This window comes from Pelobates fuscus, chromosome 12, assembly GCF_036172605.1.
Source record: "Pelobates fuscus isolate aPelFus1 chromosome 12, aPelFus1.pri, whole genome shotgun sequence".
Taxonomy (NCBI): Eukaryota; Metazoa; Chordata; class Amphibia; order Anura; family Pelobatidae; genus Pelobates; species Pelobates fuscus.
In genome coordinates, this window is record NC_086328.1 from 93,840,286 (window position 1) to 93,984,464 (window position 144,179).

General features: G+C 43.3%; 1 protein-coding gene across 4 annotated transcripts; it reads left to right on the forward strand.

Moving 5' to 3' along the window:
• Positions 1-7,611: 7,611 nt before the first annotated feature.
• LOC134579447 (3-galactosyl-N-acetylglucosaminide 4-alpha-L-fucosyltransferase FUT3-like) lies at positions 7,612-119,187 on the forward strand. 4 transcript variants are annotated; one of them, XM_063438741.1, is made up of 4 exons: positions 7,612-7,699; positions 91,381-91,479; positions 113,400-113,482; positions 117,585-119,187. In XM_063438741.1, exon 4 carries the CDS (start codon positions 117,695-117,697, stop codon positions 118,754-118,756), a length of 1,062 nt encoding a protein of 353 aa, XP_063294811.1. In that variant the 5' UTR covers positions 7,612-7,699; positions 91,381-91,479; positions 113,400-113,482; positions 117,585-117,694; the 3' UTR covers positions 118,757-119,187. The 4 variants fall into 4 exon arrangements, with proteins under 4 accessions (XP_063294811.1, XP_063294813.1, XP_063294812.1 ...); XM_063438743.1 differs by lacking the exon at positions 113,400-113,482; XM_063438742.1 differs by lacking the exon at positions 91,381-91,479.
• Positions 119,188-144,179: the final 24,992 nt, after the last annotated feature.

Here is a 144,179-nt window from a genome sequence, read left to right on the forward strand (position 1 = left end):
TGTTCTTCGTTCTTCTGTATCATACATACATATATATAAATATTTTTTGGTGAGCAGCGTCTTCTTGAACTCCTTCACTACATTAGTATACATAAAACACAAAGAAATGACCAATGGACATAAAATCCAGAGGACAAAGTAAAGTCCATATATGAATATAATGTAATTAAACCTAAATGTATTTATATATGTTTAAAACCCACTATAAAAAGAAAACTTATAAACACAAAATAAAGAAGAGCTCATAAGCTCTAAGTAAGAAATGGGGTAGAAGGGGTTAAATGAATGATAAGATAGAGACAATTATGAATCCTAATCATATATAGGTTACAAGGTAGTTGTGGTGAGTAAAAATTATACTCACAGAGAGTTTGAACAATATAATACCTAGGATAGTACTTCAAGGAAATGTATACAATGTAGCAATTAAATCATATAACCTAAGAATAGCAGAGGGATAATTTCTCAGAAAAACATTATATAGCTGAGTCTTCATTGAACTTACTAAACACTAAATCGACTTCAAGGTCGCCGTGTAAAAAAAAAAAAATATATTGTAATAAAGGCAAAAAGCTAGGTTGATTATAATTGTAGATTATGCTAGCTTTAGTGTACCTATAATCTTAATTTTATTAATGACAGGAGGCGAGTATTTGCTTAAGTCTCTCTTTACTAGAACTCCACAGCAGCACAGAAAACAACCAATCAGAAAAAAGTTAGGTACTATAAAACTCCCCTCCCCATGCATCATTTCCTCTTTCAAGCTGCGACAAAACAGAATAAAAGGCAGAGAACATCATGGGGAAGAAACGAAGTCCTAGATACGATGAATATAACGATGTCCACCATCCAAGTGTAACCGTCAAACTAGATAGTGTAGATGGACTGTAAACTGAAACGAGAGAAAAACAGAATCGAACAGGTTGATTATCCAATGAAATGTACTCTGAATAAACATGTAGGTACCCAATGTAGCAACCAAATTAACCTAATATGTAAATATCCCAACCCTACTTATGGAAAAAAACAGACATAAGGAACAAGCGACAGGTAGCAGAGACAACAAACAGAGTTGCATACTTACCTGATAATCTAAACTATAACATTAAACAAGGGAGGGACAAGAATGGGTGGGAAATACTCGCCTCCTGTCATTAATAAAATTAAGATTATAGGTACACTAAAGCTAGCATAATCTACAATTTTATAACATGACAGGAGGCTTCGTATTTGCTGTTTCAACGCTCAGTTCACCAATCCAACGCTGTTTGTGTCGCTGGTAATTATTCCAGGAAATATCAGAGTAATCCTAATTGGACATTCCAAATACGATAAATGACAGCCGACGGGTCAAAGAAGATGCCAACCGACGAAGTATCTCAAATACGGAAAAAAGCACCATCCGCCGGTAAATCCATTGTACGTGGTGTAGCAACCTGTTTCCTAGAAGTCGGTCCATGAGCTGGTAAGCTGACCTATTAGCACCATTCCTGTAGTTGTATAACTTCGAAATCCGATCTAGGACTTAGGGTCGCGAGAAGAAAACTGACACCAAGTCTCAACTCATGACCCGTAAGGCGGCTCCTCCGATCGTGCCAGGGCCATTCGGCGATGCGGCCTTGCAGGGAGATCTCCAATCTCAAGCAATGCACCGAAGACCACCACCAAAATCGCAATAGTAACCGAGGAGGATCTTTCGTACCTTCCTGTCCTACCCGGTGGGGTGTCTCATCCGAGCATAAATTCATAATGCAGGCGAGAGTGTGGCCAAACCAGCCGTATACTAAGTGATTCCAACATTCCAAACGGACTGTGTAAACTTCGGACGTCGTAGAGAAAAGGCTCCAAAGGACATCCATTCAGGGTTCCGAACTGAACTTGAGTGGAGGAACGGTGGTCGACTATTCTGGGAATAGGGAATCCCAGAAATCTTCAAAGGAATGGGAAGTGCAAACAGGAATGCAGATTCCCATCCAGAAATGCCCCCGTCCAAGAGTGAAAGATGTCTGTGTAGGAGTCGGGGTATACCAGGTACCACCATAAGGTCTTGTAGGTCTCCTCGACGATAGTTGAAAAGTAGGGTAGCGCGAATCCAACAAAAACGGCTCCCGTGAGGAATAACTAGAGTATAGACGGAGGGTCCTCCATCTCGGAACCCTGATCACCAGGTATGCGTTTCGAGGAGACGGGGCAGTCCTGCCATCTTATCCCAAGATCTGATGACCGGGGAGGTCAAGACAAACCGGGTTTTCCGGTCTTACCATGTGAACCATACGTACGGTTTTTACCTTCAGAGCGGGTAATAGGCCCTCCTTAATCCTGTTACCCGAGCAAGGCAGAGCCCGTTTGCTCCATGAAGGTCCCCGTATCTCCTGCCACCTAAATATGGGAGAAACTGTCTGAGCAGTTGTTCACAATGGTCTGGATATCCAAAAACAGAAAGCAATCCTCTGTTTTTTATGGTGCAGAATATACCCAAACCTGCACTCACATAATACCTGAGTTCCATCCGATAGCCGTACCATCTCCAGGAATGTGTATAAATAAGTGGGAGTCACCCCTCGTTATACCTCTGTGAGAATATCCCTCCATTACAGGAGATAGACTAGAGGGATCCAGTCTAAATATGGATATCTTGCATGACCAGGCAGTCCTCTATATCGAAATCAGTAGCACGGACGTCAGATCTACTTGAATGCAGGAGGGACGCCCCTCCATGTAGTCATCGATGTCTTGCACAGGTACAAGTCTGTGTGATGAACAAATGGATGGCACCGTAGAGCGTCGAGTGTATGAGAGAGCCGTGCTCTCTACTAATGTGATCAAATAACGTGCTAACGTCCGGCTGATAGCCTGAGCGGGCCGCACCCGTAAATAACCAAACAGTAGAGTCTGCATCCGTGACCGTTCCTCTCTATGAGAATGTTTCCTCCAAACATGACCCCTGTATCCAGCTCAGTCTCTGGCTGAGGTTGAGGGAGGGCTGCGCCCTCTAATAACAAATCAGTGTCCGGTTCCGTATCTGAGAGGGGTTCGCTCTCTGCTCCAGAAGATAAAATATTCTCGGATCGAAGTGATTGAGGGCCGCACCCTCCTGTGGTCCAAGCTAGAGACTCAGGGTGACCAACTATAGGGTACACCCAATACGAGTATCAGCATAAGGCTGAGGGTAATCTACGGGAAAACTATGGAAAAACTATCAACTGACCGTCCGGATCCCGTGCGCGCGCGCGGGGTCCAGGCGGACCGTTGGTAGTCTGAGGAAAGCTGGAGACGTTCTCCGCAATCCACGAGCACCCGGGAGGTCGGAGGAGGTCAAGTCAGGCCTCTCGACGACCCGAGCGAAAGGAAAAGGAAGTCACGAAAACGAAAAAGACAACAATAACGTAGATACGAGTAAAAACGCAAATTCTATCTCAGCTAGAAGGCAAAAAGCAGGCCGGAAGGCAAGACAAGTAAGCCCCACTGAACAGGGCCAGGAGCTAGCCTTACGTAGGAATAACTACCGATAGCTATATGGATACCGGGAGGCAGATACGGAGTTAGTTGATAAAGACAAGGAAAACACCGCGTTCTCCTGTAGGTGTCTGAGTACCGGTCCTTGCCTGTGCAAAGTTCTCCTTGGAGATGTGCCGTCGCCGGACTGGCGCAAACCGCGGATGTGTGTCCGGGGTCTTCATAAGAAAACTTGCCCTTCAGGTCTGAGGTTTAGGGCCTTCACCCTACCTACCATATCCAGATGGCCGTATATTGGTGTCCTCTTGGATAGTATGGCAATGGTGCTTGTCCGGACACCTGCCTATTTCCATGTCACTGGTGGGCACTGGCTTCTCCTCAGTGATATTCCCCCAGGTCTGCAGCCAAAAGGGATAGAGCAGGCCCAGCAGGCCAAACTAATGGACACAGAATAGTTGGCCAAGCAAATAGGCGCCGACATAGTAGGCCATACAAATAGGCACCGACATAGGAGGCCAATAAATGGGGCACCGACATAGCAGGCCGTGCTTATGGGCACAGAGGCCGTTCTTATGGGCACAGACATAGCAGGCCGTTCTTATGGGCACAGACACAGCAGGCCGTTCTTATGGGCACAGACATAGCAGGCCGTTCTTATGGGCACAGACAATAGCAGGCCGTTCTTATGGGCACAGACATAGCAGGCCGTTCTTATGGGCACACACATAGCAGGCCGTTCTTATGGGCACAGACATAGCAGGCCGTTCTTATGGGCACAGACATAGCAGGCCGTTCTTATGGGCACAGACATAGCAGGCCAATCAATGGGGCACAGACATAGCAGGCCAATCCTGGGTTGCATATCATTATTATATGAATATATGTCATTTATATATAGCGCCATCCAATTCCGCAGCGCTTTACCATGGGTCTTGAATGAGTAATGGGGACCTCTGAGCTTGGGCAGAGTTCCCCAAAAAATTGTAGATCCACAGAGCACCCTGTGACCCAGGGTCCCCAGACATCAACCCTTTTAGACAGCGTAATGCCGTGTGAATAACCTGCACCGGGACTGGCAGTCCCCAAATGCCCAGCAGGCAAATAGTGGTATTCCAGTTGTATTGGACATAAGCCGAAGTTGTTCCAGTGGTAATAGTGTCCATAAAATCAAGATATACTGACCGACATCCTCCTTAAACTGTGCAAAGGTATGCACATGTACATACAGATCTGTGAGAATTCTCCTCATAATTGAAGATCGTCAGACCACCTGAGGGGTATTGTACCCATGGTCTATCTCTGGAGTAGGGCTAAACCATAGCCAATACAATGAGTCTCCCTACATAACCTGATAGAATATCAGTGTTGACTGGTCTCCCATACCAGTTGAACCAGGGCCAGGTATGTTGGCTTAAAATATCTGTCATGGACAGTGAAATCATACCAGAGGAGACTCACCTGGGACTCCATAGCTGGGCCAGACGAAATCTATACTGTGAAACACATACACCTTAGAGCCAACTAGCAGTCTGGCTCTGAACAGAGCCTGCGCACTGAGATTCATATATACAAGAAACACCCAGATTGAGATATATACTGCCAGTAAACTCCCAGGAATCCGTGATATATACTGCCATAAAGCACACAGAATCAGTGACACATAGTGCCATAAAGCACACAGAATCTTATATATAGTGCCATAAGCACACAGAATCAGTGACACACAGTGCCACAAAGCACACAGAATCTTATATATAGTGCCATAAGCACACAGAATCAGTGACACATAGTGCCATAAAGCACACAGAAACTTATATATAGTGCCATAAGCACACAGAATCAGTGACACAGTGTCATAAAGCACACAGAATCATATATATAGTGCCATAAGCACACAGAAACAGTGATACATAGGGCAATAATGCACACAGAATCTTATATATAGTGCCATAAGCACACAGAACCAGTGATACATAGGGCAAAAATGCACACAGAATCTTATATATAGTGCCATAAGCACACAGAATCAGTGACACATAGTGCCACAAAGCACACAGAATCTTATATATAGTGCCATAAGCACACAGAATCAGTGACACATAGTGCCACAAAGCACACAGAATCTTATATATAGTGCCATAAGCACACAGAACCAGTGATACATAGGGCAAAAATGCACACAGAATCTTATATATAGTGCCATAAGCACACAGAATCAGTGACACATAGTGCCACAAAGCACACAGAAACTTATATATAGTGCCATAAGCACACAGAATCAGTGACACAGTGTCATAAAGCACACAGAATCATATATATAGTGCCATAAGCACACAGAAACAGTGATACATAGGGCAATAATGCACACAGAATCTTATATATAGTGCCATAAGCACACAGAACCAGTGATACATAGGGCAAAAATGCACACAGAATCTTATATATAGTGCCATAAGCACACAGAACCAGTGATACATAGGGCAATAATGCACACAGAATCTGTGAGATATATCCTGTCATTAAAAGATCTGCACTGTCCTACCAACTACAGAAAACTGTGATAAGGGTCATATCTGTAGATAAAACTACAGAAACACGTTGAGATCCACCGGGGAATCCCAGCAGGGCAACAAACGCCGAGATCCGACCGTGGAAGGAGGAGGGGCCGCAAGCAGGCTCCCTTTCTCCAGCCGGTCGGATCCACGTGGCTGAAAGAAACCCGGCCGCGGCGAGGCGGCCACGTGTGTGAGCAGACCCGGTCGCGGGGTGCTCGCGTCAGACCGCGAGAAACCCCGGGCGCCGGCAGGCTCACACCAGAGCTCGGTGAGTCAGAGGAGGCAGCCAGGTGGCTAGGCCCCTGACACCCCGAGCAGAGCGCCCGCAGCCCCACAGGGGGGGACTAATAGAACGGCGCCAGGGAGTGGGGTGGGAGGGGGGGGGGACAAACCGTTAGGCATCCCCAGGGACCCTCAAATAGCGCTACCAGACGCAAACATCCCCAAGAACAGGGGAAGCAGGAGAGAAAAAAGGGTAGAATCCCGAGATAAAAAACCAAAATACAATACACAACTAATAAATAAACAATATGAAGGAAAATCTAATGGATGGACAAATACCATAGACATAAAATATAGATGGGAAATATAAAAAAGATATCAAATAATGTAAATACAAAAATACAACGTGTAATAATATAATAAGCAAGGTGTTAAATAAATAGTCTGAAGTAAACTATAATAGACAGAACTAAAAACCAGAAACATAAAATACAATAATAAATATAACATATAACAAAAAATATAATTCTAAGTAAGTCAAACTAAATCCCAAAGCCCCCAAATAATATTAGCAGGAGGCAGTGGTACTCTGACCTGTACTGATGCGGAGCAGCAAAGAAAGAGGAAATGATGCATGGGGAGGGGAGTTTTATAGTACCTAACTTTTTTCTGATTGGTTGTTTTCTGTGCTGCTGTGGAGTTCTAGTAAAGAGAGACTTAAGCAAATACGAAGCCTCCTGTCATGTTATAAAATTGTCTCTGTTTTACAAAGTAAATCCGTCTGTTATCAGGTAGTTGTGGCGAGTAGAAAAAATATATTTATATTTATATAAATATTTTAATAATAATTTAATAATATAATTACAGAGAGGTTGAACCCAATAGCTTAGTGCTAAGCAGTATAATACATATGAAATGATGCCTCAAGGGAATATATGCAATTTTGCAAAACATTCTATAACCAAAAAATTGCGAAAGTATACTGTCTCTAAAAAGTTTACAGGTTGCCCTTAGCTCTTTCTCCCTGTCACTTGTGTTAAGTAATTTATCACAGAAGCACTTTGTTGCCTGCACTCAGTTATTTTTAAGAATGTTGAACTGGATGAAAGCTATTGTGTTAATTATATTATTTAACTGGTGTCCAGCAGGAAATTCAATACCTGCAATCTATGCCATGGGAAGCATAAAACCTTTTTTAAATAAGTAAGTAAATAATGAAAATGATAACTCGACTCTTAATATTCCTTCCTAAATGCTTACAGTTTCAATTTGAAAATCGATGTAAGAAATCTAAAAAAAAAATTGTGCTGCAACTGGGAGGGGATAGAACGGATGAATTAAGTCACCTGTCAATCTTGGGTACATCAGTGTGAATCACTTTAAATACTGGTCAAACATATTAAAGTTCCAATCTCTCATTATACTGGAGGAGGAGAGGCATCATCATACTTTTGTGTTGAATACAGGTAAGATTTAATACTTTCATTAGCAGTTTTAGCTAGCACAACTGCATCATTCTTTCTGGAGTTAAATTAATCCATAGTTAATTTTGACTTAATACGATTATCTGCTTCTTTCTCAGCAATTCATCCCTCACTAGTGATAGATTAAGACAAGGGGTATCAAACTCTTTCTAGAGACGGTCAGAACATGAATTACAGACTGAAGTACGGACCAAATGTAGTATAACAAAGTCTGGGTATTAATCTATACAGACAGACAAACAGATACATAAAAGCATATGTCACTCAGTAAATATAGAATGCAGTAAATATAGAATGTATTTATGGGTGGTATATAAATATAGTATAGTAAACTTTTTTATATATTGCGTACCAGACAAATGCAATGTTTCCAAACTATTAGAGATATGTCCCATGTTTGGTGGTATTGTTCTAAATTGCAAATTTTCCAGCACTATGAAAGGACCAGCAACTGAGTTGAGAGGGATTACAATTACAAAAACATTTGGGCCATATATGATTGTTTGTTTTCATGAGAATATTAACAATTGTAATGTGTACCTAGGACCATGTTTATTTACTAATTGACTATCTATCATAAATGTACTTTTACTGAATGTGAATTGCACTTTTACTTTATCTTATTCACATTTAGCTGTGTGTGCAATTGTTGCCGTATCTCCTTATTTTATATACTTTCATGTGTTTGATTAATAACAAGCTGATTGATGTAGCATCTGCACACCGTGTACTTGACTTCAAAGTAATTTTACATAATACGTAGGTAATAAGGGACTTTTATTTCATGAGTACATACATATCAAAGTTAGAGTAATTTTTACCTGGTCCATTTCTATACAAACCTTATGACTGCTGTTATTAGACTAGATGTTTTATGTTCTCTTGGTCTTAGTTATTATCCCCTTTGTAGCTCTTTAATAAGTCTTTTTCCATTTTATTTCTCTCTTTCTATTATACTTTAACACATTAGCTTGGACTCTTTATCAAAGTTTCTCCCCTTTATTTAACTTTTTATTTTTCATTCTCTTCCTTTATCTTTCTTATTCTTCTCTAACTCCCATGTTTTATGTCACTCTCTTAGCCTCCACAATTTTACCTTTCTTTCTCTCGAACATTGCTCTCCCTGACTCTATGTTGCCCTTAGCTCTTTCTCCCTGTCACTTGTGTTAAGTAATTTATCACAGAAGCACTTTGTTGCCTGCACTCAGTTATTTTTAAGAATGTTGAACTGGATGAAAGCTATTGTGTTAATTATATTATTTAACTGGTGTCCAGCAGGAAATTCAATTATCATCTCTTTATCTAATTATGTCCCAGACACCAAGACACCAGGGAGTGGTTTGCATTGTTCTGGCCAATGACCTCCTGATGTGTTTATGGGTATAAATATATGTGATTTTCTCTGAAATGAACAGTTCTCTTGTTTTTACCAATACGACTGGTCCTATATTGTCCACTATTTTGGATCATTTTACACGGTTCCAGAGAGTTATAATCACTATTCCTGTAGCTCATAATCACTGTATGTTGTAGCTGAATCCAGGACCAGCAGAGAAAAGGAGAAGCGGCGACCAAGTGACAATAAGAGACCCTCATCTCAATGATTGGACTCCAGTTGGCTGACATCTCACTCCAATTAGCTCTTGGAGATGTCATTAGTCTAGGGGTTCACATACTTTTTCCACCTGCACTGTGAATGTTTACATGGTGTGTTCAATAAAAACACGGCAACATTTCATTCTTTGTGTGTTATTAGTTTAAGCAGACTGTGATTGTCTATTGTTGTGACTTAGACGATGATCAGAATATAAATAAGAGAATGCACACCATAATACACAATAAATGCTCAACCAGGTTTAATGAACCATTAATAGGTTGAAAATACAAAAATATAGAGTGATACAAAACAGGCAAAAAATAATAAACAATACAATTTACCAAAGTTCTCACGCCTAACAGGGCAGAAACAAGCATCAAAAATACCCCCCCAACGTTTCGGCACCTCCTGGCTGCCTTTATCAAGGGCGTTTAGATGATGATCAGATCACATTTTATGACCAATTCGTGCAGAAATCCATATCATTCCAAAGGGTTCACATACTTTTTCTTGCAAATGTATGTTCTTCGTTCTTCTGTATCATGCATACATATATATATATATAATTATTTTTTGGTAGCAGCGTCTTCTTGAACTCCTTCACTACATTAGTATACATAAAACACAAAGAAATGACCAATGGACATAAAATCCAGAGGACAAAGTAAAGTCCATATATGAATATAATGTAATTAAAACTAAATTTATTTATATATGTTTAAAACCCACAGGGTTTTTAAAGGGGATTAAAAATGAATATGATATTGTTCATATCCCAGCTGCAAATGTAAGATGAGATCTAGACTTGCATGTTAGTGCAGTGCAGCTTTGCATGAAGTGGAAGCCATTCAGGGTAACCCCAAGCACAGAGAGTCCAGACAGGAGCTCTACAGCTCAGGGACACTGGGAGAAATTGGGACACTGAGACACATGGGGACACTGTGAGACACAGGGACATTGGGAGACACTGAGACATTGTGACACGGAGACACTAGGGACACAGTGTCCTCATGGCTCCCAGTTTCCCCTAGTCTCCCAGTGTCTGTACCCCCATGTTTCCCAGTGTCCCTAGTGACTCAGTGTCTCCATGTCTCCCAGTGTCCCTAGTGACTCAGTGTCTCCATGTCTCCCAGTGTCCCCAAGTGTATCAGTGCCCCATGTCTCCCAGTGTCCCCAAGTGTCTCAGTGTCTCTGGGTCTCTCAGTGACATGGGGACACAGTGAGACATGGGGACACTGGGAGAAATGGGAACACTGAGACACTGGGATACTAGGGGACTGGGCGAAATGGGACACTGACACTGTGATACATAGGGACACTAAGAGACTGGGTGACTAGCGAGACTGAGATACTGGGAGACAGGGAGACACTGGGAGCAATCCATCTATACAGCAGAATCAAACTGTGAGTAGTTTGTTGGTGATTTTACAGAATTTTCTCTTATGTCACTCCTTGTGATTTACATCATGTGATGTCACGCATAACTAATTAATTATTCAAATGTATAAGGCTGGTATTTTTTTCCAAGAAAGGTGGCATCCCTAACTACTCTTCACATACTCTTGCTTAAAGGAACACTAGAGGGTCAGGAACACAATCATGTATTTCTGACCTTATTATGTTAAAACCACAATTTAGCCCCCCTGGCCCCCTCTTGCCTCCCTAAATATAGTAAACTCTTACTTGTATTCAAGTCTGCAGCTGCTGGCTCTGTCCCTGTCTGCCTCTGAACTGACTCTGTCTGCTGACATTATCAGAAGTGGTGGTCTACGCAAATTACAATGCTTCCCCATAGGATTGGCTGAGAATGTCAACTAGGCAGATCAGGGGCAGAGCCAGCAAAAGTCAAACATAGCCCTGGCCAATCAGCATCTCCTCGTGAAGATAAACTGATTCAATGCATCTCTATGAGGAAGGTTCAGTGTCTGCATGCAGAGGGTGGAGACACAGAATGGCGGTGCTGCACACTAGGCAGTGCTGCCCCAGGAGGCACCTCTAGCAGCCATCTAAGGAGTGGCCATCAGAGTTATTTTCTCTGAAAAGACAGTGTTTACTGCAAAAAGCCTGGAGGGAATTATTCTACTTACCAGAACAAATACAATAAGCTGTAGTTGTTCTGGTGACTATAGTGTCCCTTTAAGTTTGGAAGCTTAAGAGGGATGCATGAGAACAAAACTTGTGTGGACTGTCTGACAATAAAATTAGTTTAGATAATGCAGGCTTTGGTATCTCTAACACTGTGGAATATCCCCTTTCTTCTACACTCACTACATACACCTTTTCTCTGTCTCAGACTATATATCAGGAACTTCTGCCTGCTAGTAAGAAGGTAAGGAAATAAGTGGACCAGCGAGTGCAAGGGGACAGTCCTTAGATAGCATGGAGTGAGTGCATCATTAGACACATTTATGTCAAGCTCAGGGTGCTGCCTACATAGTATGACAGCATGCAGGATTGGCAGGGAGCCTGACATGCATTCATGCCAGGCTGTCCTTCAAATTCTTTGGATAAACAAACTTTTTGGGCATGTTCACAACTTTTGTCAGGTCTGGTCACGTGATTCGTGCCAGTGGCACACTCGTTTACCCCACCCATTGACTTCCTGCTTCACTGGAAACTGCTGTTAGGGGGTATGGATTTACTTGAAAGATGAAAGCATAAATTAGAGAGAGATTAGCATAGAGTATGTGTTTTCTTATAGCTGCATCCTTTGAGTTTCCCTCCAACACCATCTCCATCAGATACATGATGCTTGGGAGGTAGGACTGTTTTAGTGTTTTTGGTCGATACGATTCTGTAAATAGGCCCATCATAATTGTCAGCACAAGGCCCACTGGGCTCTTAATCTGGCCCTGGCAAAGATGCCTCTGCAACATGTTCCTGGAGGGGCCTGCTGGCTAGCCTCCTGCCCAAAGACTATGGGCCATGTAAAAAGTCATGTTAAAAGTTGACTTCCATGGAAAATCCGAACCACTGAATCGATCTGAGTTATTTTTGGATATGTTGGTTACTCAGATCGCGGTTAGACTAGGATGTGACTCTTATGGGATTTCCATGGATGTTGGGGTGTTGTGAAATTGTGTGGTTTTCTGTACCTGGAGATAATTGAGTTGTACAGTTCCTGACTCAATTATCTCTCAGGCACAGAGGAGGAGCATGTTGAATGTATTGCTTGTCTGTGACTCTCCCTGTCCCTCTTTTTCCTGTCCTATTGTTTACCCAGCAGGGTGTTGTCCCAGGCACACTTCCAGACCAGCTTCAACTAACTGCTTTGACCCTCCTCAATCTCCCATCAGCCCTTGCTATTTTCTGACCCCACCCTCCCTTTTATTATAGTGCACTATGTACCCTATTGCATGTAAATGAGGCTGTTGGAGGTTTAAATGTGTGTATAAATTGTGAGTGTTTGCCTGGATTAAACAGACTACTCGCAGCATTAAGCCTAAACTCATGTGTGGGGGGGAACAGCTATACTGCTATAATCACTGCTATACCTGCAATACTCTCTTCGAGGAGATGTCTTCCCACTGGGAGCTGGATCCAGGTGTTGGTCCAGGGTGGGAAGGGATGGTGAGACCCCAGCCAAGCTGCAGCGGCTAAGGGGGACTACAGTGCTTAAGGTGTCCTGTGCAGTGCTTATGGTACTCGGCGAGTACTAGGAAGTGTGAATTGGCGGAGGTACCCAGTCAGGGTCCCAGGCGGTCTGTCACCAAGCTATAATTGCTTGTAAATGTATGCACTGAATGTTGTATAAAGTAATTATTGGTCACAGCAGCACTCTTGTTTCTGCATTTTTTTTTTGGTTTCTGCTTTTTTTCTGTTCTACATACCGTATATACTCGAGTATAAGCCGAGTTTTTCAGCCCATTTTTTGGGCTGAAAAACCCCAACTCGGCTTATACTCGAGTCAAGGTCTGTATTATGGCAATTTGCATTGCCATAATACAGACTGGGGGAGAGGGGGGCTGGCAGAGAGCGTTACTTACCTGTTCTGCAGCTCCTGTCAGCTCTCTCCTCCTCCACGCCGTCCGTTCAGCACCTCGGTCAGCTCCCAGTGTAAATTTCGCGAGAGCCGCGGCTCTCGCGAGACTTACAGTGTGAGCTGATAGAAGGAGCTGCACGGACGGCGCAGAGGAGGAGAGAGCTGACAGGAGCTGCAGGAAAGGTAAGTACAGCTCTGCCAGCCCCCCTCTCCCCCCCACTGAACTGCCACTGGACCACCAGGGAAGGAGAGCCCCCCTCCCTGCCATGTATCAAGCAGGGAGGGGGGACGAAAAATAAATAAAAAATATAAATAATAAAAAATAATAATAAAAAAATAATAATAATAAAAAAAAATAATAATAAAAAAAAGGGGATATAAGGACCACTGGGGGGGGGGGGGGGTATAAGGACCACTATGGGAGGGAGGGGGTGGGATAAGGACCACTATGGGAGGGAGGGGGGGGTATAAGGACCGCTATGGGAGGGAGGGGGGGTATAAGGACCGCTATGGGAGGGAGGGGGGGGATAAGGACCACTATGGGAGGGAGGGGGGGGGATAAGGACCACTATGGGAGGGAGGGGGGGTATAAGGACCGCTATGGGAGAGGGGGGGATAAGGACCACTATGGGAGGGAGGGGGGGGGATAAGGACCACTATGGGAGGGAGGGGGGGATAAGGACCACTATGGAAGGGAGGGGGGATAAGGACCACTATCGGAGGGAGGGGGTGGGATAAGGACCACTAAGGGAGGGAGGGGGGGAGAAAAGGAACACTATGGGAGGGAGGGGGGATAAGGACCACTATGGGAGGGAGGGAGGGGGGGATAAGGACCACTATGGGAGGGAGGGGGGGATAAGGACCACTAGGGGAGGAGGAGGGGAGGTCAGGACATATGGGGGGGGGGCAAATATCCTTGCACCGGCCCTGCACACACTGCATTCATACACTGCATTCATACACACACTGCATTCATACACACACTGCACTCATACACACACACACTGCACTCATACACACACACACTGCACTCATACACACTGCATTCATACACACACACACTGCATTCATACACACACACACACTGCACTCATACACACGCTGCACTCATACACACGCTGCACTCATACACACGCTGCACTCATACGCACACACGCTGCACTCATACGCACACACTGCATTCTTTATACACACACTGTAAATAAATATTCAATTAATATATTTTTTTTAGGATCTAATTTTATTTAGAAATTTACCAGTAGCTGCTGCATTTCCCACCCTAGTCTTATACTCGAGTCAATAAGTTTTCCCAGTTTTTTGGGGAAAAATTAGGGGCCTCGGCTTATATTCGGGTCGGCTTATACTCGAGTATATACGGTATTTAAATGGAGTCTGGCAAGCTCCAGGTTTAACTCCCCTCCCTGTTACAGATATCCCACTACATGCTCTATTTAGCTCTTAAATGGCAGAGTTCCCCTAAAATGTTGGATGTCCCTTGTAAGTAGAATAATCTCATGTTGGTGTAGAGTAGGGCCTGGCAAAAATGGGGTACTCTGTAAATTATGGTAGGGTTATACACTATATTGACAAAAGTATTGGGATATTTTAATTATTGAATTCAGGCTTTTCAATCAGACTTATTGCCAAACGTGTATAAAATCAAGCACGTAGCCATGCAGTCAGCATTTACAAACATATGTTAAAAAAAATGAGTGAATTCAAGCACAGCACTGTGATAGGCTGCCACCGTTGCAATAAGGGAGTTTGTGAAATTTGATTCCTTCGAGATATTCCACAGTCAGCTGTGTATTATTGGAAAGTCAAAGCGTTTAGGAATCTCAGCAACTCAGCCAGAAGACCATGTAAAGTCACAGAGTGAGTTCACCAAGTGTTGAGGTGCATGGTGTGTAAAAGTCACTAAACTTCCAGTGGCATTGATATCAGCACAAAAACTTTGTGGCAGGAGCTTCATGGAATGGGCTTCCATGGCTGAGCAGCCGCATACAAGCATCACATCACTAAGCACAATTGTAAGTGTCGGATCAAGTGGTGTAAAGCACACCACCATTGGACTCAGGAGCAGTGGAAACATATTTTGTGGAGTGATGAATCATGCTTCTCTGTTTGGCAGTCTGATTGAGTAGTCTGGGTTTGGCGGATGCCAGGAGAACGTTACCTGCCTGACTGCATTGTGCCAACTGTAAAGTTTAGTAAAGGAAGGGTAATTATATGGGGCTGTTTTTCAGGTATTGGGCAAGGCCCCTTAATCTCAGTGAAGGGAAATCTTAATGCTTCAGAATACCAAGACATTTTGGACAATGCTATGCTTCCAATTTTGTGGTAACAGTTTTGGGAAAACCCTTCTCTATTCCAGCATGAATGTGCCCCAGTGCACAAAGCAAGGACCATAAAAACATATTTGGATGAGTTTGGTGTACATATTTGGATGAGTTTGGTGTGTATGGGGGACAGCGCTGCCATCAGAAATTTTGGGGCCCCTGACACAGCTCAAGATCTGGGCCCCCCGGTGCCTGCTCCCCCCTTCCCCCCCCCCCCCCCCCCCGCGAGTCCACCCACAGGGATGCAGTGTCTGCAGGGCCGGTGCAAGGATTTTTGCCGCCCTAGGCAAAAGTAACGTTTGCCACCCCCCCATGTGACATCACAGTGCCCCACCCATATGATCTGCCATGTTAACTAACACAGTGCTGCAGTGCTGCCGTGTTTACAATAAAAGGCCTGCAGGGACAGGCTATAGACACCAGAACCACTACATTAACCCCTTAAGGACACATGACGTGTGAGACACGTCATGATTCCCTTTTATTCCAGAAGTTTGGTCCTTAAGGGGTTAAGCTGCAGTGGTTCTGGGGACTATAGTGTCCCTTTAATGTGAGGTAAATTAAAGATTAGTGCCACGAATAATATACTAGATTGCCTACTTACAACCAGATGAGGATGATGATGGGCTTCAGCTGCCGTCTGGCTCCACTGGTCTGGTGTAGAATAGGCTCTCTGGAGGCGGTTTGTAACTGTGGTCACAAAAATCAATGTTCTGGGAGAACGAGAAGCAGCTCCATTTTTTGAGGGCCCTTTACACAACTCAAGGTCTGGGTCCCAGGGTCCACCTTCATGTTCCACCAATGAGTTTGTTCACAGGGGTGTGTGTGTGTGTGTGGGGGGGGGGGGATTGTGTGAATCTGTGTTTGTATGTGTAAGGGCTGCAAGGTGAGTTTGTGTATGTATGGGATGCAGTGTGTGTGTCTGTAAGGGATGCACTGAGTGTATGGAAGGGGTGCATTGTGTGTTGCTGTGTGTAAGGGATGCATTGCTTGTGTATGTGTGTCTGTGTGTAATGCATTGTGTGTTTTTCTGTGTGCAAGGGGTGCATTGTGTGTGTGTGTGATGGATGTCAAGCTCTCCCCCTACCCCCGTCAATTTCCTTCTTCTCCCCCTGCCTCTCATTTCCTTCTTCTCCCCCTCCCTCTCATTTCCTTCTTCTCCCCCTCCCTCTCATTTCCTTCTTCTCCCCCTCCCTCTCATTGCCTTCTCCCCCCTCCAATTTCCTTCCTTCTCCCCCCCTCCAATTTCCTTCCTTCTCCCCCCTCCAATTTCCTTCCTTCTCCCCCCCCTCCAATTTCCGTCCTTCTCCCCCCTCCAATTTCCTTCCTTCTTCCCCCTCCAATTTCCTTCCTTCTCCCCCCCTCCAATTTCCTTCCTTCTCCCCCCTCCAATTTCCTTCCTTTTCCCCCCTCCAATTCCCTTCCTTCTCCCCCCTCCAATTTCCTTCCTTCTCCCCCATCCAATTCCCTTCCTTCTCCCCCCCTCAAATGTCCTCCCTTCCTCTCCCCCTCCCTCAAATTTCCTCCCTTCCTCTCCCCCTCCCTCAAATTTCCTCCCTTCCTCTCCCCCCTCCCTCAAATGTCCTCCCTTCCTCTCCCCCTCCCTCAAATTTCCTCCCTTCCTCTCCCCCCTCCCTCAAATTTCCTCCCTTCCTCTCCCCCCTCCCTCAAATTTCCTCCCTTCCTCTCCCCCCTCAAATTCCTACCTCTCCCTCCCCTCCCTCAAATTTCCTTCCTCTCCCCCCCAAATTTCCTTCCTCTCCCCACCAAATTTCCTTCCTCTCCCCCCCAAATTTCCTTCCTCTCCCCCCATCAAATTTCCTCCCTTCCTCTCCCCCCCAAATTTCCTCCCTCCCTCTCCCCCCACTCCTCAAATTTCCTCCCTTCCCTCCCTCTCCCCCCACTCATTCAAATTTCCTCCCTCTCCCCCCCCCACTCCCTCAAATTTCCTCCCTTCCCTCCCCCCCCCCCACTCATTCATATTTCCTCCCCCTGCGACCCGGTATGTTCCCACTGAATGTGGGGCCCGGACGACCTGAGCAGTCCGGGCCCCCCAGGACCGCCGGGCCCATGACAACCATTGCGGTTGTCATGCCCTGATGGCGGCCCTGATGGGGGAAGGGACACAACCACGTATTAATGTCTATGTACTTAGAATGCAATGTCAAAAATGTCCGGTTGGTGTCATGGTCAGGTGTCCCCATATTTCTGTCCGCATATCATATAATGCAAGCCAACCTAAGCTGTTTGTTTAAAAAAAAAACCTTCGTTATTTAAAACAAGTTTGACGTTGAAGAGGCTGAAATTTATATGTTGTATCACAAACTCCCAGACACACACACACACTCTCACTCCCAGACACATACACACACACACATACATACACTCACAGACACACACACACTCCCAGACACAGGGCCGGCCTTAGGGGTGTGCGAGCTGTGCGGCCGCACAGGGCGCCATGGAGTACGGGGCGCCGTGCGGCCGCACAGCCGGCCGGGATTTAAAAAAAAAAAAAAAAAAAATTTTTTTTTTTTTTTTTTTTTTTAAATTTGCAGCGGGGGCGGAGCTTAACGTGCGGCGGGGGCGGAGCTAAAAGCGCCGGAAAACTGATGCAGGGGAAGCAGGAAGGAGTCCCTGCTTCCCCACCAAACAGTCACCAGGAGCTGCACTGCCTCCACAGGTAACTGTGATTGTCAGGTGAGTGTGACTCTCTGCCTGTGTGTATTACTGTCTGTGTGTGTGTGTGTGTGTGTGTGTGTGTGTATGTATGACTGTCTGCCTCTGTGTGTGTATTACTGTCTGTGTGTGTGTGTATGACTGTCTGCCTCTGTGTGTCTGTGTATGACTGTCTGCCTGTGTGTGTCTGTGTGTATGACTGTCTGCCTCTGTGTGTCTGTGTATGACTGTCTGCCTGTGTGTGTCTGTGTGTATGACTGTCTGCCTCTGTGTGTCTGTGTATGACTGTCTGCCTGTGTGTGTCTGTGTATGACTGTCTGCCTGTGTGTGTCTGTGTGTATGACTGTCTGCCTGTGTGTGTGTGTCTGTGTGTATGACTGTCTGCCTGTGTGTGTCTGTGTGTATGACTGTCTGCCTGTGTGTGTCTGTGTGTATGACTGTCTGCCTCTATGTGTGTATTACTGTCTGTGTGTGTGTGTATGACTGTCTGCCTCTGTGTGTCTGTGTGTATGACTGTCTGCCTGCATAGGCGTGCGCACGGGGTGTGCCGGGTGTGCCTGGGCACACCCTAATCCCCGCAGCACGCCTATGTATTGAGACCGGCAGGGGAGATCTCAGGATCTCCGCTGTCGGCTCATGCAGAGCCGGTGCTATCCGAGCGCCGGCTCTGCTCTCAGCCTCCCTCCCCACCGAACCACAGGCAGGGAGGGAGGCAGGAGAGGACCGGCGGAGCTCCTGCCAGCAGCTCCGCCGGGTTCCTCTCGCGAGATTTGAGCGTTGCCGCAGCAACGCTCAAATCTCGCAAGAGTGAACTCTAGCCCCGCAGGGTAGAGTTCACTCTCCACTGGACCACCAGGGATGGCGGTAGCATGGTCCCCCCTCCCTACATAAGGTAACAAGGGAGGGGGGATATTAACTAAACGGCACCTCACCTCACCTCCACTGGACCACCAGGGAAGGCAGCAGGAACAAGAATCCCCCCTCCCTACATAAGGTAAGAAGGGAGGGGGGATATTGAGTCATGTACCCCCACATCCACCCCCCACAATCACCCACACACATACAGCACACGCACCTACACACATACAGCACCCTCACACAGCACACACACACATACAGCACCTTCACACATACAGCACCCTCACACAGCACACACACACATACAGCACCTTCACACATACAGCACACACATACAGCACCCACACACACAGCACCTACACGCGCACACACAGGACCTACACACATACAGCACCCACACACACAGCACCTATACACATACAGCACCCACACACAAATACAGCACCCACACACACAGCACCTACACACACACAGCACCCTCACACAGCGCGCACACACACACATACAGCACCCACACACAGCACCTACACACATACAGCACACACACACATACAGCACCCACACAGCACCTACACACACATATAGCACCCCCACACACACAGCACACATACAGCACACACACAGCACCCACACCCACATACAGCACCCACACACATACAGCACACACACACACAGCGCCCTTACACGCACACACACACACACACAGCAGTGTGTGTGTGTGTATAAATAAATATATATATATATATATATATACACACATACATATACACGCGGCGTGTGTTTGTGCTTTAGGGTGCACACCCTAATGCAATAGGCTGCGCACGCCTATGTCTGCCTGTGTGTGTGTGTATGACTGTCTGCCTCTGTGTGTCTGTGTGTATGACCGTGTGTGTGTCTGTGTGTATTACTGTCTGCCTCTGTGTGTGTCTGTGTGTATTACTGTCTGTGTGTGTGTGTGAGACTGTCTGCCTTTGTGTGTCTGTGTGTGTGTGTATGGCCGTCTGACTCTGTGTGTGTCACATACAACCAATACACGCATATCACACACTGTTAATACACCCATTACAAATATCACACATAGCATACATATCACACACAGTCATCACACCTTCTATCACATACACAGACAACACAAACATTACAGCATACATGGATGACGGGGGGGGGGGGCGCTGTGAAGATTTTTCGCACAGGGCGTCTAAATGCCTAAGGCCGGCCCTGCCCAGACACATACACATACACACACCAACACACATACGCTCCCAGACACACTCACTCACAGACACACAACACACACACACATATACACAAAAAATATTTGTATATTTTTTTTACATTTAAAAATGTCCACCCAGCCTCCATACCTGGGGCTTCAGTGCGGCCGGCTCATGTCTCGCTGTCAGACGCGGCGAGGGAGCTGTGTTCTCTCTGCTCCCTCTCGCCACGCGGGCTTTCTGCTGATGCCGGGAGCCGGAAATTACATCATATTCTGGCTCCCAGCATCAGCAAACGGCGCGCGGCAAGAGGGAGCAGAGAGAACACAGCTCCCTCGCCGCGTCTGACAGCGAGACAAGAGCCGGCCGGGAGGGATCCTTCAGGTGGCCATTAGGCCACCTCTTGGGCCCCCCATGACAGGGGGAACATGGGGGCATTTGGGGGCGGCATTTTTTGCCGCCCCCTGAGTGCCTGCAGGACCACAAACAGGAACGGTGTTCCTGCTCTAAAAAAAGTGCAGGAACGCCGTTCCCACGCGTTCCTGCAGGACTCGAGCCCTGGTCAAAATGTGATCTCTGTGAAAAATAGATGCATATATCATATAATTTCATATAGACAAAGAATTTTTAATTTTAAGGCTGTAAGCAGGGTGTTGGCAGGGGTGTTGAAATTTATGGTGACTTACTAATGCCAAGTTACGCAACAAAAATGTAATTTAGTACAACAACAATGGATTTTTTTATTTACACAGACTGATTTCTAAACATCTAAAAATTTTAATCTAGGTCAGGTCAGATACTGTTCCTTTGCCCAGTGTGGAATTAAGGAAAACAGTATCACCCCCTAAATCCTTAAATCAATGAAGTCATTAGGTTGTACTGATAGGGGGTAACCCTGATAAAGTTAATACTATAGCGAACAAAAACTAATTCTCAAATTACAGCACACTATTAGGTGACAGAGTAGAGAAAAAGAAGTACAACCTTGTGAAAGTGTACTAGTAAATCAAAAAGGAAAAATAAACTATTTTATTTAAGCTACAAACAATAGCCCACTTATTAATAGGTAATCCAGAAGGTAGGTACTCAAGCTGACTGCTCACTATAGGTAAACTGACATGGGTAGGTAAACAGCGATAACTTAATGCAGGTAAACTACCTGCTCCAATTACAGTGCTAAACTGGGAGTGTACTGAGCCCTATAATGTATAGATCAGATATAAGTGACTCTATCCAGGTGGCTCACACCGTCCAGGGCACCACAAGCCTCTATACTCATTTCCTCATTAGTCAAAAATCCACATCTCCACCTGTCCCTGTTACCTCGGCACCGCACTTGGCTAATGCCTACCAAAACTTCTGATCCTATTACTAGGCTAAATCAACAAAACGTGCTATCAACCATAACCCAAGTGCATAGTGAAAAAAATAAAAAACAAAAGAAATGCCCGACGCGCATTTCAGCGTGTTAAAACGCCGTCGTCAGGGGCTAAAGTAAGCTAGTCTCAACCCTAGTTGCATTTAAATATCCTGTATGTAGTTAACCAAATCGGCAACAGCCGGTAAAAGGGGGGGTTTGGAAGGAAGTACTCACATCTAATTGGTCGAACGGCAACTATACAGTGCCCCAATCAGTGCGCCAGACACACACCCTCGGGAACCTACTCTCATTGGTCCCGAGCGCTGTGTGTACTGCATGCGTCACCAGCAAGGGCGCTATTAATCGCATCATGTGGGTGGAAAGGGGTAGGGGACGGGAAATAGCCGAATATTCCCAAAACCCAAATTTATAATAAACACTTAGAAAAAAATAACGCATAGCTTGAAAAATAGTGAACATCTACACCAATGCCATGACCATTCTTCAGTGGGTTTACGGTTCATGGGACTTGAACATATCCAGTAGCCCCCACGAAAAGGAGGCTGGGATATTAAACTTTCGTCACAGCAATCACTGTTACAATGTCTCAGCCAATTAATTTTAATATTGCTGACACATTGTTATCTGTCCTTCTCGTTCAACACTTTGATCTGAAGAGACAAAGGCAGAGAGATCATTGTTATTAGTGTGCCTACGGCTGGTGCAAGGATTTTTGTCTATATGGGTGAAGATGCCATCCCCAAAATGTGCCTACACCTCTGTGTCTATTAACCCCCCCTTTTGTCCATCTTACTCATTCTTTTGCCCTTTTTGACAATCGTGCCACCTTTTTATTTCTCTTTTCCCTTTCTGCATACAGGTAGTCCTCACTTAGCGATGTACCTGTAAGTGAGGAGTGCTTGTATTGTGTCCCATGTTTGTAATTCTTTGCATGCTATTGAGTCTTTATCACACCTTTTGTGGCCTCTTAACGCCTTATGTCTTTTATCCCACTTCTAAATGTTTCCTTCCCATTATTGTATCTTTTTTTGCCCCTTTTGGCCTCTTACCCCCTTTGTGTTTCTCTACCCTCTATGATTTTCTTATTCTGTTGTGTCTAGCTATCTATCTATCTATTTATCTATCTATGGCAAACTCCCCTTTTAGCTGCATTTGCCACGAGTTCTTGAAGGGGACTACTTGCCAGCCTTTTACCCTGTGACTATGGCCCCTTTAATTTACTGTGGTTAAAGAGACTATTTGTGCCTATTGGGACTTGGCACAAGGGCTCTTCCGATACAGCCGAAGTGTCGAAGTAGTCGAAGTGGCCGCCGTTCGACATTCGAACACGTGGCAACGGCTATCTTATTTAGTCGAACGTTTCAGCTGTGTTTTGTCATCGAGTTCATGGAACTCAAATTGGAAATGCGACGGCACAAACACCGCTAAAAATGTACCTTCCAGGGAACTTCGACTATTTCGACGGGAGTCGAACGGCGTTCGGTGAGTTGAAGCACACAAACAAGGACACACATTGAATATGCTCATTCAACCGTTCCTTTCAGTAGTTAGAATGGTACTTTGACTGTTTTAAATAGACTGGCCGCACAGCCTAATTCTCTGGAACTGTTTTGGGAATGAAACCATGCGTGCGGTCGGTCAAAAGAGACTTCCAGGAATTTCCAGAACCCCTTCTCTGATCTGGGTGATTTTTGGATATGTTGTTCACCTAGATCAGGGCTATCAGGGTATGTATATGTGCTGTATTTTGGAGTACTTATTGGACTTTATTAAAATATGTGTTTAGGGATAATTAGGTTATTGTATTATCTTCCCTAATTGTATCACAGGCAGAGGGGAGGGATTGTGTACAGTATCTGGGAGTGTCTGAATGTACAACACTGTTTTTATTGGCTTGTTGATTTTATGTCCTGTGCCCCACAATGTCCACCTTGGCGGTAACCTTGTGGGGAAGCTTGTATAAAACACAGTGTGCCTCCATAAAACTGGTATTCCAGCTTACACTCCAAAACTGTGTGTCCTCCTGTTATTGAAGGGAAAGAAGATTTACTCCTGTGTCTGCTGTTCCAGCTTGTTGGTGACTAGAGCTAATTCCCCATTTGGCTCCAGGAAGGAGCGGTTCCAGGGTCCCAGACAAGCGATGGTGACTGTGGGCAGAAGTGCTGCTGTTTGTCCCCTGGTCCAGCTAGGAAGCAGTCCTTGGCAGAGGTACCCAGCTGGGGTACAGGGAGCTCCGTTGCACTATCTATCTATCTATCTATCCCTACATACACACACACACACATATAAATATATATATATACACACAAACATAAATATCTACAAAAATACTGTCACTCCAAGGTTTTCATTCAGGTAGGTTCTTTATTTGACGAATTCCAGCAAGTCAACGTTTCAGTCCCTCTAGGGAACTTTCATCAGGACAGGTAGAAGGGGTATTCAATCACAATTTTTTCCCCATCATAACCTTTTTGTTTTTTGCTTCCCAAGCACTACCAAGCCTCAATAGCAAACCAGTAACCAACCTCATGCTGATGATCTGCATTAGCAATGAAACAGCTGTCCATCAGTTGTTCACTGGCTTTGCATCTTTTCCTACGTTGTGTTTCAAAGCTGTTGTATACAGCAAACACAGACTCAAAGGAATCCATGTTTAAAATGGAAACCAGTAACCAACCTCATGCTGATGATCTGCATTAGCAATGAAACAGCTGTCCATGAGTGGTTCACTGGCTTTGCATCTTTTCCTACGTTGTGTTTCAAAGGTGTTGTATACAGCAAACACAGACTCAAAGGAACTCAAAGCTTCAAATACCGCGGTTACATCAGAGTTTTAAAAAGTAAATTTTTTTTGGGTGCTAAATAGTACATTAGTGGGGTAGTACATTAGTGGGGTGCACTTCATATCTGAGAGTCAAATAGAATCGTCAAATACTGCTGTCACATTGCAGTTTTAAAACTTAAAATTTTTTGGGTGTTAATCTGCTAAATAGTACATTGTGTGGCCTGCTTTTCATATCTTAGAGTCAAATAGAAGCGTCAAATAGTGCGCTTACAGGGCAGTAGTAAACATTCTTATTTTCTGGATGCTAATCTGCTAAATAGTACATTTGCGGCCTGCGGTGCACTTCATATGTGAGAGTCAAATAGAAGCATTTAGTAGTGCGTTTACAGGGCAGTGGTAAACATTCTTATTTTCTGGGTGCTAATCTGCTAAATAGTACATTTTGGGGCATGCACTTCATATCTGAGAATCAAATAGAAGCATCTAATACTGTGGTTACAGCGCAATTGTAAACATTCTAATTGTTTTGCTGCTAACCTGCTGCTTACATTGGAGTTTTAAAAAGTCCATTTTTTTAAATAATTTTTTTGGTGCTAAATAGTGTACTTGCGGTGTTCACTTCATATCTGAGAGTCAAATCGAAGCGTAACTTTGATTTTATAGCATGAAAGGAGGCTTCATATTTGCTTAAGTCTCTCTTTACTAGAACTCCACAGCAGCACATTAACATAGAGATAAAAACACCAGAGACAAAATAATCAGGAATCTATAAAAGGCTTCTCCCAACTATCTATTTCCTCTTTCTTTGCTGCTCCGCAGACAGTACAGGTCAGAGTACCACTGCCTCCTGTTATATATGGGTGGTTGTGGATATTTTACTGTATTTATATGTTTATTACTGTATTGATTTATTTGTTTAGAGGGTATTTTTGCATCTACCTTCTTAGTGCTCTAGTGATTTATTTATTTAGCTATACTGTATTTTCTGCATCTACCTGCCTAGTGCTGTAGGGATTGAATTATTTAGCTATACTGTATTTTCTGCATCTACCTGCTTAGTGCTGTAGTGATTGCTTGATTGATTGATTTACTCTGTTTATCTACCTTCTCATGGCTGCAGGGATTTATTTGTTTAGAATATGTTTACCTCCCTACTGCCATTATGATTTATTTATTTAGATTGTATTTTTCTGTCCCTACTTTTTTGCTGTAGGGATGTATTTTCTCTTATGATTTTTCTGCATTTTCCTGTTTTGGGCACCCCTGTCTAGGGATCGTTTTTTTCTTGGGTTTGGAGTGGGGTTCCCTTCCTCCCTCTACCTTTTCTGGGTGGCTTTGCCCCCTTCACTTTTCGTCCAGCTGGAAAGTGGTCCTCTGACCGCTTTCCATTGCCGACCGCCGGGACCCCGGAGTAAGACTCCGGTGGTCCCACGTGTTGGATCCCGCCCGCCAGCTCAGTCCGCCGAGCGAGATCCTCTGCTTCCCATGCAGTGCTAGGGCCCGAGCATCCACTTCCCCGCGACCGCGTGGTCGGGTGGGGGCGGGGCCGGCCAGTTACCAGACTTACCGCATTAGTTCCGTCGATGGCAGGCACATGTGCTGTAGCTTTGACTGGGACTCAGCTATGACTTGGGCGCATTGCACCCTCAGGCTGTCCTGGCTTTGTGCCCCATGTGGCTGGCAGGTTAGGCTACTGGGGACCATAGTGGATGATATAGATCACAGGCATGCTATATAGAGCTGTGCACAACCCCTCAAGGGTTACAGGCACAACTGGCAGTGTTACCACTTATACTCATCCCCCCCCCCCTTTTTGTTTGATCAGATGATTGCTTGCAGCGCTCTGTTTTATCATATTGACCAATGGAGCACCTCTTGTGAGGTAACTCAGTTGGTGAGTTCCCTGACAGGTGTACTCATTATGCAAGTTCACTATTTACGGAGTGTCAGGCACTATTTAACTGAAGTGCGTTATCTACAGTTACACAATGGAATGCTTGGTACAGTCACACATAAGAATGCTATCTACAGTTACACAGTAGAAGGCTATGTTCAGTTACACAGAAGAATGCTATGTACAATTACACTGAAGAATGCTATGTACAGTTACACAGAAGAAGGCTATGTACAGTTACACAGAAGAAGGCTATGTACAGTTACATAGAAGAAGGCTATGTACAGTTACACAGTAATATACTATGTACAGTTACATATAAGAATGTTATGTACAGTTAGACAGAAGGATGTTATGTACTGTTACACAGAAGAGTGTTATGTACAAATACACAGAAGAATGTACGTACAGTTATACGGAAGAGTTGTACGTACATTTACACAGAAAAATGTTATGTACGGTTACACAGAAGAACGTAATGTATGTTTACACAGAAGGATGTTATGTACGGATGCACAGAAGAGTGTTACGTACAGTTACACAGAAGAAGGTTACGTACAGTTATACAGAAGTGTGTTAATTACAGTTACACAGAAGTGTGCTATGTGCTATTAATCTGAAGAAGTGTTATGTACATCTTATCTGAAGAGCGAAAGGTACATTTTATCGGAGAATGGAATGTGCAGTTCCTCACCTGTACATCTCTGAAGGTCCTGACTTGTCTGTGCCCCAGGACTTGGCCGACTTTGTCCGTGCCTTACTGATTGGCCTGCTCTGCCTGTGCCCCATTGATTGACCTGCTTTGTCTGTGCCCCATTGATCTGGCCTGTGCTGTCTGTGCCAGAATGTCTGCATGCCAAGCCTACTGCCACATACTCACGCTTGTGCATTGCATGCGCTGCCCAACTTGCCTCGGTCACTATATGGGGTGCTGCCCCTATCTCCCTGCCAGTGACTCTTGTCCTCTATACTCCTTGAAGTCGCTTTGCCTGGGACCGCTGCACAGGAGAACCCTTATCCGGGTTAACAGCGCAGACAATGACTACTATGGAAGTGACCGCCTCTGTGGAATTAGGCTTCAGCCAGGGTCCTCCATTAAGCTTATCAGGAGCGTAACGCTAGAGGGCCCACCTTTAAAATGGCAGACGACTTGAACGAGTCAGACTCTCCTAGGGGAGAGCAGGCAAGGGCACATAAGCGCTACTGGAAGGGTTAAGGCCCATGAACCAGTGACTTGAATGAGTCAGACTCTCCTTGAGGAGAGCAGGCAAGTGCGCATGAGCGCTACTGGAAGGGTGAATGCCCTGAACCAGGCTCCCGGAAAGATAAGACTCCGAGGAGTGGCTAACCCCTCTGCAGTCGGCCAGACGGCCCTGCCTATATGGCGCGGGGGAGGCGATGACCACCGGATGCGGCAGTGACCACCTTCTTAAAAAGGCAGCCGACTTGGAGGAGTCAGACTCTCTGAGTGGAGAGCAGTCAAGGGCGCATAAGCACTATGGGTAGGATGAAGGCCCAGAACCAGACGCCCGGAAAGATTAGACTCCGGAGAAGTGTCTAGCCCTGATATGATCGACCTTAATGGCCAGATGACACTGCCTATGTGGCCCAGGGGTGAAGGTCCCCGTAAACCCCCCACCATGGCCGCCCTAGCTGAATGGCGGGCGGACCGGTTCCCCTCGGAGGGAGAGGACGATGGGGGTGTGGATTATGATGACGGCCCCTAGTGGCACCATGAGATGTAGAACAAAATCCACTACAGGGGCCCCGACGACCTTGGAAGAAGAGGTCGTCTCGTGGATCGCCCCTGTTTGACCCTCTATCCATTGCTCACCTTGTTTCTTTGGAATGATCTCTGCCCGATCACCTAGCACCATCAGTGCGTTTCTGGGCCCGTAGACCGCTGGCTTGGGAAGCCCGCAGGATAATTCAAGCGGTATTCCCAGCCGGGCTCCCGAACAAAGTAGCCGCAAACCCAGACTTAGACCCCGATGGGGCACTGCGGTTTTGCTGGTTAAGCACCTGTCTAGTATTCAGGAGATCCTGAGTGCGGCCCACTGCAGTGCCTATACTATTAAGTCCGCACTGTTCTCCGCTACACAAGTTGTGCTAGCGGAACATACGAGGAAGTATAAGAGCTGTCCTTTTTACATGTAAGTACTTCACGGAGGCTTATCCCAGCTCCAACCTGTACCTTTTATAGGGGTTTCGACCCTTGACCCGGAATGTCACACTTGCCTCCACTTTCGGATGACATCCCAGACGGGGCCCCGAGTCTGGGGTGGCAGACGACCTTATCCTAAACGCAGTTTGGACCGCTGGAGGTACTTGGGATAAAGGGATCTGAGCCCCTCGGAGTCCCGGCACGAGTCTAAGATTGAACGTATATTCATTAGTTACTGTGAATTAGACGCGGCCCTCAAGAAACTTCTAGGGACCGCAGGGCCCACTTCTGGTAAGGTGGCCTCTATTTTCTCCCTGGTGAGATAGGTATCTTGTGCATCAGTCATATGGGCGACAATACAACCTGGTTGGGATACCAGAACTATCTGAAGAGATCTTTCTTGTTTTCCACGCGTTGGGACCCGGATGCGACTCTTCATCGATATAGGACATCTTGCTGTACGGTCTACCTGGACGGGCTTGCTGGACCCACTGCGAGGTACCTCCCAGACCGAAAGGTCAGACGCTCCCTGCGTTTTCCCTTGTTAGAGTCCCTGGATTTCGTTTTTTTTTCAACCAGGGAAATAGCGAACCTCCTCTACATCTCAAGGAGTGGAGTCCTGGAGGGCGGATTGGACGCAAGGGGGTGACCCCTCTGCCTGAGTTCTCGTACATATGGAATAGTTTTCTCTGGGAGGACCCGGCGTCAAGACTTTAGTCCACGGAGGAGGACCCATCAGGCCCCAACCAGTTCGGCTGGATGACGGACCCTTTGCTCAGCGATGGACGCTTCCCTCCAGGAGTGTTCGACATGGAGATGCGGACGAGTCTCCTCTGTTTGTTTGGTCTCAGGACCTTTCTACAGGTGCCTCGGTCTGCTGGTACTGCTTGGAATTATGTTTCAGCAGAGTCAAACCTAGTTCCTGGATCCCCTGGACCCTTGCTCATTGATCTCTGGGATTTTGAGACTATGGTCTGCATGGCGACCCTGACGTAGTTGGATCTCCTAATTTTGCTACCGCTTTTACAGGGTTCGGGTATTGTTCGGTCACTTTATTACCGGGGACTGCCATATTAATTAGATTAGGGAGCGCGTAAGACTGTTGTTGGCGGACCTCGCTCTGCTTAGAATTCCCTTTACGATTCCTGAGGATGGGTATTCATCTCCCCAGGGGGTACAAGCATTTTTGTCATGCTCCTATGGTGGGTTCTGTCGGGTTTTGCCCATTCACGGATTCTGGATTTATTTCAGTTATTAAACCATGTTTTTCTCTCAGATGGGTTCGGCGGTTTGGACCTTAGTTGTCTATCAGCCTTAGTCGGACCCGAGGGTCATATTCTTACTTTGGTAGCGCTCCCACCTTTAGGCGGTGTTCGACGTCACCGTTTGTTTAAATGGTTCTTCCCTTTTTCTCGCCCTTCATGTACTGCTTTGTTGTGGTTGGCATTGGCGGGGCGTATAGGTTTTTTCGGTTCACTTCAGTCCGTAACATGGGACTTCAGGTACCGACATGGCGGGCGTTTTTCTCCAAGACCTTCTACGCTTTCCTGCCGGTTACGAGGAGCTATCTTCATAGAGTTTAGATTGGTACGGCGGATCGTGTTTCTTTGGTCTTTGCTGTCCGAGCGTTAAAACAGCAAATATGAAGCCTCCTGTCATGCTATAAAATTGTAGATTATACTAGCTTTAGTGTAACTATAATCTTAATTTTTTTAATGACAGGAGGCGAATATTTCCCTCCCAGTTTTCTCCCTCCCCTTGTTGTTTGTTGGTTTGACTGACTTGTTGTTTATTAGCCTTGTTTCCTGGGCTAGGTTGGTTATCTGGGGGAGTTGGGGTTTATCTGGGATATGGTACCGTCAGTATTTTATGATGGGGATTCAGTTTTTTTCACTATCTGGGATATTATACTGTCAGTATTTACGATGGGGATTCAGGTTTTCTCAGTACATTTCATTCGCTAATCAGTGTTTTCGTAGAGTGTTTATCTCGTTTCAGTTTAATGGTTTGGCTACAGTTCTTAGATCCGACTACTCTACAGGATAAAGGTCAAGGCTTCACCCACTGGTTCCACGGTTTCAAGTTCGCATGGCATTCATTGTTATGTTATGTTTGTTTCTTCTGTTATTGTATTTGTGGTGTATTGTTCATGTACTTTATTTGTCGCAGCGTGAAAGAGGAAATAGATAGTTGGGAGAAGCCTTTTATAGATTCTTGATTATTTTGTCTCTGGTGTTTTTATCTCTATGTTAATGTGCTGCTGCGGAGTTCTAGTAAAGAGAGACTTAAGCAAATATTCGCCTCCTGTCATTAATTAAGATTATAGTTACACTAAAGCTAGTATAATCTACAATTTGAATTTACTACATAGGTCACTTGTAATATTGTTTCACACCTACAAAACTTGTTACACAGATCTAAGTGATAGAAAACAGATTGATATTTTCTACACTAGAAACTACCAGATAACAAGCTGCTATATTCAAACCAGTGATCAATAGCTAAGAGGTACTTCAACAATATTGTAATTCTGGGGCAATACCCTCACAAGTCAAACTGAGAGGTCCGTTTATAGGGAAAACTGTTGCCTGGAGGAAATTCTAAAACAATTTCCATATGTCCTTTGCAGACTTTACATGGAAAAACACAGGTGCCAACTGCTGTGGCTTTCTGCAGTATGCATACCGGCACGGAGGGCAGGGTTAAGGAGTGGGTGGAAGATGATGTGTGCTAATCTGCTAAATAGCAAAGGAAAAAACTGAAATGGGTTAACTAAAACAGTGCACCCAAAATCAGAATATAAACCCTAAATGAATCTGCTCCGTCAATTAATTGCAAAGAGTTGCCAGTAATGGAGCATAAAACAAACTAATGAATCTTTATTATTCCCTCTTAAGGGAAATAAAACAAAATAAATAGAGTGAAAAAATGTGTATGTACAGTGACCAAATAAAAAAATAGGATCATCAATTAATCTATCCACACCATATCATTCACGCGGTATGAATAACTTTAGAAAAACTGAAATGGGTTAACTAAAACCGCAGTTTGACCCCGCCCATGCCGCATGTTAAGCCCCGCCCCGACACAATGTGTTTTTTGTTTTTTTTAATAATCCCTGGTGGAGAATTCATTATTTTCCACCAAGGATTATTAAAAAACAAACACATTTCCCTTGATACAGTCCACACACAGACTGCTGAGTCCATACACACACAGACACAAAGACTGCTGACCATGCACACAGACACACACACATAGACACACAGACTGCTGAGTCCATAAACACACACATAGACACACACACAGACTGCTGAGTCCATACAAACACAGACACAAAGACTGCTGACCATACACACAGACACACAGACTGCTGAGTCCATACACACACACAGACTGCTGAGTCCATACAAACACAGACACATAGACTGCTGAGTCCACACACAAACACAGACTTCTGAGTCCATACACACAGACTGCTGAGTTCATACACACGCATATACTTCTGAGTCCATACACACACACACATACTGCTGAGTCCACACACACACACACATACTGCTGAGTCCATACACACATACACATACAGACTGCTGAGTCCACACACACACACACAGACTGCTGAGTCCACACACACACACACACAGACTGCTGAGTCCATGCACACACACACACATACAGACTGCTGAGTCCATGCACACACACACAGACTGCTGAGTCCATACACACACAGACAGACTGCTGAGTCCATACACACACACACACACACACACAGACTTCTGAGTCCATACACACACACATACAGACTGCTGAGTCCATACACACACATACAGACTTCTGAGTCCATACACACACACACACAGACTGCTGAGTCCATACACACACACACACACAGACTGCTGAGTCCATACACAGACACACAGACTACTACCACAGGTTTCCCTTTTTCTTGCTTTTTCTTAATTGGGTACAATGGTGTGTTACAACGGGAGGTGGTCTGGACAATTACCCCTGCCTGCAGTAATTCTTGCACAGATTGGGAAATAGCATCTTCCTGTGCTGGGTTTAGGGGGTATTGTTTTTGATAGGGAGGTTTGGCTCCAGGCAGGAGATTCACTTCGACTGCGGGCACAGAGAGTCTGCCTGTATCTGTTTTCCCTGTAGCCCATAAGGAATCAGGGATTGAGGACAAGTCAAGTCCACAAGGGCACTCCAATAGGTAGATAACATTGGTAGTGTTACATCCGATAAAGTCTTTTATAGTATAGCTCTTATTAGTTGTATTAGATTTAAAACTAGTAACTTTGGAATGTGTGGAGGGATTGGTGCTCTTACACACAATACAGCATTTGCATTTATAAAAACCTGTTGCTCCATCTAAAAAGGTGTGTTTAGTATTTTTAATTTCTCTAGTGTAGTTGTTAGTTAAGATAGATCTAAAATTAGGTGCACCTCTAAAAACAATTTTGGGTTGTGTTGGTAAGATCGCTTTGAGGAGATCATCTTGTCTTAGAAGGTGCCAATGTTTCTTAATTGTTTTCTTAATAAAACCGCTTTTGTTATTCTAGTTGAAAATTATATGAAGGATAGGGGCTTCTGAGGTATTTTTATCCTTATAAGTTAAAAGGCTTTCTCTAGATTTATTTCTCACTGTTTCTATGGTATTATCCAATTGTGTGGGTGAGTAGTTTTTTTTCTATAAATAGTTTTTTTTAAAAGCTATGTTTGTTCATTAAAATCATCAATGTGGAGCAATTACGACGTATTCGTAAAAATTGACTCTTAGGGGCACTTTCAAGCCAAGGCTTGTAATGGCGCTAGTCTGGTCAATTGCTGTATTGGTACATACGGTACTTTAAAAAAAAATGTTTTAGTGTGTACTGTACCTTCTTTAATAAAAATGCTTAAATCTAAAAAAATAATAGTTTCTTTGCTATATTCACATGTTAAGACAATCCCTCTGTTGTTAGAGTTAAGATGTGATATAAAAGAGTTAAGTGAATCCTCTGAACCTTCTTACATACATATATTAATTTATCTGCTGATAAATACCACCATTTTAATGTTTCATTAGCCTATAGACTGATTCATTCAGTTATATTATATATTGTTTGCTCTTTTTATATTACTAATAATATCCTGCCTTATTTAATGGCGGCCGTACGTCTTTAAACTACATGTCCCATGCGCCCGTGCGCCGCCTATCTTATCTGCCGATCACGTGACCCGCGCATTATACTTTCCTATTTGCCGCGGGTCACGTGACACATTACGAACCCGCCCCCTATGACGTGCGTGCCGCCCACCAATAGGACGGCCGCACACCCATATTTGCCATGCGGCGAAGCCCCCCTCCCACTTCCCATTTCAGCATATTAATGCTGACGCCGGTCACGTGACTCGCGCAGTACATCTCCCATAGTGCTGTGTGAGTCACTTGACGCGCCATATCTTTTATAACATTATATTTAAAGTTTGAACCCTCGTTTTTTATTCATTTTTATCTCTAGTGATTGTGATATGTAGCATTTGTATTACACATACCTCTATTTATTATTTTATTCCCAATTGTAAATTTTACTTTTCATATGTACAATGCATGACTCTGATTGGCTAATGACTAATGATGTTATTTTGGCGCCATTTTTAAAGTACCAATGTACCTCTATATACTCTCTATTTGCCAGGTTTTAATATTATTCCATTTTGATAAAGCCACAGTGGTGAAACGCGTTAATGGTTTTATAATATTGTGTATTTTATATAATAAATGATTTTTGGCTATATTCCTGTGCCATTATCTTTTTACACACTATTTTTATTATTTATTTTTTCCTGGCATTTTACTTATCTTCCATAACTTATCCTGAGGTGGGGATTATACCACCAACGCTATTTCCAGAGTGCAGTGAGGTCTGCACTCCATTTGTGAATATATTTTATTTTATTTTATCTACTGTTACATCATATCATCAGAGAGCACTATTTGCTGTTTTTATCTTACTCTTCTCCTGAGAATTGGACATCATTACCTTCCGGAGGACAAGCATCCACATATCCTATAAGCGTGGATTGCTCCGCTGTATGTCTGTTATACCTGAGCTGGCCATAGCTCATCTAAATTTGAGTGTAATACTTATATTTTATTTATTTAATATTTACCTTATACACTCCGCTCGATTGGTCCTCTCTTCTTGTGTCTTCCATATCACGAGACGATTTGAACTACTATAAACAGAGAAGATACCCTACCAGCGGAATCAGTGACTAAGTCTATTTAACCTCTGATATTTATTGGGACTATTTTAACTTATTTTCATAAATATTTTTATATTTTTTATTATTTCCCTTTGGCGCAGCCTTTCTTTTTCATGTTGTACATTCTAATTATTTTGCTGCTAATCTGCTGCTTACATTGGAGTTTTAAAAAGTCCATTTTTTTTTGGTGCTAAATAGTATATTTGGGGTGTTCACTTCATATCTGAGAGTCAAATCGAAGCATAACTTTGATTCGAATTTACTACATCGGTCACTTGCAATAATGTTTCACACCTACAACACTTGTTACACAGATCTAAGTGATAGAAAACAGATTGATATTTTCTACACTAGAAACTACCAGATAACAAGCTGCTATATTCAAACCAGTGATCAATAGCTAAGAGGTACTTCAACAATATTGTAATTCTGGGGCAATACCCTCACAAGTCAAACTGAGAGGTCAGTTTATAGGGAAAACTGTTGCCTGGAGGAAATTCTAAAACAATTTCCATATGTCCTTTGCAGACTTTACATGCTGGAAAAACACAGGTGCCAACTGCTATGGCTTTCTGCAGTGTGCATACTGGCAAGGAGGGCAGGGTTAAGGAGTGGGTGGAAGATGATGTGTGCTTATCTGCTAAATAGTAAATTTTGTGACCTGCTCTTCATATCTGAGAATCAAATAGAAGCGTCTACTACTGCGCTTACAGCACAGTGGTAAACATTCTTATTTTCTGGGTGTTAATCTGCTAAATAGTACATTTTGTGGCCTGCTCTTCGTATCTTAGAGTCAAATAGAAGTGTCTAATAGTGTGCTTACAGCGCAGTGGTAAACATTCTTATTTTCTGGGTGCTAATCTGCTAATTAGTACATTTGCGGCCTGCGGTGCACTTCATATGTGAGAGTCAAATAGAAGCATCTAATACTGCGGTTACAGCGCAATTGTAAACATTCTAATTGTTTTGCTGCTAATCTGCTAAATAGTACATTTGCGGCCTGCGGTGTACTTCATATCTAATAGTCAAACAGAAGTGTCAAATAGTGCGCTTACTGCGCAGTTGTAAACATTCTAATTGTTTTGCTGCTAATCTGCTGCTTACATTGGAGTTTTAAAAAGTCATTTTTTTTTGGTGCTAATAGTATAATAGTATATTTGGGGTGTTCACGTCATATCTAAGAGGCAAATCAAAACGTAACTTTGACTCGAATTTACTACATCGGTCACTTGTAATCTTGTTTCACACCTACAGCACTTGTTACACAGATCTAAGTGATAGAAAACAGATTGATATTTTCTACACTAAAAACTACCAGATAACAAGCTGCTATATTCAAACCAATGATCAATAGCTAAGAGGTACGTCAACAATATTGTAATTCTGGGGCAATACCCTCACAAGTCAAACTGAGAGGTCAGTTTATAGGGAAAACTGTTGCCTGGAGGAAATTCTAAAACAATTCCCATATGTCCTTTGCAGACTTTACATGCTGGAAAAACACAGGTGCCAACTGCTGTGTCCTTCTGTAGTGTGCATACTGGCAAGAAGGGCAGGGTTGAGGAGTGGGTGGAAGATGATGTGGAGGATGATGAGGTCCTAGACCCCACATGGAATCAAGGTCATGCGAGTGATGTGTGCAGTTTAGAGGAAGAGGCGCTGGTCGCACTGAAGCACCAGCACAGCATAAGAGGGAGCAGGGTGCAAAAACGGAGCAGCCGTCCCCTAGCGCTCGTCGGCATGTTTTAGCTCGAGAATTACCAGTTATCCAAGTAATACATGTAGCGATCAAAGGATCCATAATAGACTTGAGCGAACCCGAACTGCAAAGTTCGGGCTCGTACCAGATTTAACGATCCATTCGTAGTTTCACAGTGAGGTGGGCAGTCCAGTGACCAGGACCCAGACTCTGTCTGGGTGGCAGTCGGACAACCGGGACCCAGTATGCCTGATGTTGAAGTTAGGAGTCACAGTGTGGAATGGATTAGCAGGGTCTGGTGCAGGGTAACCACACACCCCCTGGTGTTGAGCACCAGCGTTTGTGCGGCCACATACCAGGACCCTGATGCAGCTTCAGTAAAAAGAGTACTTGATACCAGAAGCCATCACCAGACTGATCCGCAACTTGGAACAGGATGTGACATTCACTGTAGTGGCTATGCGCGCTTTTGGCATTGTCACCCTGCTGCTGTCGCCTGTCTGCGCTGCAGCGTAACTACGGCCTTCCCGCTCACCACCTCATGAAACTGTGCGAGCAGCAGCAGGCGATAGTGGAGTTTCAGCTGCAGCACGCACGGGTCATTGGCTCTGCACCAGACTTCCCTCAAATTGATCAGAGTTAAAGGATTTCAAGTGGACTCATTACAATAACAGGACCTCTAAAGAGTCCTGTATTGTTATTTGTCGTCACAACATAGCGTTGTCAATTCTGGTGTAGTGTAGTGAAAACTCCTCAGCGGGTATGAGCGAGTTAATGCTGTGGATGGCCAAAGAATGAGGTGCAGAAAGGTCGATAATTAATTGTTTCTTATTAGAGTATTTATGCACGGCTATGCCAATGGGGTTGATTTGCCTGGATGAGAAAGGAGATGCAGTGAAAGGGCCAATCATAAAGCCCACTTTAATTTCATTGGACAGAAGGTGATCCACTGTAAAAGGGTCATTGTCAGCTGAGAGTAGGTTAGGGCATTCGAACGTGCCTGTGTGGATGGTGATGAGTCCCGTGGGAAAACCCTGTGAGAAACCAGCCACCAAATACTCCACCAAGTGCCTTGCTGGGTGGGAGCATAGGTAGAAAGCAATAATATCAATATTAACCTCAGTCAGTCATTTTCTAGGAGACAGTCGGGCCGGGAACATGATCTTAGTATGTGCTCTGAAGCAATTGGAGCAGATGTGCAACAACCGACATGCGCCAAAGCTGCATGCACCAGTGTTAAAGTTGTGGCACACCTGCGCCCTGCCCAGAAACACAATTGGGCTACTCAGCTTGTCCCTCTGCCCGCTTTCCTGTCTGGTGTGTGTGGTGAAGGAGTGGTGGGAAGTGGGAGGGTTCATTTCACAAGGGCACAAGTGAGAGGAGTGGAATGTTGAGCTACAGGTGGCACAGGACGGTGGCCTCAAACCAGAATAGTGTCGGCAGAAAAGTTCCATGTCCATCTGGCACTAGTCCATTTTTATATTAAATTGGGCCACATGAGTTGCCGCCTTGGCTGACATGGATTTGTGGACTCGTAGAAAGAGGACCCCCTGTACTTAATGCCTAGATCAACCATGCATATAAAGATTGAGTTCTTCTCACCTGTGAGGATACACCGTGCAAATTACATCCCTATAAATTCAGAAAGCTATGACAAATTGTGGAATGGATAGCTTCATGTTCAGGTGTGGGTCTCTAGTTTTAGGCACCACTGACATGCCCCTGTAGTTGTAAGCACTGTTTTGTAGTACACCTTGTGAAGCCATATGCAGGGAGACTAAGTTCACGTCCTTTCCATTCAGTATGTCCTTTTTAATGGATGCTAGGACAGAGTGGGCAGGTGAAACATATGGGTTGGTGGTTGTGGATGGTGGAGGAGGGTGAGGGGGGTGTGGGCAGGTCAGAAAAAAGGGGGTTATCAAAGGAGGATCTGCATGGCCTGGTATGTCACCTGGAGAAGCCATAGCAGATTCCACCTTCAACAGTCTACTATTCATAGTTTAAATGTTGGCAAGAATAGTGGCCAGAGTTTCTTGCGTGTAATTAGAGGTGCCGATAGACAGCCCTTGGGGGCTAGTGCCAGTTCTAGGTTCGCTGGCCTGAGCCGACAAAAGTCTGTAAAGTTCCGCTTTCCTGGCAGTTGCTGGAAAGGGGATGCCCCTGAGTCTAAGTTCGGCAGCAATTTTTGGGATAGTCCAAGATCTCAGGGACATGGGGGTAGAGGGGGTAAGGGATTCTTCTGGCGAACTGAGCCTAGCTGGCGTGATGAGTACTTCATCTGAAAGCGAATCTTCGATGGGAATAGATTCCTGTGACATTCTGAAAAAGGAATAATGATGAAATTAGATAGGGGAGTGTGGAGGGGTAGCGAGGCCTTCGTAGATCTGGCTTGCTGACTAATGCCGAGGCGAAGAACTTAACTATAAGCAAGTGACAGGTGAGGCCCTGCTAATGCCAAGTGGCTGTGAGACGCTCTGCCTATGATTTGGGCCGAGGGAAGTCGTGGCTACTGATGTGGTGGCAGGATGTAGGCCTCTCGATGATCATAAGAGATTCAAAAACGTGTGGCCGTGACAAAGAAGGGCGAGCTTGGCGGCTAACTATGATTTTGGTCAAGGGGCTGAACCTCCGTGTTGAGGTGGGGAGTTGGCCTCGCGGGACCGGTAAAACTACTTTGGGTCAGCTAAGGCCAGCGCCTAACCCTGAATGCCAGTTCTCTAAACCTGCTGGGGCTTGTCTCTTAAAAGGTGTACTGACCACATGTGGATACTAACCTTGAGGATAACGTTTTATCACTTTGTACGTGATAGAGTGGTCTTAGAAACGAATAGTCTTTGACGAATCGCTGGTCCGGGCAAAGGGTTATCCTAGGGGTAAGATAGATGTAGGTGGGCCGAAGGCGTACCACTGATATACCTTGATATGTCAAAATGAAACGTATGGATAGTTGTGTATCAGTGATACTGTAACATAAGAACCCGTGTAAGATGAGGGACCTGAACGTTGGTCCTTTTAACCGAGACAAGCCCCTGATTAACAAATATTGGAATGTAACAGAGGAAGGCTGAGTAAGGCCTTGGGGAGAAAACGTCATCGTAGTGAGTAAGATTAACAATACCTGGTAATTGAAACACAAGACACCAGGTTAGCAGTCGGTGGTAGAAGTGCAGGAAGCTTGCAGGGACTGTGGTATAACACAGGTCTAGGTGGTAAGTGTAGAAATAACAAAACAAATAATGATGTACAGTCATTGTTTATCAAGAAGCAGTGATATTGGTTTGGAGTTTTATAACTGGTGAGAAAGTAGTGAATGGTTACAAGGTTACCCATGCTTTAGTTTTGCCAAACCGCCTTGGGTTGGGGTTTATTCCCGTGGAGGCTGAATGAGGCCTCGGGGCAAGATAGCTGTAATTTGTAATACCATACCTGATGCTGTAGGACAGGATACCGGGTTCGCCACTTCCTGGAGTTATAGGAGAAGTTGAGGAGCCTAGAAACATGACATGTAACTAAGTACTTTAGTAAGTATAAAGGCTGAGAGAAATATTGATTAAGTGATTGTGCTTTTTTTGGTAAAAAAATGTGATTGATCTAAATGAACCGTGGTAGTATAATTAGATTACAGACGTGAAAATTGCATGGGCAGTACTGAAGTGAAAATCGTATGACTTTGTAGCAGTCAAATTGTCAATTTAGATGAAAAGTTTAATATATGCAGTTAAAAGAAAGTTCAAGTAAATAATAGTGTAACCTAATTAGTGTCACTTTAAGATCCTCAGAAGCAGAGGAATGAATATTTATAATGCAGTGCTTTGTATGAACAAACGGCATAATAGGCACAAAGCAATAAGTAATTAGTATAACCAACTGGCGTTCGGCAAAATTTTTTATTATATGTAGCAACTGCATGAATACAGTTTAGCCGCACTTAGAAAAATTAACGAATGTAAGTATAATAAAATATAGTGATGTGTTCGTTCATATGAAGGAACAGTATGATCGGTTAACATACATGGAAAAGGAGAATTATAGCAGTGTGACATTTTGGCGTTCGTCAAATTATACGAATGGTGAGACTGATTGCAAACATGTTTTGAGCGGTCGCTAGTTTAACCGTGCGAATGACTGAACGAAAGTAAGTATGCCTGTGGTCGACTGTTTAGCCGTATAAACCGCAGGAGTGCACGAACGGGTAAGTATAAGAACGGGTAAGTATATATGAATTGCATAGTTTAATAGTGAAAGGGAGCCTACCCCTATGTTTTTAGACCCGAACGTGGGAAATAGTAAACGCTATTTCCCACGTTGTGCTTACGTGGATGCGCCGGTCTCGTGACCAGAAGCTGGGTAGCGTAACCGGGGAGAAGCTGGGTGGCAGGACCGGAGGCCGGAGGCAGAGGATACTGCAGCGACAGGACTCCTGCTAGCGTCGGTAACTTTCTGGCGGGAACTTGGACCGGAAGTGCTGGTTGCCAAGGTGAGTCAATCAGCTTGAACGACAGAGGTGAGTAGGGGCTAGGGGTTTAAGTAGGGGCCTTAACTCCTCCCACAAATTCAGGCCTTATGGCCTTTTAACATACATACATACACACACATACATATACACATACACACACACACATACACACACATATACATACATTTTTTAATCCATTCAGTGCTGATCACAGTATTAATCTTATGATCAATCTGAAAAGGTTGTTTAGTACCTTGGTACTTGGTAATTTGTTGGGTGTCCAATCTTTGTCATTTTTAAACCTTTTTTGTCATCAACCGCAATGTTTTATATTTTGTAACCCATTTTCTGCTGTATGATCTGTACTGTTTATGTGATGTACTGTTCTGTGTCAATGCTAAGTGTGATTAGAGGGATCTTTTATCAATATGACATTTTTTAGATATCTTTTATTTTATTCAATATAAGAAACTACCTCTAAAAAAGAGAGAGAGTATTACTTTACAGTGCCCGAAATGTAAAAGTTGCTCAACACTAGAGTTATACCAAACAAATGGAGCGCTCTAAATAGTGGAGAGGTTTACTCACCCCTTTGGTACAATGACAGTCTTGAAAAACTTGAATGTACATATACAAGGGAACAAAAAAACAGAACAAGAGATATAGTGCAGACAGTTTCCCAAAATAAGCAGTTGATGATTAAAAAATGACTGAAACCACTCACAGGACAGGAGCCTATGTAGTATTGGCTCCGTAAAAGGATCATTTTTGCTCTTAGGGCAGCAAAACACCCCTTTATCCCAGGCTGCATCCCTCCAGCAATATACAACGAGAAAGAAAGCAGAAAAGCAACTGTGTAGAATAGCACATGCTATAGTGATATTAAAGATGTAAATAGTTGCGCTCACCTTCTCCAGAGCCCTGAAATCCCGGCTCTGAGGTTGATAAACAATGTGCTACCTTAAGGGGGGAATAGCACTTTCCCCAATGGAGTTCCTGATGGCTAGAAAGGACTTTGGACTAAAGTATAAAATAGTAAAGTTTAAATTTATTAACAATGCAGTAAACAAATTAAATACGTACTAGAAAGTAAAAAATTGATTAAAAGTCCAATAAAAAGTCCAAAATAATCAGCTAAACGCCTTTCACTCTATGAGCTTCCTCAGTAGCTGTATGGTAGCCTCAGGAATCCTTCTTCTTTTTAAATGTTTGAAAGTCCTTGTGGATCCTCCTCTTGAAATCACATGGTGTGTAATTAATCACTAATCAAAAGCAGGTTTCATCCTACATTATGTGCTAGGAAAGAACATCTGTGGTAGAAAAGTTCTCATTTGTTGCCAGAATTGTCAATCATCAATAGTGTTTAGTTACATAATGTTTATTGGGGATGACATTTTAAGTATCCAATAGTGTAAATAGTTGGCGGAAGTGGCATCACTAGATGATTTTGCCAACCACCTCCGTCCTCCATTATTGGCAGAATTAAAACAGTATATATTTAGTGAGGGAACAAAATATATTGTTTATCATGTACATCGAAATTTATAAATGTATTTTCATAATGAAAATCAGTAGTGTAAAAAAAACGAGCGTTGATCGGGGGGAGCGCTTCCGCTGACGTCACTAAAAAATGTGCGTCAGAACGGACACTCCCTCCGAGATTGCCAACGAACCGGAACTAATGTGCAGAGAGTCAGAGGGGAAAAGATGGGCAACGTACACCTTCCGGCGATAATCACCGCTCTGTGGTATCTACGTCCGCTGGAAGTGACGTGCCGGAGATCGAGCCCGGCTTTCAATGATGAAATAGTCAATAAATGGAAAAATATTTTACTAAATAAAAATACTAATAAAGCAATATAATATGATTAATAAATAGTTATATTAATATTATAATAGAAAAGAGGTATGTATCAATCCCATAGATCCTCCCAACTTACATATTTACTTAAGAATGCCTCAATTTTTAAAGAGGGCATAGTAAGGGAAATAAGGTATAGTGGGGGAAATAGGAACAGTCTCCCCAAGGAGATTCATAGTAATTTATAGAGAGGGGAAGTAGAAACAATAACAGAAAAAGATGACAAAAAGTGTAAAATAGGAGAAAAATAATTAAAACAGATTATTAGTCAATAAATACATAGTTACATAATACAAGATAATATCAGTAATAAAAAATTACAAGATGTGGCAGGTATTGAATCTGGAAAAACAGTTGCTTTGTTTATAAAAGAAAGGTAATTCTATTTTAATTGTAAAAGGTGACACTTAAAATATAGATTCTAAAGAAAATGGCATAATTCGAAATCGATGTTCAAACCATTGGGTTGTAAAGTCCCAAGGTTAAACACCCATCTCATTTCCTGTTGACCCAAAATTTTATTGAAATCCCCCCCTCTCCAATTCCCTAAAACTTTGTATATACCAATAAAGGACAGCCCCTTAGGATTGTTATTGTGGGAGATCTTAAAATGAAATGCTATGTCCCTCATGAGTGGTTTCAGTAATTTTTTAATCATCAACTGCTTATTTTGGGAAACCGTCTGCACTATATCTCTTGTTCTGTTTTTTTTGTTCCCTTGTATATGTACATTCAAGTTTTTCAAGACTGTCATTGTACCAAAGGGGTGAGTAAACCCCTCCACTATTTAGAGCGCTCCACTTGTTTGGTATAACCAAACTTATACCTTATTTTTGTGTATCTTTTTTTATTGAGTATAAAAAAAAACATTGTAGTGCTTATTGTAGCTGTTTACTCTGCAATCAATAATTTTATTAAAATTTTTTAGTTGGATGTAGGGTTTTCTGTGGAGGGAAGTAGGAATTAGGGGTGAGTAGATATTAGGCAGGTAGGAGAAGTATTTAAAGTAATTAAATTCCTCAAAGATGACATGGGGCTCATATACAGTAACTTAATCCCCATTTGTTTTACCAATGCTTAAAAAAAAAAAAAAAAAAAAGGTTTAAGTGTTTTAAAGCAAGTTTGAACTTGAACAGCCTGACTTTCTATATTGTATCTATCTATTTATGTATCTATCTAGAACCCAGCATTCTTGATGTAACTACTTGTCTGGAGGTAATGAAGGGGAGCATGTTCAGCTGATAAATATGTATTACTAAAGAAAATGACTTAATAGTCTTGTCAGTATTTATTTCATTGCTCATATTATTTCTCTAAACAGAGATACAATGCATTAATGTAACTTTAAATGGGTGCACTGTGATATATATAACGTCAAGGTCATGACTACTCTATATTGCAAGACTCTACTACCCTGAAACTGAGTATCTGATGGTCGACAATGGATCAGGTCACTGTCAAGGGCATAGCCGATCCAGTGACCTGATGTGAGCTGCAACCAGATCTAGTTAAAATTTATTCTCCAAGATAAATGGATGCGTATATCCTATTATTCCAAATAAACAAAAAATTAAACTTCAAATTTACAGGTGTGAGCAGGGTATGGCAGGGGCATGGTTGTTCTTAGAAAGATGACTTACTAATATGACTTACTAATATTAATTAAGATGACTTACTAATAGCAACTCATGCAATTAATATGGAATTTAGTACAATCACAGGCCATTCGTTTCGTATAGGAGCAGCAACCGCTGCCTAAAGCCAAAACGTTCCGGTACACATAATTAAAAGACTGGGACAATGGAAATCATTGGCTTGCAATCTATATATACCACAACCAGAAAGACAAGCCTTTCAAGAATTAGCTTGTTAAGTATACAGTCATGTTCGTATGTATATTGTAACAGTTTATTACGTAATAAAGTGGCATGGTTAAATATCCTTTTTGCCCTCTTTATTTACAGGCCCACCTGAACATCGGTTTCGGCACACCACAACCGACTTTAGTTAATTATAAGGTATCAATGTTAATACAGCTTATTTCCCTGACCAAAAATGGGAAAGCGGAGCCTGGAGTTGTGGAAGGGGATTGACCGGCCTATATAAGCTCAAACCTACCTCCATACTGGGCTGACGTCCACTGGTCACCCCACCCACCACTCCCTCTATTCAATTACATCTTGGTGGGCCCTCTTTATTTACAGGCCCGCCCGAACATCGGTTTCGGCACAGCAAAACCGACTTTAGTTAATTATAAGGTATCAAAGTTAATACGGCTTATTTCGCTGACCACAAATATATATATATTTAACCCTTTGTCAGTAACAGACTTTTTTTCTTATTTTTATCCCCTTCTCTGCTGTCTGTTCACTGCACTGTATCTGTGCTGTACTTTTTTATTTTTTTTATAAAAAAATAAAATAAGATAACTTTTAGTGTTAATTGCAGCTGTTTATTTTGTGATCAGTCATTTTATTTGAATTTTTAGGTTGGATGTGGGGTTTCTGTGAGTGGAAGTGGGATTTGGGGTGGGTGAAGGAGTAGATATTGGTGAAATGTAATCCAATACCTTTTATGTACTTTTAATATGTCTATAATATGTTGAATTCTGATTGGAAAGTGCTAATTTTGGTGCCAGTTTTAAACACAGTTATCCCTATGTATACCCCTATAGCCAGGTTGAATGTTTTTATTCCATTTCAAAAAGACTGCAACGGTGAAACGCGTTATGGAATTTAATATTGTGTATTTTAACTTATTTAAGTTTTTTTGGTCACCTTTTTGTACCAATCATCTTTGTTATATGCACTTTTATTTACTAGCATTTTCTGTGCAAGTTCTGTACTTCAAGTAATACCAAGTTGGGGATAATACCACCAACACTGAATCTCAATGAAATAATATAATCTCCAAAAAAAGAAAGTAAAATTATACTTCCAAGGATACTAAACTATACTTGTAAGTATAGTTTTACTTCCTTTTATTGAAGATTATCTTATTTTATTGAGAGCACAATCTGTTGCCTTTTTTATTCCTTTCTGAGTGTGTGGACATGGTTGACATTTGCTGCATGTCCTTTAAAGTGGGGATTATACTGCTGTACGTCCTTACTGCTAGAGCTGGCTATAGCTCTTTTAAATGTACCGTATATACTCGAGTATAAGCCGAGTTTTCCGGCACATTTTTTGTGCTGAAAAACCCCAACTCGGCTTATTCTCGAGTCAATAGTCTGTATTATGGCAATTTGCATTGCCATAATACAGACAGGGGCTGTGGGGGCTGTCAGAGAGTTTACTTACCTCTCCTGCAGCTCCTGTCAGCTTCCTCCTCCTCCGCGCCGTCTGTTCAGCACCTCGGTCAGCTCCCAGTGTAAGTCTCGCGAGAGCCACGGCTCTCGCGAGACTTACAGTGTGAGCTGACAGAGGAGCTGCACGGACCGGCGCAGAGGAGGAGAGAGCTGACAGGAGCTGCAGGAGAGGTAAGTAAACTCTCTGACAGCTCCCTCCTCCCCCCCACTGAACTACCAATGCTACTACACCACCAGGGAAGGAGCCCCCCTACCTGCTATGTATAAAGCAGGGAGGGGGGACGAAAATAAATAAAATAAGAAATATTACACATAAAATAATAAAAAATAAATATTAAAATAATAAAAAAATAATAATTAAATAAAATAAAATAGTAAAAATTAATCATAAAAAATATTAAAATAATAATAAAAAATAAAAAATTGCCCACTCCCAACCCCACCAAGGCTCTGCAACACACACACACACACACACACACACACACTGCATTCATACACACACTGCACACACACACACTGCATTCATACACACACTGCACACATACTCATACACACATACACACACGCACACACACACACACTGCACACACACACACTGCACACATACACACACTGCACTCATACATACACACACACTGCACTCATACATACACACACACTGCACACATACACACACACACTGCACTCATACACACACTGCACTCATACACACACACTGCACTCATACACACACGCTGCACTCATACACACACGCTGCACTCATACACACACTGTAAATAAATATTCAATTAATATAATTTTTTTAGGATCTAATTTTATTTAGAAATTTACCAGTAGCTGCTGCATTTCCCACCCTAGTCTTATACTCCCAGTTTTTTGGGGCCTCGGCTTATATTCGGGTCGGCTTATACTCGAGTATATACGGTAAGTGTTCCATCACTATTTTATACTTTTATCTGATTGAATTCAACAATCTGCACTATCACCTGCCCCTGTCTCCTGTCTTTTATATCATCTTGGCGTGGGTGTGGTTGACAGTTGCTGCCTATCCTTTAAAGCAGGGATTGTACCGATGTACTCCTCTACTGCTAGAGCTGGCTATAGCTCTTTTAAATGTGACTGTTCCATCACTATTTTTTTACTCAAAGATTAAATATTTTTTTTTCAGTTTAACTCATGGATGGCATTGTGTCTCAGGGCTCTTTTGATCACTGAAAACAATCTCGGACACTTGTGATAATTATATTGCCAAGTGAGCCCAATTTAAGGAAAAACTACTAAAGGAGGGTGTTCCACATTATTAAGCAGAGCACCATTTTCATGCAATATGGAAAGAAAAAGGATCTATCTGCTGCCGAAAAGAGTGAAATAGTTCAATGCTTTGGACGAGGTATGAAAACATTAGATATTTCATGAAAACTTAAGCGTGATCATTGCTCAGGGCTCTTTTGATCACTGAAAACAATCTCGGACACTTGTGATAATTATATTGCCAAGTGAGCCCAATTTAAGGAAAAACTACTAAAGGAGGGTGTTCCACATTATTAAGCAGAGCACCATTTTCATGCAATATGGAAAGAAAAAGGATCTCTCTGCTGCCGAAAAGAGTGAAATAGTTCAATGCTTTGGACGAGGTATGAAAACATTAGATATTTCATGAAAACTTAAGCGTGATCATTGCACTATTAAGAGATTTGTGGCTGATTCAGAGCCCAGATGGGTTTGTGCAGATAAAGGCACATTGAGGAAGATTTCTGTCAGATCCATGCATCGGATCAAGAGAGCAGCTGCTAAAATACCATTACATAGCAGCAAACAGATATTTGAAGCTGCTGTTGCCTCTGGAGTCCCACGGACATCAAAGTGTAGAGTCCTCCAGAGGCTTTCAACTGTGCATAAACCTTCTATTCGCCCACCACTAACCAGTGCTCACAAGCAGAAACGGCTGCATTGGGCAGAAAAATACATGAAGACTAATTTTCAAACAGCCCTGTTCACTGATGAGTGCCGTGCAACCCTGGATGGTCCAGATGGATGGAGTAGTGGATGGTTGGTGGACGGCCACCCTGTTCCAACAAGGCTGCGACGTCAGCAAGGAGGTGGTGGAGTCATGTTTTGGGTCGGAATCATGGAAAGAGAGATGGTCAGCCCCCTTAGGGTCCCTGAAGGTGTAAAGATGACCTCTGCAAAGTATGTGGAGTTTCTGACTGACCACTTTCTTCCCTGTTACAGAAGAAAGAACTATGCTTTCCACTATAAAATCATCTTCATGCATGACAATGCAGCATCTCATCCTGCAAAGAATACCTCTGCATCAATGGCTGCTATGGGGATAAAAGGAGAGAAAGTCATGGTGTGGCCTCCATCCTCCCCTGACCTCAATCCTATTGAGAAGCTTTGGAGCACCCTCAAGCAAAAGATCTATGAGGGTGGAAGGCAGTTTACATCCAAACAGCAGCTCTGGGAGGCTATTCTGAGATCTAGCAAACAAATTCAAAACTGAAACTATCCCAATACAATTATAACACATCTGCTGAGGAACAGGGAAAAAATCAAAACTTGTGCATCACAAGTTCAATGAATGCAAGGCTTGTGAAGCAGCTATTAAATAAGGGGTCCTATGTTAAAATGTAACGTGACCTGTTAAAATGTTTAAAAAGTTAAAATGTTGTTATAAGTTTGATTGAAATAGCTTTTGATTTCAGTAAATATGCTGCAAACACAAGTGACAATTTTCCGTTCTTTACAACCTATAAAGTGTTTTGAAACTTACTGTGCATAATAATTTGGAACAGTGCATTGTAAGTTTATGTTTAAAAAAAATACTGTTATCATTAGGTTTGTTCAATAAAATTTGAATTGTACTCTTAATAGTTGATAACATGAGAATTATGCTGACTGTTATTTACATCAATTATTTAGGTAAATGAGAAAAATATAATTTGCATAATAATTGGGAACAGGGTGTATATTATCTACGGTCAAGTCAAACTGAGGACAGTACATCCTATCAAGCACTGACTTTCATCCTTGGATAATAAGAACTTATACTTTGAGATTGTTTTACACTAGGCCTATTTTTTGCTTTTGTACTAGATACAGTTGTATCATTAGATTTTACTACTGCTATTTACCTGTGACGCAGTAGTATCCTTTTCTCCTGTCTTTCTGTTTTCTCAAAGGGTTTTTGAGGGATTCCTTTTGTTGGGGCCGCTGCCTGCCCATTTTCCGTATGTTAATTAGCGCTGACCTACTGATCTGTATTTTGAATACTAACAGAGTGGCTGGAAGCGATCAAGACCGCTTCCAGCACTCTAATTTGCCGCGGACATATCAGGTACGTCCGCGGTCCTTAAGGACCGTTTTTTGTCGGACGTACCTGATACGTCCGCGGTTGGGAAGGGGTTAATAGATATTTTGCAGAAAATATGACTGGAAAAATTTCACCTACGACTCTATGATGCACCTTCAAAGCAGTGATTAGAGGAAACCTAATTAAATTACAAATCCAACTTCATAAAAATCTCAATTTAAGTGACCTAATTGCAGAATTAAGTAAGTTGTCTCAAATAAATAAACAAAATCTAACTGTTGCAAAAATCTAATAAAATGACTGAAGTTAAAGAGTTATTAAATCAACGTCTTATGGAAAGAACGGTTAAAAACGTATGCCATTTTGGCAACCAGGTAAAAAAAAATACTAGCAATAATTATACATCAGGATCAAATAAGTTATGTTGCAGGGAGAACTCCTTCTACTAATATACCTAATATACAGAGGACAATAAACATTCTGGATGATACCTTTAGGGGAAAGGTCCCATTGTTGACCCTGTCGGTTGATGCTGAGAAAGCATTCAACAGGGTCAACTGGAACTATTTAGAGGCAACATTAACACAATACAGCTTTTGGGGTTGGATAAAGAAGGCTATTATGGCTCTACATGTTAATCCAACAGCCCACACAAAGGGTCTGAATATATGCTCCCCATGGTTCTTATTGAAAAACGGAACCCGTCAAGGGTGTCCTCTTTCTCCCATATTATTTTTGCTTTCTATTGAACCACTGGCTATCAACATAAGAAACAACAAAGAAATTAGTGGATATAAAATTCTTGATAATGATTAGTGATGTACCGAACTGTTCGCTGGCGAATAGTTCCCGGCGAACATAGCGTGTTCACGTTCGCCATGGTGGGCGAACACATGCGTGGTTCAATCCGCCCCCTATTCGTCATCATTGACTAAACTTTGACCCTGTGCCTCACAGTCAGCAGACACATTCCAGCCAATCAGCAGCAGACCCTCCCTTCCAGACCCTCCCACCTCCTGTACAGCATCCATTTTAGATTCATTCTGAGTTTGCATTCTTAGATAGAGGAGGGAAAGTGTAGCTGCTGCTCATTTGATAGGGAAATGTATAGCTAGGCTAGTGTATTCAGTGTCCACTACAGTCCTGAAGGACTCATATGATCTCTGCTTTTTTTTTATTTTTTTGTGTAATCTAATTGCAGTTGCCTGCCTGCCTGCCAGCTTCTGTGTCAGGCTCACAGTGGATACTGTGCCCACTTGCCCAGTGCCACCACTCATATTTGGTGTCACAATAGCTTGCATTTAAAAACAAAAAAATAGTTTTCACTGTAATAGATTGAAAAGCAGTTAGTTGACTGCAAGCGTCTGTGTGTCAGGCCAACAGCGTGTACTCTGCCACTGCACAGTGCCACTCATATCTGGTGGCACAATAGCGTACATTTAAAAACAAAAAACTTTTTTCACTGTTATAGATTGAATAGCAGTTAGTTGTCTGCAAGCGTCTGTGTGTCAGGCCAACAGCGTGTACTCTGCCAACCTCTGCCAGTGCACATTGCCACTCATATCTGGTGTCACAATAGCGTGCATTTAAAACCAAAAAACTTTTTTCACTGTTATAGATTGAATTGCAGTTAGTTGTCTTCAAGCAGGTGTCAGGCCTACAGCGTGCACTCTGCCAACCTCTGCCACTGCACATTGCCACTCATATCTGGTGTCACAATAGCGTGCATTTAAAACCAAAAAACTTTTTTCACTGTTATAGATTGAATAGCAGTTACTTGTCTTCAAGCGGGTGTGTCAGGCCTACAGCGTGTACTCTGCCAACCTCTGCAAGTGCACATTGCCACTAATATCTGGTGTCACAATAGTGTGCATTTAAAACCAAAAAACTTTTTTCACTGTTATAGATTGAATAGCAGTTACTTGTCTGCAAGCGGGTGTCAGGCCTACAGCGTGTACTCTGCCAACCTCTGCAAGTGCACATTGCCACTCATGTCTGGTGTCACAATAGCGTGCATGTAAAACAAAAAACTTTTTTCACTGTTATAGATTGAATAGCAGTTAGTTGTCTGCAAGCGTCTGTGTGTCAGGCCAACAGCGTGTACTCTGCCAGTGCATAGTGCCACTCATATCTGGTGGCACAATAGCGTGCATTTAAAAACCCAAAAACCTTTTGTTCACTGTAATAGATTGAATAGCAGTTAGTTGTCTGCAAGTGTCTGTGTGTCAGGCCAAAAGCGTGTTCTCTGTCAACCTCTGCCAGTGCACATTGCCACTCATATCTGGTGTCACAATAGCGTGCATTTAAAACCAAAAAACAGTTTTCACTGTTATAGATTGAATTGCAGTTAGTTGTCTTCAAGCGGGTGTCAGGCCTACAGCGTGTACTCTGCCAACCTCTGCCACTGCACATTGGCACTCATATCTGGTGTCACAATAGCATGCATTTAAACCCAAAAATTTTTTTTTTACTGTTATAGATTGAATAGCAGTTAGTTGTCTTCAAGCGGGTGTGTCAGGCCTACAGCATGTACTCTGCCAACCTCTGCAAGTGCACATTGCCACTAATATCTGGTGTCACAATTTTGTGCATTTAAAACCCAAAAACTTTTTTCACTGTTATAGATTGAATATCAGTTAGTTGTCTTCAAGCGAGTGTCAGGCCTACAGCGTGTACTCTGCCAACCTCTGCAAGTGCACATTGCCACTCATATCTGGTGTCACAATAGCGTGCATTTAAAACCCAAAAACTTTATTCACTGTTATAGATTGAATAGCAGTTAGTTGTCTTCAAGCGGGTGTGTCAGGCCTACAGCATGTACTCTGCCAACCTCTGCCAGTGCACATTGCCACTCATATCTGGTGTCACAATAGCGTGCATTTAAAACCCAAAAACTTTTTCCACTGTTATAGATTGAATAGCAGTTAGTTGTCTTCAAGCGGGTGTGTCAGGCCTACAGTGTATACACTGCCAACCTCTGCAAGTGCACATTGCCACTAATATCTGGTGTCACAATAGCATGCATTTAAAACCAAAAAACTTTTTTCACTGTTATAGATTGAATAGCTGTTACTTGTCTTCAAGCGGGTGTGTCAGGCCTACAGCGTGTACTCTGCCAACCTCTGCCAGTGCACAGTGCCACTCTTATCTGGTGTCGCAATAGATTGCATTTAAAAACCAAAAAACTTTTTTCACTGTTATAGATTGAATAGCAGTTACTTGTCTGCAAGCGGGAATCAGGCCTACAGCGTGTACTCTGCCAACCTCTGCAAGTGCACATTGCCACTCATATCTTGTGTCACAATAGCGTGCATTTAAAACCAAAAAACTTTTTTCACTGTTATAGATTGAATAGCAGTTAGTTGTCTTCAAGCGGGTGTGTCAGGCCTACAGCGTGTACTCTGCCCACCTCTGCAAGTGCACATTGCCACTCATATCTGGTGTCACAATAGCGTGCATTTAAAACCAAAAAACTTTTTCCACTGTTATAGATTGAATAGCAGTTAGTTGTCTTCAAGCGGGTGTGTCAGGCCTATAGCGTGTACTCTGCCAACCTCTGCAAGTGCACATTGCCACTAATATCTGGTGTCTCAATAGCGTGCATTTAAAACCAAAAAACTTTTTTCACTGTTATAGATTGAATAGCAGTTAGTTGTCTTCAAGCGGGTGTCAGGCCTACAGCGTGTATTCTGCCAACCTCTGCCAGTGCACATCGCCACTCATATCTGGTCTCACAGTAGCTTGCACGCATAGTACCACTAATCCCAAAAAAATGACAGGCAGAGGCAGGCCACCCCGCAGGGGCTGTCGTGGTCGTGGTGCTGTGATCCCCTTTTGCCTTAAAATAATGCCCAATTTTCAGAGGCCACGTACCCTGAACTTGAAAAGTTCTGAGGACATGGTTGACTGGCTAACACAGGACACCCAATCTTCTACAGCTTTCGCTCGGAACCTTGACGCACCATCCTCCTCCAGCTTAGCTTCGGGCACCTCTCAAGATACCACTCACCCGCCTGCTGCCACCACCAACACTAGCACCACAGCTGCTTCACTTTATCTGTCAGAGGAGTTATTTACACATCCGTTTGAAGAAATGAGTGATGCGCAACCATTATTGCCAGAGGATGTAGATAACAGGGATATGTCTCCGTCAGGCAGCATTACACACATGGACATACGGTGTGATGATGATGATGTTGTACCCGCTGCTGCTTCCTTTGCTGAGTTGTCAGATACAAGTGAAGCAGTTGATGATGATGATGCGTCCATGGATGTCACGTGGGTGCCTGCTCGGCAAGAAGAAGAACAGGGCGAAAGTTCAGATGGGGAGACAGAGAGGAGGAGGAGACGAGTTGGAAGCAGGGTGAGGTCGTCGCAAGGAGCTAGTGGCACAGTCAGACAGCATGCATCGGCACCCAGGGTCAGCCCGACAGCATGCCAATCAACGCATGCTGTGTCCACCACCAGAATGCCGTCATTGCAGAGCTCAGCAGTGTGGCATTTGTTTTGTGTGTCTGCCTCTGACAACAGCGATGCCATTTGCAACCTGTGCCAAAATAAACTGAGTCGTGGGAAGTCCAACACCCACCTAGGTACAACTGCTTTGCGTAGGCACATGATCGCACATCACATCACCTGGTCTGCAAAGCATGGTCAGGGCAGGTATATCACCTACACTGCGCATTGGGTAAACCTGCTGACGGCTGCCATGCATGGAATGCGTGGCTCTGCAGAGGAGTTGGTGACACCGCCAAGACTTGCAGGCAGGCCTGCTGCCACCTTCTCTACTCCTCCTACTCCATCCTCTTCCATAACCTCCTCTTCTGCTGCTGCGTCTTGCTCCACATCAACGGCACCCCCCCAGCTCCCCAGATACTATTCCACATCCCGGATACGGCACTGTGCCGTCTTGGGTTTGACTTGCTTGAAAGCAGAGATTCACACCGGACAAGCACTCCTGTCCACCCTGAACGCACAGGTGGAAAAGTGGCTGACTCCGCAGCAACTGGATATCGGCAAAGTGGTTTGTGACAATGGAACAAATTTGTTGGCGGCATTGAAGTTGGGCAAGTTGACACATGTGCCGTGCATGGCACATGTGTGTAATCTAATCGTACAACGCTTTGTGCATAAGTACACAGGCTTACAGGACGTCCTGAAGCAGGCCAGGAAGGTGTGTGGCCATTTCAGGCATTCCTACACGGCCATGGCGCACTTTGCAGATATCCAGCGGCGAAACAACATGCCAGTGAGGCGCTTGATTTGCGACAGCCCGACACATTGGAATTCAACACTCCTAATGTTCGACCGCCTGCTCCAACAAGAAAAAGCCGTTAATGAATATTTGTATGACTGGGGTGCTAGGACAGCCTCTGGGGAGCTGGGCATTTTTTGCCACGTTACTGGACGCTCATGCGCAATGCCTGTAGGCTCATGCGTCCTTTTGAGGAGGTGACAAACCTAGTCAGTCGAACCGAAGGCACCATCAGCGACATCATACCATTTGTTTTCTTCCTGGAGTGTGCCCTGCGAAGAGTGCTGGATCAGGTCGTAGATGAGCGTGAAGAGGAAGAGGAAGAGTTGTGGTCACCATCACCACCAGAAACAGCCTTATCAGCATCGCTTGCTGGACCTGCGGCAACGCTGGAAGAGGATTGTGAGGAAAAGGAGTCAGAGGAGGAATGTGGCTTTGAGGAGGATGAGGAAGACCAACCACAACAGGCATCCCAGGGTGCTCGTTGTCACCTATCTGGTACCCGTGGTGTTGTACGTGGCTGGGAGGAAGAACATACCTTCATTGAGATCACTGAGGAGGGGAAAAGGGAAATGAGTAGCTTGGCATCCAACCTTGTGCAAATGGGGTCTTTCATGCTGTCGTGCCTGTTGAGGGACCCTCATATAAAAAGGCTAAAGGAGAACGACCTGTACTGGGTGTCCATGCTACTAGACCCCCGGTATATGCAGAAAGTAGCTGAAATGTTACCAAATTACAACAAGTTGGAAAGGATGCAGCATTTGCTAAATAAATTAAAAAGTATGCTTTATACAGCATATAAGGGTGATGTCACAGCACAACGGGAATCTAACAGGGGGAGAGGTGAAAGTAATCCTCCTCCTCCCACGACCACACCGGCAAGGACAGGACGCTTTAAAGACGTGTTGTTGATGGAGGACATGCGGAGCTTTTTAAGTCCTACGTATCGCCACAGCCCTTTGGGATCCACCCTCAGAGAACGACTCGACTGACAGGTAGCAGACTACCTCGCCTTAACTGCAGATATCGACACTCTGAGGAGCGATGAACCCCTTGACTACTGGGTGTGCAGGCTTGACCTGTGGCCTGAGCTATCCCAATTTGCGATAGAACTTCTGGCCTGCCCCGCTTCAAGTGTCCTGTCAGAAAGGACCATCAGTGCAGCAGGAGGTATTGTCACTGAGAAGAGAAGTCGCCTAGGTCAAAAAAGTCTAGATTACCTCACCTTTATTAAGATGAATGAGGGATGGATCCCGGAGGGACTGACAGTGGGCGATACATTCAACTAAAAAAGGCCTGATGAGATGAGCTGCCTTGGGCTAAAAATGGTGACCCTATGTAGGAGGAACAGTCCCTATTCTGCTCTGTGTCAGTGTGTATCAGGGTCCCTGAGGACCGGTGTCAATCCATATCTGCCAAGTGACCCTATGTAGGAGGAACAGTCCCTATTCTGCTCTGTGTCAGTGTGTATCAGGGTCCCTGAGGACAGGTGTCAATCCATATCTGCCAAGTGACCCTATGTAGGAGGAACAGTCCCTATTCTGCTCTGTGTCAGTGTGTATCAGGGTCCCTGAGGACAGGTGTCAATCCATATCTGCCAAGTGACCCTATGTAGGAGGAACAGTCCCTATTCTGCTCTGTGTCAGTGTGTATCAGGGTCCCTGAGGACAGGTGTCAATCCATATCTGCCGAGTGACCCTATGTAGGGTGAACAGTCCCTATTCTGCTCTGTGTCAGTGTGTATCAGGGTCTCTGAGGACAGGTGTCAATCTATATCTGCCAAGTGACCCTATGTAGGAGGAACAGTCCCTATTCTGCTCTGTGTCATTGTGTATCAGGGTCCCTGAGGACAGGTGTCAATCCATATCTGCCAAGTGACCCTATGTAGGGGGAACAGTCCCTATTCTGGTCTGTGTCAGTGTGTATCAGGGTCTCTGAGGACAGGTGTCAATCCATATCTGCTAAGTGACCCTATGTAGGGGGAACAGTCTCTATTCTGCTCTGTGTCAGTGTGTATCAGGGTTCCTGAGGACAGGTGTCAATCCATATCTGCCAAGTGACCCTATGTAGGAGGAACAGACCCTATTCTGCTCTGTGTCAGTGTGTATCAGGGTCCCTGAGGACAGGTGTCAATCCATATCTGCCAAGTGACCCTATGTAGGGGGAACAGTCCCTATTCTGCTCTGTGTCATTGTGTATCAGGGTCCCTGAGGACAGGTGTCAATCCATATCTGTGAAGTGACCCTATGTAGGGGGAACAGTCCCTATTCTGCTCTGTGTCAGTGTGTATCAGGGTCCCTGAGGACAGGTGTCAATCCATATCTGCCAAGTGACCCTATGTAGGGGGAACAGTCTCTATTCTGCTCTGTGTCAGTGTGTATCAGGGTTCCTGAGGACAGGTGTCAATCCATATCTGCCAAGTGACCCTATGTAGGAGGAACAGACCCTTTTCTGCTCTGTGTCAGTGTGTATCAGGGTCCCTGAGGACAGGTGTCAATCCATATCTGCCAAGTGACCCTATGTAGGGGGAACAGTCCCTATTCTGCTCTGTGTCATTGTGTATCAGGGTCCCTGAGGACAGGTGTCAATCCATATCTGCCAAGTGACCCTATGTAGGGGGAACAGTCTCTATTCTGCTCTGTGTCAGTGTGTATCAGGGTTCCTGAGGACAGGTGTCAATCCATATCTGCCAAGTGACCCTATGTAGGAGGAACAGACCCTATTCTGCTCTGTGTCAGTGTGTATCAGGGTCCCTGAGGACAGGTGTCAATCCATATCTGCCAAGTGACCCTATGTAGGGGGAACAGTCCCTATTCTGCTCTGTGTCATTGTGTATCAGGGTCCCTGAGGACAGGTGTCAATCCATATCTGCGAAGTGACCCTATGTAGGGGGAACAGTCCCTATTCTGCTCTGTGTCAGTGTGTATCAGGGTCCCTGAGGACAGGTGTCAATCCATATCTGCCAAGTGACCCTATGTAGGAGGAACAGTCCCTATTCTGCTCTGTGTCAGTGTGTATCAGGGTCCCTGAGGACAGGTGTCAATCCATATCTGCCAAGTGACCCTATGTAGGAGGAACAGTCCCTATTCTGCTCTGTGTCAGTGTGTATCAGGGTCCCTGAGGACAGGTGTCAATCCATATCTGCCAAGTGACCCTATGTAGGAGGAACAGTCCCTATTCTGCTCTGTGTCAGTGTGTATCAGGGTCCCTGAGGACAGGTGTCAATCCATATCTGCCAAGTGACCCTATGTAGGGGGAACAGTCCCTATTCTGCTCTGTGTCATTGTGTATCAGGGTCCCTGAGGACAGGTGTCAATCCATATCTGAGAAGTGACCCTATGTAGGGGGAACAGTCCCTATTCTGCTCTGTGTCAGTGTGTATCAGGGTCCCTGAGGACAGGTGTCAATCCATATCTGCCAAGTGACCCTATGTAGGAGGAACAGTCCCTATTCTGCTCTGTGTCAGTGTGTATCAGGGTCCCTGAGGACAGGTGTCAATCCATAGTTACATAGTTACATAGTTACATAGTTAGATAGCTGAAAAGAGACTTGCGTCCATCAAGTTCAGCCTTCCTCACACCTGTTTTTTGCTGTTGATCCAAAAGGCAAAAAAAAATAAAAAAACCCCAGTTTGAAGCACAATTTTGCAACAAGCTAGGACAACAAATTCCTTCTTGACCCCAGAATGGCAGTCAGATTTATCCTTGAATCAAGCAGTTATTACCCTACATTGAAAGATTATATCCTTGAATATTCTGTCTTTGCAAGTATGCATCTAGTAGCTGTTTAAACATCTGTATGGACTCTGATAAAACCACTTCTTCAGGCAGAGAATTCCACATCCTGATTGTTCTTACAGTAAAAAAAACCTTTCCTTTGCCTTAGACGAAATCTTCTTTCTTCCAGTCTAAACGCATGGCCTCGTGTCCTATGTAAAGTCCGGTTTGTGAATAGATTTCCACACAATGGTTTGTATTGGCCCCGAATATATTTGTATAATGTTATCATATCCCCTCTCAGGCGACGTTTTTCTAAACTAAATAGGTTTAAATTTGTTAACCTTTCTTCATAGCTGATATGTTCCATTCCTTTTATTAATTTTGTAGCCCGCCTCTGCACTTTTTCTAGTGCCATGATATCCTTCTTTAGAACAGGTGCCCAAAATTGCACAGCATATTCAATATGTGGTCTTACCAGTGATTTATAGAGAGGCAAAATGATATTCTCGTCCCGAGAATGAATGCCCTTTTTCATGCATGACAATACCTTACTGGCCTTGGCCACTGCTGATTGACATTGCACATTGTTGCATAGTTTGTTGTCTATAACAATTCCCAAGTCCTTTTCGTGTGTTGTTATCCCTAATTCACTTCCATTAAGGGTATACGTTGCTTGTGTATTCTTTACGCCGAAGTGCATAACTTTGCATTTTTCAACATTAAATTTCATCTGCCATTTGAGTGCCCAGTCCTCCAGTCTATCTAAATCCTTCTGCAGCAAAGTAATATCTTGCTCACATTGTATTATTTTACAAAGTTTTGTGTCATCTGCAAACACTGAAACATGACTTCCAATGCTGTCTTCAAGATCATTTATAAAAATGTTAAATAGAAGGGGTCCCAGAACAGACCCCTGAGGGACACCACTTGCCACCTCTGTCCAGCTTGAAAATTTACCATTAACGACAACTCTTTGTATTCTGTTTTTAAGCCAATGTTCTACCCAAGAACAAGCATTTTCATCGAGACCGATTTCCTTGAGTTTGAACACTAATCTTTTGTGTGGAACTGTATCAAATGCCTTGGCAAAATCCAAATAGATCACATCCACTGCAACACCCTGATCTATACTTCTACTTACTTCTTCGTAGAACGCAATCAAGTTAGTTTGACATGACCTGTGCTTCATAAAACCGTGCTGATTTTTGCTGATAACCATATTCTTCTCAAGGAATTCTTGAATATTATCCCTTAATAACCTTTCAAATATTTTACCAGCCACAGAAGTTAAGCTCACAGGTCTATAATTTCCAGGCAAGGATTTTGAACCCTTTTTGAATATAGGAACCACATCTGCCTTCCTCCAATCATCCGGAACACTTCCTGAAGAAAAGAATCTTGAAAGATTAAAAACAGGTTCACTTATTTCTACACTTAGTTCCTTAAGTACACGTGGATGGATACCGTCAGGCCCTGGAGCTTTGTTTATATTAACTTTCTTTAGTTGCTGCAGCACATTGTCTTGAGTTAACCAATTACAATTATTCTGCAAGTTTTTAGTAGCAATCATTTGCACATCTATTGCCATGGGTTCTTCTTTAATATATACGGAGGAGAAATAGTTATTTAGAATTCCTGCCTTTTCTTGGTCTTCATTAACTAACACCCCCGTTTCAGTTTTAAGTGTACCTATACTTTCATTTTTGGGTTTTTTGGAATTTATGTACTTAATATATGTACTTAAAATATCTGCCAAGTGACCCTATGAAGGAGGAACAGTCCCTATTCTGCTCTGTGTCAATGTGTATCAAGGTCCCTGAGGACAGGTGTCAATCAATATCTGCCAAGTGACCCCATGTAGGGGGAACAGTCCCTATTCTGCTCTGTGTCAGTGTGTATCAGGGTCCCTGAGGACAGGTGTCAATCCATATCTGCCAAGTGACCCTATGTAGGGGGAACAGTCCCTATTCTGCTCTGTGTCAGTGTGTATCAGGGTCCCTGAGGACAGGTGTCAATCCATATCTGCCAAGTGACCCTATGTAGGAGGAACAGTCCCTATTCTGCTCTGTGTCAGTGTGTATTAGGGTCCCTGAGGACAGGTGTCAATTCATATCTGCCAAGTGACCCTATGTAGGGGGAACAGTCCCTATTCTGCTCTGTGTCAGTGTGTATCAGGGTCCCTGAGGACAGGTGTCAATCCATATCTGCCAAGTGACCCTATGTAGGGGGAACAGTCCCTATGCTGCTCTTTGTCAGTGTGTATCAGGGTCCCTGAGGACAGGTGTCAATCCATATCTGCCAAGTGACCCTATGTAGGGGGAACAGTCCCTATTCTGCTCTGTGTCAGTGTGTATCAGGGTCTCTGAGGACAGGTGTCAATCCATATGTCAAGGTGTCAATATGGCATTTGTCAGGTGTCAATCCATATCCATTGTGATTTAGGAATGTTAGGTGATTTATGCCCTTTATGGATTAAAACCAGACTCTGCATCAACTGTGTAATTTTCCATGGGAGGTTTGCCATGGATCCCCATGCCACAGTCCAGGTGTTAGTCCCCTTGAAACAATTTTTCCATCACTATTGTGGCCAGAAAGAGTCCCTGTGGGCTTTAAAATTCGCCTGCCCATTGAAGTCTATGGCGGTTCGCCGGTTCACGAACGTTTGCGGAAGTTCGCGTTCGCCGTTCGCGAACCGAAAATTTTATGTTCGAGACATCACTAATAATGATCACAAAATTAGTCTGTATGCAGACAACATTTTAACTTCATTAACAAACCTCAGTAGATCATTAACCATTCTAACGAAATAAATTGAGAAATACAGTATGGTATCTAATTAAATGTAAATATTAAAATTAAATATAAAGTCCATGATATTAGATTTTAATCTAGACAATAGAAGTAAAAGGGAAATCAGAAACAAATATGAGTTCCTGTGGGTAAGAGAAATCAGTAGAACCATGGAGATACACTTTTTGGATCTTTTACAAAATACAAAAAGATGGCTAGAAGAACACAAAAACCTAGAGATAACTTTTTGGGGAAGAGTTAATGTGGTGAATGCATATGTCATCCCTAAATGGAACGATCTGTTTCCGATGTTACCATTAAATATCTCTAACAGCTGGCTTGAAATTATCCAAAACAGTTTTATGCAATATATATGGAAAGGCAAAAAAACAAGACTAAGCCACATTATCCTAGCTCAGAAGATGAATAAGGGAGTTATGGGATATCCTATTATTAAGAAAAATTATATAGCATCTATAATATTGCATGTTTATAGAATGCAACTAACTAATTACAGTAATTAAGGATGGTATATGATGATGGCTTTAGCAGGGGAAGTAAAACATTTTGAAGGTTTGGTCTGGAATACAATATCGATAGGAAAAATAAACTATCCCATACAATTATAAGACACCTGCTGAGGAACTGGAACAAAAATCAAAACTTGTGCATCACAAGTTCAATCCAAAGCAACTTTAAAGATCAAAAATGGAATTCCAACCCATCTTGATCTGAAATGTATTGAACAATAAGTCTGTGATCTAAACTTAAATAAGTGGATACAAGTAGGGATACATAGGATCTCTCAGCTATTAAAAAGTGGAGCACTTAAATCTTTCCCCCAACTGATGAGTGAATTTAATTTACCATAAAAATAACCATTCAACTTTTTAAGATTTCAAAGCTTATTAACATCACATTTAAAAAAAATCTGATTCGTTATTGAAAGCAGACTCTATTAAGTAAACTCTTTCAAGTAGGAGTTAGAAAACCAGAAGTTAATTGGAGAGTGGCTTGTATACTGTGGATAGTGGTTTGTATTTTATTTTTGTTTAATAAGATTTATTTTTGTTTTGTTTTTATTTTTTTTCTGTGTTCTGTTTTTTTTTCCTCCTTTGTGCTGCTGCTTGATTAATTGGGGGAGTGTTTGTTAATTGCCACTTGTGTGTGATTTGTATTCCTATATAAGCACACCCCTAACTCACTGAAATTGTCATATCCAGAAACTGGAAAAAAAGAGATATTTTTCCTTGGTCACAAGTCAAAAGCCAACTTAAATTTCAGATCAAAATGGAACAAATGTTCAGTATACACAATGTTAGTAAGAAATCATCTCTTTGGGATACATGTTGGGAATAAATAAATAAACACCCAACCTCACTCACATAACTATGAAGATATTCAGAAAAGCTTTGATGAAGTTAAGGAAAATTTTTGAGTATTTAACAGAAATGATTCAACAGAAATGTCCAAAATACAATTATTAGTATATTTCTGTAATAGATACAATTCTTCTCCCTAGGGTTTATATCCTTTGACAGAATAAGCAATAGCAGATTTGAAATATGTTGTTTCAAAGCACCAGTTAATTCTGGAAGTCTGGATAAAAGTTAATCCCCCCTCTCTCTCGACATATTAGAGATAAGGAGTCTGTCTGTCCAGTGGGTGAACCTCTCTTTCCCCAGAGAGTGAAGCAGGAACAGGAACAAGCTCTTACAAGAGCGCAGTGAATCTAAGGGAGTATGAAGAGCATAGCAATCCCTGTAGTGATTATAGCTGTCCCCTCCAAACACGAGTCAAGGCTGCGAGTTGAGGGTCAAGTAGAACTGGTTTAATGAGCACGAAGGCATTTCTTTTATACACATTTTCAGGCCAGAGGCACACCCCCTGGACCTGATGGAACACAGGAACAAAGGGAGCATAAACCAATCAAAACAAAGAGCATTTTTCTACACCCTCCCCTCTATCCTGGAGATAATTGGCTTAAGTGGCTGATGTAACTTAATTATCTCCAGGTACAGGAAATATCTCGAATAGTTCTTATCTGCTGTCACATTCTATGTTTCTATGTTTCTATATTTTCTCAGTATATATTAAAGAGGAATCTATGGAAAAATATATGGAAAAATATATGCAAATGTTGCAAAAAAATATATGCAGAATAATTGTGAATGGATGACTCAAGACAAGGTGCTACAGTAACTAAAGAAAGTTAATGTAAACATACCACTGCGGTATTAACCCAAAAGTATTTAAGGAACTAAGTGTAGAAATTAGTGAACCTCTGTTTTTACTTATTCTTCTTTCAGGAAATGTACCTGAAGATTTAAGGAAGGTAGATGTGGTTTCTATGTTTAAAAAAAAATGGTCTAAAATCTTTATTATGGTCTTGTAAGCTAAACTTCTGTAGCTGGAAAAGTATTTGAATGGTTATTAAGGGATACTTTTAAGACATTAATTGGGATTTATGAAGCATCGGTCATGTCGAACCAACTTGGTTGCATTTTATGAAGACGTAACTAGAAGTATAGATATCGATGTTGCAGTGGATGTGATCTACTTGGACTTTGCCAAGGCATCTGATACAGTTCCACACAATAGGGTAGTGTTCAAACTAAAATAAATTGGTCTAGATGAAAATGTTTGTTCTTGGGTAGAACATTGATAGAGTACATAGAGTTGTCATTAATGGTAAATTTCCAAGCTGGACAAAAGGGATAAGTGGTGTCCCTCAGGGTTCTGTTCTAGAGCTGCTTATATTCAACTTTTTTTACAAATGGTCTTGAAATAGGCATTGCAATCATGTTTAGATTGGGGGACTGGGCACTCAAATGACAGATGAAAGTTAATGTAGATATATGCAAAGTTATGTATTTTGGGGTAAAGAATGCACAAGCAACTTACATCCAAAATGGTAGTAAATTAAGAATAACACACGAGAAGGATTTGGGAATTTTAATAGTCACAAATTAGGGAACAATGTGCAATATCAATCAGCAGTTGCTAAGGCTAGTAAGCATTGTCATGTATAAAAAGGGACAGCCATCTGTTAAAGATCTGGGAGGAAACTCAAATTTTTATTTCAAAGTGGGCAATTTATCCTCCAAATTTTATTCTTAAAGTAAAAACGGCTGTAATATACGTTACCGGCACAGCATCTACCACTTGAAGGTCACTCTTGGCCAGATCAAGGAGTCCTGCACCCTGTCTTCGACCATCCTGGTGGCATTGGTGTGCCCCTTGCTTGCCTGGAATATAGCCTCTTTGGTTAAGTCCTGTCCCCCCATCCCCTGCCTGTGAGGGTTATCGCAGTGCCTATCATCCTTGGGTCCAGTGGGGTGCAACAACCCACTTCAAGATGGCAGATACCATGAACCTACCAAGTTCTAAAGGCACACAGCTCTACAATATAGAGAAGCTCAACAAACTATTTGACAACATCTGGGTGAAACTAGACAGCACAAACCGAACCCCGTACTTGGCTTACCAACCACTGACTTACCTCAGCATTTAAGCTATCCTTTCTTGTCTGGTGGAGAATTATGTTTCACAAAAGGGGCCGGCAGTTGCCAGAAGGCCTCTCCGCTCATTTGAAATTATAGCTCAGACTCGGCTATCCAGGAGGCCTCCATTTACTCTTCATCACTCCCAAGTAATTACTCTGGCTTGGGTAACCCTGAAAGCAAGAAGTCTGATACATATATATGTATATATATATGACTTCCACTGTATGGACATGGCTTCTGTTGCAGGCTCTATGTCTTTGAAATGGAGTTGGCAGCATGGTCAGAAAGCTTGCCAAGTTTTGAGTTGGAGACCCCCAATTATGATTCTGCAATGTGGAACTGTAATACACTTCTTGTGGGGATAGGATGAACGTGAGATGGGATCAGGAAACACCTCACCAGCATGCTTCACTGCTATCTTGGAGAATACTCCCCCAGCAATACCTTATATGCTTTCATCTGGTACCCAATGATCTATCATTACATTTGGATGCTTCTTTTCCCCTTATTTTATTTGTCCTTTCGTTTGTTTTTCATTATGCTCCAATGTAATGCCTTATGCTGTCTAAAAACAAAAAAGTGGAAGTTGCCATATCTTTCAAATCGAACTATTGTTATGCCTAACTTTTATCTGAGATATGAGTACTATACTGCCCCCATTTTTCATGAGCTGAACTCAAAGATCTAAGACTTTTTCTATGTACACAAAAGGCCTATTTCTCTCAAATATTGTTCACAAATCTATCTAAATCTGTGTAAGTGAGCACTTCTCTTTTCCGAGATAATCCATCCACCTCACAGGTGTGGCATATCAATATGCTGATTAGACAGCATGAGCATTGCACAGGTGTGCCTTAGACTGGGCTCAGACAACAAAAGTGCCCCTGCTGACCCTGTCGATTGATGCCGAAAAGGCTTTCGACAGGGTCAGCTGGGACTTCTTAAAACAGACTATGTTAAACAAGGGCTTTGAAGGTTGGTTCACGGGGGCAGTGGAGGCTCTGTACTCTGTGCCCTATGCTAGAATAGTGGGCAGAGACTTAAGATCTGAATGGTTTAACATCCTAAATGGCATCCTCAGTGGAACCCTTGGCATGTAAAATAAGACAAAGTATAGGTATAAAAGGGATCTCAATCCCAAATGAAGAACTCAAGATCTGCTTATATGCGGATGACGTTATACTGACTATTACAGAGCCTGAACAATCGTTAACAATGCTAATGCAGAAGATAATATTAGATAGTGAGGTTTCCAATTTTAAAATGAATATTAAGAAAACACTGGCTTTAACAGCAAACATAGGGAAAATAAGGCTACAATTACTAAGACAAAATTATTAATTTAACTGGTCAATAACACAGCTTCCATTTTTTGGGTATTTTGTTGACAACTTGTTACGGTTGCCTCCAGGCTGGCTGGAAGTTGGACCGTAGAAAAGGATGCTCCTAGCGCTCACCAAAGGACCATCAGCACCATAGACACCATAACTACTGCATAGACACCATAAGTACTGCAGACTCCACGAACCGCCGCTGCTGGGCTAGTATCTCGCCGCCTGCTCTGCGCCCTGGACCTACGACCAGGCTCCAGGTTCCAGTAGATGAACCTCTTCCTTCTGTAGAGCGAAGCAGGATCAGGAACAAGAGCTCTTACAAGCGCTCAGTAGCTAAGGGAGTATGAAGAGCATAGCAATCCCTGTAGTGATTATAGCTGTCCCCTACAAACATGAGTCAAGGCTGCAAGTTAGAGGGTCAAGTCATTCTGTCTATTGGCACCAAAAGACCCTTCTTTTATGCAGGATCCCCTTAGATAGGACCACCCACAGGGTGTTACAAAACAACCAATCATACACGTACATTACAGAAAACACTCCCAGCAATTACACACAAAATTCTACCCTCTGCCTGTGATATAATTATATTACACAATGGGTTAACATAATTATCACAGACAGTAAAAATACAGTTTTTACACATACCCTGTAACTCTACAACCATACATCCAATCTCCATAAATTACATATTCGAACTCTGCATACTTAAAATACAAACATATCCAAAAATCAGACAATTCCCTCCAGTGGTTTAAAAGTTAGGTCGAAATCCTTTGTGGCCAACTGAAGCATGGCTTTCCAGCCCAAACCAGTTCCACAGAGTCCTCTATCCTGGAGATAATTGGCTTAACTGGGTGTGGAAAGCCAGCTATCTCCAAGTACAGAAAATATCTCCATTCACAACAACAGCAACAATACACAAAAATACATAACTCATATCATACTGAACAGAACCCCCACATTCAACTTAACCCCAGATGGCTTGGATCTGAGCGCTCAATATATCCAAACAGCGCTCAGATCCCACAAATACAGTCAAATCGCCATACACACTAGGTCCATAGTCATGGGGCAGAAGGCTGGCAATTAGGCTTCTCCATAACACAGGGAAGCAGGGCAATTTGTCAAATAAAATAACAGTTACAAATGGCAGTTTGTAACTCAACTGATTTTGCCTGCTTAATGGAAATTAATTTTCTAAATCAACTAAAAGAAACAAATAGATTATTAAAGGAATGGAGGTCCCACGAAATATCATGGTGGGGCAGAATTAGTACGGTTAAGGCATATATTGTCCCAAAATGGATATACTTGTTCCGCATGATCCCTCTTAAGGTTCCAATACATTGGTTAAATTTAATACAGAGCAGCTTCACCGACTTCATATGGAGGGGTAAGAAACCCAGAATCAATTCGATAACATTAGCGAATTAAGCTTATCGGGGAGGTTTAGGATATCCATTAATAAAGAATACACATCAAGCAATCACAATGACACACGCTTCAAATCTGCAAGTGACAGATTGTAAAGAGCAAGTGTGGTACAAATTAGAAGCATATAGAGAAGGGATGGCTAATCTAGAAACATTACTCTGGGCAAATATCGGCAAAAGGGTTAATTCATTAGATTATAAAACTGCGATTATTTCACAAACAATAAATGAATGGTATATTTTAAAAAGAAAGCTGGGAATTGTTTATATAATTCCAGATACCATATCTCTCAGAACTTTGGAAAATATTATGAGTGATATAAATTTGAAAAACTGGTATATTAACCCTGATATTTGTGTTAAAGATATCTATGGTAATGATCAACTAGAAGATTATCCCACGCTAAGGACAAGATTAGCTTTACCCCCTAGAGAAGTTTTCAATTACCTACGTATCAAGAGTTTTCTAAAAATGCACATCATAAGATATAATGGGGAGAAAGGAAATTTAATTAGAAAGATACTCTCTATAGAAGCTACGGAAAAGAAATATTCAACAACATTAGAACTATTAAACTATATAGATCGATCCAACACCCCTATAGCTTTTAAAAATTGTGAGAGAGATTTCGGCACCAAAGTTGATTTTAACTTATGGTGCCTTGCATTTCTTAAAGTGAAAAAATATGTTCATTGTTTAAATATATTGGAAAACTTTATTAAAGTTAGCTATAGATGGTATATGGTCCCAAGGAGGTTGAACAAAATATCTCAGAGCAATCCTCCTAATTGTTGGAGATGTTTTAATCTAGACGGCTCTATGATATACATAGAGCCGTCTAGAATCCAATAATTATGGGACCTTACATTTAAACTAATAACTGCGATGGTAATATCCGTTTGAATTTTATACCAGAAATAGCCCTATGACATATTTATGATAAGCTAGACAAAAAAAACGAAATACTCGTTACCCATTGCCTTATGGCAACCAAGCTTCTGGTTGCAAAAGCATGGAAAAAAACAGACACCCCAAGTATACACCTGTAACAGAACTATACTGTATGCCTGGACTGTTAAAATAACCGAACACAGCTGGAGTTATTCGTATATATATTGCATGAGAAATGCCATTATCGGTGAATGCAGCCGTTCGTATGATTCCACACGAATTCTTTGTGCTCTGAATAGGTGGCCGCCATTTCGGGACTTTACACGTGTTCGCGGCCATCTTGCGCACGAACAGCAGTGTTTGCCCTGAACGCGTGGAACTAAAAACGGACACACAAACAGGCGAACACCGCTGAGACCTCCATGCGCCCAGAACTTCGTGCTGGAACTACCAAGCAACCGTCCGTTTGGTAGTTATATTGAACTCGATATGGGGATTCCGATGAACGCCAGTATAACTGTGGATGACAAGGATTTCGTGGGGTTTCGATACACGAACGGAGACCGACCGCAAGGCAAAAACTTACGGAACTATTTTCGGCTAGTGTGCCTGTGCGGTCAGTCAAAACTTTGGAACCCCAAAACTCCCAAACCATTCATCCGAATGGACTGGTTTTCGGATATGTTGCTCCCCTGAATAGGAGCTATCAAGCGGTGCCGGATGTGTGGGTTGTGTGGGTATTACCATGTACATGATTGGTGATTTCATGCCTCCCCCGGGTGTGTTCTTTTTGTATGCAGTTGTAATAAAAAACAGGCTGGGTGTTCCAGTCCTCAGTGCTTTTTGAACCTTCAAAACGTAGCCTCGTCTCGTTCTTGGAAGGGGATTATTTGGGAATATTATTCTACTCCTTTTTACAGCTGAACCTGACTCTCGCTCTGGATATCGTGGATGGGATTACACCAGCTTTACTTCTCCACAGCAGCTTGCTGGGAAAAGGACGTCTCCAACGGCTGATACCCTCTCACTACCTGGGTAGCTGATACAACACCAATTAAAGAGTAAGATTTTGAACCAATTGGAGATGGAAAAGGGAGTAATCTGGTATGATGTTTATAAAACAAATATACTAAGATAGTTATATGCTACCCTAATAGCAGATATAAATCATATAGAAGGATAAAAAATAATAAAAATCAAGAGAAAGGAATTACTGCGTAAAGTAGAACATATTAGTAGTGAAGGGTGAGGGAAGAAAAAAAAGGGGAAAGGAAAAAAAGAGAGAAAAAAGAGAAGGGAAAAAGAAATGGAAATAAGTATAGGTTAAATATTATAATCGCTATAAATACTTGAGTAAAGAGTTAACCCAATCTATGTGTTAGTGTTTGTAGACATTTGAATGAATGTGAGATAATCAGAGGAAGGATAGACATATTACTGAGAACAAGAAAGTCTGTACGGATGGTTTTAAAAATGTACTAAAACAATTTACTTAAGGTACAACTGTATAATAACAACCTATAGATCCGTGACTCCCTACCCCCCTTTTTTTTCTTGTACCCCTATTGTTGTTTTCCCTTTTTCATTTCTGTACCCTATTCTTATTGAAAAATCTTTAATAAAAATCCAATTTGAAAAAAAATGTACTAAAACAGAGTGATATATTATAGATAATAATTCTAAGATAAAGTTATCAAAGTCAAAATATATCAATAACCTGTGTAATTGTTGAAATTAAATCTGAAGAAAATTAGTAACAATGACATAATGTAATGAAATGTATAGATTTATGAATACGAATAAGTTATCCTTCTGCGATTATGGTATGACTTTTTTTCTGTCTGATTCTAAGTAGAATCATTGCTCTTTTCTTTTTATGTCTATTTGTATAAAATGTTTTAAGATAAATATTTCAATAAAAACAAATTACAACAGAAGGAATGGAACATTTTAGAAACATAGAAACATAGAAACATAGAATGTGACGGCAGATAAGAACCATTCGGCCCATCTAGTCTGCCCAGTTTTCTAAATACTTTCATTAGTCCCTGGGCTTATCTTATAGTTAGGATAGCCTTATGCCTATCCCACGCATGCTTAAACTCCTTTACTGTGTTAACCTCTACCACTTCAGCTGGAAGGCTATTCCATGCATCCACTACCCTCTCAGTAAAGTAATACTTCCTGATATTATTTTTAAACCTTTGTCCCTCTAATTTAAGACTATGTCCTCTTGTTGTGGTAGTTTTTCTTCTTTTAAATATAGTCTCCTCCTTTACTGTGTTGATTCCCTTTATGTATTTAAATGTTTCTATCATATCCCCCCTGTCTCGTCTTTCCTCCAAGCTATACATGTTAAGATCCTTTAACCTTTCCTGGTAAGTTTTATCCTGCAATCCATGAATCAGTTTAGTAGCCCTTCTTTGAACTCTCTCTAAGGTATCAATATCCTTTTGAAGATAGGGTCTCCAGTACTGTGTACAGTACTCCAAGTGAGGTCTCACCAGTGTTCTGTACAATGGCATGAGCACTTCCCTCTTTCTACTGCTAATACCTCTCCCTATACAACCAAGCATTCTGCTAGCATTTCCTGCTGCTCTATTACATTGTCTGCCTACCTTTAAGTCATCAGAAATAATCACCCCTAAATCCCTTTCCTCAGATGTTGAGGTTAGGACTCTATCAAATATTCTGTACTCTGCCCTTGGGTTTTTACGTCCAAGATGCATTATCTTGCACTTATCCACATTAAATGTCAGTTGCAACAACTCTGACCATTTTTCTAGTTTACCTAAATCATTTTCCATTTGGCTCATCCCTCCTGGAACATCAACCCTGTTACATATCTTAGTATCATCCGCAAAAAGACACACCTTACCATCAAGACCTTCTGCAATATCACTAATAAAAATATTAAAGAGAATGGGTCCAAGTACAGATCCCTGAGGTACCCCACTGGTGACAAGCCCAAGCTTCGAATATACTCCATTGACTACAACCCTCTGTTGCCTGTCACTCAGCCACTGCCTTACCCATTCAACAATATTGGAATCCAAACTCAAAGATTGTAGTTTATTGATAAGCCTTCTATGTGCAACAGTGTCAAAAGCCTTACTGAAATCTAGGTAAGCAATGTCTACTGCACCACCCTGATCTATAATTTTAGTTACCCAATCAAAAAAATCAATAAGATTAGTTTGGCATGATCTCCCTGAAGTAAACCCATGTTGTCTCTGATCTTGAAATCCATGTGTTTTTAGATGTTCAACAATCCTATCCTTTAACATGGTTTCCATCACTTTCCCCACTACTGAAGTTAGGCTTACTGGCCTATAGTTGCCCGACTCCTCCCTATTACCTTTCTTGTGAATGGGCACAACATTCGCTAACTTCCAATCTTCTGGGACTACTCCTGTTATCAATGATTGGTTAAATAAATCTGTTAATGGTTTTGCTAGTACACCACTAAGCTCTTTTAATAGCTTTGGGTGTATTCCATCAGGTCCCATTGACTTATTTGTCTTTACTTTTGACAGTTGAAATAGAACCTCTTCCTCTGTAAACCCACGTGTAATAAATGACTCATTTATCCTTTTTCTTAACTGAGGTCCCTTTCCTTCATTTTCATCTGTAAATACCGAACAAAAATATTCATTGAGGCAGTCAGCTAGACCTTTATCCTCATCTACATACCTTCCTTCTTTTGTTTTTAATCTGACTAATCCTTGTTTTACTTTTCTTTTCTCATTTATATATCTAAAAAAAGTTTTGTCCCCCTTTTTTACTGACTGTGCTATTTTCTCTTCTGTGTGTGATTTGGAAGCTCTTATAACTTGTTTAGCCTCTTTCTGCCTAATCTTATAGGTCATTCTGTCTTCCTCACTCTGGGTTTTTTTATAATTACTGTAACGGCTACCCAGATAGAGAGAGGGTTTCTGCCGTTGAAGACGTCCTTTTTCCCTGCAAGCTGCTGTGGAGAAGTAGGCTGATGTAATCCCATCCACGATATCCAGAGCGAGAATCAGGTTCAGCTGCAACAGGAACAGAATAACCTTCCCAAATAATCCCCTTTCAAGAACGAGACGAGGCTACGTTATGAAGGGTCAAGATGAACTGAGGACTGGAACACCCAGCCTGCTTTTTATTAGAAAAGGGTACACACAGGACACTCCCAGGGGGAGGATAAAAACAACCAATTATGCACAGGGTAACACCCCCACGTCTCCTCCCCTCAGATAACCACATAACACAATTAGAACATACAATATTTTACCCCAGTTCTGGATGTACCCCAAAAACCGGGGGTACACCTTTAAATCCGGCACCGCTTGAGAGATCTTGGTTAGGGGAACACTCTGTCCAAAAATCAGCCCGATTGGATGAATGGTTCGGGAGTTACAGTGTTTCAAAGTTTTGACCGACCGCACAGACCAACTAGCCGAAAATAGTTCCATGAGTTTTGGCCTTGCGGTCGGTCTCTGTTCGCACGGTAAAAAGGTATGAAAATCTTGCCATCCATCCGAATCGCGGGGTTCGCTGCAATCCCCATAGATGATTGATTGTAACTACCGAATGGTGGAGTGTTCGGTAGTTTCTGTGCGAACTTATGGAGGTCTGGAGGACTCAGCGGTGTTCGCCTGTTTGCGTATCCGTTTTTAGTTCCATGCGGTTACAGGCAAACACCGCTGTTCGTACACAAGATGGCCGCGAACACGTGTAAAGTCCCGAAATGGCGGCCACCTATATTTCACATACGGACTTCGCACGAAATCATGCGAACAGAGGAATGAAACGAACAAAGGACTAAGTTGTAATGATCTGTTACACTGCTCCCCTTTTGTGGAACACTCCGGCAGACTTGGGGCTGTCCGGTTCCTTGTTAGGGCAATAGTTCTGTTTGTCTGGACAGACCATCGGCATTCCCATTAAACCTGCCAGGGCGGTATTGAATGGAGAAGTTGTAGGGTTGTAGTGCTAGGCTCCATCTCAACAAGCGTCCATTATCTCCAGCTACTCTGTTTAACCACACCAGGGGGTTATGGTCGGTGATTAGTGTAAATTCCTGTCCGTACAAATATAAGGTGAGTTTCTTTAATGCCCAGACCAGGGCTAAGCATTCCTTTTCCACTGCCGCGTAGCTCACTTCTCTAGGTAACAGTTTTCTACTGAGATACGCGACAGGGTGCTCGCCTCCATCTTCTCCGACCTGGCTTAGAACTGCCCCCAGTCCATACATGGATGCATCTGTATGAACGACAAATCTTTTGTTAGGGACGGGGGCAGACAGGACAGGTGCATGAATTAGAGCATTCTTTAGGGCCTGAAAGGCTGTTTCACAGGCGGGAGACCACAGGACTATCCTAGGCAAGTTCTTTTTGGTTAGGTCTGTTAAGGGTTTTGCGATGGTACTATAGTCAGGGACAAACCTCCTATAATATCCTGCGGTCCCCAAAAATGCTAATACTTGAGTTTTGGTGTGGGGTGTGGGCCAGTTAGCTACAGCTTCAACTTTAGCGGGTTCTGGGCGCTGCTTCCCACATCCCACTCGGTGTCCCAGGTACTGGACTTCTGCCATGCCGAAGTTACACTTTTCTGGTTTCAGAGTCAAGCCTGCGGCCCGAATCTGATCCAGTACGGCCTCTACATGCCTTAAGTGCTCTCCCCAGGTTTCGCTATAAATCGCAATGTCATCCAGGTACGCGCAAGCGAAATCCTGGAAGCCATCAAGGAGGCGGTCCACTAAGCGCTGAAATGTAGCCGGGGCGTTTTTCATCCCAAATGGCATGACCTTAAATTGGTACAAGCCAAATGGGGTGACAAAGGCCGACTTAGGGATAGCCTCCTTGGCCAGGGGAATCTGCCAATACCCTTTACACAAATCGATGGTGGTCAGATAACGTCCCCTGGCAATACGATCTAATAGCTCGTCTACTCGGGGCATGGGATATGCGTCTGTCAGGGTTTTGTCATTGAGACGTCGATAATCGACACAGAACCGGGTAGTCCCATCCTTTTTGGGGACTAGGACCACCGGGGAGGCCCACGGGCTGTCAGATGGCTCTATCACTCCTAGTCTTAGCATCTCCTGGATTTCCTTCCTCATCTCATCTTTTACTGCCTCAGGGATCCTATAGGGAGTTTGTCGGAGAGGAGTTTGTCCTGGGGTCTCTACATAGTGAGTTGCTAAGGGGGTGTATCCGGGCTCTTGGGAAAACGTCAACCTCTTTTCAGTCAGCAGTTGTCGGATCTGTCCCTTTTCAGCGGGGGTTAACCGCTCCCCTAGCTGTATGGTATTGAGCAGGGTCTTAGGTTCCGAGTTAGCTAATAGGTCGGGTATGGGTAAGCTGTCAGGGTCTTCAGTGGCTGGTATACATATGGCTGCTATATCCTCGGGCCTTTCTTGATATTCTTTTAATAAGTTTACGTGAAAGGACTTCTGAATCCTTTCATCTTTGCTGCTGGAAATTACATAGGTGGTGTCACATACCTGTGCTACCACTTTGTAAGGGCCCTGCCAGGAGGTCTGGAGCTTATTCCCTTTGACAGGTCTAAGCACCAGCACCTTCTGGCCTACTTGGAACGTTCGCTGGCGGGCGCCCTGATCGTACCAACGTTTCTGCCGTCCCTGGGCCGCATGGAGATGGTCCCGTGCCATCCGAGCTAACTGTTCCATACGGTCCCGCATTTCTAGCACATATGGTACGATGGGGACACCCTCATGTTCTGTCTCTCCCTCCCAGTGCTCTCGGATGAGGTCGAGAGGGCCTCGTACTCTCCGGCCATAGAGCAGTTCAAAGGGAGAGAACCCTGTGGATTCCTGTGGCACCTCCCGATAAGCGAACAGGAGGTGCGGCAAGAATCGTTCCCAGTCTTTGTATTCCGCTGTAAAGGTCCGTAGCAATTGCTTTAGGGTACCGTTAAAACGTTCACAGAGACCGTTAGTCTGAGGGTGGTACGGGGAACTAAGTAGGGGCTTAATACTACAAACCTTCCATAGCTGCTGGGTTAGGTCTGCGGTAAACTGGGTCCCTCTATCGGACAAGATTTCCTGAGGAAATCCCACTCGGGTGAATATCCCGACTAGAGCACTGGCGACAGTGTCAGCCTGGATATTCGTCAGAGCGACAGCTTCCGGGTAGCGAGTAGCATAGTCCACTACGGTAAGGATGTATTTCTTACCAGAGGGACTGGGGTTAGGTAGGGGTCCCACTAGGTCGACTGCCACCCTGCTAAATGGTTCCTCGATCACAGGCATAGGTAACAGTCGAGCTTTAGGGTGATCTCCTCTCTTCCCTACCCGTTGGCATACGTCACAAGTGCTGCAGTAACGTCGTACATCCTTTGAGATCCCCGGCCAAAAGAAGGTCTGGGTGATCCTGAAGGTGGTACGGTTACCCCCTAGATGCCCTGCCAACGGAATGTCGTGGCCGATTCGAAGAAGTTCCAACCGGTACTTTCTGGGTACCACTAGTTGGCGCTTCTGCGAAGGGGGACAGCCTCTCTTTTAGCCTTCCGTCAGTCTGTACAACCTGTCCCCATCCCATAGAAAACGTTCCTGTTTGCCCTCCCTACTGTCTGCTAATTCCCGATACTTTTGGAGGGTGGGGTCCTCTCTAGTTTCCCTCCCAAACTCCTCTGGGGTGTCCCAAGCGATGGGCCTGCTTGTCGTAGTGGGGTTACATGTGGGTGCTTGGCTTACCTGGGTCTCCCGGCCTGTATTAGGGTCATCTGTGACACGGGCCTATGAGCGGGTGGTTACGGGACAAGCGGCAGCAGGTGTGGGCAAATATGCTGAAGTCAAGGGGCCAATGTCATTTCCCAAGACGACCTCGGCAGGCAAGTTGTCCATAATGCCAACTGTGGTTTTTCCCGATCCGACTCCCCAGTCTAAGTGTACTCGGGCAGTGGGCAAGCGAAAAACAGCGCCCCCTGCGACCCGAACAGCAACAGTGCGGGTAGACACATTCTCTGGCTTTACTAGGTGTTTTTGGATCAACGTGATGGTAGCCCAGGTGTCTCTTAGGCCTTGTGCTATTTGTCCATTCACCCGAACTTCCTGCCGATGATGTTGTCGGTTATCTGGAGAAGCAGCTTGTATGGGATCTGCTTCATACAAAATCCCCAGGCATTCCTCAGGGCCCATTTCAGCTTCCACACAGTGAGCCGCAGAGGGTCGTGATGCAGGGGCCTCTGTGTTGGGAGTTGTGCGTCTCCAATTGTTGCTATTGGACCTTAGGGGACAATATCGAGCAATATGTCCGAGGTTGCCGCAGTGATGGCACGTCACTTTCGACAAATCTCGGGGGTAGTTGGTAGGTCCCTGAGGACGGGGTGGTCCTGGTGGGACTGGAGCTCGAAACTCTGGGCGTGAGACAGCGGCTGGGGTACGTGGCTCTATCTTATGAGCTGGTCGTGGAGTACCCTGGCTTACTCTCCTTGTCTCGGCGTATTCATCGGCCAGCCGAGCCGCCTCATTTAAATTAGCGGGGCGCCGGTCTCGTACCCAGTCTTGTAGGTCCGCAGCCAAATTTTGGAAGAAATGTTCCATTAAGAACAATTGCAATATCTCCTCTCCGGTGTTGGCCTTACACCCTTGGACCCAATGTGATGCCACTCTTTGTAGTCGGTTGGCCCATTCCATGTGGGAGTCCACAGCTTTCTTTTTGGACTCCCGGAAGCGGCGACGGTATGCTTCTGGGGTTACCGCATACCTGGTGAGCAGTGCCTCTTTTACTGTTTGGTACTGCGTGATCTCCTCTGTAGTGAGCGCTCGAAAAGCCTCACTAGCTTTTCCTGATAGTTTTCCCGCCAGGATAGTGACCCATTGCTCTGGCGGTATTTGATGTAGCGAGCACTGTCTTTCAAAGTCCGCCAAATACCCATCAATTTCCTCTTCATTTTCCACAAAGGTTTTAAATGCAGTGAAGGGAATTTTCTTTACTGTAGTAGTGGGTAGCGGGGTAGGAACTGTCTGTGTAGTGAGCTGTCTGGCTCTTACCAGTTCCATTTCTTGATCCCTCTTGGTTTGGATCTCTTCCCTCGCTTCCCGGAACAGTTGGGTTATTAGCTCTGTAGACGTGACTGGATACAACGCTAATCTCCGCTGCACAATTGCCGTAATCACATCGTCCTCACTGATGGGTGCCATGGGTTCCGTTACCTCCATGGACCTATCCATCTCGTCCAGCTCCAGCAGGTCAGCTATCAGCTCCCTCCGTGGTCTGTTGCTGGCACTCCTACCACGATTCTCCAATAAATCCTTTAGTGTGGGTCTTTTCAGCTTGGCATACTGAGACTCCATTCAGCACTTGCTCCTTGGATAAAAGGACCATCCCACCGCTGCCACCAATGTAACGGCTACCCAGATAGAGAGAGGGTTTCTGCCGTTGAAGACGTCCTTTTTCCCTGCAAGCTGCTGTGGAGAAGTAGGCTGATGTAATCCCATCCACGATATCCAGAGCGAGAATCAGGTTCAGCTGCAACAGGAACAGAATAACCTTCCCAAATAATCCCCTTTCAAGAACGAGACGAGGCTACGTTATGAAGGGTCAAGATGAACTGAGGACTGGAACACCCAGCCTGCTTTTTATTAGAAAAGGGTACACACAGGACACTCCCAGGGGGAGGATAAAAACAACCAATTATGCACAGGGTAACACCCCCACGTCTCCTCCCCTCAGATAACCACATAACACAATTAGAACATACAATATTTTACCCCAGTTCTGGATGTACCCCAAAAACCGGGGGTACACCTTTAAATCCGGCACCGCTTGAGAGATCTTGGTTAGGGGAACACTCTGTCCAAAAATCAGCCCGATTGGATGAATGGTTCGGGAGTTACAGTGTTTCAAAGTTTTGACCGACCGCACAGACCAACTAGCCGAAAATAGTTCCATGAGTTTTGGCCTTGCGGTCGGTCTCTGTTCGCACGGTAAAAAGGTATCAAAATCTTGCCATCCATCCGAATCGCGGGGTTCGCTGCAATCCCCATAGATGATTGATTGTAACTACCGAATGGTGGAGTGTTCGGTAGTTTCTGTGCGAACTTATGGAGGTCTGGAGGACTCAGCGGTGTTCGCCTGTTTGCGTATCCGTTTTTAGTTCCATGCGGTTACAGGCAAACACCGCTGTTCGTACACAAGATGGCCGCGAACACGTGTAAAGTCCCGAAATGGCGGCCACCTATATTTCACATACGGACTTCGCACGAAATCATGCGAACAGAGGAATGAAACGAACAAAGGACTAAGTTGTAATGATCTGTTACAATTACTAAATGCTAACTTTTTGTTTTTTACTATTTTGGCCACATCTGCGGAGTACCACAGTGGTTTCTTGAATTTTTTGCTTTTACTGACAAGCCTAATGCAATTTTCTGTTGCCTTCAGTAGTGCAACTTTTAAATAATCCCATTTCTTTTGGACTCCATTTAAATTGCTCCAGTCTGATAATGACTCCTTTACACATATTCTAATTTTAGAAAAGTCTGTTTTTCGAAAGTCTAAAACTTTTGTTTTTGCGTGGTGTGACTCAGTCACTGTTCTTATATTAAACCACCCTGACTGATGATCACTGGATCCTAAACTTTCACCTACAGTAATATCTGATACCAAATCTCCATTTGTTAACACTAAACACTTCATACTTTAGCTATGAAGAAAGGTTAACACATGTAAATATGTTTAGTTTAGAAAAGCAACATCTCAGAAGGTATATGAAAGAATTATGCAAATATATTTGGGGCCAATACAAACCATTGTCTGGAAATCTATTAATAAGCAGGACTATACATAGGACATAAAGTCATGCATATAGTCTGGAAGAAAGGAGATTTAGTGCAAGGCAATATTGCTGCTTATTTAGTATACTTGGTGCAAGCTGGTTAAAGCAATACACAGATTTTTACGTTTGTTATGATTAGATATGTGATCATATTTAGAATATCTTAAGGTGCACTAATAGTTTTCTGATTATGTTTTTATTTAATAAATTCAATACTTATGACTTATATTATTAGCATGACTACATGGTTTTCTTTGTCTTTGGTTTAATCACAATTTCGTTAACCACATATTTAGATATGGTATGTCGCTTTTTTATTTCTTACACTTTCAGTGTTTTCATATGTATATATTTGTGTTCTTTATTTTATCGGCCAGTGTGTTATCTACATTTAACGGCCTTTAACGGCCAGTGTGTTATCTACATTGTGATTTTTATCATCCTGAGAGGCTGGCTTTATTATTAAGTTTGTTTTGGATCAACAGTAAAAGCAGATGAAAGAAAGACTGAACTTAGTGGATGCATGTCTCTTTTTCAGCCTATGTAACTATGTAAGATAGATAATAGTAGGTGAGAGAACCTACACGTACTAGGAGATATCTAACCGGGTATTACAATAAATAGAGAAAATAAATAGAAATAAAAATGGAATAGTGTTATAGGTGGGAACCTAGGATAATAGCTCTAAACTCTAATCAGCTAAAAAAAACAAAAAAAACAGCAGTGCGCATATAAGGATAGATGGACAGTAAGAACTACTGAAAAAATGAACAAAACAGTGAAATACACATAAGAAATATACAAGTATAAAAAACTTATAGCAGAGATCCTTTTAATAAACCCATCAGGGCTTGGTGTTTTTGATCTTTCTAACTCATTGATTATTATTATTATTATTGCCATTTATATAGCGCCAACAGATTCCGTAGCGCTTTACAATATTTGATTGATGACTTTCATAATCTCATCCATAGTTATAGGTTTGTTTAAAAGTTCATTGTCCATGGCTGTTAGTTGAAACTTCTTTATAGTTTTTAGATACTTTTTAATATCATCATCTGTGTTGTTTTGAGATATATTATATAGGTTACTGTAGAATTCATTAAAATATTTTCCAATTTCTCTAGGAGTTATTGCTGTTTTTCCATTATATATTATTTTTTCCACTTTGTTCTGTCCTTTTTGTTTTCTGAGTTTTTGAGATAGCATTTTATCAGCTTGATTACCTTTAGAATAATATTTAAGTTTTAATCTATCCATATTTTTGGCTGTCATTTCTATTAATTTTTGCTTTATATTTTCTTTAAATACTAATATTTTCTCTTAGATTTCAGGAGATGGAGATTGTTTATTGATATAAGTCATATTTCTTAATTCAGTAAGTAAATAGGATAAAGTAATATTTTTATCAAGTCGACTTTGTAATTTGATAAAGTGGCCTCTTATAGCAGCCTTAAAAGCACACCACAAGGTAGATGGATCAATATTTTCTGAAAATTTTTCTTTAAAATAATTTTTTATATTATTTTCTATATAGATTTTATTTGTTTCAGAACAAAGCAAATTATCTCTCAAACGCCAAGTATAAGCTTCTCTTTTAGGTATGCAAAAGGCTATTTCGCAAAACACCCCATTATGATCTGTCCAAACTATTTCATTAATATTTGTTTTTTTAATCATATCAATAATGCTTGGATCTACCCAAATCATGTCCAATCTTGAATGAGAGAAATGAACTTTAGAAAAATGCGTGTAATCTCTCTCGTTGGGATTATAAATTCTCCAGATATCAAATAAATTATACTCATCTTTAATTTTTTTTAAAGCTTTAGCTTGTTTTATCACCATGTGATTTAAATTGTTTCCTTTCATTCATTTTTTATCTATCTGAGGATCCAATACAGCATTAAAGTCTCCTGCTAATATTAACTTACCCACTTTAATTTCATCTACTTTTTCCGGTATTGTTTTTAAATAAGAAACTGGTGAATAATTAGGAAGGTATATATTACATAATGTAAAAAGTATAGAATCAATTTTACATATTATTATCAAATATCTACCCTTAATATCTTGTATCTGATGGATAATTTCAACTTTAATTTTTTCTCCAAATATTAATATTAAATCCGGCGGTGCCAGATTTAAAGGGGTACCTCTTGGTTTTGGGGCACATCCAGAACTTTGATAAAAACATGTACAGTATAATTATGTTAACTGTTTATCTGAGGGGAGGGGATGTGTGGGTTGTACCATGTACATGATTGATGATTTCATGCCTCCCCCTGGGTGTGTTATTTTTGTGTGCAGTTGTAATAAAAAGCAGGCTGGGTGTTCCAGTCCTCAGTTCTTCTTGACCCTTCAAAACGTAGCCTCGTCTCGTTCTTGGAAGGGGATTATTTGGGAATATTATTCTGCTCCTTTTTACAGCTGAACCTGACTCTCGCTCTGGATAACGTGGATGGGATTACACCAGCTTTACTTCTCCACAGCAGCTTGCTGGGAAAAGGACGTCTCCAACGGCTGATACCCTCTCACTACCTGGGTAGCTGATACAACACCAATTAAAGAGTAAGATTTTGAACCAATTGGAGATGGAAAAGGGAGTAATCTGGTATGATGTTTATAAAACAAATATACTAAGATAGTTATATGCTACCCTAATAGCAGATATAAATCATATAGAAGGATAAAAAATAATAAAAATCAAGAGAAAGGAATTACTGCGTAAAGTAGAACATATTAGTAGTGAAGGGTGAGGGAAGAAAAAAAAGGGGAAAGGAAAAAAAGAGAGAAAAAAGAGAAGGGAAAAAGAAATGGAAATAAGTATAGGTTAAATATTATAATCGCTATAAATACTTGAGTAAAGAGTTAACCCAATCTATGTGTTAGTGTTTGTAAACATTTGAATGAATGTGAGATAATCAGAGGAAGGATAGACATATTACTGAGAACAAGAAAGTCTGTACGGATGGTTTTAAAAATGTACTAAAACTATTTACTTAAGGTACAACTGTATAATAACAACCTATAGATCCGTGACTCCCTACCCCCCTTTTTTTTCTTGTACCCCTATTGTTGTTTTCCCTTTTTCATTTCTGTACCCTATTCTTATTGAAAAATCTTTAATAAAAATCCAATTTGAAAAAAAAAATGTACTAAAACAGAGTGATATATTATAGATAATAATTCTAAGATAAAGTTATCAAAGTCAAAATATATCAATAACCTGTGTAATTGTTGAAATTAAATCTGAAGAAAATTAGTAACAATGACATAATGTAATGAAATGTATAGATTTATGAATACGAATAAGTTATCCTTCTGCGATTATGGTATGACTTTTTTTCTGTCTGATTCTAAGTAGAATCATTGCTCTTTTCTTTTTATGTCTATTTGTATAAAATGTTTTAAGATAAATATTTCAATAAAAACAAATTACAACAGAAGGAATGGAACATTTTAGCTATGAAGAAAGGTTAACACCTGTAAATATGTTTAGTTTAGAAAAGCAACATCTCAGAAGGTATATGAAAGAATTATGCAAATATATTTGGGGCCAATACAAACCATTGTCTGGAAATCTATTAATAAGCAGGACTATACATAGGACATAAAGTCATGCATATAGTCTGGAAGAAAGGAGATTTAGTGCAAGGCAATATTGCTGCTTATTTAGTATACTTGGTGCAAGCTGGTTAAAGCAATACACAGATTTTTACGTTTGTTATGATTAGATATGTGATCATATTTAGAATATCTTAAGGTGCACTAATAGTTTTCTGATTATGTTTTTATTTAATAAATTCAATACTTATGACTTATATTATTAGCATGACTACATGGTTTTCTTTGTCTTTGGTTTAATCACAATTTCGTTAACCACATATTTAGATATGGTATGTCGCTTTTAGTTCTTACACTTTTAGTGTTTGTCATGCCTCAACTACCGGTAATCCTTGTCTCTTCCGTGTTGACAGAGTTTAGCCACACCCCTTCTCTGACGCGGTCTCCCCACGCTACATAATGCGACCGCGCCAGATACAAGACACTTGATTATTGAAAAGCGTTACCGCGATATCAACCCGGGTAAAAGTTTATCTGCGACCTCTATTGTGTACCGAACCGGACTGGAATTCTACTTACCCTCCTTCTCCTCTCCTCGACCACGGCTAGTATCTGGACTTTCCTCATCCTGCCTGAGAAACAACCCTCCCCGGAGGAGAACTCCGGGAACCTGATTTTTCACCCTTTGGAAGCTAAGTCAGTTGTTATATCTGTGATAAGAGCTTACCTTCTCTCAAAACCGCTAAGCATTCCTGCCATAGTCTGCTCTCAAGTTTGCCAAGCATTTCTGCTGCAGCCTGCTCTCAAGTCCGTTAAGCATTCAGGCTACAGCTGCTTCCAGGCCTGCTATCTCTAACTCCAAAACGAATCACTCCTGTTAGAACTTCATTTCTAAATTCCTCCATTTCCTTTAAACTTGCAAACACCAATGTGCTAGATTGCATGTATATCGGAAGCTGCTTACTCCAATTAAACCAACAGCGAAGTAATTAAAGATACAGTACCTGTATTTTCCATTATTGAATACACAGTTCCTATTCTATTCTCTAAGTATCCTAATCTACAATCTAAGTCCTAAGAAATCTGCAGTTGTGCTCCATATCAACCTATGTAATCGTTACAGTGTTTTGATATGTATATATTTGTGTTCTTTATTTTATCGGCCAGTGTGTTATCTACATTTAACGGCCTTTAACGGCCAGTGTGTTATCTACATTGTGATTTTTATCATCCTGAGAGGCTGGCTTTATTATTAAGTTTGTTTTGGATCAACAGTAAAAGCAGATTAAAGAAAGACTGAACTTGGTGGATGCATGTCTCTTTTTTAGCCTATGTAACTATGTAAGATAGATAATAGTAGGTGAGAGAACCTACACGTACTAGGAGATATCTAACCGGGTATTACAATAAATAGAGAAAATAAATAGAAATCAAAATGGAATAGTGTTATAGGTGGGAACCTAGGATAATAGCTCTAAACTCTAATCAGCTAAAAAAATTAAAAAAAAACAGCAGTGCGCATATAAGGATAGATGGACAGTAAGAACTACTGAAAAAATGAATAAAACAGTGAAATGCACATAAGAAATATACAAGTATAAAAAAACTTATAGCAGAGATTCTTTTAATAAACCCATCAGGGCCTGGTGTTTTTGATCATTCTAACTCATTTATGACTTTCATAATCTCATCCATAGTTATAGGTTTGTTTAAAAGTTCATTGTCCATGGCTGTTAGTTGAAACTTCTTTATAGTTTTTAGATCATTTTTAATATCATCATCTGTGTTGTTTTGAGATATATTATATAGGTTACTGTAGAATTCATTAAAATATTTTCCAATTTCTCTAGGAGTTATTGCTGTTTTTCCATTATATATTATTTTTTCCACTTTGTTCTGTCCTTTTTGTTTTCTGAGTTTTTGAGATAGCATTTTATCAGCTCGATTACCTTTAGAATAATATTTAAGTTTTAATCTATCCATATTTTTGGCTGTCATTTCTATTAATTTTTGCTTTATATTTTCTTTCAATACTAATATTTTCTCTTAGATTTCAGGAGATGGAGATTGTTTATTGATATAAGTCATATTTCTTAATTCAGTATGTAAATAGGATAAAGTAATATTTTTATCAAGTCGACTTTGTAATTTGATAAAGTGGCCTCTTATAACAGCCTTAAAAGCACACCACAAGGTAGATGGATCAATATTTTCTGAAAATTTTTCTTTAAAATAATTTTTTATATTATTTTCTATATAGATTTTATTTGTTTCAGAACAAAGCAAATTATCTCTCAAACGCCAAGTATAAGCTTCTCTTTTAGGTATACAAAAGGCTATTTCGCAAGACACCCCATTATGATCTGTCCAAACTATTTCATTAATATTTTTTTTTTTTATTCTTTATTTTTGTTTGTGCATAAGGGTAACAGGCGAATTTGTACTGCCACAATAGCTGGTACAGTCAAGTTTGCATACAGTCTTAATAACATGGCATTAATGACATTGCACTTTTTTAAGTAGTTATGTAAACAAGATAATATCGTAAGCTTAGTAGTGATAGCAAATGAAAGACTTAGACATAGACATAGAGAAACAGTTATGTGTCCTATTAACTTTGCACAGTTTTATGGGTTAATACAGGAATGTAGGAGCATGCTAAGTCTATTGAGGCTATGGAGTGTTATGCAGGCTGAACATTGTTATTATACATAGCCCTATAGAGTGTGTAGAGGTTGTGCTTTGTTAAAAGTTTGGCACATGTTTATACTAGTGTTGTTAGTCGATAGGCATACAAGAGAATTGCAGTGTGTTAGCGTGTGAGTTGCAGAGCATAGCATATGAGCATGGGAGTAACACTATATTTCTCAGGGGAACAAGAAAATGTCCTTAGTAGCAGGTAGGGACTTTATGAGGCATAGGGTGAATAGCTCATCTGTGTTGTCAAATGTCCCGGTCAACCAACACCTGCCAGGGGTATGTCACAGCCATATGTTTTGCCGCCTCTCGGGGGAGCGAGTGGACCAAACACTCCCGTTCGTTGGGCAGTGAGTTGGCTCCGTGCTGCCTCTAGGTTTCCTGGTGGCTTGGAGTGGTGAGTGTTTGGGAGTCCTGTGTGTGCCTTTAGACCCGGAGGGCTGCTGTTCTGAGACGGAACCTGCCTGAGTGTGCTAGGCCGGTTCTTAGAGAGGACGTTTTGCGGGTGAGAGGGGTGGTGATGGGGCAGCCCTGAAGATCTTCTCCGTTAAGGCTTTGGGCAACTCACCAGCTGGGGCTTTCGGCGTTTCTTCCGCCTCTCACTCCCTGCTGTCTCGATCTTTCTCAGGTTCCGCACCGGAGCTGCAGGCTGCTGTGTAATGTCCTTTGTGGCTAATGCCGGTGGGACTTGTGTCCGGGTGTCTCTGCGGCTGGTGAGTTTGGCCCAAAAATCGCTGAATAGGCGGTCTAGCCGCTCCGACAGTGGAGGCAAGCTGGGCTTGGATGCTGAGATCCACGTGGTCTCCGCCATGTCGTGAGTCGGCGGTCCGGCGGTGCAAGGTGGCTGAGCTCGGTTTCTCCGTCCTGATCCACATGCTCTGGTTGCCGGGATATCCCTCACCGGCAAGGGGGGGGGAAGAGAGTGTTCCGGGTAGACCTCCTTTGTTACAGGCTGCAGTCGGCTGAGGGATCGGCCGTCTCCCCCTGCTTCCTGAGTAGGCCGCAGGTAGGCCTCAGGTCCATCCCCTGGAATCGGTCGCATTTTGTGGTCCCAGGCGCGGTTATGCATTGTCTGGATATTAAGCCCCAGTGTCTGGGGTGTAAAGGCATTGAATTTGCAGGTTTTTCAGGCTATTTAGACAGGAGTTCTGCTGAGGTGCGACCACTCAGCTTGGCTGTCAAGCTCCGCCCCCCAATATTTGTTTTTTTAATCATATCAATAATGCTTGGATCTACACAAATCATGTCCAATCTTGAATAAGAGAAATTAACTTTAGAAAAATGCGTGTAATCTCTCTCGTTGGGATTATAAATTCTCCAGATATCAAATAAATCATACTCATCTTTAATTTTTTTTTAAACTTTAGCTTGTTTTATCACCATGTGATTTAAATTGTTTCCTTTCATTATTTTTTTATCTATCTGAGGATCCAATACAGCATTAAAGTCTCCTGCTAATATTAACTTACCCACTTTAATTTCATCTACTTTTTCCGGTATTGTTTTTAAATAAGAAACTGGTGAATAATTAGGAAGGTATATATTACATAATGTAAAAAGTATAGAATCAATTTTACATATTATTATCAAATATCTACCCTTAATATCTTGTATCTGATGGATAATTTCAACTTTAATTTTTTCTCCAAATATTACAGCTACCCCACATTTTTTTTATCTTTATTAGAAGCTTGAATTATAAGCGGAAATCTTTTACCTCCCCAATTCTGTTTATCTATTTGCCTCCAATGGGTTTCTTAAATAAATTCAATTGCTTTTCACTTAGATACCTATACAATAAAGCTCTTTTTGCTATAGTATTCATCCCTTGAACATTGAGTGTAAGCATTTTTATCATGTTACTTTTCGAGACATCTTAGCATCCTTTTCCACTCGATGATCACCATTATCTTTCCCTGTTGCTGCAAAAACATATACATAACAATACCAAAAACATAAATTTAAAATCATTGGAGGAAATCCTCCCTTTTAAGCACAAAGACTGTAAATTTTCCTTTAGAAAATCACTCTTTACTGTGTCTTTAAATCAGACACTAAGTAGGTATGTCTGGAAAGAAGTTGTATTATTTACAGTTTTACCCCGAAAGAAGAAAGAGAGGAACAAAAAAAATATATATATATATATATTTTTCCTTCTTTTAACACTTTAAATCCCATTTCCCTTTCTCCTTTTTCTCCTTTTGATCTAATTAAACGTGTTTCTTCTTAAAATAGTTACTATACTTATTTTAGCCAATATATAAATTAGAAATTTGATTATTATTTCTCATATTGTTTGATTACAAGTGAATTTAATCTTATTATTTGTTACTAAAGTGTAAATTGAAAATCCTTCTAGTTATGTGTAAATAGTGTCCTTTAAACCATCATATTGAATTATGGATCCCATTTGTATTAACACTTAGACGTGTTTTCTTTTTAACACCTTACTTCATGTATTTATGTGCCTTTAATCTCTTAGTGAGTTATTTCTCTGAAAAATTACTATTGTGCATACTTAATTCCATATTAATAAAAGCTTGTTAGCTATACAAGTGAAGTTATGTGAAATAGTGAAAGCTTATCAGCTATACAAGTGAGGCTATCAAAACAAAATAACTGCTTAATTGTTTCTAAAAATCTCAAAAAAGAAAAAAAATGTGCTCTTTATTTTTCTGTCGCAACAGTCTTTTCATCTTTTCTCTTTGATACTGGTTAACCAGCTGTTTGCTTCATTTGCATCCAAAAAAAAAAATCTTTTCTTGTTTCCAAATAAACTTTACAGATGTCGGAAGACCCCATTGAAATCTGATCCCATCTTTTCTCAGAAAGTCTGTCACGGTAGAAAAGTCTCCAAGTCTGTCTCCAAGTCCTAGTGTAATAGGATAGATCTTGCAAAAAAATTATATCTTTATAAATAAAATTTATTCGGGGTTTGATACGACTGGCTTTCATTAAATTATTTCTCATTGTTAGTGAAGAAAAGCTAACTATTACATCTCTTGGAAGGTGTGAAGCAATTGTATTGGGTTTGTATATTCGATGGAAATGTTCTATTTGATATTCATCTGAGGGTATTTCAGGTAGGACTTCTTTGAATAAGTTATTTAAATATTCTTTTAATTTTTCATTAGTGATTTCTTCAGAAACCCCTCTTATTCTTATGTTACTTTTTCTTGATCTATCTTCCAAAACTGCTATTTTCTTTTCAAGATTGTCAGCTTTATTTGTTAAAAACTGCATTTCTATATTGATTGCTTTTATTTGAGTTCCAAACACTTCACATTTTTTTCCATTTCTACCACTCATATTGCAACATTTTTAATATCTTGTTTTATGTCATTAAAACTTATTAACATATCTTGTTTTAGTGTATTGAGTTGTAACTCCAGCACTTGTTTAAGTTGATCTAGTATGTTAATTGAAGCAGTTGCTTGAGTTTCTGATAAAGATTGAGCAATTGGAATTTCCAAGTTTATGTTGGAGGTATTAATTGGGTGTGTCATGCATTCAATTTGCTGTTCCTGCATGTCTTTAATAGGAGTTGAAAAAAAGCCAGATAACCTAATAACCTATTTTCTGTTTGTTGAACTGATTTAGTTTCTTTTTTCTTTTCTGTAGTTGTTTTTCTAGTTGTCATTTTTATTTCTTAGGTGCTTCTTAATAAAAAGGAAAGAAAATTTTTTTTTGGCTGAATAACCTACTTTATGTATGACTTTTAGCTTAATTGAATTAATCAATTACGTTAATCTCCTCTCATGCAAATCTTGTCTCAAGCCAATATTTATGTGCAGATATGTTAATGAATTTAATATGTTGCAGTATGTTCAGAGGTACTCACAGTTTTGTTTATAGCTGTTTAGAAGATTACTGAGGGTTTTTTTTTCTATTTTTTTTCTCTCTTTCTTTTCCCTTCCTCTTCCCTTCCGTTTTCTCTTCTTTCTTTCCTCTTGTTTGTTTAAAAAGGAAATCTCTCTATGTAGAAAAGAGAAACGCTCTGCAAATTTTTTAATTTTTTCCCTTCCTTCCCTTCCCTTCCTTCAAAGCCCGTCAGTGTACTTTTAGCATAAACTTCAAGCATCAAACACCACTATATTGCTCCAAACTAGCCACACTTTTCATTCCACTTCGTCGGATCATTCCTAACAGCCAGCCAAATAGTGATCACGGAGCAGCGTGGTTAGCTCGTCTCCGCGTTCATTCTCCCCTTCTCCGTTCCGGACCCGCCCACCTCTAGCACGTGTGGCGTCTCACGTCATCACGTACCGCCTTATTATCCTAATATTTACTGGGTAATATAAAGAAGGAGCTTTAAAATCCAAGGTATACAAGCTTCTAGGTTCTCCGCACAATCAGCCCTACATTACATCCCTCTGTTTGTATCTCCCATGTAGCTATGGCTTGTTTATCTAAGAGGTTATTCAATTCTCTAGATAAATCCCCTAACATGAGAGTTTTTTGTATATTCTAAGCTCCCAATAAGGGCAACGTCCTAATACAATTATTTAGATCCTGACACAAATAAAAATATAGGGATATTTAAAGGTGTTATAATTTATTTGACATGATATTGATGATCAATAATTCACCAAACTTCAAAGTAAGTAACTAGGACATCTGTTCAAAGTAGAAGCTCAGTTGCTCTGAGGAATTTCAAATAACGCAAACAATTGCAGTATGCATGTTTTTACCTTTCAGAAAACTAGGAGGGAAAAGGTACAGGAAGTGTGATTCCTGGGTGCCAGTCCTGTTGAGAAGCTGTCAAGATAAATTAGATAACAGGGGGAAAAAGAATGAGCCTGATTCAGTCTGCATTAGTTATGTCCTTTCCGGCTCTTTTTGATGAACTCACAATCCTCTGGAATGCAACCGGACTTTTACATCAAGTGGGACTTTAGTGATGTACCGCCAGATGCGGTGTCACTGCATCACTTTATGTGATGCCACGTCCAGCGGTGCCTCACCAAAGTCCCACTTATTGTAAAGGTCTGATTGCGTTCCACGGGAAATAATTTCATGGCAGAGGTCTGAATACAGGAAATAGGAAACATTTTATTCTTTTTTTTTTGACATTCTTTATTTTTACATTATAAAATTGCAGTGTTACAGATCAACTGGTTACAACGTAAAAGCATAACAACATTGAGTTTAAATGCATTTGTGTGGTTGCTGCAAGGTATTAAGAGGTCGTATCTGTTCATATATCTTTTGCATAATAGTAGACATATTTGTATGTTATGTTATGACATTAAGCTTTTTGTATAACGTATGGATTGAATCAAAATGTAATAGGGGGAGTAGAGGGATATCGGTTATTCAGTGAGGGCCCGGGGGGCTGTATATATATATATATATATATATATATATATATTGTTATTTGCTTTTGATTCTGTGCCAATAAATATACCTGTGGTGTTACGAGTTGAGGTCCTGTATCCTGTCATTGGAAAACTGGATCCTGAAGAGAAAAGTGGCATTATTGGACCTTTATTACAGAGCCTTATACAGCTCTGTGTCATGTGAGTGACAGTTCAACCCCACCTAACTATATATGTTTTTACAGTTCACACTATCTTTGTTGTGTTTGTTGTGAGTGACAGTTCAACCCCACCTAACTATATATGTTTTTACAGTTCACACTATCTTTGTTGTGTTTCTTTGTTTTATTTTAGGCACCTTTTACTGATTTGTGATATAAACTTTACCAAGTATAATTTTGTATATTATATTTTTTCACTGTGACACAAGGGTTTACTTAGCTGGTGTATATATTTTGTTTATATTTGATTTTAGATTTATTTGCGTGTTGGGAAAACACTTACCTATATATCAGTTTGACACTTGTTTGAGCACTTATATTTATTTTGAAGATCTTCACACACTTTATTTTTATTTTCAGAATCCTTATCTAGGCCAAGTTAGTTACTGTGGTTCCAAGGTTGAGAGATAATCCAAGAGGCAAAGTCCTTTAACCAGTACGACGTCATCATCATTGTTTGTAAGTCCGAATGATTTCAAGGAATAGAGAAGGCGCACTGGGTGATGAGAAGTTGGGTTCTGTGAATAGAAATTTGAGACAGTGTAAACCAATAGGAGGACAGGTTGAATATCCCATCAACTATTTGCATAATATCTTGGTTCTTTGTTTCTCCACCACTATCTCCATGCTCAATGATCGCTTCCTGGAGGTATTTTTGATCAAGAGGAAAAATGTTTTTATCTCACTTCCATCCTATGGTTTCCCCCTAAAAATCTGCCTTTTTACTAAAAAAAGACAAGCTTCCTTTCCATGCATCTTTCCATTTGATACAATTTATCAAAACACATAAGAGCAAGACAAAGACCAGGAGAGAAGAGAAGACATAAAAGTCAAGAAGATAGATACAATGAGTGAGAAAGTAATACCAGTTGCACCTAAACCACAAGTGTGTTAATTAACGTTTAAAGAACGTTTAAGGGAAAGAGCAAGATTATTATTATTATTATTATTATTATTATTATTATTGCCATTTATATAGCTCTAACAGATTCTGTAGCGCTTTACAATATTATGAGAGGGGAATTTAACTATAAATAGGACAATTACAAAGAACTTACGGGAACAATAGGTTGAAGAGGACCCTGCTCAATTGAGCTTACATTCTATAGGAGGTGGGGTGTAAAACACATTAGGACAGGAATTTGCAGTCAAATAAGGTGGGTTGCCCTTTAGGAGAGAGCAAGAGACAGGTATGTGAGGTAGAGGTTACTCTGGGAGGCCATAAGCTTTCCTAAAGAGATGGGTTTTAAGGCACTTCTTAAAAGATGCAAGACTAGGGGAGAGTCTGATGGTGGTAGGCTATTCCATAGGAAGGGAGCCGCCCGCGAGAAGTCCTGCAAGCATGAGTTGGCCGTACGGGTGCGGACAACAGACAGGAGGTGGTCACGTGCAGAGCGGAGAGACCGAGAAGGGACATACCTATGGATCTGTGAGGAGATATAAGAGGGGCTAGAGTTGTTCAGTGCTTTATAGGTGTGAATTAGTACCTATAGCATACAGGAAGCCAATGTAAGGACTGACAGAGGGGTGAGGTGTGAGAAAAACGACTAGAGAGGAAAATCAGTCTGGCAGCAGCGTTCATTACGGACTGTAGCGGTGCAGTACGGCTTTTGGGAAGACCAATCAAGAGAGGGTTACAATAATCCATGCAGGAAATTACTAGAGCACGGACAAGCTCCTTGGTAGTATCTGGTGCAAGAAAGGGGCGGATGCAGGCCATGTTTTTAAGATGGAATCTACAGGATTTGGCAACATGCTGGATGTGAGGCTCAAAGGTGAGGCCAGAATCAAGTATGACGCCAAGACAGCGCGCTTGCAAGGATGGACTGATGTGGGTAGCACAAACTTGAAGGGAGAGCGAAAGAGGAGGATCAGTATTAGGAGGAGGAAAGACAAGGAGCTCAGTTTTAGAGAGATTGAGTTTCAGAAAGCGGGAGGACATCCAGTCAGAGATGGAAGAAAGGCAAGCAGTGACACGTTGCAGGACGGCAGGGGAGAGGTCTGGGGAGGAGAGCTATAACTGGGTGTCATCAGCGTACAGGTGGTAGCGGAATCCAAAAGAGGTAATAATTTTGCCAAGAGAGGCAGTTTAAAGAGAAAATAGAAGGGGACCAAGGACAGAGCCTTGGGGGACTCCAACCAAGACAGGATGAGGGGAGGAGGTATCATTAGAAAAAGAGACACTGAATGAGCGTTGGGAGAGATAAGAGGAAAGCCACGAGAGGACAGAGTCACAGAGACCAAGCGATTGAAGAGTTTGAAGAAGGAGAGAATGATCAACGGTGTCAAAGGCCGCTGAGAGGTCAAGAAGAATTAGTATGGAGTAGTGGCCTTTGGATTTAGCTGCGATTAGGTCGTTAGTAACTTTGATAAGCGCAGTAGTCTCAGTAGAAGAGGGCGGAAACCAGATTGAAGAGGGTCAAGGAGAGAGTTGGAATTGAGGAAATGAGACACACGGGTAAAGACAAGTCTTTCCAGAAGCTTTGAGGAAAAAGGGAGCAGGGATATGGGACGATAGTTAGAGGGGGTGGACGGGTCGAGGGATGTTTTTTTTAGTATAGGTACTACAGTGGCATGTTTAAGGTCAGCAGGGACAATGCCAGAAGAGAGAGAGCAGTTGAAGATGTGAGTTAAGGAAGGCACGAGACAAGTGGAGAGAGCTCTAATAAGGTGAGATGGGACAGGATCGAGTGGGCAAGTGGTGGGGCGAGAGGAACAGAGATGAGCAGCCACCTCTTGGTCAGTAGCCGGGGAGAATATCTGGGGTAGGAAATCCTTGATCTATGTGTGGTTGAGGAACAGAATGGCAAGGAGGGGAGAATTCTTCCCTTAGCTGTTCAATCTTGTCAGTAAAGTAACATGCAAAGTTATCAGCAGAAAGGTTAATTTGGAGGGTGGGCAAAGCAGGGCGAAGAAGAGAATTAAAGGTTTCAAAGAGACGTCTGGGATTGCGGGAGCATGAGCTAATGAGAGAGGAAAAGTAGGACTGTTTGGCAAGGGCAAGGGCTGTGCTGTATGAACACAATATGAATCTATAATGGAGAAAGTCTGACTGGGTGCGAGACTTCCTCCAGGAGCGTTCAGCACAACGGGAGCATCTTTGCAGGTAGCGTGTTGATTTAGTATGCCACGGTTAGGGGCGGGTCCTCCTCGAGGTTCTTGTTTGGAGCTCTGCTGCAGCGTTCAAGGCAAAGGTGAGGGTAGTGTTATATGCGGAGATGGCCAGTGAAGGACAGGAGAGGGAAGGGATGGACAGCAGTTGTTAATCAATATCAGCTGATAACTGCTGAGATCAAGAGAATTAAGGTCCCTCCTGAGTTGAGGGGGGGTTAGGTGAGGGGGTACATGAGAGCAAATGATAAGAGGTGGTGATCAGAGAGAGGAAATTGCAGATATTAGATACTGTACATGCATAAGTGAAGATTAGGTCTAGGGTATTGCCAGCTACATAGGTGGGAGAATTAGCCCACTGTGATAGCCCGAAGGAGGAAGTTATTGAAAGTAGTTTAGAGGCTGCAGAGGTCAAAGATGGGTTAATAGGAATATTGAAGTCCCCGAGAATTAGGGATGGAATGTTAGAAGAGAGGAAATAGGGGAGCCAGGCAGCACAGTGGTCAAGGAAGAGAAGAGGGGAACCAGGGGGACGATAAATAACAGAGAAGGGTTTGAAAAGGCGAATTTAATGTATTTCAAATGATGGGAAAGAGAGGGAAGGGGGGTGGATAAAGGTTTAAAGGAGCAGTGAGGGGAGACTCTACACCACCACCTTTACATTCAGAGTTTCTTGGGTTGTGGGTAAGTTGAAGACCACCGAAGGACAAAAATGCAGGGGTAGCAGTGTCAGAGGGGGAGATCCAGGTTTCTGTTAAGGCTAGTAAATCTATTGAACGAGAGATGAAGAAGTCATGGACAGCAGTGGATTTAGTAATATTTCAAACAGAGGGCAGTATTGAAGGAGGATTTAGAGGAACATGAGATGGGTATGAGATTAGTGTGGATCCTTGGGTTAGTATGTGGTGAGTTTGCCGAGATGGTACCGAGGTTTGAAGAGACATCACCAGCTGCTAGGAGCAGAAGGATAGAAAGGAAGTGAAGGTGGGAGTAGGATTTGAAAGTTTTGTAGGTGGGTATGTATTTAGAGGATATGGGAGGAGTTGGTGGAGATAGACTGGAAAGGTATGTGTAGAGTGCATGGGATGAATAGAGAGGGGAGGGGAGTAAGGTGGAAGCAATCAATATGGTGTTTCCAGGGACAGGGATAGTGAAAGGATAGGGATAATTTAGTAATGAGAGAAGTTAGGGTTTTAAGTGAAAAATAGAAGTGAGAACATTAGAGAAAATGTGTATTATATAGATATGTAGATCATATTCATACACAAATATCAGTGAGTGCTTAAACCATTGTAAGGATGCAGTAGGTTAACAGAGGATTTCAGGTGAAGAGAGGTTTAGTGACTTGATTGATGTGTTTAGGAAACCAGCTCTATAAGTAAGGTAATGACCAAGATTGGAACAGATATGCTGTAGAGAGGGGAAAAAGTGGGTCAGGATACTGGGCATAATGGTTTGGGGGGGAAAGAGGAAGGAATATATTATATATAGAAAAGTTCGGGTTCCTGCCGAACATTACATTTTTTGGACCCCGGATCCGAACACGGACATATCACTGTATGTTCGGGTTGGAGTTCGGAGTGCAGCGATTTAATGACGCATTTTGAAAGGCTGCAGGGCAGCCAATCAACAAGCGTTTGACTCGTGTGCCCTTAGAAGCCATCACAGCCATGCCTACTAATGGCTGTGATTGGCCAGTGCAGCAAGTGATCCAGCCTCTATAGAAGCTGGTCACTTAGTATAAGTAAATTATGCCCCTACTCGCTATACCGCTTAGATCCCCCCCTTATTGTTATTTAGGGCCCCCACCCACCGCGCAGGGGTGGGGGCCGGGGGTGAGGACAGTAGGTCCCCCCCTTATTGTTATTTAGGGCCCCCACCCATCGCACAGGGGTGGGGGCAATAGGTTTTTTTTTGTTTTTTTTACAGTGAGCAGCCACTGGCTGCTCACTGTTTTCTAGACACGCCCCTACTCGCGGTATAGCGAGTAGGGGCTGAATTTACTAATACTAAGTAATATTTACTTAGTATTAGTAAATATGTCTGAAAGACCAATTTAGGTGACCAATTTAGGTCTTTCAGCCTTTTGGTAGATAGCTCCCTAATACCGTGGGAATTAGGGAGTTATCTACTAAGCGGCTGCTTATTTTATGTTATTTTTAAGTGATTTCCCTATCCACATTTGTTTGCAGGGCACTTGTCCTACTCTTACCCCCATTTTACTTCCTTTTGCAGCCCTCTAGCCCTTTCCAGGAGTTTTTAGAGCCATTTTCGTGGCCAAAAGTTCGGGTCCCCATTGACTTCAATGGGGTTCAGGTTCGGAGTCAACTTCGAGCTGAACCCGGACTTTTTTCAAAGTTCGGTCGAACCCGCCGGACCTGAACATCCAGGTATCCGCTCAACTCTCTAATATATTTTACTGATATATACTAATACACAGGTGTCAAACACAAGGCCCGTGGGCCGAATCCGGCCCGCCAGACCTCGTCATGTGGCCCGTGTAGCCGCCGCCGGCCGCCAGTCTTCACCCAGGGCCGGCGCGTCCATAAGGCGGCTCAGGCGGCCGCCTTAGGGCGCACCGGCCCGGGGGCGCAAATGTCCGGGTGACCAGCAGGAGGGAAGCGCACAGCTCCCCTCTCCTGCCGGTCAATTCTTGTAGCGTGGCCGAGCGCCAAGCTTCAGTGCCGCGGACTGTGTGGAGGGGGCGGGGATATGAACACGTCATATCCCTGCTCCCTCTGTAGCACACAGCGCGGCTGGCGCCCAGCAGGGGCGGAGCTACCGCCGGCCCCCTCACGTCAGCCTGGGAGGAAGTCCTCCCAAGAAGACAGCAGAGGGCAGAGAGGAGGGGGGCTGGGCAGGACCAGCTCCTCCAACTCCCAACTACCTCAGGCAGCACTCTGGATCCCAGGTAAGCCACCCTCCTGAACCTGTCTGTCTGTGTGTGTGTGTATGTCTGTCTGTGTGTGTATGTCTGTCTGTGTGTATGTCTGTCTGTCAGTGTGTATGTCTGTCTGTCAGTGTGTGTGTGTGTCTGTCTGTCAGTGTGTGTGTGTCTGCCAGTGTGTGTATGTCTGTCAGTGTGTGTGTGTCTGGCAGTGTGTGTATCTGGCAGTGTGTGTATGTCTGTCTGTCAGTGTGTGTATGTCTGTCTGTCAGTGTGTGTGTGTCTGTCAGTGTGTGTATGTCTGTCAGTGTGTGTGTGTCTGTCAGTGTGTGTGTGTGTATATGTCTGTCTGTCAGTGTGTGTGTGTGTGTGTGTGTGTGTGTGTGTAGGTGTATGTCTCTGTCAGTGTGTATATGTCTGTCTGTCAGTGTGTGTGTGTGTGTGTATGTATCGGTCAGTGTGTGTATATGTCTGTCTGTCAGTGTGTGTGTGTATGTCTGTCAGTCTGTGTGTGTGTGTGTGTATGTCTGTCTGTCAGTGTGTGTGTGTATGTCTCTGTCAGTGTGTGTGTGTAATAATTTATGATAATAAAGAGTGGACACATAGTCCTACAGATACAACCGGCCCTTTGAGGGTGACCAAACTGCTGATGCGGCCCCCGATGAATTTGAGTTTGACACCCCTGTACTAATATATTTTAAAATTTAACTCAATCATGGAAACCAAGGTTTTCCTAGGGTATATAAGCCTAATCAGGGGGCAGCAAAGCAAAGTATTATATCCAGGGGCACCAAATTCTTTCATGGTTTCTTCTTAATAGTGTGTCAAATTCAGGAACATCTGTTCTCCAATAGCAGAAGTTACAGACCTTGTGGGGCAGTCTAAAGTCTGAACTGGACAACGAGGGTAACAGCATCATGCCTGGGCCAACAAAGGGTTGGTCATAGGAGTGACACCAAGTTGTTGAGTAAGGAGCATGCACACCATCCTGCAATACGAAGCTACTCTTGTACACTGCAAACAGATATGGTAATAGTAAGCCTCTGGAATACAGAGGAAATTACTTGGAAAAATGTGGTGCATTCACACCGGGTCTAGATACCACCTTAATACACATTTTCTTATACAATGGTACAGATGTACAGTTTATAGCAGTTGTCAAAAATCTTCATCTTTGTTGATCACCTGACAAAGCTCCTTTTCCTAGAGCACCTGACATTTTGTCTTTCCCATTGCACTTCTGTTTTGTCACATCCAATAAAAACTGGAGATTGTGCCTTTTCGCAAACTTTAACATTTACGGTATACGATTTTTCGTTTGTAGTAAGTGGAGATAATGGTCGAAGGGTAATCTGTGTTCTCAAGAATTTTAAAATGGCATTAAAATTACCAAGTACAACAAAGAGTATACCAAATTTCTCCATAAAGGATTCAGCTCTCAAAGGCTGGCCTCTCCATTCAAAGTCTCTAACTGTAAGTATAAAAAGAATGGATACACCACCAAAAAAAATCTTTGTGGCTCTTTCTGCAGTGTCAGTAGAGCATGGGGTTGCCAATGACAGGATTCATAAGAAACATATATGTATGAATACCGTCTTTAAGAGCTTGTCTTCACCATAGGAAATAGGTGTGAGCCATATTTAAAGTAGACAAGTCACGTCTTTGCTACATAATTTGGATCAGAGCAGTGTTGAGAGGGGTCGTGGTCGTGGGTAGCAGATTTTTTTCTCTTCAGAATGTGTACCCCCACCTAAGTGATTGTGCAAACTGGGCAACCATGTAGAATAGAGATAGGTTAGAGAAAAACAATTTCCCATTCCTTCTGGGCCTAAAAGATGTAGATGTTGATAAACATGCTTTCTTGCCTGTACAAACACATTTCATTATATTTCTTAGAAGTTTTAACGCATCATAATCTGTATAGCTCTAAACATATAGAGTATCTTTGGCAGGATCATCATTTTGATAGAATGAACCCAATCAGCACTATACAATATGGAGTTTAACATAAGAGAAAATTGTTTAAGGCCCCACCTTGAATACGCTGCATAGTGTTGGATGCCTGTTTTGAAGATGGATATTTTTACACTAAAAGAAGCGCATAGGTACTCAGCAAAATTAGTAAAGAATATAATACGGGACGGCGCATGATAAATAAACCAAATTAGTAATCACAATATAAGTAAAATAATTAAAACTATAACCAAAGTATAAAACAGCACAGCAGGAAACATTTTATGACAATATATGTATACTAATGCCACCTAGTGTCCAAATATAATGTAGCTTTGATCTTGTTAACAGTCTAATCAAAATATGAGCTTTAGCACACATGTTAAAAGCAGTCAATGGCAATAGTGGATAGTCTGTAATCCTTACCATGGGACAGAAAATAGTGGACTGAATATCATCAATTTGTCCCACAAAACTAATTGAAATATAGAAGACAAAAAGGATGTGTCTGGAGCTCCGGACCGCAAGGCCGATAAACAACCCATTTTCTGAGACCCAGACTGGATTTACAGGACCCGACGAACCTCCCCAGAGTCCTAAACCCAGATGGAAAAGAAAACAAAAAAAGCGAGACAAGAAGCGACCCGAATGGGCATGAACATCTGGGATTTGTGGCGGCAGGCTCATGGCACTCAGGGGCCTAAGATGGCAGCCATTACTGGGGACTGCTCGGACCTCTCGGACGACTTCTGTGGAACTGAAGAGGGCTACATACCGGCACAGGCGCTCCCTCCACCACAGATCCCGACAACAAAGCCGGACTCTGCTTCGGTGACGGCCACGCTCTTGAAAGAGCTACTGGCGGACCTACAAAAGAACCTCTAGGCAGACATGGCCACAATCCGCCAGGACTTGAAAGGCCTGACTGGCATAATAGGAGCACTTGAAACCGCCTCACTCTCAAGCAAGCAGCAAATCACCAACCTCCAACAAGAGGTCAAGGATCTGCAAAAACTAAACAGCTCCTATGAAGGACGCTTTGCCTCCCTTGAGGACTCCCGCCGCGGGAACAACATAAAAGTAAGGGGGGTCACCGACAACCTACCCGATGCAGAGCTCCCGCACATGGTGAGGAGACTAATGTCGCCCCTGCTTACGCCCAAACTAGCCAAAACATTAGAAACAGAGGGCATATTCAGAGTGTCCAAATCAGCCAGGGCGCCAACCACAGCCACGAAAGACTTAATAATACAATTCGTTAGAGGACAAAATAAAGCAGCTCTCCTGAAAGCACTACGTGGCAACTCACCTTACTCCTTTGAAGACATGTCCTTGACTTTCTATGCAGATCTGAGCGGTGGTACCATGGCATGGCGTAGGGAGATGCAGCCGCTCCCCACCCTGCTACAAAAGCATAACCTTAGCTACAGATGGCGCCCTTCCAGGGCCCTGTCAATCACCCAGGGGACTGCAACCCACATCACCTGGGACCCCCGTGAAATCGCAATGACCCTGCAGCAACTTGGCATCCCCCAAAATATAATATTTTGTTGATACCTACAATCTTATAAACGGCTTACTCCCCACATAGACAGTGACCACAGAGTAACGCCTGCACGCAACCCCAGCTCAGCACAGCATACAGTACAGCGGCGCTCACGAAATGGGTGGGCCCACGGGGCACACAGACACACGGTACAGCTATTCCACTATACAGCATCTATATCACTACATGTGTCTCCCCAGGCCCACTAAGAGGTTACACATAACCTAAAGAACACCACAAATAATTACACCACAGACCGTACCCCTAGCAAACAAACAAAAATACTATCATTTTATGCCCAGCGCAACTAAACTCACAAGACTCTCTTAAACCTCTCGCAAGTCACTCTCCACTTTAGAGAAACACCACATTTCATCATGAACACCTCTAAACTACCTGCACAACAAAAATAAAGAATATAAAAAAAAATATATATATATATATATATATATATATATATATATATATATATATATATATAAGACAAATAGGGGAAGGGAAACAAAATAGAAATATCATAGGGTAAAAATTTATTTAAAAAGAAAAAGAGAGAAATTCCCAATACACTCCACTGATAGAAGGCATGAAGGAAGGGAGTAAGTAAGAAGTAAGAAATTAGCTAAAAAATAACCCTAACCTTTATTAGAATCTAATACATATAAATAGACCTGAAATAGCTCAATATTTAGTGATAATGTTATTGTGTCTACAGGATAGACGAGGATGGTGGAATAAAACAGCTTTCTTTTCTTTTCTTTTGGATTTCTGCAAAATATATCCTATAGATTACCACATATTCAGCAAATCAAAGTTTAGAAGAACGGATAATTGTAGATCATTCTCTGTACCATACACGTATTAGTTAAGTCCTGCATCATTCACCAGTTTCTAATATTTATAGTATTCACAGTATTTAAATAGACATCCACAGAACAATTTTAGATTGTTTACTGTCTCACAAACTTAGCAGATGAGTTCTGCATCCTTTATCAGCTATTAATGGTCTAATAGTCATCTTTTTCATAGATGTTAGTATACAAATCTATACTTTGATTATCTTTAATCTAATATTAGCTATTAGCAGTTTACCTATCAGAGTCTTCCCCTCTGATGAACAGGGGCACTTGCTGCACTTTTGGATGTGGGAGGGAGGAGAGAGAGATGGAGGGGCTGCAGAGGAGAAAAGGGGGAGAGAGACATATGGGGTGCCAAGAGTGGTGTGGGAAGAAAAACACATGGAGGTGCCTGTGGGGAGTGAGACACATGAAGTGGCTTTGGGGTGAGACACATGGAGTGGCTTATGGGGGAGATCAGACACACGAAGGAGCTGGCGGGAGCATATGAGACACAGGGGGGAAATGCGACACATGGAGGGGCATGAGTTGTGAAGGGCGAAAGGCACATGGAGGTGCCTGGGTGGAATGAGACATGTGGTGGGGCATGGGGGGAGGGAATGAGACACGTGGAGGGGCTGGCGGGGAGAAAGTGAGGCACTTGGGGGGATGAGACACATGGAGGGGCTAGGTAAGAGGAAATACAACACAATACAACAAGTCTGCACTGGAGTTATAGATGAGTGGGTTGTAAATGACAACCCGTTTGCAAATGGGCTGTATTCTGAAATTAAGGCAGAGCTGGTCCCTTCAGTTACTGTATTGATAGTACCTACACCTCTCCTTTGCAGCAGTGCTGGAAGGAAGGGATGTCAGATTATTTCCTTGTGGCATGATAAGGAAGTTACATTGGATAGAAGAAACAGGAGCCTAATTTAATGTCCTTAAAGGACCACTATAGGCACCAAGACCACTTCCGCTTAATGAAGTGGTCTGGGTGCCAGGTCCATCTAGGATTAACCCTGCCTGCTGTAAACATAGCAGTTTCAGTGAAACTGCTATGTTTACATATGGGTTAATCCAGATTCTAGTGGCCTCTAGTGGCCCTTGACAGCCGCTAAAGGCGCTTCCGCACTTCTCACTGTGATTTTCACGGTGACGTCAGAAGAGGGAGGAGAGTCCGAGCGCCAAGGGAGCCCAGCGCTGGAGAAAGGTGAGTGTTTAACCCCCTTCCTCCCCTTTCTGCCTGGCGGGAGTGGGTCCCTGAGGGTGGGGGCACCCTCAGGGCACTATAGTGCCAGTAAAACATGTTTGTTTTCCTGGCACTATAGTGGTCCTTTAATTAGGGCAATCCCACATAAGGGAATAAAATTAGGGAGCTATCGACTGAGCAGATGAAAAATCAGTATTAAGAAAAAAATCCCTTTTTTAATTTTGCTGTTTCAGTTGCTTAATGGATAAGTCTCTTATTTGTTATCCTTATGAAAATGAATGGATCAGAAATCATTTGGTTAAATTCATCTAAATTAGTTTGCTTTTGGTAATTTTGGATAGTGCAGAATTCAGAATTTTGAAGCTTCTGAAATACAGCAGAATTTCAGATGAAATTCAAGTCATCTGAATTCTAATGGACATGTCTAGGAGAGAAACCACTCACTGCTTGGAGACCTAGAGAAATGTCCTGCCCCAGGCAAGCGACACTCTTTCAATATAAGACGGAAGGGAAGGGTGGCTAAGATCAGCTGGATATAATATTTTGTTGTATCTGTATGTTTGCCAGTGTTTATATATGTATGGCAGTTTTTTTGTATTTGAGTCAGTATATATGTGTGTAGGACCTTGAATGTCTAAGTATATGTGGCAATATGAACCTGTGTGAAGTGTGTATCTTTGTGTGGGGGTGTATATCAGTTTGTGTGTATGTGTAGCAGTGTTTCTATGTATGTTGCAGTGGGTGTCTGTCTGTGCTGTATATTTTTGTGTATCTGTGTGGCAGATCAATTATTTTTGCATAGAGTAGTTCAACCGAAACACATTTTTCCACCATGCTCCAGTCTAGTCATGGGTCATCCATTTGAGTTCCAGCTTGGAGTGCTACACAGGGCTGCACTATGTCACGACAAGTGACCCAAACACGCAGAATATAACCCAAATAGAAAACGTATTACCAGACCTTAGAATGGCCGGGTTCAGGGCCGGCCTTAGGCCCTAAGGCGCCCTGTGCAAAAAATCTTCAAAGCGCCCCCCCCCCCCCCATCATACCCCTTTATCCATGTACTGTGTGTGTCAATAGGTGTGTAGTGTAGTGGTAGCTGGGGGAGCAGGGGCAGTGTAGTGGTAGGTAGGGGATCAGGGGGCACAGTGGTGGTAGGTGGGGGATCAGGGGGCACAATGGTGGTAGGTGGGGGACCAGGTGGCACAGTGGTGGTAGCTGTGGGAGCAAGTGTAGTGTATTGGTAGGTGGGGGAGCAGAGGTAAAGTAGTGGTGGGTGGGGGAACATGGGGCACAGTGGGGGAGAAGGGGTAGTGTAGTGATAGGTAGGAGAGCAGGGGCACAGTGGGTAACTGGGGGAGCGGGGGTAGTGTAGTTGTAGGTTGGAGAGCAGGGTCACAGTGGGTAACTGGGGGAGCAGAGGCACAGTGGGAAGGTGGAGGAGCAGGGGCACAGAGGGTAGCTGGGGGAGAGGGGGCACAGTGGTAGTAGCTGGGGGAGAAAGGGCACAGTGGTAGTAGCTGGGGGAGAGGGGGCACAGTGGTGGTAGCTGGGGGAGCAAGGGGAACTGTAGGTAGCTGGGGGAGCAGGGGCACTGATAGGCTAGGTGGGGGGGCAGGGGGCACAGTTATGCTAGGTGGGGAGGAGGGGCACTGTGTGGAGCGGGGGGAGCAGGGGCACAGTTAGGCTAGGTGGGGAAGCAGGGGGCACAGTGGGTAGCTGGCGGAGCAGGGGGCACAGTGGGTAAGGAGCAGGGACACAGGCTAGGTGGGGGGCAGGGGGCACAGATAGACTAGGTGGGGGGCAGGGGCACTGTGGGTAGCTGGGGAGCAGGGGCACAGTTAGGCTAGGTGGGGAAGCAGGGGGCACAGTGGGTAGCTGGGGGAGCAGGGGCACAGTTAAGCTAGATGGGGGTGAGAAGGCACAGCGGTGGTAGCTGGGAGAGTGGGGGCACAGTGGTGGTAGCTGGAGCACAGTGGTGGTAGCTGAGGAGCAAGGGGCACAGCGGTGGTAGCTGGGAGAGTGGGGGCACAGTGGTGGTAGCTGGAGCACAGTGGTGGTAGCTGAGGAGCAAGGGGCACAGTGGGTAGGTGGGGGAGCAAGGGGCACAGTGAGTAGGTGGGCAAGTAAGGGGCACAGTGGGTAGGTGGGGCATAGTGGGTAGGTGGAGGAGCATGGTGGCACAGTTAGGCTAGGTGGGCAGCAGGGGCACAGTGGGTAGCTGGGGGAGCAGGAGCACAGTTAGGCTAGGTGGGGAAGCAGGGGGCACAGTGGGTAGCTGGGGCGCAGTGCACAGATAAGCTTGCTGGGGCGAGGGGGCTCTGCGGTGGTAGCTGGGGTAGAGGGGGCACAGTGGTGGTAGCTGGGGGAGAGAGGGCACAATGGTGGTAGCTGGGAAGCAAGGGGCACAGCGGGTAGGTGGGGAAGCAAGGGGCACAGTGGGTAGGTGGGCACAGTGGATAGGTGGGGGAGCAATGGGCACAGTTAGGGTAGGTGGTGGGCAGGGGGCACAGTTAGGGTAGGTGGGGAGCAGGAGGCACAGTTAGGGTAGGTGGTGGGCAGGGGGCACAGTTAGGGTAGGTGGGGAAGCAGGGGGCACAGTTAGGGTAGGTGGTGGGCAGGAGGCACAGTTAGGGTAGGTGGTGGGCAGGAGGCACAGTTAGGGTAAGTGGGGAGCAGGGGGCACAGTTAGGGTAGGTGGGGAGCAGGGGGCACAGTTAGGGTAGGTGGGGAGCAGGGGGCACAGTTAGAGTAGGTGGGGGCAGGGGGCACAGTTAGGGTAGGGGGGAGCAGAGGGCACAGTTCGAGTAGGTGGGGAGAAGGGGGCACAGTTAGGGTAAGGGGAGCATGAGGCACAGTTAGGGTAGGTGGTGGGCAGGGGGCACAGTTAGGGTAGGTGGGGAAGCAGGGGGCACAGTTAGGGTAGGTGGTGGGCAGGAGGCACAGTTAGGGTAGGTGGTGGGCAGGAGGCACAGTTAGGGTAAGTGGGGAGTAGGGGGCACAGTTAGGGTAGGTGGGGAGCAGGGGGCACAGTTAGGGTTGGTGGGGAGCAGGGGGCACAGTTAGAGTAGGTGGGGGGCAGGAGGCACAGTTAGGGTAGGTGGTGGGCAGGAGGCACAGTTAGGGTAAGTGGGGAGCAGGGGGCACAGTTAGGGTAGGTGGGGAGCAGGGGCACAGTTAGGGTAGGTGGGGAGCAGGGGGCACAGTTAGAGTAGGTGGGGGCAGGGGGCACAGTTAGGGTAGGGGGGAGCAGGGGGCACAGTTCGAGTAGGTGGGGAGAAGGGGGCACAGTTAGGGTAAGGGGAGCAGGAGGCACAGTTAGGGTAGGTGGTGGGCAGGGGGCACAGTTAGGGTAGGTGGGGAAGCAGGGGGCACAGTTAGGGTAGGTGGTGGGCAGGAGGCACAGTTAGGGTAGGTGGTGGGCAGGAGGCACAGTTAGGGTAAGTGGGGAGTAGGGGGCACAGTTAGGGTAGGTGGGGAGCAGGGGGTACAGTTAGGGTAGGTGGGGAGCAGGGGGCACAGTTAGAGTAGGTGGGGGCAGGGGGCACAGTTAGGGTAGGGGGGAGCAGGGGGCACAGTTAGAGTAGGTGGGGCGCAGGGGGCACAGTTAGGGTAAGGGGAGCAGGGGGCACAGTTAGAGTAGGTGGGGAGCAGGGGGCACATTTAGGGTAGGGGAGAGCATGGAGCACAGTTAGGGTCGGGGGATCAGGGGGCACAGTGGGGATCAGGGGGCACAGTGGGGATCAGGGGGCAAAGTTAGGGTAGGGGGAGCAGGGGGCACAGTTAGAGTAGGTGGGGAGCAGGGGGCACAGTTAGAGTAGGTGGGGAGCAGGGGGCACAGTTAGAGTAGGTGGGGAGCAGGGGGCACAGTTAGGGTAGGGGGCAGCAGGGGGCACAGTTAGGGTAGGGGGGAGCAGGGGGCAGTGTGGTGGTAGATGGGGGAACAGGAACTCCTTCCTGCTTCCCCTAACTTACAAGAGGGTTCGCCTGCCTGTAGCTCCGCCCCACTTCCCATGTAGCCCCGCCTCCGATCGGCGTTTAACCCTGCCCCCTTTCTCTCACTGAGATCCGAGTGGGGCGTCTGGGGACTATCAGTGAGGGCAGCATTAAGAGGCAGGGGGGCGGAGCGCGGCCACGCTACACAGCGCAGCCTGTATTAGGGGAGAGCTCTGAGCTCTCCTTCACAGGCTGTCACTAGGAGACAGTGCGAGCTGTGTCAGCCACAGGGCGCCCCCTGGTCCATGGCGTCCTGTGCGGCCGCACAGCTCGCACACCCCTAAGGCCGGCCCTGGCCGGGTTTAACGTAGGTAGAATAGTCAAAGAATAGCCAAAGTTAAGGAAAACCAGAGACCAGTATAACGATAAAGAATAGCCGAGTTAGGGAATCAGAAAACCGGATAAATGAGAAAAACGAGCCAAGTCAGGAAACCAGAACGAAGAATAGTCAATAAACACAAGCCGAGTCAAAAAAACAAGAAACAGAACCAAGACAGAAAACAGGATAGCACTAGATGGAACAACCAGTGAACCACAATGGGGCAATGAATAAAAGCAGAAGGCGCTCTTTTATAGTGGAGCATCTTTTGCTTTAAATCCATGCCCCCAAAATGTCAGGGAGCGTGGAATATTTTGAATTTTCGAGGTATAGCCACTATGATGTCGGCATCATAAAATGAGGCGTGCGCAGAGTGGCCAGCTGCTGACATGCCATCATCGGGAGGAGTTGGCACCCGAAACTACACCTCGCGGATCCGCGGAAGAAAGGTAAGGTATCGTGACAGTACCCCCTCCTCCAAAACCGACCTCTGGGCGGGAAGAACCAGGCCTATCAGGATAACGGCCATGAAAAGAACAGAGCAAACAAGGAACGTGGACAACTGAAACTTAATCCTTCGGATAATCTTAAATGGCCCGATATATCAGGGTGCAAATTTCATAGAAGGAACCTTCTATGTGTGCTCAACCACACCCTTTCACCAACCACGCCCTTTCACCAACCACGTAAGTAGGAGTAGCACTACGATGTCTATCCGCATTGCACTTTTGGAGCTTAGCCCTTTGTATAAGGATTTGTTTCACCCCTAATCAAGTCTCTCTTAATCTCTCCAAACTGCTTTCTACACTTGGCATACCAGTAGGAGAGAGAAAGAATTCGGAAGCACAAGAGGGTCAAACCCATAGTTAATATAAAAAGTAATGTGTTGCGTAGACTCGTGTACTTCGATGTTGTGAGCGAACTCAGCCCAAGGGAGTAAACCATCCCAATCGTCTTGATATTCAAAAGTAAAACATCAAAGGTATTGCTCAAATGATTGGTTCATCCTCTCGGTAGCACCATTAGACTGAGGATGATATGAGGACGATAAATTAAATTGTACACCTGTAACATAATTATCCTCACCTTGCGGTATCTGCAGTAATTGCCTTCCTGACAAATGCGGAAGTGCCGTTCAGCGGCCATTGGGCAATATATCTGACTCCTGCGGCATGTTGGTTTATGCCGGCCACTGTGGATGCACACCAATTTGTAACCCCACATCCGCCCACGGTATTGACGACGACGTCGGCATGCGTGTGACGTCCCTTAAAAGACGCGCACGCACGTTCTTGGGTCAAAGGCTGGGTACGACCAATCTAATCTGAAGAAGGCTTATTTAAACTCATTTTTTCCTTTCTCATTGCCCTGTCATGGTTTCCCTTAGTGTTTCTCCGAGAGTGTGTTCCTGAGCGTTTTTTTCTGGTTATTGACTTTGGCTTCGTTTTGACTTCCCTGTTCTGGTATCGCTGACTTTTGGCTTTGTGTCTCATTCTGTGTTCCTAACCTCAGCAAGTATTCTGACTATTCTCTGGTACGTTAAGTCCGGCCATTCTAAGGCCCGGTAAGACATTTCCTTTAGTCCTAGGTGTGATACAGTTCTGCGTGCTGGATCAACTTGTAATCCTGACAATACCTAATTGGTTACAGAATGCCTTCCAGAATCGAGAACTAAATGGTGGACCTCTGTCCGAAACCATATCGTTAGGTAACCTGTGTAACCGAACGACCTCTCTTATGAACAGTGTGGCTGGTTCAGAGGAGGAAGGTAACGTAGCCAAAGGTATGAGATGAGTTATCTTAGAGAATCTGTCAATGAAGGTTAATATAACGGTTTTGATTTCTGAAGTTGGTAAGTCTACTACAAAATCCATCGCTATACTATACCATGGTTTAGTCGGAATGGGCAATAGCATGAGTAAACCACATGTTTTTTTGTGCTGGGTTTTAGTTGCAGAACATGTGCTACAAGCAAGTACATATTCTTGAACATCCTTCTTGTAGGAGGGCCACCAGAAACGCTTAGCTTGAAGAGACTCTGTCTTGTGTATACCAGGATGACCAGCCGTCTTGGCATCATGCATAAGCGACAATACCTTTTCTCTATGAATTGGAGGTACGTATAATTTGTCAGAAGGTATAGGTAAAGATGACTGATCCTGAAGCTTTTCTAGCTTTTTTATCAGATCAGAATGGATTACGGTTTTAGTAGTGGCTAATATGCATTCAGCAGGTATTATGGGTGATTTTTGTGGTTCAGTAAAGGATTGGGGTTCAAACTGATGGGATAGAGCATCAGCCTTAGTATTTTTTGACCTGGGTCTGTACATTACCCTGCTATTAAAACGTGATAAAAATAGAGACCACCGATCATGTCTGTCGGTCATTTTTTTAGCATTCCCAAAATAGGATAGGTTCTTGTGGTCGGTAAGAATAGTAACCGGTATAGTAGAACCCTGTTGCCATGTTGCCATTCCTTTAGAGCAGTAATGATAATAATACCTTTCTTTCGGTCAATTTCTTTGAATAAAAAACACAAGGATGTAGGGGTAAGTCATCCAATGGTCTTTGAGATAGAAAGGCCCCCACACCTGTCTCAGATGCATCGGCCTCCAACAGAAAAGGGCGAGAAGGGTCAGGATGAGCCAATATAGGCACTGATGCGAAAGCTTTCTTTAGGGTATCAAAAGCAGCAATTGCCTCTGGAGTCCACTGTTGGTGTGACTTCCCTTTTTTGATTATGGACGTGATACGTGCTGTAATAGAATAAAACCCTTTTATGAACCTCCTATGATAGTTGGCAAATCCCCAAAAACGTTGTATGGATTTTAAACCAACTGGTAGGGGCCAATTAAGTATAGCCTCAAGCTTCTTTGGGTCAATCTGAAACCCCAGAACCTGAGATAATATACCCTAAAAAGTGTACCTAACTCTTGTCAATCAGGCACTTTTCCAATTTACAGTATAGTCCGTTTTTAAAATAACTTGGATAGGACTTGTTTAACATGGTCATGGTGTTCCTCTCTGTTCTTAGCATATATTAAAATGTTGTCCCGAGAGACTATTGTGAATTCCTGTAAGTAGTCCCTTAGTACATCACTCATAAAGTCCTGGAAGACAGCTGGAGCATTACATAAGCGAATGGAATAACCGTATATAAAATCGTCAGCAGCACCAGAATCAATTAAGGCTAGAGTATGTACTTTCAGCCCTAATGTCATGGGTAGTAGAAGCCTAAGTACTTGTCTTTAGTTAAAGGAGGACATATGTATTACACCCAAGGTCTGTCCTCTGTGAGGACTTAGGTGTGGGGATTTTCCGGTCTGTTGGGACAGGCCAAACGAAGGTGACCTTTCTTCCCACAGTACAGACAAAGCCCTTTTCTCTTCCTGCACATTTTCTCAGCGTCTGATAACCGAGTGAGCCTTAGTTGCATAGGTTCTGGAAGGGCCACAGTGGTTTCAGATGAAGGAAAGGTTAAGGCTAACCATACTGAATTTCTCCTTGGTCTGTACTTAGTGTTTTGCCTATGTCTCGGGGATTTCATCAATATGAGCTAGGTATGTTATTAACTCCTCCAGAGTATTTGGTAGGTCTCTGGCTGCTACTTCATCAAGCAAGGTGTCAGAGAGTCCGTTCATAAACACATCAAAAAAAGCTTGATTGTTCCACTGTACCTCTGCTGCGTAATTGCAAAATTCTAATGAGTCTTCCACCAGAGAACGAGAACCCTGTTTCATGCGCAAGAGTATCTTTGCAGTATTAGCTTTTCTTACAGGGGGATCGAACTATCGGATTATCGTTCTCCCATAATGGGTTAGCCAAAACCAAAGCCCTATCCACTAGGAGGGTGATGATAAACCTATCTTAGCTCTGTCGGTAGGATAGGCTCGGGATTGGAGCTCAAAGTGTATGCTTTTTTGATTCAGGAAACCACAGCGTGCACTTGTAATATATTACTCTGCAAATTCCGCGTGTGTGTGTGTGTTTTATTTTTATTTGATTGTCTTTTATTATATATATTTTTGGGTGCACCTATGTTAATTTATAATGTTTACTAAGTGTTTAATGCCAGGCTATTACTTAGATATATCTCCTACCTCATCTGAACCTGGGTATCTCTCTGGTAAAAGAGGAGACTCCTTCTCAACTGCAGCTATACAAGTAAATATCCAGTTCAGAAATGATCCAATCACAGGTTACTAAAGTTACAAGTGTGTACGGTAGTTAGCAAAGAATGTGTCAGTGGTAACTATAACTTTTTTTTAATTTTTTTAAAGGACTGTTCTTGTGTGACCAAAGTAAAGCTGTAAATTATGGCTTTTGGTTTTCTGTGAGATATATATTATCAATTTCAGAAGGATGGAAATCTAAGTTGTCCTTGCCAAAAATTGGACATGTGAGAGATACTACAAAAGTTAACTCACCAGCCTATTTTGATTTGAACCAGAAGAAAGTTGTGTAATACTTTCCAAACATCCATACACAACAAAACATCAATTTTATCAAAGGCAATAGATAAATCCAGGAGGAAAACATAGGATGGATTTAGTTTCCACTGTAACAGGTACATGTGTTACATTGATAAATGCCTCTTTAAAGAGTTTGGACATACTTGTTAGGCACAGGGTAAAGTAGAAATCTAGAAGTGAGAGATGTATAGGGAAATAGCTGGCTAGAGAAAGAGGTTTGAGGGGAAACTTCTTTATAGGGTCGCCATCAGGTGGTGACAACCTTGACGCATGTGTAGCGCAGAACTGCCCCCAGTGCACCTGCACTGCGGTCCGCACACTGATGGGGCCCGTCGGGTGGCCCAGGCACTTAGGGCCACCCAGTGGGCCCTATATCTTCAGGGGACCGGTCAGCGCTGTGGCCATGTAACATGTAACATGTAAAAATGTTAGCCTCAAGAAGTGCTGGGATGAAGTGACGCCCGGTGTGTGTTTTAGTGTATATGTATGTGTGTCTGTCAGTTTGTATGCATGTCTGTCAGTATGCATGTGTGTCTGTCAGTATGCATGTGTGTCTGTCAGTATGTATGTGTGTATGTCAGTATGTATGTATGTCAGTATGTATGTGTGTATGTATGTTAGTATGTATGTGTGTCTGTCAGTATGTATGTGTGTCTGTCAGTATGTATGTATGTATGTATGTATGTGTGTGTGTGTGTGTCTGTCAGTATGTATGTGTGTATGTCAGAATGTATGTGTATGCCAGTATGTATGTATGTGTGTCAGTATATATGTATGTGTGTGTGTATGTATGTTAGTATGTATGTGTGTCTGTCAGTATGTATGTGTGTGTGTGTGTGTGTCAGAATGTATGATTGTATGTCAGTATGTATGTGTATGTCAGTATGTATGTATGAATGTGTCTGTATATATCTCAACATTATGTATGAATGTATGTGTCTGTTTGCATGTCAGTATGTATGTATGTGTGTCTGTATGTATGTATGTGTGTCTGTATGTCCTTGTGCATGCGTGCGTGTGTCTGTATGTATGTTAGTATGTGTCTGTGTGTCTGTATGTCTGTTTCAGAATGTGTGTGTCAGTATGTATGCTTGTATGTGTGTATGTCTGTTTCAGTATGTGTCTCTGTTAGTTAGTATGTATGTGTGTGTGTGTGTGTGTGTGTATGTGTCCTTTTGTATCAGTGTGTGTATCTATGTGTGTATGTCTATGTGTATTCTGTGTCAATGTTTGAGTGTCTGTGTATCTGTGTGGGTATATATATTTATGTGTGTGTGTGTGTGTGTGTATCTGTTTATCAGTGTGTGGAGAAGTGTATACACTACACATGTTCACACCTGCAAACAGCAACATTCAAACACATACTCTATTTTACACACATTCTACACACATATACACACACACAATATACACTAGTGCATCCACTACACACACACTGCATCCACTACACATTCACTATTACACACTGTATCCACTTTACACACACTGCAGCCAATACGCAAACACACACTGCATCCACAAAAAACACACCCTGTATCCACTCTACAAACACTGCTTCTTTGTGGGTGGATTTGGAGGCGAGTGATGTAGGCAGGATTTGAAACTAGACCCTGGGGGCGGGCTTAGAGGTAGGACCCTGGGGCCCAGACCTTGAACTGTGTTAGGGGCCACAAAATTTCTGATGGTGGCCCTGCTTCTTTATAAAACATATCATGAGTGTACACGTGTGTAATAAGCAAAGAATGTGTCAGTGGTAATTATAACATGTTTTTTTTCTTTTTTAAAAGGACAGACGTGTTCTTGTGTGACCAAAGTAAAGCTGTAAATTATGGCTTTTGGTTTTCTTTGAGAAGCTGTTAAAAAGTTTCCTTTCTGAGGAACTATTTTGGTTTAAATCATGCCAATCTTAGATTTTCAATGTAGGATTATATCATGAACTATAAAAATATATGAGGGAAGAGATTTTGGGTGATTTGAAAATGTCAAAAGACATTGATTTCCGCAAGACAAAATGGATATGAGTGATGTAATATAAGTTTATTTTGACAGGTGTAGCACAGAAGCATACGGTAAAATCATAAATGTGAAAGAAGCAAGCTTGACAACAATATTTACTGAAAACTCTTAGCAAGGTAAGAACAATTTTGAATGTAATATTTATTTTAGTTTCATTGAAGTATGACTCAGCTACAAAGTTCTAGAAGCATGCATCTGTTATTTTTGCTCTCCCCCCCCCTTATTTTATTGATACCCACCCAAATGTCTTGCTTGACCAATCCTCACCTCTTCTTTGCATCTCCATTCCATAGATTTTATTGCAGTCCTGTCTTGACCCTATCATCCCTGTCTTCCACAGTCAGAGTTTTAAAAGACCACTTCTAACAAACCTGAACAGTGCTCAGGGTCCCACCCACCCCTCCCCAACACCACCCCACCCCATGTTTCTTACTACATTTATAGATAGAATCCCTCACACAACTTTAGATAACTCCAAATAGCAGCTGCAAACACTACCAGTAATGAGCACAATCCACCTTCTTAACCCCTAACACTCAGTCCTCCTTCTTACTTCGGCTCATTCTCCTTTCCTCTAATTACCTACCCATCAGAGCAATGCACTATACTCTCCTCCTCTCCTTTCTCTCTTATCTCCCTCAGAATCAAAATATCTCATTCCACCCACCTCCCTCAACACACTCACATTTACATCAATCCCTCTTTGCTACACTCCCCCCTTCTCTCATCTCAAGCCCTGCACTCATTTCTCTATTCTCTCTCTCCTGCTCTAACCCAATCTCACCCTAGTCGCCACCCATATAAAACCCATTCACACCTCCTGTCACTATCTCTCCTCCTACTTCTGGCAGCTGGTGACGTCTCTCCCAATCCAGGGCCCCACACCTCATCTGCTCACACCAAAATAAATAGAAACCATGCAAACCTCCTCCAAATACCCTGCAGTTTATCCAACTCTACCAAAATTCAGTGTGCACTCTGGAACGCTCGCTCCATTTGCACTAACATCAAATCTACAGCCATACATGACCTCATCATCTCTAACTCGCTCACAATATTGGCACTCACTGAGACCTGGCTGTCCCCATCCGATACCGCTACTCCTGCTTCTTTATGTTTCGGTGGTCTACAGTTCTCCCATACTCCTGTAAAGGAGGTGGTGTAGGCATCCTTCTCTCCCCTCAATGCACCTTTCAACCTATCCTCCCTGCCCCTGCCCTATCCTTTACTTCCTTTGAAGTTCACACTGTACGCCTTTTTAAGCCCACTCCTTTAAGAATTGCCATCATCTATCGCCCCCCCCGGTCACCCTAAACTATTTATAGAACACTTTTCCTCCTGGTTACCCCATTTTCTTTCCTCTAGCACTCCCTCTCTCATACTTGGGGACTTCAATATCCCTATCAACAAGCTCAACTGCCCTGATGCCTCCCGTCTGCTCTCTGTAACCTCCTCCTTTGGACTCACACAGATTTCCTCCTCCGCAACTCACACCGCAGGAAACACTCTTGACCTCATCTTCACCAATCTCTGTACCACCTCTGATCTCTCCACTGATCCATTTCCTTTGTCTGACCACCATCTGCTAACATTTAACATCTGCATACCTCATACCAAAATTTCTACACCTTCAACTCTCCAACCTCGCAGAAACCTCAACTCCCTCGATCTCCAGCACTTCTCCACCACACTCCAAACACTCCTTTTACCCATCTCAAATCTCAACTGCCCTAACTCTGCAACCTCACTCTACAACTCCACTCTCTCCTCTCAACTTGACATCATGGCACCTCCTACAGTTAAACGCAGCAAGCGCCCCCAACTACAACCCTGGCACACTAAGCTGACCCGTTACCTCCAAAAATGTTCCAGAACTGCTGAACGCTGCTGGAGAAAGTCTCACTCTGCATCTGACTTTGTCCACTATAAATTTATGCTGCGCTCCTACAGCATGGCTCTTTCCTCTGCAAAAGTAAACTACTTCAAAACCCTCATAAGCACACTGTCCCATCAACCCAAACACCTGTTTCACACTTTTGATGCTCTTCTTCGCCCTGTGACTACCCCTCCTTCCACCACCTTGTCCGCCACAAACTTTGCATCTCATTTCACTGAGAAGATCTCTACAATCAGGAAAGAGATCTCTAATCTCTCTCCTTCCCCTATCATTATATCACCCAACCCCACTCCCCCTGCCACCCTATGCACATTTGCACCTGCTACAGCACAAGAGGCTTCTGCACTGCTCCTGTCCTCCCGCCCCACCACCTGCTCTCTCGATCCTATTCCCTCGCATCTCATCCGCACTTTGTCTCCCTTTCTTGCTCTTCCTCTCGCTAGCATTTTCAATCTCTCCCTTTCCTCTGGCACATTTCCCTCACCCTTCAAACATGCAACCGTAACCCCGATTCTGAAAAAGCCCAACCTTGATCCCAACTCCCCATCCAACTACCGCCCTATCTCACTACTCCCATTTGCCTCCAAGATCCTCGAGAGAGTTGTGTACGCCAGATTGACAGACTTTCTCGAATCCAACTCTCTGCTTGACCCCCTTCAGTCTGGATTCCGCGCTGGTCACTCTGTCGAAACTGCTGTGACCAAAGTATCCAACGACTTAATTGCTGCTAAATCTCACGGCCAATACTCTATCCTAATCCTCCTTGATCTTTCTGCCGCATTTGACACTGTTGATCATCAACAGCTTCTTCACATTCTTCGTAACTTTGGTCTACGGGATACTGCTCTCTCCTGGTGCTCCTCCTACCTCTCCCAGCGCTCTTTCAGTGTTTATTTCTCTGGTTCTGCCTCTTCTCACCAACCCCTCTCTGTCGGCGTCCCCCAAGGATCTGTCCTCGGCCCCCTATTGTTCTCCATCTATAATGCCTTTCTTGGTAAACTCATCAGCTCCTTTGGTTTCCAATATCATTTATATGCAGATGACACGCAAATCTACCTGTCCTCCCCTGATCTCTCTCCGCCCACCTTGACTCGTGTTTCTGACTACCTCTCTGCTATTTCCAACTGGATGGCTGCTCACTTCCTTAAACTCAACCTGTCCAAAACAGAACTTCTAGTTTTTCCTCCCTCAAGTGCTGCTACTCCTGTTGTCTCCATCCAAGTCAACGGCGCTACTATCACCTCTACCTCGCAGGCTCGCTGCCTAGGGGTTCTTTTCGATTCTGACCTCTCTTTTACTCCCCATGTCCAATCGATAGTCAAATCCTGTCGCTTCCAAGTCAAGAACATAGCGCGCATCCGCCCATATCTAACGCCGGACGCGGCCAAGATATTGGTTCATGCTGTTGTTCTCTCTCGCCTCGACTACTGCAATCCCCTTCTGACCGGTCTTACATGTTCCCAGCTTGCACCGCTGCAATCTGTAATGAATGCGGCTGCGAGGCTTATTTTCCTGTCCGGTCGCACCTCCCACGCCTCCACGCTCTGTCAGTCCCTGCATTGGCTTCCAGTTAGATATAGGGCCCAATTAAAATTCTGGCACTTGCTTACAAATCCCTACATAATGCTGCTCCAACATACCTATCCTCCCTCATACACAAGTATGTCCCATCGAGACCCCTGCGCTCATCCCAAGACCTACGCCTATCCTCTGCCCGGATCCCCACCTCTGACGCTCGCCTTCAAGACTTCTCTAGGGCTGCACCTATTCTGTGGAACTCCCTTCCCTCCTCAATCAGACTTTCACCCAGCCTCCACTCCTTCAAAAAATCTTTGAAAACTCACTTCTTCGTTAAAGCGTATCAATTAAACTGTCAGCAGGCTTCTCATCCCCCACCCCATGACTCCTTTCCTGCAACTGTCAAAAATGACCTACCAAGCACTCAATAAACCCTTCTCTAACAAACTATTTAATTCCCCTACTTTAACCCGTTTGTGTCACTATACCCCACTCCCTCTAGCATGTAAGCTCATTGAGCAGGGCCCTCAACCCCCTCTGTTCCTGTACGCCCAGAGGTCTGATTATGTGTCTGTTAGTCCACCCATTGTACAGCGCTACGGAATTTGTTGGCGCCATATAAATAATAAAATAATAATAATAAATAATAATAATTGAAAAAATACTTCAACTATCAAACTGAGCTATAAGGTATTTTGTGAATGTGAAATAAAAGTATGATTAAATGAATGTTAGATATGTATACCTTATTTTCCTTCAATTCATTTCTGAAATAAAATTGTATTCAATTAATTTCATTTTAGTGATAAACATCACAAGGAGAAGTTCTCAAAATTCAGAGTGATAAAATAACAAAAACAAGCAGGTTGCCAAGAAAGAGATTGCTGAATTACCAAGAAAAGGTGATAGCACCATGGAATCCAAACAAAATGTATCAAAATTGAACAAGATCTTCTTTTTCATCATAATACAAATTGTTTTATCATGTATCATTTTTTATTTAATTCGGATTAAGATGGAAAATGTAACAGAGATTGAACAACCAAACAAAATAGTAGATGTACTACAAAAGCCATTTTATGTAATTTTGCTTTGGACATGGCCATTCAACTATCACTTTCCACTCAACAACTGTCCACAACCCTTTGACTCTTCTGACTGTTTTTTTACACTTGACCGCAATTTGTTCTCGTCAGCAAAAGCTGTTGTAATCCATCACAGGAATGTATGTGATTCCAAACAGCAACTGCCTCAGTTACCAAGACCCCCAAATCAGTACTGGATTTGGTTTAACACAGAGTCCCCATCTCACAGTCCAAATTTAGCCTTTATGGATAATCTTATTAATCTTACTATGTCATATCGGGCCGACTCTGATATTTTTGCACCTTATGGTTGGCTGGAAATGCACAATGAAACTCAAAACTTCACCATTCCTAAGAAGACCAAGTTGGTGGCCTGGGCAATTACTAATTGGAATCCATCCTCCAGAAGAGTGAAATACTACGCAGAGCTAAAAAATTACTTAAAGGTTGACCTCTATGGCAAGTTTTACAATTATATACCATTAGCAAAGACTGAGAAATTAGCAACTCTATCCAAATACAAATTTTACTTGACGTTTGAGAATTCTATTCATGAAGATTATATTACAGAGAAACTCTGGACCAATGCATTTCTTTCAGGTACTGTGCCAGTTGTCATGGGCCCACCACGGAAAAACTATGAACGATATATACCTGCAGATTCTTTTATACATGTAGAGGATTTTCCTTCTGCCAAAGAACTGGCCTCCTATCTGCTTGCCCTGGACAAAGACGATCAAAAATATCAACAATATTTTAATTGGAGAAGTACATATCAGCCAACAAAACAGCGGAGATCCTGGATAGTTGAATACTGCAGAGTATGCAAAGCACTGAAAGAGGCCCCAGTTTACAGGACCATTCCAAGTATTGCTGAATGGTTCAAATAATGATTGATTAGTAAAATTGTGATAAAATGATCACATACAACTAGAAGCTGAAATGTGTGTTATGGCAAAAATATGTAAATGAGGGGTTTTGCAAACATCATGGTAAACCAAAGGACCCCAAAATGTAATTTCCCCCCATTATTGTTTTTAAATAAATGTTTCAAAACATATAGGTTTAATATTACATAATATTTTTGGTTAGGGGTAATGTAGTGTAAGTGTTTTAAGTAATGTAGGGGTAAATGTTTAGTGATAGTGTAGTGTGTAAGTATAAATGTGTAGTGTATGGGGTTAATGTGGAGTGTGTTAGGGTAATATTGGTGTTAATGCATAAGGGAACTGTAAATTTTTCAAAGAAGCTTTATATGTGCCATCGGGACAATTACAGCAATATAAAAAGGTGTAATGCAGGAGACACGCAGGTCTCTCATATAAACATACAACAATGTTACAAAGCTCAATACAGTCGAGTGGCTTTGTTATCTCTTCCCTTTTCCTTCGTTTTTTTTTTTGCAAATCAAGGCTTCATTAAGGCACAAGTGGATACATGACACTTGACCATATGTGTGATAACATGAGTAAGACGTGCAGTTCTCAATGCTAAACGGTTGCATTACAGCTTAGCAGGGCTCTGCGATTGAGATATAACACAATTCAGACATCGTCACTTAGTAAAGCAGTAGTATGTGAACAGTGAGCTTTAAAGGTTTCGTGTTAGAGGAGGTGTATGGTACCTCGAAGGACAGTAGAACGGGTAGGATGGGGTAGGTAAAATAGAAGGATGGGGGGGAGCAATGTATCTGTTGTAGTATACATTATAGGGACATCCTACTGGTGTGAGTCTTTATGCGTGCTATTGCAGTATATCGGCACAGGCATGTGGCCGTTCAGTTCCAGGTTCTTTCTAGGGAGGGTGATTCACTTATAATTGGGGCCTGCTGACTCTGTTGCTTGGTTTGCTGATTCTTCTTGGTTTGTTATCCCCTGTGATTAAATATGTATGAGGGAATGGTGGTGTATCTTGTTCCCCCGACATTACCAGTGAATGTGACAGTATTTTTGGGCTGGCAGGGGTTGCACAAGTAGGTTACAAGCAATCAATCATGTAATTTAGAATGTACTTTTAGGTCCAAACTAGGTGGGCAGAACAGTCCCAGTGTACAAAACAATCAACTGTACAAGTTTCCATAATGCTGAGTGAGTATAGGAGTTATATACAATGTAGGGAGTTGTTAATGGAGACTGGGTCATGGCCGGCTTGTGTCTCTGGTGGGCGTGTTGGAGACTTCCAGCCCCCGAGAAGCTGATATAGGGACTCTATTGGAAAGCTATAGATCGTACAGAATTAGCGCTCTGTGACTTTAGGTGTGAGGAGTAGCCGTCGGTCGGTATATCTGTGAGAGAGTTTTAACCTTGCCAACCCTTGCCAACCCTCTGATAGGACACCCTGCACTGGGTGTTCCCGATTACTCTGCATTTTGAGGTTGTCAAATGCTAGTTTTTTTGCCGATATCGAAAATACCATGTCTGAACTACATTTCCCATCAGACCTTGCGGCCGGGAAAATTAGCCGTGCACATGATGCACGTTACATGTTTTGGCTTCAAAGAGCTGAAACTAGTTAATAAATGCTCATTTTTGATAAACATGCTCATATTGGTCTAAAAGTTAATATTACGAATATAATCCACTGTTTGCTCTATTTATAATGTATACAATAATTATATTTGCTGATTGGAGGACAGCCTATGATGTAATTTTGGCACCAATTTGAAACTATCTTTCCCTTTTATAAACCCCAACTAGCCAGATTGTTTGCAAGTAGAAAAATATAAAAGTGCACTCAAAAAGGTAGAAAATAGTTACCTGTAATATAATAATTTAACTGGTAACTGATAGCAAATTTCCCTTCCCTTTATACGAAGGGTATATTTAATTATATATGATACAGTTTCCCTATGTAGAAAATATAAACACATAACAGAAAATAGTGTAATCTGTATATAATCCACAATAATATGGGAATTAATGAGCTGAAACTACTCACACTTTTCTGAGCCGTTTAGAAGTTGGCTCGGAACTTATACAGCCTTTATGTCACTTTCAAGGACATAGAAGTTTCTTCCTCCTTCCAAATAAATCCTCCAATAGTTGAAATGACCATCTAATGGAAAGTTGAAGTCAGGAGCCAGGAGTTGAAGATATAATAACAAAAATGTATTTCTAATAAAATAAAGTAAAACAAGGTGCACAACGCGTTTCAACCATCTACATATGGTCTTCCTCAGGTGCTGTTCAACATTACAATGAGCATAGTACTGTTTATATAGGATATAGCATGGATACTTAATCACATAATTTGTTACACATGTACCAAAAAATAACACCTATTTCCTTATATGGTTCGGACCGGATGTGTATTGCCATCTCCAATATGGCTGCACATCCGGTCCGGATATCCTGGGAGTCATATTGGTACATCCAGCTTATCTAATTATACAAGAAAAAATATTCACATAATAAAGCAAAATATACAAATCAAACAATCTTTTTAACTCTCCCCTCCTCTCAGAGACACTCATCACGCGATAGATAGCTCGTGGGTGTCTTGGCTAATGGGAATAATGTAATTGACTATGCTTGTCCATCGTATCAGTTCCTGTGACGTGTGCATTCATTAATGCAGTCCGTCGCGTCACTTCCGGTTTCGCCGAATTTCATCGGCTTGTCCCTTCTCTTTTTACGTCCTTATTTTCAGAGTGGTAAATTAGTCCCACATAGTAAATAACGCGCATATATATGGACAAAAAAAAAGACAAATACAAAAAAGGGGAGGGGAGAAAGAGGTATTAATCATATTATACAGCAAAGCATATATTTTAATACCTAAAGTGTAATTGAAACATATATTTTAATACCTATTTCTCCCCTCCCCTTTTTGTATTCCTCTTTCTCAACTCCCCTTTTTTGTATTCCTCTTTCTCCCCTCCACTTTTTTGTATCCCTCTTTCTCCCCTCCCCTTTTTTGTATTTATCTTTTTTTTTTGTCCATATATATGCGCGTTATTTACTATGTGGGACTAATTTACCACTCTGAAAATGGCCTCCCTGGCCTTTCTTGGGAATTATAAGGACCAAAGGACCAGGGCCGCCATCAGGGGGTGACAACCATAACAACCACACACTTATGGCCACCCTGATGGGCCCTATATCTTCATGGGCCTGGTCAGCGCTGTGGCCGTTGTATAGCGCGACCGGGCCCCTTTAAAAAAAAAAAAAGCAGCCGCAAGTGCTGCTGGAAGGAAGTGGTCACTTCCTCCCAGCACACTCCGCGCGGAAGGAGCGCGCGCGCACCAGTGAAGAGGCAGCCGCGCCGACTCCCATCATCCCCAGCCACCCTCCTGAAAGAAAAGGTAAGAGACAGGAGGGTGGCTGGAAAATGAGCTCTGTGTGTTTCTGTCTGCCTGTATGCATGTATGTGTATGCCTGTCTGTATGTCTGTATGTATGTCTTTGTATGCATGCATGTATGTCTGTCTGTATATATGTATGTCTATGTATGTCTGTCTGTATGTCTGTCTGTCTGTCTGTATGCATGCATGTCTGTCTGTATGCATGTATGTCTGTATGCATGTATGTCTCTCTGTATGCATGTATGTCTACGTATGTATGTCTGTCTGTATGTATGTCTGTATGCATGCATGTTTGTGTGTATGTATGTAGGTATGTCTGTCTGACTGTATGCATGCATGTATGTCTATGTATGTATGTCTGTATGTATGGCTGTGTGTGTATGTATGTATATGGATGTATGTATGTATGTCTGTATGCAAGTATGTCTGTCTGTAGGTATGTCTATGTATGTATATATGTATGTCTGTATGTCCTTATATATGTATATATGTATGTCTGTAAGTCAGTATGAATGTATGTCTGCATATTATTATGAACGTATGTCTGTGTGTATGTGTATATGGATGTCTGTATGCATGTACGTCTGTATATATGCATGTTTGTCAGTCTGAATGTATGTCAGTCTGAATGTATGTATGTATGTATGTATGTATGCCATTATGAATGTATGTCTGTGTATGTCTGTATGCCATTATGAATGTATGTGTGTATGGATGTCAGTGTCTGTATGTCTGTCAATATGTCTGCATGTATGAATGTATGTGTGTGAGTATGTATGTATGTCGGTGTCTGTATGTATGTGTCTTTATGTCCTCGTGCATGTGTGTCTGTATGTATGTTAGTATGTGTCTGTTTGTCACTATGTATGCCTGTGTGTATGTCCCAGTATGTGTGTGTCAGTATGTATGCCTGTATGCGTGTATGTCTGTTTCAGTATGTGTGTCTGTTAGTATGTATCTGTGTCCTTTTGTATCAGTGTGTGTGTTTGTGTCTGTGTGTGTATTTCTGTGGGCAGTATTTGGAGGCGGACCCAGTGCAGTGGCGGATTCAGGGGGGGGAAGCAGGGCAATTGCCCCCCCGCCCCCGAGAAAACCGATGGTCTCCCTCTCCCCTGCCAGCACATGCAGCTGCTAGCCCTGCAATGTGCCTGCGGACCGGAGGGGAGATCAGAGATCTTTCTCCCCGGTCCGCAGGCACTATGCTGGCAGCCGGCGGGGGGAGGGAGAGAGGACCCAGGAGCTCAGCCTGCAGCTGCTCCGGGTCCTCCTCTTGCGAGCTTGGAGCGTTGCCGGGGTTACCACGGCAGCGCTCCAAATCTCACGAGAGTGAACTCTAGCCCTGGAGCTACGGGCTAGAGTTCACTCTCCCCACTGGAACCACCAATGAATCCCACTGGGACCACCAGGGATCAAGAAATGTCCCCCCTCCTCCCAGTAAAGGTAAGAAGGGAGGGGGGGGACATAATTAATATTTATTTTAATTAAATAAATGTAAAAAAAAAGCATATTATAAAAAAGCCCCCCATGCCTTATAACACACTCTCACACCCTACACACACATTGCCCCTCCCACACATATACTGCCCCCCCATTCACACACTCTGCCCCCATTCACACACACTGCCCCCCATTCACACACTGCCCCCCATACACATACACTGCCCCCCATACACATACACTGCCCCATACACACATACTGCCCCCCATACACACACACTGCCCCCCATACACACACACTGCCCCTCATACACACACACACTGCCCCCCATACACACACACTGCCCCTATACACATACTGCCCCCCATACACACACACTGCCCCAGACACACATACACTGCCCCATACACACATTGCACCCCCATACACACATACACTGCAACTGTCACACACACATACTGACACACACATACACTGCCCCCCTAACACACACACTACACCCCTGACATACACTGCCGCCCTCACTCACACACTGCAACCTTCACACACTGTCCCCCTCACACACACACACACTGCACCACTCACACACACCACTGCTCCTATGCCCTATGACAGCCCCATTTCCCAGCAGACCTCAGGTAAGTTGTCAAACTGTTCTTAAACGGTTTGACTACTTACTCTGGGAGGGGGTCCCGGCACTATTGGCACCATAACCACTACACTGAGCTGTAGTGGTTATTGTGTCTGGATTATTTAGTTAAATAATCTACAAGTGCCCCTCCCAAAATCAGGCTCTGGATCCGCCACTGACCCAGTGGGCATATTTGGAGGCGGGCCCCAGGGGGCCCAGACCCTGAGCTGAGTTAGGGGCCCCAAAATTTCTGGTGGCGGCCCTGCAAAGGACGTTATGGTAAAAGAGAAGGGACATGCCGATGAAATTCGGCGAAACCGGAAGTGACGCGACGGACTGGATTAATGAATGCACACGTCACAGGAAGTGACACGACGGACCAGCCTAGTCGATAACATTATTCCCATTAGCCGAGACACCCATGAGCTATCTATCTCGTGATGAGTGTCTCTGAGAGGAGGGGAGAGTTAGGAAGATTGTTTGATTTGTATATTTTGCTTTGTTATGTGAATATTTTTTCTTGTATAATTAGATAAGCTGGATGTACCAATATGACTCCCAGGATATCCGGACCGGATGTGCAGCCATATTGGAGATGGCAATACACATCCGGTCCGAACCATATAAGGAAATAGGTGTGATTTTTTGGTACATGTGTAACAAATTATGTGATTAAGTATCCATGCTATATCCTATATAAACAGTACTATGCTCATTGTAATGTTGAACAGCACCTGAGGAAGACCATATGTAGATGGTTGAAACGCGTTGTGCATCTTGTTTTACTTTATTTTATTAGAAATAAATTTTTGTTATTATATCTTCAACTCCTGGCTCCTGACTTCAACTTTCCATTAGATGGTCATTTCAACTATTGGAGGATTTATTTGGAAGGAGGAAGAAACTTCTATGTCCTTGAAAGTGACATAAAGGATGTATAAGTTTCGAGCCAACTTCTAAACAGCTCAGAAAAGTGTGAGTGGTTTCAGCTCATTAATCTGCTATGAGTTACCAGTTAAATTATTATATTACAGGTAACTAATTTCTACCCTTTTGTGTGCGCTTTTACCTTTTTCTACTTGCATTGTATCTTTTTAAGTATATGTGGTGGCAAAATACTTGGGTATAGCAGCACCTCACATTGTATTCATCCTTAAGCGCCATCTCTATATTTTTGTAAATATTTTCAGTTCTAGCCAGATTGTTTTTATTCCATGTGAAAAAAGCCTATATGGTGAAACGCGTTATGGATAGAGTTGAGCGAACCCGAACAGTAAAGTTCAGGTTCGTACCGAACATTACGGTTTTTGGACTCCGGACCCGAACACGGACATTGCAGTGTATGTTCAGGTTGGAGTTCGGTGTTCAGCGATTTAATGGCGCGTTTTGAAAGGTTTGACTCGTTTTCCCTTAGAAGCCATCACAGCCATTCCTACTAATGGCATGGCTGTGATTGGCCAGTGCAGCATGTAACCCAGCCTCTATATATAAGCTGGAGTCACGTAGCGCCGCACGTCACATGAGCTGCTATTAGTTTAGGGAGAGGATGCTGCAGCTGTGAGGGACAGATTAGGAAAGAATTCTGGTGTTGAATCTGCAAACTACAGCAATTAGTTTTGTGGGCGCTATACTACATTTTTGTACCCTGCCCTGAGCCCAGTGCCACAGAGAGTGCAGTGCACTTGCAACTGCATGTGTGCAGGCACATTACTTTAATCCTGTTCTGGTAGCTCAGTGGGCAACATCTAGGCTTTTTTAAATACTGCAATTTCTTTGGTGCTAAATTGTACATTTGCATACTGCATTTCTTGTAGTCCAATAAAACCCTTAAATACTACTGTTACATTGTTGGTTTAAAAAATATAACTTTTTTGTGCTAAATAGATCATTTGCAGCCTGCGGTGCATTTCTTGCAGTCCAATAAAAATCTTAAATACTACTGTTACATTGTTGGTTTAAAAAAATCAAACTATTTTGTGCTAAATAGTACATTTGCGGCCTGCGGTGCACTTCATATCTGAGATTCAAATAGAACCATCAAATACTGTGGTTACAGCGCAGTTTTAAAAATTCAAATTTTTTGGGGTGCTAAATTGTACATTTGGTGTGTGCACTTCATATCTGAGAGTCAAATAGAACCGTCAAATACTGTGGTTACATCGAAGTTTTAAAAATTCAAATTTTTTTGGTGCTAAATAGTACATTTGGGGCGTGCACTTCATGTCTGAGAATCAAATAGAACTGTCAAATACTGTGGTTTTTGGTACATGTGTAACAAATTATGTGATTAAGTATCCATGCTATATCCTATATAAACAGTACTATGCTCATTGTAATGTTGAACAGCACCTGAGGAAGACCATATGTAGATGGTTGAAACGTGTTGTGCATCTTGTTTTACTTTATTTTATTAGAAATAAATTTTTGTTATTATATCTTCAACTCCTGGCTCCTGACTTCAACTTTCCATTAGATGGTTATTTCAACTATTGGAGGATTTATTTGGAAGGAGGAAGAAACTTATATGTCCTTGAAAGTGACATAAAGGATGTATAAGTTTTGAGCCAACTTCTAAACAGCTCAGAAAAGTGTGAAGGTTTCAGCTCATTAATTCCCATATTAGTGTGGATTATATACAGATTACACTATGTTCTGTTATGTGTTTATATTTTCTACATAGGGAAACTGTACCATATATAATTGAATATACCCTTCGTATAAAGGGAAGGGAAATCTGCTTAGTTACCAGTTAAATTATTATATTACAGGTAACTAATTTCTACCCTTTTGTGTGCGCTTTTACCTTTTTCTACTTGCATTGTATCTTTTTAAGTATATGTGGTGGCAAAATACTTGGGTATAGCAGCACCTCACATTGTATTTATCCTTAAGCGCCATCTCTATGTCAGGGCTCCGCGGGCAGCGGTGAGGGGAGGCTGCAATCCGCTCGCAGCACTCACCCGCGGTCCGTCGCTGCCCGCGGTCCCCCCTCCTCTTACCGGGCGGCGAGCGGCGTTCTCTCCTCTTGACACGCCGCTCGCGTCCTCTCCTCCTCCTCCCCCCAGCGGCAGCATGTCTAACGCTGCACGCTGGGAGCCGGCACCATATCAGTACGCCGGGGTCACTCACGTGACCCAGCGTTAAAGCGACAGTACAACAATCACAGTGGGAAGTTATCCAATCAGAATTAAGGCAAGGATATTTATACTTACCTTTCCTGTCTCTCAGTGCCCTGTTGTGGTCTTTGCTTTAGAGTATTGATACTGAACGTGTGCTTTCTGGTTACGTACTCCCTGGCTTGTTATACTGACTTTGTGACCTTCTCCTACCCTTTGACCTCGGCTTGTTTCTCGTTATTCTGTTTTCTGGTTCCCCTTACTCGGCTTATCTCCTGACTATTCTGTGTGTGCTTAGCCCGGCCACTCTAAGGTCCGGTACTGCACACTTTCTGTGTGTGTGTGTCTGTGTGTGTGTTAGCGTGTTGGGTTCCCCGAATCGTGACATTACAACAGGGCCATAATGGAACCTGCTGACATACCACAGCTCCTAGTTAATCAGGAGGCTAGAATGGATGGCTTGGACCACCGTATGGATCAGTTTGCTCAAGCTTTGCAGACCATACTGGCTCGTACTGCACACCTGCAGCCTGCCGTCCAGGAGGCGGTTGCTGCTGTGCCCGAACCCATTGCCACTCCAGTACCCGTTCCTGCTCATGTAGTCCATATGACACCACCACAGCGCTATAGTGGTGACCCAGCATTATGTCGTGGTTTCCTCAATCAAATTGACATCCATTTGGTGATGAATCCACGTTCCTATCCCACCGACAGATCCAAAATTGCCTTTTTGATAAACCACCTGTCTGGGAGAGCTTTAGCATGGGCAAACCCCATGTGGGAAAATATGTCTCCTATGTCCTTTGCAGATTTTTTGTCAGCATTCAGGCGCACATTTGATCAACCCGGTAGGGTTGCCTCTGCTGGCAAAGCTCTGCTTAGGGTTTGACAGGGTAACCGATCTGTAGCGGATTATACTATCGAATTCCACACTCTAGCAGTGGTTTGGAATAACGACGCCCTAGTAACAGCCTTTCAGGAGGGTTTGGCCGCTTACATACTGGATGAGATAGCATCCAGGGAACTGCCTGTCCTTCTAGATGATATTATAGACTATGTAATCCTTATTGATAACCGCATTAGAAAGAGACGTAGTCAAAGACGGCTGGATACACGGGTGTTACCTGCTCTACCCAGTACTGCATTACTAGCGTTACCCGCTCCTAGGCAACCATCCCCCGAACCCATGCAAATGGGTGCTACGGGGTTAACTGAGGCTGAAAGAACGTATCGTAGAAGGGAGGGGTTATGTCTTTATTGTGGAAAGAGGGGGCACCACTGTAATACATGCCCTAAATTACAGGGAAACTCCAGCACCTAAGGCCTAGAGAGGGGTCGGCCTCGGGTGTTATGACTTTGTCCCCTCATGTGTCCATCTCCAGACCGTTTATTACGGTTTCTCTTCTGGTCAATAAAACCACTATAACAACTAAAGCCTTGATCGATTCAGGTGCGGCAGACAACCTTATGGATGAGACCTTTGCCAAAACCGCAGCCTTGACTTTGATCCAAAAGGCCACACCCTTGGCCGTTGAGGCCATAGATGGTAGACCACTTGAGAAACCTCTGGTGACCCATGAAACCCAAGACATAGTTATGTCTGTGGGTGCTTTACACAAGGAAAGGTTAACCTTCCAAATAATTGACTCCCCCTACTGCTTCCATTGTTCTGGGTTTTCCCTGGTTAGTTAAACACAACCCAGTACTTGATTGGGGTTGTTTAGACATACTCTCCTGGGGGGAATCCTGTCAACGAGACTGTATGGCCCAAGTACGTCCCGTTTGTTTACGTAACGTGCCCACGGCTAAACTGCTTTCTGTTTCTGTCACTTCTGTGTATGCAGACCTTGCTTTGGTTTTTGAAAAAAGGGAGGCAGATAAGCTACCCCCACACCGTGAGTATGACTGTGCCATAAACCTATTATCGGGTACTATGCCTCCTAGGGGTAAGGTCTACCCTCTTTCTGAGAAAGAAAACCAGGTCATGGAGGAGTACATACGGGAGGTCTTAAGTAAAGGTTTTATTAGAAGGTCCTCCTCTCCTGCCGGGGCTGGTTTCTTTTTTGTGGCAAAAAAGGAGGGCGATCTGAGACCGTGTATAGACTACAGAGCCCTAAACAATATAACGATTAAAAATGCCTATCCGATCCCCCTCATTACCGAATTGTTTGATCGTGTCAAAGGTTCTAGATATTTTACCAAACTAGACCTCAGGGGGGCTTATAACCTTGTTCGTATCAAGGAGAATGATGAATGGAAAACGGCGTTCAATACACGTAGTGGGCATTACGAGTATCTGGTCATGCCTTTTGGATTATGTAATGCTCCTGCCGTATTTCAGGATCTCATAAACGATGTCCTTAGAGATCTACTGCATGTCTGTGCTGTAGTCTACCTTGATGACATACTTGTATATTCTCCAGATTTGAAGACACATCATACTCATGTTAGGATGGTGCTTAAGAGGTTGTTGCAGAACGGTCTTTATTGTAAATTAGAAAAATGCTTATTCGACCAGACTTCTGTACAATTCCTGGGTTATGTTATTACTGAACAAGGATTCAGCATGGATCCTTCTAAATTGGAAGCTATACTGTCCTGGCCCCTTCCCCAAGGACTTAAGGCTATACAGCGATTTACAGGGTTTGCCAATTATTATAGAAAGTTTGTTAAAAACTTCTCATCCATTATTTCCCCTATCACTAAACTGACAAAAAAGGGTTTACACCCCAGGGTTTGGAATCCTAATGCTATTGTGGCCTTCGAGACTCTAAAAAAGGCATTTGCCACTGCCCCTGTGTTACACCATCCTGATCCTTCCCTTCCCTTTGTACTGGAAGTAGACGCCTCTGAATCAGGTATAGGAGCAGTGTTGTCACAAAGACAATCGTATGACGAACCCCTCCTTCCCTGTGGTTACTTTTCTAAACGCTTGTCAGAGTCTGAAAAGAATTACGACGTCGGGAACAGGGAATTATTAGCTATAGTGATGGCATTTAAAGAATGGAGGTACTTGTTAGAAGGAGCTAGACACAAGATACTGGTTATAACCGATCATAAAAATCTATCATATATCGCAGATGCTAAGAGGTTATCCTCTCGTCAGGCTTTGATGGTCTTTATGTCTCTCACGTTTTCAGTACATAATCACATACAGGCCTGGTTATCGAAATGTCAAGGCTGATGCTATCTCCCGCCAGTACGAACCTGTAGATTCTATTACCTCCACTCTTGAGCCCATTGTACCCACAACTAATATAATAGCTACTACCCGTTTGGTTATCTCGTCTCTTTTTCTTGATGGTATCAAGTCATACCAATCCCAAGCACCCTCTGAGACTTCTATTGGTAAGCTGTACGTGAAAGTAAAAGACAGAAAGAAGTTGTTAATTTTATTTCACACAGCCAAAACGGCTGGTCATCCAGGGGTTACCAAGACTTACAAGGGTCTTTTCCAACAGTTTTGGTGGCCCTCACTCAAAAAAGACGTGGTAGATTATGTGCAGGCTTGCCGTATCTGTACACAGTGTAAGTCCCCTAATGTTAAACCCCTGGGACTCCTTATGCCCCTATCTGTACCCAAGAAACCGTGGACACACTTATCCATGGACTTTATTGCGGATCTTCCTTCATCTGATGGGCAGACGGTAATTTTGACTGTAACGGATAGGTTCTCCAAAATGGCTCACTTCATTCCGCTTAAGAAGCTACCTTCTGCGGTTCAGTTGGTTCAGGTGTTTGCCAAAGAAGTGTTCCGCTTGCATGGTATACCACAAGATATCGTATCTGAAAGGGGCCCTCAGTTTGTCTCTCGGTTTTGGAGAGGCTTTTGTGCTGAGATGGGGGTCTCCTTATCGTTTACTTCCTCCTATCATCCTCAATCTAATGGAGCTGCCGAACGAGCAAATCAGTCTGTGGAGTTGTATTTACGCTGTTTCACGAATGCACACCAGGACAACTGGTCCCATCTCCTTCCCTGGGCTTGCCAGGAACACTGTGTCTCATTCTTCTACTGGCGTAAGTCCTTTTAAGGTGGCTTATGGGTTCCAACCCACTGTCCTTCCCGGTGTGTTCTCCGACAAGGGAATGCCCGCTTTGGACGAGCACCTCGCCTCCTTACGGAAGATGTGGGATCAGGTCCATACTGCTCTTTGTCGTGCTGCTGCTACTCAAAAGAGATTTGCTGATCGTCGTAGGTGTGCGGCTCCTTCTTATGCTCCAGGTGATAGGGTTTGGTTGTCCTCTAGGAATCTCCGCCTTAGGGTTCCCTCGATGAAGTTCGCGCCCAAGTTCCTTGGTCCCTATAAGGTGTTGCGTAGGGTGAATCCTGTGTCCTACTCCCTGGCCTTGCCCCCTTCCATGCGCATACCTAACACCTTTCACACCTCCCTTTTGAAGCCCTTGCTCTGTAATCAGTTCTCTGGGTCTCTCAGGCGTTCCGATGCCCTCCGCGCGGCCTCTAGTGACGTATATGAGGTGGCTGCTCTTCTTGAATCTCGTTTCTCTCGAGGTCGGCTGCAGTATCTGGTTGATTGGAAGGGTTACGGCCCGGAGGAGCGGTCGTGGGTTTCTGTCTCTGACTTGGACGCACCCTCTTTGATCCGCTCCTTTCATGCGCGGTTTCCTTTGAAGCCTTCGGCTTCCCGCCCTCCGGGCGGTCCTCAAGGGGGGGTTATGTCAGGGCTCCACAGGCAGTGGTGAGGGGAGGCTGCAATCCGCTCGCAGCACTCACCCTCGGTCCGTCGCTGCCCGCGATCCCCCCTCCTCTTACCAGGCGGCGAGCGGCGTTCTCTCCTCTTGACACGCCGCTCGCGTCCTCTCCTCCTCCTCCCCCCAGCGGCAGCATGTTTAACGCTGCACGCTGGGAGCCGGCACCCATATCAGTACGCCGGGGTCACTCACGTGACCCGGCGTTAATGCGACAGTACAGCAATCACAGTGGGGGGTATAGATACCCCCCACGTGTGTTTGTTAATTCTGATTGGAAGTTATCCAATCAGAATTAAGGCAAGGATATTTATACTTACCTTTCCTGTCTCTCAGTGCCCTGTTGTGGTCTTTGCTTTAGAGTATTGATACTGAACGTGTGCTTTCTGGTTACGTACTCCCTGGCTTGTTATACTGACTTTGTGACCTTCTCCTACCCTTTGACCTCGGCTTGTTTCTCGTTATTCTGTTTTCTGGTTCCCCTTACTCGGCTTATCTCCTGACTATTCTGTGTGTGCTTAGCCCGGCCACTCTAAGGTCCGGTACTGCACACTTTCTGTGTGTGTGTGTCTGTGTGTGTGTTAGCATGTTGGGTTCCCCGAATCGTGACACTCTATATTTTTGTAAATATTTTCTGTTCTAGCCAGATTGTTTGTTTTTATTCCATTTAAAAAAAGCCTATATGGTGAAACGCGTTATGGATAGAGTTGAGCAAACCCGAACTGTAAAGTTAAGGTTCGTACCGAACATTACGTTTTTTGGACCCCGGACCCGAACACGGACATTGCAGTGTATGTTCGGGTTGGAGTTCGGTGTTCAACGATTTAATGGCGCGTTTTGAAAGGCTGCAGGGCACACAATCAACAAGCGTTTGACTCGTTTTCCCTTAGAAGCCATCACAGCCATGCCTACTAATGGCATGGCTGTGATTGGCCAGTGCAGCATGTGACCCAGCCTCTATATATAAGCTGGAGGCACGTAGCGCCGCACGTCACATGAGCTGCTATTAGTGTAGGGAGAGGATGCTGCAGCTGTGAGGGACAGATTAGGAAAGAATTCTGGTGTTGAATCTGCAAACTACAGCAATTAGTTTTGTGGGTGCTATACTACATTTTTGTACCCTGCCCTGAGCCCAGTGCCACAGAGAGTGCAGTGCACTTGCAACTCCATGTGTGCCAGGCACATTACTTTAATCCTGTTCTGGTAGCTCAGTGGGCAACAACTAGGCTTTTTTAAATACTGCAATTTCTTTGGTGCTAAATAGTACATTTGCATACTGCATTTCTTGCAGTCCAATAAAACCCTTAAATACTACTGTTACATTGTTGGTTTAAAAAAAAATCTAACTTTTTTGTGCTAAATAGATCATTTGCAGCCTGTGGTGCATTTCTTGCAGTCCAATAAAAATTGTAGATTATGCTAACGTAGTGTACCTATAATCTTAATTTTAATAATGACAGGAGGCGAGTATTTTGCATAAATTTCTTTACTTTATGCCTCCAGCAGCACAAGTCAATCAGAAAACTTTAAACCAAGTAACAGGCATCACATCCATATATAAAGTCTTGACAGTCACATGATTTCCTCTTTCTTTGATGCGAAAAACAGTCCATTATAACGTCAGGGAATTCAAATAACAGTCCTGAGTAACGTGTAGAACATAACTTGGAACACGACTTGAAACCTTCCAGCTTTATCTTGATCTTTATCTTTATGATGGCTACTCTGAAAAGAACAGACATACGTGAAAGGTGATGGAACCCAACTGATGTCCACATTAAATCCAGTACTATATGTATCTATATTTATATTATGTTAATATACTGAAACATTAAACAACCATAGTATACTTAATAATCGCCATGGCTGTAACACCTGTCAACCAGATAAGCATCCCATAAATATACTGAAATACCCAAAACCTTATAATTAGACTGTGAAAATGACAACCAGAAAATTAGAATTTCCCAGAGTATAGGGAGGGAAACAGGGAGGGAAAATACTCGCCTCCTGTCATTATTAAAATTAAGATTATAGGTACACTACGTTAGCATAATCTACAATTTTATCACATGACAGGAGGCTTCATATTTTGCATTTTTAAAGCTGTGGTATGAGCGAGAAGGATGCGTGTGTGGTTTGACGAAAATAAATATACGGAAATTGTCTCGCCGTGTCTAATTCGCCGCCTGTAAAATATAGAGGCCCCCCGTGAAGGCCTGAGAAGCAGCCGCGTCTCGTACCGAATGAGTACCCAAAGCACGACTCCACCCCCGTTAGCGATAACAACCAATGAACCCATCTAGATGGAGTGTTCATGGTAACTGGCTTGTATGGTTGGTATAAGCCCAGCAGATGTCCTTAATGTGACAATCTAAGTGTTGTCGGGAATCTCCATATAACAAAAACTATAACTGCACAAAGACTGGGAAACCGCCGGGAACCGGGTAAAATACGGACACGAATAGGATTTAGTTCTACGAGACACCGTAGAGAATCTTCCTTCTGGTGATACCGAAAAGACCATCTATGTCGAACTCCAGTATATCTGATACCCGACGAAAAATCTAAAGTAACGTGACTATGGCTGACGGCTGACGGAGTGATAGGTTCGTGTTATCTGACTAGTTCCAAAAGACCCCAATCAAAGTCCCACAACAGTGATACTTTGATTCATGGTTCTGGACCGTTTGCTACCCCGCAGAAAGCGGCCTATCAAAGGCTCTTGATCGACCGGAGTGTCGTGAATCGTACTATGCGCCGTCGAAATGGCGGAACGTATCCCGTTAATGGAACGGTCGGATCGTTCCGATCGGTCCGCAGTGAAAATTATGATAAAGATTCAACATTGAGGTAGATAGGGGTAATAAAAGGATCGCAGTCCCTTTCCATACCTCAGCGAACTCCAAGTGTTCCATGCGGATAAGTTATTTCGGGGAATACCTGTTGTCCATGAGTCCCATAATAGGTCTCTAGTTGGTTGCGATAGTCCCTTGACATACCAGTCTCCATTGGAAGACACCAATCCACCAACTCTAGCCGCTCCTGCATTATCAATAGATGATGTTCTCCTTTTGGATCTGCCCGAAGGCAAGTTAAAACTGAAGAAGCAGAGGATGATCCCAATTAACAACAATCATTCTAGGTGCCACGCTTGGCTCCTTTACCTCGGTAATGAGTACTATCGAAGTCCTTGCCATTCTGATCCCAATTTCATAGGTGTGCCCGGATCTCAGGCAGTGAGCTTTCAGCCGATGTCTGGCCCGGTAGTGAAGTGGTCCTGGGAAATAGTCAAGGGATTATGGAGCCTTTCCGCCGTACCCGTCGGATTTCCTTACGAAAAATCGCTATCGCTGATGTGGGAAGGTGTAATCCACCCAAGGTGGAATCTATTACGAAGTAGAGGTACGCAGTTACTCGGAACTGGGATCGAACCGACTCCTCTCTGTTCACTATGAATCCCAACAATTCCCGAAACAGTAACATAAATCTCGTTTGTAAACGTAGTCAGGAATTGGACTTGCAAAAGGTCAGCAAGTCGTCTAGGTATGCTACAGCGGATACCCTTTGCTCTTCAGTGCGCCATGACCAGCTTCCGAAACTTCTTGAGGCACCATGTGAACCAGTAGGTAAGTGTCCTTCAAATCCAATCTTGCAAACCCCTTTCGAGGAGTAGGTCTCCTAATAGATGTATACCTTCCTTCTTGAGTTGTCGGTACGCCCCAAAACCATTGGGTTGGCCTAGATTGATGACTGGTCGATAGTCTCCTGTCTTCTTCCTTACTACCAAAACAGGTCTCCTAATAGATGTATACCTTCCTTCTTGAGTTGTCGGTACGCCCCAAAACCATTGGGTTGGCCTAGATTGATGACTGGTCGATAGTCTCCTGTCTTCTTCCTTACTACCAAAACAATAGTCCGTCCACTTGAGATCCTTGTTCTTTCGTCCCTAACTTCAAAGGTGTAAAATCCATCTTTTATTGGGCTGTTTTGCGCCGTTCTGCGCCCCTGTCTGCCTTGCGTTCCCCCAACCTACATATTGCCCTTTGCACCCATTCCTTCACATCGTGAGTTTCTAGAGGTGAGTCTTGGGTGGGGTCAGTTCCGCAAAGTATAGAATTTTTACTCGGGGCTGATCATGTCCAGTAATTCATCCTAACTGGTTTTGAGTCCTTCTCTTACACCTTTACGTGGACCCCGGCCTGATCGGGACATAGATATCCCCGCAGTGACACCGAGCTCCCTGGTGAGGACTATCTTGTTCGTTCATAGAGGGTATGGGCATTCCACCCTGAGCTTGTTTCGGACTTCTTTTCCCTGAAGCTGGAAGTTGGCAAAGTGTGCCCCAGGGTCACCCCTCTCGGATGACCCTGGGTGTCGGGTGGTACATGAGTCAAACCAGATTGTCCAGTGTGCCTATGGAAACCTTTCTTGCTAGGCGGATTCTGTCACTTTATCTCTTCCGATGGAGACTCTCCATTCTCTCATGATCTCCAGAGAAGGGGGAGGGATGAAGTCCACATCCCCTGATGATGGACCCTGAGATGTTTAATGGACAGGACATTCTGAGGGACGGCTCCGCTAAGTCGGGGTGTTCTCTTTCCCCTTTGGGGAAGCCGTGTTGGGCCCTTCCAATGGTGTTTAGGTGGTAAGGTGTCCGACTTGTTAGTCAGTATCTTGGAGTGGACTTCTTCCTCCGGAGCTGCCCTGGTGGCTTTAATCCTCCCCTTAAAATCGGTTGGGGGAATTGAGGGAAGTCCGACCTGTTGGTTCACACCTTTTTTGTCTGTGGAGCCAGGATCGTACAACAGTACGCTTATTGCCACTCAGTGTGCTTCTGTGTACAACTGTGGTCACCCAGAATTTCGATCAATCGGTACCACTTTCTCAGGATCTGGGTAGTAGTCTGAGAATGAGGACACCCTCAGTAGGATCGGGATGAGCGGTCTGCGATGTCGGGGCGTAGCCCGAGTATGGGAGACGTGAAAGCCTCCCTATGTATAATCCAAGGGTTCATCCTTATATGTCCTAGAATTGTGGAGTTTGGCAGTATTGTGAGTTCTCCTTCTCGGTTAAGGGAAGGGTGTGCGGATCCTCCAGTTGAAGCATAGAGGTGTCAGAACACATGCATCTAGTGTGCCCTGGTCTGTGCATACAATGACAGAGCGTACTCTGAAGGTAGAAGCCCTAGAAAAGGGCGTGGGGGGTCACCCCTTCGTACCTATGCCAATAGCACCGTAGTAAGACTAGCCTGGGGGTCATCCAGCGTAGGGGGGTCACCCCTGTATGTATGTCTCTTATGGCATGTTGGGACACTCTTTCGGTTTGTGGGGTACCGAACAGGTGTCAGGTACGGCAGTACACTTATTGCCACTAGTGGGCCTCCACGTACAACTGGGGGTCACCCAGAATTGTTTCAATCAGTACCACTTAGATATTTCCTGGGAGTGGTCTGAGGAGGGGGTCACCCTCAATAAGACCGGGATGAGCAGTCAGTAATGTCGGGACGTAAGCCCGTGTATGGGGAGGTATGGTAGCCTCCAAATTATCCAAGGGGTCACCCTTATTGGATATAGTACGGTGGAGATTTGGCAGCACCGTGAGCTCTCCTTCCTGGTTCTGTCGACATACATGTATCCATTGTGTTCCGGTCTGTGCATACGGTAACAGATCGTACTCCGTGGTTATCAGCCCGTCCTAGGGCGTGGGGGTTAAACCCCAGTATATATATGTTCCTAGTACTGGAATAGGATTCTCTTGGGATTCGCCCAGCGTAGGTGGTTCACCCCAGTCTATGTATGTCAGTAGGACAGGGACCAGATTCGGTTGGGGGTCACCCAGCGTAGGGGGTTCACCCCGGTATAAGTATGTCAGTAGGACAGAAACCAGATTCGCTTGGGGGTCACCTAGCGTAGGGGTTTCACCCCAGTATAGGTATGTCACTAGGACAGGGACCAGATTCGCTTGGGGGTCACCCAGCGTAGGGGGGTTACCCCAGTATAGGTATGTCACAAGGACAGGGACCAGATTCGCTTGGGGGTCACCCAGCGTAGGGGGTTCACCCCAGTATAAGTATGTCACTAGGACAGGGACCAGATTCGCTTGGGGTTCATCCAGTGTAAGGGGGGTCACCCCTGAACCACAATGTCACTTTGGAGAGGTGTCTGCCATGCTTGGGGTTCACCCAGCATAAGGGGGGTCACCCCTGTTAATCACTCCGTTATGTGCCTCCACTACTGTGTCCTGTATCCCTGTGGGGATGGAGTATATCTAGTGGTTGTGAGGTCCAGTGGGATTAGGGAGCTGAGTAAGGTATCAGCTCTATTTAATTTCCCTGCCAGCAGATAGAGTAAACCATCCACTATGTGCCCACAGCAGGGAAAAGTCCAGTCTTAATCCTCCAGATTTACAAGAAAACCTTTATTCCACATGACATTTGTATGTAACATTATAGAGCAAACTGCCAGCAGACCTGAGTACTGCATCCACTATATGCACACAGCAAGGATCAGTCCTGCATAAGTGGACACTCCATGCATAATCCTGTCAACTTTATTCCACCTGCCAGTGTTGTGTAACAGGATTGATTTTAGCAGTGAACATTTAATACATAATCTCCCAGAAAAAGACTTGGAGAACTTCATTTCACAGGAACTTTTTTTTTTGACAATGTAGAGCAGACTGCCAGTTCATGGGAATCACGAACTGGCTAAAACCGAATGGCCGACGTGAATCTTGCGAGAGCCGCGAGATTCAAGATGGCCGCCGTCCGCACGCAAATGCGCCGTGCGGTCCGCGATCGCCAAAGCGATCGTGGCCCGCCGGTGCAGTACTGAGTCCACCCGGTACCCCCAACCCCCAGAGACCTGCCCTGAAGTCCTGGCACCAGAGCAAACAAAACGCGATCACGGTAAAACGCTGCAATCCGCGCGAGATTAAATCAGAGAAGGTGAAACAACAAAGTGCCAGCAGAGACAAGTCCAATAGAAAAACGTAAAATCAACAGCAAAAAATCAGGATAGAAGGACCAATGTAATCCCCACAAAGCAAAAGGGAATTAGCAAATTATCATATTAAAGAGACAAAGCTAATACCAACTGAAAAGGCAACTAGCAAATTATCAGGGAAGAAAAGCAAGTCTAATACCAAAATGTAAAAGCAATTTAGCAGATAATCAGGGTAGAGAAGAGAGAGGGTAGCAGGGGACAAATACCACACCATAAACATTCAAATATAATGATAAATGTAATATAAATGAAAACTGTTTGGAGCAAAATACTCTAACCTGTGCCTTGGCTGGTAAGCAGCAAAGAAAGAGGAAATCATGTGACTGTCAGGGCTTTATATATGGATGTGATGCCTGTTTGGTTTAAAGTTTTCTGATTGACTTGTGCTGCTGGAGGCATAAAGTAAAGAAAGTTATGCAAAATATGAAGCCTCCTGTCATTTGATAAAATCTTAAATACTACTGTTACATTGTTGGTTTAAAAAAATCTAACTATTTTGTGCTAAATAGTACATTTGCGGCCTGCGGTGCACTTCATATCTGAGATTCAAATAGACCCGTCAAATACTGTGGTTACAGCGCAGTTTTAAAAATTCACATTTTTTGGGGTGCTAAATAATACATTTGGTGTGTGCACTTCATATCTGAGAGTCAAATAGAACAGTAATAGTAAAAATTCTGATTTTTTTGGGTGCTAAATAGTACATTTGGGGCCTGCACTTCATATCTGAGAGTCAAATAGAACCGTCAAATACTGTGGTTACAGCGCAGTTTTAAACATTCAAATATTTTTGTTGCTAAATAGTACATTTGCGGCCTGCGGTGCACTTCATATCTGAGAGTCAAATAGAACCATCAAATACTGTGCTTGCATCGCAGTTTTAAAAATTCTAATTTTTTGGGTGCTAAATAGTACATTTGGTGTGTGCACTTCATATCTGAGAGTCAAATAGAACAGTAATAGTAAAAATTCTGATTTTTTTGGGTGCTAAATAGTACATTTGGGGCCTGCACTTCATATCTGAGAGTCAAATAGAACCGTCAAATACTGTGGTTACAGCGCAGTTTTAAACATTCAAATATTTTTGTTGCTAAATAGTACATTTGGGTCCTGCACTTCATATCTGAGAGTCAAATAGAACAGTCAAATACTGTGGTTACATCGCACTTTGAAAAATTCACATTTTTTTGGTGCTAAATAGTACATTTGTGTCCTGCGGTGCACTTCATATCTGAGAGTCAAATAGAACTGTCAAAGCTTTGGGAATTGTCAAGTATTTACCAAAAACCTGCAAATTAACTGTACTGGAACAAAATAGAACCGTCAAATACTGCTGTGACATAGCAGTTTTAAAATTTCAATTTTGTTTAATGCTAAATAGTACATTTGCGGCCTGCGGTGCACTTCATATCTGAGAGTCAAACAGAACCGTCAAATACTGTGGTTACAGCGCAGTTTTAAAAATTCTAATATTTTTGGTGCTAAATAGTAAATTTTGGGTGTGCGCTTCATATCTGAGAGTCAAAAAGAACCGTCAAATACTGTGGTTACAGCGCAGTTTTAAAACTTTTACATTTTTTGGTGCTAAATAGTACATTTGGGGCGTGCACTTTGTAGCAGAACCCCCCTGGCTCTCCAATATATTCCCTTTTATTGTTGGAACCTAAGAGTTTTTCCTGTGCCTGGATTATACATAATCAAATACAACCATATGTGGCCATACTTTGTTCGGTAAAAAGATGTACAAGTCTGCATGTGAACGGCTATATTCACCATCCGAACTAAAGTACCGAAACAACTGGACCACCCTGGTGTGAAGTGTGGCTGTAATTTACATCCCTGTATGCTCATTCCATTCCCTTGGTTTAAACACACGAACGCTCTGCTGTATTTCCTGGGTGGCCGACATTTCGGCAGCCGAATGCGTGGCGGCGGCCATCTTAAACTCACGAACAGCGGTGTTTGGTCGTCGAGTGTCTGGAACTCAAAACGGACACTCGACTAACCGAACACTGCTAAGACCTCCAGGACTTCAGAAAGTGCCGATTGAAACGCATGAACGGCCCGTCGTTCGGTAGGATGAATCCCACGAACTAGGGGATTCATCTGAATACAAACTTAACCATGGATGGCATAGACTGTCGGGACTTTTGATGCACAAACAGAGACCGACCGCAGGGCCAGATCTCATGGAACTATTTTCGGCTACTTTACCCATGCGGTCGGTCAAATCTTTGCTTCCTCATAACTCCCGAATCCCTGTTCTGATCTGGGTGATTTTTTAATATGTTCCTCACCCACATCAGGGCTACCAGGGGGTACCATATTTAAAGGTGTACCTACCATATTTGGGGTACATCCAGGAATTGGAGAAAAGTATGTACTTTATAATTGTGTTAACTGTTACGCTAAGCGGAGATGATGTGTGGGAGGTAACGTTTATGTGATTGTCTACTGTAGTAATTATGGTGAGTCCCTCCCTTGCATGGGAGAATACCATAAAGGCAGGAATTGTGTCATTAAACTTCAGTTCTACTCCTGGTACTGTGTGGCGTCCAGTGATTGGGAAAGGTGATGGGATACTATTGGATTTTATTGCTGATTGTGCTGGATACCCTCTTGGATTTACTACTTGTTCCAAATTTCTTTAGGTGCTAAATAGTACATTTGGGGTGTGCACTTCAAATCTGAGAGTCAAATAGAACCGTCAAATACTGTGGTTACAGCGCAGTTTTAAAAATTCAAATATTTTTGGTGCTAAATAGTACATTTGGGGCCTGCACTTCATATCTGAGAGTCAAATAGAACCGTCAAATACTGTGGTTACAACGCAGTTTTAAAAAGTCACATTTTTTGGGTGCTAAATAGTACATTTGGTGTGTGCACTTCATATCTGGTGTATGTGTGCAACACTGGCTAGTTACCGATTCTCAAGAAAGACAAATAAATGTTGCCTATGGTGCAGGTAGTATAGAAGGCAAGACTGAGACAAATCATTCCGGTTACGTTTGCCTGTTGACATGTTAATTACCGTATATACTCGAGTATAAGCCGACCCGAATATAAGCCGAGGCCCCTAATTTTTCCCCAAAAAACTGGGAAAACGTATTGACTCGAGTATAAGACTAGGGTGGGAAATGCAGCAGCTACTGGTAAATTTCTAAATAAAATTAGATCCTAAAAAAAATATATTAATTGAATATTTATTTACAGTGTGTGTATAATGAATGCAGTGTGTGCGTATGAGTGCAGCGTGTGTGTGTATGAGTGCAGCGTGTGTGTGTATGAGTGCAGCGTGTGTGTATGAGTGCAGCGTGTGTATGAGTGCAGCGTGTGTATGAGTGCAGTGTGTGTATGAGTGCAGTGTGTGTGTGTATGAATGCAGTGTGTGTGTGTGTATGAATGCAGTGTGTGTGAGTGCAGTGTGTGTGTGTATGAGTGCAGTGTGTGTATGAATGCAGTGTGTGTATGAATGCAGTGTATGAATGCAGTGTGTGCAGGGCCGGTGCAAGGATATTTGCCCCCCCCCATATGTCCTGACCTCCCCTCCTCCTCCCTCAGTGGTCCTTACCTCCCCACCCCCGTGTTCCTTCACCCCCCTCCCCCAGTGGTCCTGACTCACCCCTCCCCTAGTGGTCCTTACCCTCCCCTCCCCTAGTGGTCCTTACTTCCCCCTCCCCTCCCCTAGTGGTCCTTATCCCCCCCTCCCTCCCATAGTGGTCCTTATCCCCCCCTCCCTCCCATAGTGGTCCTTATCCCCCTCCCTCCCATAGTGGTCCTTATCCCACCCCCTCCCTCCGATAGTGGTCCTTATCCCCCCCTCCCTTCCATAGTGGTCCTTATCCCCCCCTCCCTCCCATAGTGGTCCTTATCCCCCCCCCTCCCTCCCATAGTGGTCCTTATCCCCCCTCCCTCCCATAGCGGTCCTTATACCCCCCCCTCCCTCCCATAGTGGTCCTTATCCCACCCCCTCCCTCCCATAGTGGTCCTTATACCCCCCCCCCACAGTGGTCCTTATACCCCCTTTTTTATTATTATTTTTTTATTATTATTATTATTATTTTTTATTATTATTTCTTATTTTATTTATATATTTATTTTTCGTCCCCCCTCCCTGCTTGATATATGGCAGGGAGGGGGGCTCTCCTTCCCTGGTGGTGCAGTGGCAGTTCAGTGGGGGGGAGAGGGGGGCTGGCAGAGCTGTAACTTACCTGTTCTGCAGCTCCTGTCAGCTCTCTCCTCCTCTGCGCCGTCCGTGCAGCTCCTTCTATCAGCTCACACTGTAAGTCTCGCGAGAGCCGCGGCTCTCGCGAGATTTACACTGGGAGCTGACCGAGGTGCTGAACGGACGGCGCGGAGGAGGAGAGAGCTGACAGGAGCTGCAGAACAGGTAAGTTACAGCTCTGCCAGCCCCCCTCTCCCCCAGTCTGTATTATGGCAATGCAAATTGCCATAATACAGACTTTGACTCGAGTATAAGCCGAGTTGGGGTTTTTCAGCCCAAAAAATGGGCTGAAAAACTCGGCTTATACTCGAGTATATACGGTATCTTAGACCATTAAAATTCAATTATCAATGAAAAAACACACTAAGTGTCATACAAAAATATGTATTATAGACAAGTTAAAAACAAGACTACAAGTCATGCTATAACAAAATTAAACAAGATTTAAAATATGTATGGGCCAACCAGTGGCTGTAAAAACAAAGTTTTACTGGTTACATTTATGACTATACACTCTAGTCTTCATGTAGTGTGTTATTTTTCTTTTTTAAATCATACAGCATCCTTTCATGTGCTTTTCAGATGTCATATTGTTAATTACCAATTTTTGTTTAGCCTGATTTTTTTTTTTATTTTAAATAGTGAAAAATAAGTGTTATTGTGATCGCTTCATATACAGAAGCATTTATATACATTTCTGTATTGTGTAAAGACACAACTACAAAGTTAAAAACCAAACACTGGAGCGTGATCGGTAGATGCGCGACTACAAGCGCACGCTCCCTCACTGGAGCGTGATCGGAAGATGCGCGACTACAAGCGCACGTTGGTAGACGCGCTGCTGAGGGCATTCTCAATTGACACCAGGGGCTCAGTGGAAGCACAAG

Coding starts and splice junctions, on each gene's coding strand:
- LOC134579447 (XM_063438741.1), top strand. CDS start 117,695: ATGGAATCCAAACAAAATGTATCAAAATTGAACAAGATCTTCTTTTTC.